A 135195-nucleotide genomic window follows, 5' to 3' on the forward strand; every position below is an offset into this window, starting at 1 on the left:
GGTATATTTTATATTCTGCAACTTTGCTAAAGTTGCTAATTGTTACAAATAGGTTTTATATGATTTTCTAGGGTTCTATAAGTTTACCATTATATCACCTGCAATGAGTAGGAGCTTGGTTTCTCCATTATCTATTCTAATTCTTTCAATTTATTTTTTCTTCTCTTTATTGCTTAGGCTAATGTTTCTGGCATAATATTTAATAATTGTGGTGAATAAAAGTGATGATAATGCTCATCCTTGTTTCACCCCGATCTTACTGGGAATGCTTCTAGTTTCTCCCCATTACATATAATTCTTATTGATGGTTTTAGGTAGAAATTGATTATGCTTTAAGAAACACTAGTTATTGTTATGTTCTCTAGTGATGTAAATAGGAATGGGTGTTGTATTTTGTAAAAAAAGTTTTTTCAGAATCTATTTAAAACCATATGATTTCTGTTAGGTTTGTTATTGATATGGTCAAATTATGCTGATAGTTTTCCTAATATTGAACAAAACCTTCATTCCTAGTATAAATCCCACTTGATAATAGTGTATTAACCTAGGGATAACTTGTAATTGTTTTGCTAAAGTTTTATTTAAAATTTTTGCATCGGAGGCAGAGCCAAGATGGCTGCTTGAAGGCAGGAATACCCAGAAAATCATTCTCCAAATAGCTCCAAATGCTAACATATTATGACTAGCCAAAATCTATAGGAGAAGAAGTATGGAAAGACTAAGTGATACAATTTCTCAGTCCAAGACAACTTAGAAGATTTCCAGGATAGGTCTGTTCCACCTGGATAGGAGGCTGGAAAAAGCCCAGTCAGCCAAAGCACAGCACAGCACAGCCAGGCTGGACACCTGGCTCTGTGACAGAGTGGGTGGTATAATCATCAGGAACAGTGGTAAGGGATGGTGAGAGAACTGCCACACCAAAGTGAGTGTAGAGTGGAGCACCAGCTTCAGAGCAGCCCTGCAATAAGAACCTGCAGCGGGAGTCCACAGACCAACCTAGCACTTCCAGAGCTCTCAGCCCATAGATAGTAAGGGGGTCAGGGGAGACTGCAGAAATCTCTCTGCTCTGCCTGGGGTAGGACTCAGTTGTTTGCCCACCCTCAGATCCAAGTTGCAGTTTGGGATCCTATACTACCATAGCCAAGCAGGAACCATCCTCACAGCTCCAGGGCAAAAGGAAGAGCCTGAAGCCTCTCTTAAGATCTTAGCAGAACTAAGATCCCTGTGTATTGTCCCCCAAAAAATCACAAAGCCTTGGAAGTACAGTAAATCAGCCATAGGCTGAGGAAATGAGCAAACAACAGAAAAAGACGAATTGGACCATAGAAAATTACTTTGGTCCTATAAAGGACCAAAATATGTACTCAGATGATGATAAAATAAAAGCTTCTGTACTCAAAAGCTCCAAGAGAAAAAGAAAATGGACTCAAGCTATGGATGAGCTCAAAAAAGACTTTGAAGAGCAATTAAGGGAGGTAGAGGAAAAATTAGGAGGAGAAATGAGAGTAAGGCAGATAAATCATGGAAATCAAGTCAGCAATTTGGCAAAAAAAATACAAAATATACTGAAGATAATAATATGTTAAAAACCAGTTTAGGTCAAATGGAAAAAGCAACACAAAAGGCAAATGAGGAGAAGAATGGCTTAAAAAGCAGAATTGGCCAGCAGGAAAAGTAAATAAAAAAGGTCTCTGAAGAAAATAACTCTTTCAAATGCAGAATAGAACTAAAGGAAGTGGATGACTTTGAGAGAACCCAGGAAGAAATAAAGCTGTAACAAAAATAAAACAAAAATCATTAGAAAATATGAAATATGGCATTGGAAAAACAACTGACCCTAAATACAGAGGCAGAAGAGATAATTTTAAAATTATTGGGCTACCTGAAAGTCATGACCAGGAAAAGAGCCTAGACTTCATTTAAGCAGAGGGTAAAAATAGAAATTATGGGAATTCACTGGTCAACCTCCTGAAAGAGATCCCAAAAGAAAAACTTCCAGGAATACTATAACCAAACTCCAGAATTACCAAGTCCAAGAGAAAATACTAAAAGCTGCCAGAAACAAACAATACAGTGGCTCTATAGTCAGGATTACACAGGATCTGGCAGCATCTACATTGAGGGCTCATAGTTTACAACCAAGAATCAACTACCCAGCAATACTCTTTCAGGGGAAAAGACAACTTTCAATGAAACAAGAGACTCAGACTTTTCTATTGAATCAACCAGAGTTGAACAGAAAATTTGATCTCCAAGTACAGGACTCAGGTGAACCATAGAGGGGGTGGATGAGAAGGACTAACTATGAGGAACTTAATGATGTTGGATTGTTTTAATTCCTGCATGGGAAGAAGATACTTATAATTCATATAAACTTTCTCATTTATAAGAGCTGTTAGAAGGAACATATATAAACAAGGCACAGGAAGGAGCTGAATATGATGGTATAATATAGTAAAAAGATGGAGTCAATTGGTGATAAAGGAAAGTACTGTAAGGAAGAGAAAGGAGAGGAAGAAGAGGCTAAGATATTTCACACAGCAGTCAAGAGGAAGCTTTTACAATGAGGTGGAACAGGGAAAGGTGAGGGGGGAATGAGTGAACCTTCATTCTCATCAGAAATGGCCTAGAGAGGAAATAACATACACACTTAAGAGGGGATAGAAATCTATCTTACTCTAGAGGAAAAATAAGACAAAATGGATGGGATAAGGGGAAACAGGAGGAGGGAAGGGGTAAATAGGTGAGAGAAGAGAGGAAAGATTGTGGGAGAGGGTACTCAGATACAATACATGAGCAAGGACAGGATAAAAGGAGAGAGAATAGAAAAAAATGAGAGTGGGAAGGAAAATAGGATGGAGGGAAATACAGCTGGTAGTAGCAACCGTGGGAAAAATATTGTAGGAACTTCTCTGTTGGCTATGATGGGGAAGGCAACCCATTCCAGAGACAGCTGTTGGAATCCGAACCTTTACTGAAGTACATTTTTTTCTCTCTCTCACTATTCTTGAGGTTTCTCATCCCTTTTTGGGGGGTAGGAGGGTTTATGGTTACCCTCACAACACAATTATTGTAATAATATAAAATAAAAAAATCAGATTAGCCAAAAAATGTAAAAGATATTTGCATCTATATTCATTAGATAAATTGGTCTATAATTTTATCTGTTTTGAATATTTCTGGTTTAGGTATAAGCATCATATTGGTGTCAGAGAAGGTATTTGGCAGAACTCCTCCATTTGTTTTTCAAATAGATTATATCATTAGAATGTATTGCTCTTTGAATATTTGGCAGAATGTACTTATGAAACAATACAACCTAGGAGATTTTTTACATAGTGAGTTCATTGATGACTATTCAATTTCTTTTTCTGAGATGAGGTTATATAAGTACTTAATTTCCTTTTCTTTTAACCTGGGCAGCTTATTTTTTCCCAAATATTTATCCATTTCACCTAGATTGTCAAATTTTTTGGCATAGAATTGGGCAAAAAATTCCAAATTATTACTTTAATTTCCTCCTCAGTGGTAATTCATCTATTTCATTTTTGATACTGGTAATTTGGTTTTCTTCTTTCTTGTTTTAATAAAATTAACCAAAGGTTTATCTCTTTTATTTTTTTCATAAAACCAATTATTAGCTTTATATATTAATTCAATTGTTTTATTACTTTCAATTTTATTTATTCATCTTTTGATTTGCAGAATTTCTAATTTGGTATTTGATTGGGGATTTTTAGTTTATTGTTTCTCTTACTTTTTTAGTTTCTTCTCCCAATTCATTGATCTCCTCTTTCTCTATTTTATTCATGTATATATTTAGAAATATAATAATTTCTCAAAAACTGCTTTAACTGTATCTGACAAGTTTTGGTATGTTGTCACCTTCTGTCATTGTCTTAGATGAAGTTATTAATTATTTCTGTAATTTTTTATTTGATCCACTCATTCTTTAAAATTAGTTATTTAGGTTCCAATTGATTTTAGGTCTCTTTCCATGACCCTTTATTGCAAATGATTTTTATTGCATCATGATCTAAAAAGAATGCATTTAATATTTTTTTGCTTTCTGCATTTAATTTAATTATGAGGTTTTTATGTCCTAATATATGGTCCATTTTCATGTAGGTGCCATGTCCCACAGAAAAAGTGTATCAAACCACACATTATCAGATCTAACTTTTCTAATATTCTGTTCACCTCCTTAATTTCCTACATGCTTATTTTATGAGTAGATTTATCAAATTCTGAGATCAAGATCCCCCTTCAGCATAGTTTTGCTATGTTTCCCTATAACACATATAGCTTCTCTAAGAATTTAGATGCTATACTACTTGGTGCATAAATATTTGGTATTGAACTTGTCTATGGTACCTTTTAGGAGGATGTAGTTTCTTTCCTTATCCCTTTTATTGAGATCTATTTTTGCAATTGCTTTGTCTGAGATAAAGATTGCTATTCCTGCTTTTTTCACCTTAGCTGAAGCATAAAATAATCTGCAGAGCAGCTAGGTTGCACAGTGGATAGAGCACTGGAATGAATCCAGCCTCAGACACTTGCCACTTATTAGCTGGATAATTGGGCAAGTCATTTAACCCTAATTGCTTCACATCCAGGGTCATCTTCAGTCATCCTCATTCATATCTGACCATTGGACCCAGGTGGCTCTAGAAGAAAAAGTGAGATTGGTGATTTAGCACAGTATCCCTCTCTCTCAAATCCAATTCATGTGCTTGTCATGGCCACACCTGCCTGATGTCATGGTCTTCTTTCTAAATGAAGGATAAACATTAATATAATCAGCTCTAGCATTTTACCTTATCTCTCCGCTTCAAACATGGTTCTTGTAAATAGTACATTGTAGGATTCTGGTTTTTAATCTACTCTGTTATCCATTTCCATTTTATGGGAGAATTCATCCCATTCACATTCACAATTATAATTACTAACTCTTTATTACTTCCATGTTATCTACCCTCTTTTACTATCCATGTTGTCTATTAAATTAAATTAAATTAAAACTATAGCTTTAATATCTTCTTTTGGAAATTGTCTTCATTCAATTTTCTCTGTATTTTAGAAATAACAACTGTTCAGAACTCCTAGCTGTGAAAATTGTTTCCCAACTTTCTGTTGTCCTTAGGATTTCTTTTAAGTGCTCCTGAGTTCACTCAGAATCAACATTAATTAAACCCCTTAACTGACTTCAGAACAGTAAAATACACAAAAGATCAGAATGAAACATCTTCCATCAAGGTCTGTAACAGAAGAGTTTGGGTGTTCCCAAGGAAAAGACAGAGATCCACATTTGAACATCAGGGTGAGATGGGGGACTAACTTGAGATCCCTGACTCTGGGAACAAAGGCTTTGAAGTTGGAACTTGGCTGCATGATAGGTGACTCAAGCATACTGGGAAAACTCCAGAACAGACATTCAGTTTGTAAAAATGTTGTGGATGACCTTTCCCTGACTGTGAGCCTCTGGCAATGCTAGGCAGGAAGAAGGTCTGGCATCTTGCTATAAACAGCTTAGATACAATCCCAGATTCTCCTACCTTTCCCCACAGCCTAGTGCAATTGAGTTCTCCAACTCTGATGGCTGCTTAGAGAGAGCCAGTGGTTCCTTGGAAACAGCTCAGACTTAGCCCTAGGTATTCCCACCTCCCCCGATGAGGAGGAACTGTCTTCCCCACTCTGAGAGAACTTTTGGCATTTCCAGTATGAGAGAGAGAGAGAGAGAGAGAGAGAGAGAGAGAGAGAGAGAGAGAGAGAGAGAGAGAGAGAGAGAGAGAGCCTACAGGGTGTGTATAAAGGTAAAAAAAGGAAACTGACTCTAGATGAACTAACCAATGAGAGAAGAAATATAAGGAATATTCTAGGTTGATAAAATCAAATAAATAAATGAAGATCTAGACTGAGAAGGCCCCTGGCACAGAAGGAAGTCAGGACTTATAAATTGTTTGTTTACCTGAACTAAATTAAATTGTCCAAAAATTCTCTTGACTTACTCTTTAATTCCAAAGATATTTCCTAACCCTTGGTTCTCTTTACTAATAATAATATCTAACATCTATTTAAGATTTGGAGAATTTGGGGAATATTTTTTATAAATTATCTCATTTGATCCATGCATTATCCTTTGGAGTAATTATTATTATTATTATTATTATTATTATTATTATTATACCCATTTTATAGATGAGGGAACAGAGTGAGAGATGCTTAGTGACTCACCCATAGTCACACATCTGGTCAGTGTTGGATACAGGATTTAAGCACAGATTTTTCTGACCCCAAGTCCCATAGTCTTTTCACTATGCACTGAGCTGCCTCAAGCTTCAGATAATGTGAATATGTTTCTGTAACCAAAATCAGTTTGGGAAAATGAGACCTTGCTTCAAAAGGAGTGTGATACTAGGAAATAGAAAGAAAATTCCTTTCATTATATCTTCTGTTATGTTGAAAACCATTTACTGTAAAGACGACCAATCCCTCATTTCCTCTAAACCGAATAATTGTTAATTATAGAAATTTGAATGAAATCCTAAGGGAGGGAAATACACAAATAGAAGGAAAAAATATGTCCAGCACCAAAATAAATATACAGCAGAGTCTCCTACTTCTAGTTTACAAATGATCAAATTTAATTCATCAGGAAATACCTCCTGCAGTTAACTCTCTCAGTGTGAGTTATTTCTAAATGTAAACTCTCCTGAACTAAAAAAAAATCTTGGAGTGTAGGGAAAGGGTCAAAGAAATTAGCATTCCTTCACCGTGATGGTGATTCCATCAGGAGTGTAAGTGAGGACACAAGTAGAAGCTGAAATTAGAGTTAAAAAGAAAAAAAAAAGAATACCTGGAAATTTCAGAAACAAATTCTTCCATGTATAAAACCAAGTGGTCCGAATCAGCAAACACATCAATTGCATGTGGAAAGATTAAGCATGAAAGACATCAATTCCAAGAATCCCATCATTATATCAAAAGCTCCTGATCAGACAGAAAGTTTAGGTGAGATGGTAAAAGGGATTGGAAGATGATGGATATACCTTCAACACCAGCACCACCATTAGGGAGTAATTAAATCTTTTCATGACTCCACCAGCGTTGGGCCATCAGAGGGCCATCAGAATCTGGCATTTTTTCTGACTCCAAATCCTTTATCAGAGGGGAAATCCTCTTACCAAGGATTCCAGGTTAGCTCTGATTTGAATTCTCATTTCTGCTGCTTCAAACTTTGTTTATGATATTCTTTGAGGCTCAGACACAAATCAACTTTACTTTCAAATTCTACTGGAATGACTGGAATGGGCAGTTTCTTCTTCCCCGTGTTGATCTATAGGGAGTTAGGCTGGATGTTAGGTGATACAGAGTGGGGAATAAATTCACTGTGAGACATGCAGGAGACTTGAGTCTGAAAAAGCTTTTTGAAATAAACATTGAAACTTTGGTGAAAGAGGAGACAAAACCAATGCCCACATTAAGAAGCCGACAACCACAACTGTTTGCCCAATTTGTTCCCTGACAGAACATTCATTGAATGTTTCAGAGCTCCATATCCAGCTCCTCAAAATCAAGAGGATAAAGTAGTTAAGTCTTTAAATTCATCTGAAAACAATATTTTTAAAGGACCTCCCTTCCCCTGGGTCCCAGAAATAGCCTCACATTTTGCTATAGAGACTATAAGACATATAATTAAAAGAGTACAACTGAAACTTTGTCCCAGGTGTTTGAAATTTAAAGGGAGCCCTCAACAGTATTCCAAAGCATGTATGCTTCCCTCCTCTGTCAGTGGCTAAACCATTGACCTCCCACCCTACTTCTCTACCAAATTCATCTAGAATCTTTCAGTGACCTGGAGTGTGTGTATCTGTCCTATGTAGTAATAAGGTTGATTCCCCAACTATTCTCCCACCCTAGACCACAAAAAATTCCTAGTTAGGTTTCTCCTAAAAGGACTTCTGGTTGGAGTCCAGGCAAATTGTGACAGGAGGTAGGGAGGAATACCAAGCAGCTGTGGCTAAGGGACTACAGAACAGTAGTTTGTATTAAAATCAGCAGTAGGAGGGGATTATTGAGAAAAAACTTATGAAATAGATTTTAATAGATCTTCTGAAAGGGTCAGTGAAGAAGAGGCTATGGGCAAAGATCCACACTCACAGAGTCCCTTGCAGGAATCCAGTGCTAGTCATCAATTTATTTATATACTTCTTTGACCACTAGATAATGATCCACAAATTAGTTTGTTTCTTTAGGTGGGTCATTAATTCTACGTTGGACAAAAACTACCCCCACTTATTTTATTGTTCTCTTTATCAAAATGATCTTACAATGTCCCCATTTTGTCCTTTTTATCCTCCTCACAACCCCCAACCCCAGTGAAGTCTCTCTTGTAACAGAAAAAAATATAGTTAAATATCACTGGATCACTAAGGAACTGGTTCTGACAATATATGTTACATTCCACATCCTTCATCTTCCACATTTAGGTTAATAGGCAAGAGGTGTCTTATATTCTTAGTTTTCTGGGGCCATGATTATTTATTGCAATTCACTTGTATTCAACTGCCCTTGAGAATTATTTTAATTTATATTATTATAGTCATTATGAATCTTTTTCTCTTAGTTCTGCTTATTCTACACAGGAAATACAAGTGTTTTTCTTTAAATTTTTCACATTCTGCTGATGTAATAATATGTCATTATATTCATATAACCCAATTTGTTCGATCATTTCCCAGTGATTGGACTCCATTTTGTTTCTACTTCTTGGTTGCCATGAAAAAGTGTTACTAGGGATTTTTGGTGGATCTATGGGACCTTTCTTTCTGCCACTGATGTCCTCAGTGGATATGGATCACTGGAATGGAACACTGAGTTGAAAGAGATGAGCAGTATAGTATTTTCTCCTGTAGTTGCAAATAGTGTTCAGAAAAAACAGTGGATGTTTTTTCCAAAAACACACCTGCTACTCTCTAATGCTCTCGTACATCATCTAGTCCCTTCCCTGTGTCTATGTACTGAAACACTCCAACCAATGAAGTGGCCTCTTATAGTGCATGAAGGAGAGAAGCATCTGTTTTTGTAAAAAATCACAAGGTCTGCAAATTGGCCAAAATCACTACTTGAAGTAGAGATGACATCTGAACTTCATCTGGAGAGGATTAGGAGATTCAAATCCGACTCCAAACTCAAAGTCCCAAATCATGGTAAAGGCTGTCTTAGCCACAAATGAGCTTCTTCCAAGAACCATTTCTCCCTCTATTTAGACTAACCACATTTTTCTCATTGGAAGATTTCAACAGGAGGGCTTTCAGCTTTGTCTAGGCACTTATAGAGAAAAAGAGAGACATAAAGAGACAGAGAGAAACAGAGGCAGAAAAGAGACTGAATTCAGTGCAAAACTTGACTAATGCAACATGGTCAATCTTTTAGAATTTGCTTCTTTTCAAATGATCAGAAAGTCGAAAAAAGCATCATGAATCTATTTGAGATTCAATACTATATTAACTCAAAGAAAGAAAGAATCCTGCCTCTGATAATTATTAGTTATGTGATCCTACCAAAGTCACAACCTCTATGTCCTTCAGTAAGCTCCCTAGGACAAACTTCTTAAGTCATATGGATGGCTTATCATTTGACTTGGTGGAGGGAGTTACAACAACAGGATTTCCCAATATTGACAAACTCTCCAAAGGAAAGAATCAGACAGCAACCAACCTTGGTAAGGGTATAGAGGCAATGATTGCTGATTGGGAGATCAAGACAAGGAGAGAAGAATCTCAATGCTAGGGACTCTGGACTTGGAACAGGATGGTAGACATGAAAGAGCTGGGTCCTGGGATGTGTCGATATAAACAACCAGCTGTGTGGGGAAAAGGTACAAAACATACTTTCAAGTTTAATCATGTTATTAATATTTTTCCATTAGTTTCCAGGGTAAAATATTAAAACCATAAACCAATTCCTGTTTGTAGCATTGTTCATTTCCAGGCTCCTCATACTCACACTGAACATTTATGTAGAGCAGACTCCAGGCCAAGCCTGAACTCTGTCTTCCTCCCTACCTAATGATTCATTGTTCTTCATACAAGATGCATCTGAATATTATCTTGGCAGTTAGAACATGGCTTCCTTCGTTTATTTTGACTAAAAAGAGTTACATACATTTACTAAATAAAAAAAAAATAATACGCACATGACTCTGGCGCTGCCAGGTGCTGACCCAGGGTCTTGGAGGAAATGATTCCTCTCCTGATAGTCAACTTTGAAAATCCCACATTGTCAAGTGAGGGCAAATATGTCAAGAAGTCCAGGGTCACCTTTGATCATTCTGGTAGCAATTAGGACACAGGGGTTAGGAAACAGGAGAGTCATTACTTACTCATTAGGAGGGCAACTTCCCCAAACATAGGTTAATTAAAAGACCTTGCTCCCTGGACTCCATTCACACACACATTGTGCTAAGTCCCATGAGCTGCTGCCAAATCTCCCTTCTGCTACTCTCTACTTGCACAGTCACTAATTCAAGCCCTTATCACCTATTGTCTTGATTAGAATAATGATCTCCTCAGTTATCCCTGCTTTCTTTCTATTTTTCCATTCTCCCATCCAACCTCCACTCAACCACCAAATTAATCACCTCAAAACAGGTCACTCCCTTGCACGAATGTCTTCAGTCATTCCTTATTGCCTCTAGGATAAAATGCAAGTTGTCGTGATGATATTTGTCCTTCATTTTCAAAGAAGACCACAACATCAGGAAGGTGCCACCAAGACAAATGTGTGAGTTGGATTTAAGTAAAATGTTGCTGTGCTAAGTCACCAGTCTCATTTTTTTCTTCCATAGCCATCTGGGTCCAGTGGTCAGGTAATAATAATAATGTTTGTCCTTCATTTTAGAAGAAGACCATGACATCAGGGAGGTGGTGCCATGACAAATACGTGAATTGGATTTGAAGTTAGGTGGGACTGTGCTAAATTACCAGTCTCACTTTCTCCTCCAGAACCATTTCAGTCCAGTGACCAGATATGAATCAGGACAACTGGAGATGACTCTGGATGATATGAATCTGGATGATTGGGGATACTTCTGGATGTGAGGCAAAGAAAATCCTTAACAATGTGGTGCTAGTGACCCTTCATGTACTCATCTAATATAATCTATATAATGTCCTCACTAGAATGCTTGCTGATTCAAGGTTATCACTTCATCTCCCTAAGTATCTGTCTTAACAAAGGCTGAATTCCAGGTAGGATAGAATCCTATCTCACCTCTGCTTCCGAGAATATGTCCCCTTACCGCTTAGTTCCCAGGCTAATTTCTATATGAAACTTTTGCTAACACTAGCTATTAGTGTTCTTTCCTCATTCAAAATAGTCCCATAATTACCATGTAATAGATAGATAGATCAATAGATTGATAGATTGTATAGATAAATAGATATACACATATCTATGTTATTTTTGTTGATTTACTTGTCTTCTCTCAAAAAAGTATAAGCTCCTTGAGGATAAAATATATTTCATTTATACCTTTATATCTCTAAAATCTAGCATAATGCAATAACGAATCTAGCACATAGTAGAAATAAGAAGTAAAGTTATGATTTCATTAGAATAAGGAACTTCCAGGGGAGGAAATTCCATCTACCAATGCAGACACTGAGAGATTAATTGACTTATCCAGGGTTACATGCATGTCTTCAAGGTCAGATCTTCAGCTACATATTGAATTGAATGATCTCTTTGTCCCTTCCCACCTCCAGATAGACAGATGATAGATAGATAGATAGACATATATACATGCATAAACACATATATAATACATATATACATGATCATGTCACTCCCATGCTCAAATGTCTTCGGTCATTCCCTACTGCCTTTAGGATAAAATGCAAGTTGTTATGATGAGGTTTGTCCTTCATTTTTGAAGAAGACCTTGACATCAGGGAATCAGGGAGGTGATGCCATGGCAAGTGCATGAATTAGATTTAAGTGAAGGGATACTATGTATATATATATATACACATATATATATATATATGTATATATATATATACATATGTATATGTACATATATATATATAAAATAAAATTTGAGGAAAGGCATTGATTTTCCCCTTTTTTCTGTGTGTCTTTCTAGTACTTACCATATAGTAGACTCTTAATAAATGCATCTTGGAATTATGGTATATTAGTTTCATAGGATATCCATTTATGCCATAAGAGATGACAAAAACAGTAGTTTCAGAGAAACCTGGGAAGACCCATGAACAGATGCAGAATGAAATTAGAAAAATTAGGAGAATGATTTGTTCAGTTAAAACATTATACAGATAAATAACTTTGAGAGACTTAATAATAATGATCACAGTATGCAATCAACCTAAGGAGAAAAAAGTGACAAACTATAGATGCAACTATACACGCATATTTGTTTTTAAATTTAGCCAGCATGGGAAATTGTTTTGCTTGACTATACATATTTATTCCAAGTGTTTTTTTTTCCTTTTTATGAGTTTGGAGGAATGGAGAGAAAACAAATGCTTATTTGGTGAAAAATTTTATTTACTTTATAAATATTTGTTGAATTGAACCATAATTGTTGACTCCCTCACTTGGCAGCAGCACATTTGAGGAGGGAAAAACTCACAGAATCCTAGCCAGGTTAGCTAATTCTGCTTAGAGTAACCTCTATAATATCCCCCAGAAACAATCATCTAGCCTCTGCCGCAACACCTCTAGAGAGGAGCAACTTACGACTTCCTAAGATAGCCCATTCATCCCTTTGGGGCTATTGTTTTTCTTAGTCAAGTTAAAATTGTTCTCTCAGCATCTTTTAACCATTATACTTGATTCTATCCTTCACGACCAAGTAAAATTATCTGAATCCCTCAATTTATATTGCTAAAGTCATACTAACTCTTTGAGAATGAAATGAAATCAGCCCTATTTTCCCCTTAACCACTAATCCTGGATACTGTATAGAGTAAATAAATGAAATCACAGAAAGGCTAGTTTGGAAGGAACCTATGATACCAACTAGTCCTATTTGTGACTAGGAAGGAATTCCTTCTTCAATGCAAGTAGTCATCTGCCCATTGACCAAATATCTCAAGTTAAATGAACTCATTCCTTTCTAGAACAACATACTACGATTCTGAACATCTATTGTTAAGAAATTTGGGCAGCTAGGTGGCACAGTGGATAGAGCACCGGCCTTGGAGTCAGAAGGACCTGGGTTCAAATCCAGCCTCAGACACTTAATAATTACCTAGCCATGTGGCCTTGGGCAAGCCACTTAACCCCATTGCCTTGCAAAAACTAAAAAAAAAAAAAAAAAGAAAAGAAGTTTTTATTCTTGTTTATATTGAAGTTGTGAAATTTCTGCCCATTAATCCTTCAGCCCATCAGGCCTAGCATCCCCCAAATCCATGATACCCTGATGTCAAGCTCCCCAAACTATTTCAATTCATGCATCAGAGCAGTGGTTCATAGACATCACCCAGGTGATGACTTAATGGATGGTAGGTAGAGTTCAGACTTTTAAGTGTCTGTTGTACATAAGACCATTGGATTATAGATTTTTCATTAAACAAGACCTTAGATACTAAATAATGCCACTCCCTCATGTTACAGATAAAGAAATGCAACTGAAAGACATTGTGACTTGCCTAAAGACATACAGCTAATGTGTCTTTGAGTGACATTTAAACTCAAGCCTTCCTGACTTCAAATCAAGTGATCTATATATTACACCATGCTATCTCCAGATAACCATCATCCAAGGGGAACTCACTTTGGTTAGACATAGACAATCTTTGAATTTTGGAAGTTTTGAGGAAGTCTCCATATGACAGTAGAGATTACTAGCAAGATAAAAATTGAAGGACACCCAGAAGTATGTGCCTGTAGTATTGTGATGAATTAGCTTGGATATATTGAAAATGTTCTGGTTGGACTTCTAATAGTTATTTCAAATTTTCGTTTTATCATCCTAACCCAGAATAAAGGGAAAATCTTCTTGGTTTGCCCAAACTATACAGTTTTCTAATATCTAGCCATGTGATATCCCTGTATTTATACCCTCACAATAGGCATTCTGTGGGCAAGGTCCAGAAATATGCTGAGCCTGGCCATTTGGCATCATCATCCTCCATGAAAAGGTCAGTGACCTCCCTGAGGATGGCATTTCTAGTAATCCCCTTTTCCTACCATTTTTATGTCTAGTCAACTGGATGCTGTCTTGCAATGATCTCTTCACTCTGATCTGTCCTAACTATTGTGATCATTTTCCCCATTGGGAAGTTGGTGTTTCTTCTTGGTTATCTATTGAGTTCAATCTCATCTCTGATAAGTACCTGAGAGATAAGGTACCAAAACAGATAAAAGGTGCCAAATCCATTACCACTTTAGCTATAGTAATGTGTCTCCATGGATAGTTGAGAAACAGGAGCTTCAAAACTGAACCATCAAAGGAGAACTTTTAAGGAGCCAGAAGAGGTATAACTTTGTTGATGTGTATTTTGATGGATCACATCAACACTAAGACTCAGTAACTCCACAGTTTGATCAAGTAATAATGTGAATTCTTTCCTTGAAACCAACTCTTTGCTATTTTCGCTGATCAGGGGATTTACTTTGCATACAGGCTTATCCTTTAATTTCATATTTATTCATGTTCATTTTCTCAGGATGTTTCAAGCACCATATCTCTTTGAAAGTCAAGGATGGCTCGGCATGGCCATAAAAGCAAAATAGGGGAAGGTAAATTTCCCAGTTGATCCTTCTTCTCAGTACAGGATAAAAGTGAACCAACCAGTAGATAATAAAAGGCCTCAGAAAAATTTGAGAACCACCATGCTCTGGTTCAAAGAGCATGATTTGAAATACCTGAAAGAAAAGGAGGAAGGTAGGATACCGTGGATGGCATGGGTAGCAGAGTGAGGAGAGGAGAGTTATCATCTTAGACAAAAGAAAATGTTGTAAACAAGGAGATTTTGAACCCTTGGGACATTCTTTCAGGTATTATATCTTGCAGATGAGTCAAAGCAGAAACAGAAATGCCTTTAGAGCCCTGGTGCTAGCGACTAGTTTTCTATTCTTGGTTACTCTCCTACTACTATCTTTACATCTATTATAATCAGCTGACCACTATGATTTGACAACACCATGCCCATTCTTACTTTCTGGAAGTGGTGCTTTTGTGGTGCAGTGTAGCTGTTACTTTTGCTATTGTTGCTATTTCCCTTTGTGGGAAGTGTGCTATATGTATTGTTACCATGTGTGGTTTCATTTGTTGATACTCTGAACCAAAGTTTTGATTACAATACAGTGTCAGATTTGATATATTCATAAGAAGACTAATACCAAATATTTTGTTCATTTGTTTTCCCTTGGACCCAAAGTTAGTCAGACTAAAGATTCTGAGGGAAGAAACAAGCAAATATATGTGGCTTTCAATGATAGCTGAAATCAAGAAGGGAGGGTAGTTCTTCAGAAATGGCAAACCTTATTTCCATGTGGACTCTTGTTGTGAATCATCTCAGTCCATTCCATAAAGCAGAAACCTAAGAGATTTGAAATTTTATCTTCACTATTTGTTTATATTCAATTAAAGTGTTTTTAAAAGTCTTCACTTCATTGTTTAATCTCTTCACAACATGCATTTGAGGCTAGTCTGCACCTGATCTAAGCCATTTACCTAATCTTCTAAATTTGTAAATATAATATTGAAAGGAGAAACCATCTTATGGGGGAAATGGGGGGAGGGTTAAAAGTGATTTCAGGGGGCAGATAGGAGGTACAGTAGATAGAGCATCAACCCTGGAGTCAGGAGGACCTGAGTTCAAATCCAGCTCAGTCACATAATAATTACCCAGTTATGGGACCTTGGACAAATCATTGAACTCCATTGTTTTGCCCCCCAAAAAATGATTTCAGAAATGGAGTTTTTCATTTTAGATAATTTGTTGAATATATTCTAAAACATATCTATTAGATCAGTTTAGATTCAGGGAAAAGAGTTTACATGAACACAATACTGTGAGCTCTTTTGGGGAGAGAAGAAAAAGGAGAAGGAAAAGTAAGGAGAGGGTACCCCTGAGTGGCATTATTTCTTGTCTGGCATTAGACATCCCCTAGCACATAACCACATATCTGCCTCTGTTATTTTTGGACAGTATTTGTGCTACTCGGTTTTTTTTTAACAAACATCATGGCTAAGTCACGTAATAAAAGTAACTTACAAGTGACAGTCCTTCTCCAAATCTCCCACAAACATTCCTGAAATCCCATGAGTGAGTTGAGTGAACTCATTCTCCACTTACAGAAAATTAACAAGTCACTACAAGGTTTCTCAAGATAATTCATATGGTGCTGCTAGGTTTCAGCCACAGTCCTATTCAATCAATAATGATTTTTCCAGCCAGCTCCCCTTATGTCAGAATGGATACAAATGGGTGAAAATATAACTCAATTGTATTTCTTATTTTTCCAAAGATTTCTTCCAAGATAGAAAATCACAAGCTGGAGAGTGTAATCATTTTTGGCAAACATACACATGTGCATGCACATTTGCATTTGTCTAAATCAAACATGGGGCGCACTGAACACATTTATTAAGTCTTTTTCATCACTAAACTAGAAATTTAGGGATTTGCAAACCTTTAGGGAACATAGAATTTTCTGGGCAGGAACAGTGAGAAATTTGCCAAAATGCCAGTATATTTCAAGAGATGAGGGTAAAATGTCCATTATTTTTGAGTTTGCAAAACCAACCTTTCTTTTTTTAATGTTAAAGCTGCTAGAGTATACAAGTCATTTGACTTTCCTCAGTATTGTGTCCCACCCTTCAGTTTTGTTGGATTGTCTTCAAATATCAAATAGACATTTATTTTAAGGGTTCCATTTGGAAGAGAACCCTGCTTCCTATCTGGAATAGTTTCTGCTTATACCTTACCTTTCTTATCACCTTCTCATCTCTTCTGAAGTCAGCTGGACAAGTCCCTGGGTCTGGAGACAGTAAGAGCTGAGTTCAAATCCAGTCCCATATATTTACCAGTAGGTCATTTAACTTCTGACTGCCTCATACACCTCAGTTAGGAAATGGGGATAATAATAGGACCTACCTCTAAGTTTTGTTGTAAGGAGAAAATTATATATTATTTATAAAAGTACTTAACACAGTACCCAAAAGGCACTTAAATGAATTCTTGTTTCCTTTCCCCCTTCAACATAAAACTTGTCTCCCTTACCACCCTCTCTTCTTCTGTTATTGTGTCACATTTAACCCCCAGCTACCCTATTCTCTTTGCAGACATATTGGAAAGAAATTTGTGTAAATGACTTTGTAAAAAAATAAAGTTATATGGTGCAATATTACCGAATCCCTTAGGATTTATTAAAATAACTTTAATCCTGGAGAACTCATCTGGTATTAATTTGGACATCATAAAGCCTTTGGTTGAATTTCTCCCTTAATGCAGTACAACCTCTGCTAGTCTCTTGCCTGGTTATGGGTTTTGCTGTGTTTATGATTTGCCCGGCAGGGACTTGATTAATAAGCCTGGAAGAGGGTGTATGGAATGTGTGGGTTTCTTCAGTGTTGTTTTTCTTGAGGAGGAAACAAACAAGCATCTCTTCCTTTCAGAACAACGGGACTTAGCCATGCTTGAAAGAATAATAAGGCAGTGTGTACTATCCCTTGCCCTCATCAGGGTTAAGAAGAATATCGAACACCTGCCTTGCTAGCCCACTGGTGTTTACAAGTCGAGGCATGACCTGAGACTTTCTGTCACCTTTCTAAATGAATGACTCTCTAGACCCTGTTCCAGGGGCAGAAGGTCATGCACCTGGCTCAAGTATTCAGGCTAAGAGGTTGAGTTTTCCTATGGTGGGTGGGGGAAGCTTTCATTTCCCAGCTTCCCTTGAGTGATGACTCCGCCAACTTCCATCTTGTTCTAATGGGGAAGTAACATGGTGAAAAGCCTGTATAAAGTGAATCTCAACAACAAAAGGATCAATTGTGGGGACCCAGAGGATTTCTCTGTGGTGATCTAATGACAAACTGTGACCATAGTAGGGCTACTTCATTCCTATAACCCTTCATTTTCCTTAGCTATGGTTGGGAACCAGATGCTATGATGCAGACCAAGAGTAATTTGAGTGACTTTTATCTAAAACCCACCTGCATAACTTCTAGGCAAATATATATACATATATATGTGGGAGGTGTATATGTTAATATATAAAATATGTATATACAATGTAAATATATAATTTTATATGTCTATGTAATGTGATATATTTTTATATATGTGTATTTGTGCATATATATAAATATATATATATATGTATATATATATATATATATATATATAAACTGCTTTATGAAGTGAACGCTTCAAATGCCACACTGACCTAAATTTCTTTTCAATCTCTGAGGACTACTCTCACTTGGAGAAGTTCTTTTGAGAAAAGTGATCCTTTATCTAACCCTCAGGCACTGAGTGGTACAAAACTCCTTCCAGAATAAGAGTAAAGTGGAAACAATGATGTCTGTTTCCTACCTATCTCATAGAAGATCGACTGAAGTAATATATGCAAGGTGATTTGTAACCATAAACAACTATTTTTTTAAATTTATTGCCAGTAGTTGGGTGGGGGGAAAAAGATAGAGCATACCTGTGATTTCATCAATTTGGAGAAGTACCAGATTGGAAACTCTCCCTTGGCAATTTAGAACCTTAGAGATTTCACTGTTGGGAAAAGAAGAAGAAAGACCCAGAGATTAAGCTACTGACCCTTCCAGTCACATTTGTCTTTCAATGAATGACATTTCATGGATTGTAATGTGCCAAAATCATACTAATTACTGGGCCTACAAATCCAAAACTTAGACAGCCCCTGCATCTAAAATTAAAGAATGTATATTCTAAGGCAAGAATCAATACTGATTGGAAATGGTGGCCAAGGAAGTTTGATTTGCCCTAAGAAGTCACAAGAGATATAAAGCAGCTAAATGACATGTCTCTCATGGATACAATGATACCATCAATGTATTGGTTTGATTATTTTTCTCAAAGTAAGTGCTGGAAAGCAAGGGAGAAGATGGTCAGGGTGTGGCATTGTTGGTTAGATCCAGGGCCAACTACATATAGTGGAATTTTGCCAATCAGACAACAAAGCCTCTGGGTAGGAATTTCAAAACTGAATGGCTTGGTTCATTCTGAGAATGAGGATTAGTTCATTCTGAGGATACAGCAGTGGCAAAAGGCAGCAGTGTCAGGAGGACATAATCTCAGGTCTTCCTTGTGCCCAGACAGAATTTCTTTGCACCTTGCATGCTGTCTCTCAAAACAATCCCATAAAGGTAAGCAAATGATAGCAATCCCTACCTCTTAATGGAGTCCATCCATGGCTGGACAACTCTGAATTCTAGTTACCTGCATTTCTGTAACTACTGTCCATTGTACCTAGCTTTTACTTTTTAAGACAATTCTTCCTCCAAAGGACTGATGGTGTTCCTGTCTTTCATTTTCAGTGAAACTATGACATCAGGGAGGTGATGTCATGACAAGCACATGAATTGGATTGAGTGAGTACTGTGCTAAGTCATCAGCCTCACTTTCTTTTCCAGAACCATCTGGGTCCAGTGGCCAAATATCACTCAGGATGACTGGAGATGGCCCTGAATACAAGACAATCAGGGTTAAGTCCTTGCTCAAGGTCATACAGTTGTGTCAATTGTCTGAGACAGATTCAAACTCCTGTCAAGACCACCTAGCTGCCCAAATGACTATACATTAAATATTTCCAGACTGCCATCCTGACCCTTTATCCCACCCAACCCTAGACCCAGTCTTTTGCAAGCTATTCACCCTCAAACCTTTCTACAAAACTTTGTGTGATATGATTTCAAGACTCTTTCAATATTCGGGTAACTTTCTCCTATGGTCATTTTTCTTTTTCAGTGCTCCTTTTTAAAATATTGGGTTCCTTTTGGACAGGCCTACTCCAAATACAGTAGGAGTAAAACAGGTAACCTCCCTTGATGATTATTCTTCTATGAGTACAACATAAAGTGTTTTATTTTTGATCATTCATGATACTAACACATTCTCAGCTTGCAGCATTCCCCTCAAAGTCTTTTTCAACTCAATATAAGTTTCATCCATCTTATATTTCTGTGATGAAAATGTTTCTTTCATCATCTTGTTAATACTATGCTTGACCAATTCCAATCAATTTAACAAACTTTCTTGAGAAGAAAAACCGAGCCGATCACTGAAGCCCATCGTGCTGGAGAGTAGTGACATCATCTCCATAAAGGTGGAAGGGAGAATATCTTTTCTCTAAACAGACTCCTAGAAAAGAAGTCATGTCAAGAAGAAGGCTTTCTTCAAGCCTAGATCCAGAAACATTTCTCTAGCTTGGTATTTTTTTGGTGGATAAAGCCATGGGAGATAGCATGATGTAGTTTTAGTAAATCAAGATAACATAGTAGATAGAGTGCTGAACGTGGATTAGGAAGACCTGAGTTCAAAGATGGCCTTAGATACTTACTAGCTGTGTACTCTAGGACAAGTCATTTAACCAAGTTTGCCTTAGTTTCCTCACTGCAGTAGGAAATGCTATATCAGTCCAATATCTTTGCCAAAAAAGTCCAAGTAGAATCATGACAAAGCAGACACAACTGATCAACTAATTAACAAGGCTGACAAAGATAGTATATACATATATAATAAAATAATAGTTATCACTAATATATTTTCTGCATTGATATATTGCCATTCAGATGACACAGTGGATGACCAGGCTGGAATCAAGAGGACTCAAGTTCACTAATCTGTCCTCAGAAAATTATTAACTGTGTAACCTGTCAGAAACAATTGAAAGAATAAATAACAGAAACAACTGTTTCAAGAAAGTATCAGAGTTCAGGATTCAGAAGTCATGACTTCTAACTAACCCTGTGCAGCTTAGGAGAAGCTGTCTATCTACCTATCTCTTCCAACTCTAGTTCTTGGGTCTTGTGACCTCTGCTTCTGGTGTGCTCTTACAGGAAGAAAAAGTGAGTTCGGCCTGGAAAACCGGATAAGCCTTTCCATAAAGCCAAAGCAGCATTGTTCAACTCCCCTATTTTGGGTGTATACCTAGCCTTCTTTCCTGATGGAATTGGATCATCTACATTCCTCATTCTTCGCACTTTTCTTTTACTAGTATGATACAGTGTAATTCTAGACCACAAAGGGAAAGTACAGATCACTTGCCCTCTTGAAGAGGATGCAAGCACAAACACAGAGACAAAGAGGAAATATTCGATGCTCCGAGATCACTACTACTACTATATGTCATATATTGGGGAAACTGGGTGGCACAGTGAATAGAGGATCAGGTCTGGAGTCAGGAAATCCTGTGTTTAAAGCTGTATTCAAGCAATTGCTAGTTCTGTTACCCTGAGCAAGTCATTTAACCTCCATTTGTTTCAGCTTCCTCATTTGTTAAACAGAAATAATAATAATAACTACTCCCCTGGACTGTTGTGAGGATCAAATGAGATAATGCTTACAAAATGTTTAGCAAAGAATCTGGCACATAGTTAGCACTTAATAAATGTGGTGATGATGATGATGATGATGATGATGATGATGATGATGATGTGGTGGTGGTGGTGGTGGTGGTGGTGGTAGTGATGGTGGTGGTGATGATGATCATGAAGATGATGGTGATGATGATGATAATGATGATCATGATGCTGATGATGATCACTATACCTCACTAAGTGGGGCAATATATTGAACATGACCATTGATTCAAAATGAAAAGAACCTGGGTTCAACTCCCACTGTGACAATAGAAGTTGTGGAACTTAAGGTAAGTAACAGAGGAAACTTGAAGTCTCATGTCAAGAAATGGTGAAGAATTGGAATAACCAATGAACTTCCTCTGGAACAAAGACAATCCTCTCGTGGTCAAGGGTCAAATTAGGCAGATAGCATTTTTGTCGCTATAACTGTTCCAAACAAGATTTTTTTTTCATTCTTATAATTTATATGTCATTAAATGTCTTTAAAAATTGGTTCAGAATTCATCCCATACTAGTCCAAACTCTCAACATAAAAATGTCCCTCACCAAAGAATCCATCTGTATTTACACTGGATGTTATCACATATTTGCTATCCCCATATTGTATTTATTTCCTTTTATTTGGATTCTAGTGCCATCTTCACATCTATCTACATATTTCCTTAAGTCATTCAAAGCATCTCTGATTAAACACAAAAGAGATAAGACCAATAGAGCATGTTGAAAGGAAAGTCAAGTAACTGCCCCCTCCCCAGTCCTAGTGAATTGACCGGTGAACTAATAGAGATGACTTATTGCGTAAGATTATCCAGCGGTTGCTGTTGTGGTGTTATTACTGTTGTTTTTCAGACAACCAAAAAGATCCCGGATTCTATCCCTTCTGCCACATAGCTGCTTTATAATGAGCCCTCTAAAATTCCACATGTAAACTTTTATTAATGGAACGCATCCCCCAAGGCCCTTGAATGTGGGTGGAAATGCCACATTTTCTTTTTCTCTAGGCCATTTCATAATCTTGTCTATTCTACTTGGTCACGCCCCTCTTTCAGGAGCTTTGATGTCTTCCTAGTTAACCCAAGGAAGGGAGGAGACCAAAAACCCAGCAAGAGGACTTGGAATATCAACAGCCATGTGTACAGGATTGCTGTGAATGATTTGTGGTGTTTCTGTCAAATTTATTTGTTTTTATTTATCACAAACCAAACATATCTTCCATCTGGCAAATTGAGGAGATAAATTTTAGAATTTTTAGAGATTCAACTTTGCTGTTTATATAAACAAGTTTTCTACTTCTCCCACACTTGTCCCCAGTATGTTTCCCAAGATGCTCCCAGCTGTTCACTGATTCTTAGTTCCAAATACCCTATCTGTAGCTTGAGGACAAGAGCACCACCTGGAGTATTTATGGAATTCAAAATGGGTCTAACCCACCCTGCCATCAAGAACTCACGTAGTGACCTCAAAGATATATTAGTGATATTTTTTAATAGATAAGGAGACAGCTACAAAGATTAGCTACCCTTTGCAGTTCTGTTAAATTATCTGATACCATGAAATTTGCCTAATCTGATCAGGGAAGTCTCATATGGACCCATCATTTCATGGAGTCTGTTGCACAAGTAAAAACCATTATCATACAAGGAAGAGTGGTACTATGGAAAAAGATATTGGCTGTAGAATCAGAAGATGTGGATTCAAATCTTACCTTTTATCATTATTATAAACTTGGGGAAATCATTTGTCCTCCTTGGGCCTCCTCAGTCCTCAATTGTAAAATAAGAGATTGAAACTAGAAGGTTCCTTAGGACTCCTCTCGTTCTAGAGCCCTGTCCCTACGATCCTGTGATCTCTGTTTCCCACCTCTATTTATTCACATGATTTATTCACAGTATTCCATAATTAATAGAAACTCAAGTAACCATCTAGTCATAGACCATGTCTTTGAAGTCCTTCAGAGAGAGGTTAACCACTTCCATTCAAGTCACTTTTTAATCCCAATTCCAGATAGCTTTAATTGCCATAAAGTTGGGGTTCCCACTCTTAAAGTCAAATCTAAACTCTTCTTTGCATTTCTTAATCCTGTTCTAACTCAATTGCATCAGAACCTGGATGTGTGATCTACCTCCTTAGAAATTATCCAGGCATCTAGGTGGCACAGTGAATAGAGCACCAGCCCTGCAGTCAGGAGTACCTGGGTTCAAATCCAGTCTCAGACACTTAATAAATTATCTAGCTGTGTGGCCTTGGGCAAGCCACTTAACCCTATTGCTTGCACAAAAAAAACCTAAACAGAAATTATCCCTTTTTATCAGTTGAAGTATTCTCTAAATAAAAGTCTCTTTCTCTTTGGTTACATCCTATCTACATATTTTGAGGAGCACCCATCATGAATGACTGAGGGTGAAATTTTATAGGAATAGTCTTCTTTTAGTGAGGTTGACAGATGGAAGTGGGATTTTCTTTATTTAAAATTCATATTAATGTAGTTTTTTCACCCTTAAGCTCAGGAAGGGACTTGGGTTATTAGGAGAAATCTGGATAAGGGGACCAAAAACTTATTTAACAATCTAGCTAATTCACCTTAAACCAAGTCCAAAACTTGGAGAACTGCAGCTGGGTTTTCAATGTTTGACATATATTAAATTAACCTGCATTGAGGCATTCTTAATAATATAATAACTATCATATGATATATAATGAAAAACAGCCTGGCAGAGTGTCTAGAGAGCTGGTCTCTAAGCCATAAAGACTAGATTCAGCCCTGACTGTGTGACCCTGAGAAAGGTGTTTGATCTCTCAGAGCCTCTAAGATGAAATGTTGCATAGCAAGTGTTAATCTACATTTTTAAATAAAGTTTCTTCAGAGGTCTAGTACTGGCATAACTGGGAGAGAGACAAAGAGAGACAAAGAGAGACAAGGAAACAGAGACACAGACAGAGACAGAGATGGAGTGATATTGCTCTCCACTGTCCACTTCCCTGCTCCCTACTAACATACCCCTGTGCTCAAAAATTCCTGATTTAATCCATCCATCCCCACTTGAGAAAGTCATCCATAATAGATTACTTCACCACTTCTCCCATTCTCTTCTTAACTCCATAGTTCAGCTTTTAATTTCATTTTACAACATATTCTCCCTCCCTAAACTATTCTCTCCTTAAAGTTACTAATAGTCCACTAATTGCCAAACCTAATGGCATTTCTTCAATTCTTATCCTTTTTTTTCCAAGTCAATGGTGTTAAGTGACTCGCCTGATACGATCAAGTGACTGAGGCTAGATTCGACTCAGGTCCTCCTGACTCCAGGGCTGGTGCTCTATCCACTGTGCCACTTAGTTGTCCCAGCTCTTATCCTTGATCTCTCTGGAATCTTTGATGGCTAGGCTGTGGGATTTGGGGCAAGTCACTTAGTCTCTGTCTCAGTTTTCTTAGCTATAAAATGGGTGTTTTAATAAAACTGTCTTCATAGGATGATTGTATCAAATAAAATAATACTCAAATGATGCTTAGCACAGTGTCTGTCATTTAGTAGATACTGTGAAAATTCTTATTCCCTTTGGCACTGCGAATCATCTTCTTCTCCTTAATGTCCCCTCTAAGTTTTCACAATAGCAATCTCTCCCAGTTCACTTCCTACTAATCTGACCCTTTCTTCTCAGTCTCATTTATGGTATCTTTATTCAGGCCATTCTTGGTAATCTTGGCTATCCAACATGGCTCTATCCCACGTCCACTTTTCTTTTACTTATATTTTGTTTCACTTAATGAAATCATCAGCTTCCATGAATCTAAACATCATCTATCTTCTGACCATTCTCAGATCTGTTTATTCAGTTTTAATCGCTCTTCTGAGCTCCAGTCTCCTATCTTGGACGTTTCAAACTAGTTGTCCTGCAGACAACATATCCAAAACTAAATTCATTGTCTTTACTCTCAAATCCTCTCCCTCTCCAAATTTCCCTATTACTATTGATGGCACTGTCACCCAAGCTTGTAACAAAACCATCATCTGCAGCTTCTTAATTTAATTCACCTCTCCCAACCATATTCAATCTGTTTTCCAAGATCTGTCAATATTACCTTCATAATATTTCACAAAAACACTTCCTTCTCTCCTCTGACACTGCCACCACTCTGATGTAGGTCCTCATCAACTCATAAATAGGCAATTGCAATAAACTTCTAGTGAGTCTGCCTGCCACAAGTCTGCCACTCAGTTCTCAAAGTGATTTTCCAAAAGCTCAGGTGTGCATGTCACTCCCCTCCTCAATAAACTCGAGTAACTCCCTATCACCTCCAGCATCAAATATAAAATCCTCTTGGTGTTCAAAGCCTTTCATAATTTGTCCCATTCTCCTCTCCCATAACTCTTTTCTGCCTTCTTATACCTTAAAAACCACTGCAATCCGGTGACATTGTCCTCCTTGCTGTAACTCAGATGGGGCAATCCACTTCCTGATTCTGGATATTTTCACTCTGCCTCCTTGCTTTCCTGGTTTCCTTAAAACCCTAGTTAAAATTCCACTGTCTATAGGAAGTTTTTCCCCTAATCTTTCTTAATTATTAATTTCTTAATTCCTACTATTTCTTTTTCTGATGTGTCCTGCTTATAATTTGTTTAAACATAGTTGTTGGTATCTTTTCTCTCCCTTAGACTATGAGTTCCTTGAGAACAGACTTTTTTTGCCTTTCTTTGTATCTTCAGTATTTAGTGCAATACTTCACACATAGGATGTATTAATAAATGTTTATTAACTGACAGATTTAAATCAGAGACAGATTTACATATATAACATACACAGATGTGTATATACACATAGACACATACATCGATGGTATAAATATTGTATAATGTACAATGACAAATAATACTTGTGTTATACATTGCATTCTATTTTTTCCAATGTATACTCCCTTACTTCTTGCTCTGAAATACTATCTTCCTTCCAGATGGACCACAGAGCACCTCCAGTCTTGCTTTACTTACCCTCAGACTATGCATCTGCCCCCAACTCCCAGCCCAATTCTTTAATACTATCTCACTTTGCTTGGCCTGTTATCTAGGCGCTCTAAATAGCCCATCCCTAGTATTCAAAGTTCAATTTAAAGCTTCCATCTGCTGTGAACGGATTCCAATTTGGGAACTTGCAAACATAGGAAAAATGATGCCCTGTATCCAGGTCACATAACAAGTCCATTGAAATTGCATCCTACAGCTTTGGCTCTTCCAAGTCACTTTACAGACCTCCCAGCTCAGTTCATTGTCCAGACATACAACTGGATTTTCGGAGACATTGGGAACTTTGGATTATCCATCACCGGAACTTGGAGTCTGTACAATAGTTCAGCTGTGACTCTTTCATGTTTATAAACTGCTTCTATCTTCCTGCAGAAACGGTTTTGAGCAGCACGATGTCTTTACTTCTATCTCTCTACTTTAGGAAGTCTTGGGATTAGACCGGATTGAATTGGTTCCAACATTCCCTGAACCTCTAAGACTATTATTGTTAGTGTTGGCTGCTAGGAGAGGCCTCTCTGGTTCTCAAGAAGGCAACTCCTGGCTAAATGGGTCAGGGCCCACCTGCCAAGAAAGGTAGGTGAAAAAATCAGAAGTCATTTCTACTACAGAGTCTTCACTGGTTACACATCATTTCCCCCAAAGATCCAAGTCATTGGCTTTTACTCTATGGATGTCCATTAAGTTGAGTCCTGAAATTATGAGGCAGGGGATAGGGTAGGAAGGGTTGTTCTTTGATATAGTTGCAATTATTGTGTTAACTTTCTAATTGTTCTCCCTGCTTCCCCTCTTTTACATCTTTCTTCCACAGGCTGTCAAAACGAATTGACCAAGTCACTCCTTCACTCAAGATTCTTCAGTGAATGATTTAGAATTAGTTAGTATTTAGAATGACTATATATGTGAGTGACTAACAATAGCTATCTCTGAGTGGGGCAGGGGAGGAGAAAGAAAGGGGACAAGGGGGGGAATTATATGATCACTTTATTATATATGTAAAAGGACTAGCAAGTTGCGCATAGTAGATTTGTAGTTTCATGTGCAATCATCTTTATTTATTTTACTATGTTTCAGAAATACTTTTTATATTCCATAAATTAAAAATAAAATAAATATTTTTTAAAATTTTTTCAGGGGGCAGTGGATGGAGCATTAGCCCTGGAGTCAAGAGGACCTGAGTTCAAATTTGACCTGTCACTTGATAATTACCAGCTGTGTGACATGGGCAAACCACTTAACCCCACTGCCTCACAAAAACAAACAAACAAAAAAAAAAGGAAAAAAAATAAAAAGAATTTTCAGTGTCTTTTTAATATCTTCAGTGATAAAATGCAAACTCCATTTATGGTTTTTCATAACCCCAATTCCAACCTAATTTTCCAGGTTAAAGGCACTTTGCTCCATCTATGTTTTGCATTTTGCTCCATCTCATGCATTCTACATTACAGACAAAATGAGCTGCTTAATATTCCTATTAAATGTATTGTGACATTTTATCTTCTATCTTCAAGCCTTTGGCATAAACATTACATGACTGTATTGTTCCTTCTCCTCAATTCTCCCTCCCGCTGGTATGATAGTAAATGTTTACCAGATAGTTCTCAAAAAAACATACAAAATACATTTTAACTTTAATTTGCATTATTAACAAATTAATGATAATTTGTATTATTATTGACAGTAGGGCAGCTAGGTGAGACAGTAGATAGAGTATTGGCCTTGGAGTCAGGAGAAAAGGAATTAGAATACAGTCTCACATACTTGACTTGTACTAGCTGTGACCTGGGTGACAGGGATATGTCACTTAACCCTGATTGCTCCTTATTCAGGTCCATCTCCAGTCATCCTGATTCCTATCTGGCCACTGGATCCAGGTGGCTCTGGAGGAGAAAGTGAGGCTGGTGATTTAGCACAACACCCCCTCACTCAAATCCAATTTAATGTGCTTGTCAAGGGATCACCTCCCTGAGGTTGTGTGCTTCTTTGAAAATGAAGGACAAACATTGAACTAGTAACATTTTCTCCAACACTTTAAGTCTAGATGATTGGCAAAAAAAGACCCTGATTTGTAGCATTTGCTGATTTCCTAGATGTAATTCCTCACCATGAAAATTTAACAATGGGTTCTCCCAAACTGACTTCAGCACAGTTTATAACTGTTTATAACTCTTCTTCTCAAGCACAAAAAAATAAAAATACCTTCTATTTATTTTATATATATTTTGTGTTTACTTAGCTATGTCCATGTCGCTTTTCCCTATAAAGAAAGGTAAGAACTATTTTGTTTATGGTATATATCTTGATTCCTTAGTGAAAAGTATGCACTTGGGGTAGCTAGGTGGCACAGGGGATAGAGCATCGGCCCTGGAGTCAGGAGTATCTGAGTTCAAATCCGGCCTCAGACACTTAAAAATTACCTAGCTGTGTGGCCTTGGGCAAGCCACTTAACCCCATTGCCTTGCAAAAACTAAAAAAAAAAGTAAACACTTAAGAGAAATGTTTACTGAATTGAATTACAGTATTGGTTTACAGGCTATTTTAACCTGAGCCACTATTTCTGGATTTTGCTACACAGGTTTTTCACTACTTGTACTGTGTGTGCTTAGTAAAATGGAACCCTACTTTACTTTTTTGCTAACTAAATGTCTCAAATATATTAGAAGACCCTTGATAATCACTACCATTCTCCCCACCCTCCATTGCCATTGCTACTATAAGCATTGTTTTATCCATATATTGAACCCTTTATTTAATTTGATCCTCGCAACCACCCATAGAGAAATAACTCATCCTATGTTTTAGATAAGAAAAGTGAGGATGCTAAGGAAACTTGAGTGTTTCTCCTTGTTCACTCATTCATTGGTTCATTGGTTGATTTTTAGATTTGAGAGCTTTGCCTCCAAAGTCAGGTTCTTCCCACAACATGAATTCTGCATTCCCTCTGAATACTAATAGAATGGAGACCCAGGGAGATGTATTACAGAAGGGTAATCCCCATATTTAGTTTAATGGAGATCAAAAAATAATTTTTATGTCCTTATTTTTGATGGAGAAAATCTGTGTTTGTAGGTCCCTGTACTTCATTCAAAAGATAGCATGACATAGTAGAGATGGTCACAAGAAGGGATTTCAAGGTCTAGCAGGCATGGCTCTGGGTCCTGACTCTGCCTGTTAAAATCAGAGTCATGTTTATCTCTCTGGACCTCAGTTTCCTCATTATTAATATTCAATGATCTATTTTGACTCTCTTCTAAGGACGGTGGCTGCTTGAGAGGACTGTATTTTTATTTCTATTTCCATTTCTTGATCAAGTGTTTATACCCCAATAAGTGGTACACTTACCAATCATATAACACTAGAGATTTCTTTTGCCTAAGCCATGAGACCTGAACCAAACCTCTCCCCCTTTCTGCCAGGATAAACAAGGTTTATATGTGTGCTATTCTTGGACCACTGAGAACTTTGCATGCCTTCTCTTAGCCTGTATCTTGTGAGTTATGAGATCTCAGGGGTTTAAGATTTCCTCTCAAGCCTCAATTCAAGTTAGCTGGTTGACATAATTGTACTAATATTGACTGGCTCAGGAGGCAGGAGAAGGAAATATCGCCTGAAGGGGGAAATAGCTTCTGAAATCATGAGACATTTTGGGGAGGTTAAAGAAAAGGAGCAATACATCAACAAAGAAGTCCCTTTGTTTACAGCAGAGCCCTTCCTTTTATTGCTGTGGCCCTAGAGAGTTAATATTTGTTTTATTATCCCCTCTAGGGTGGTTTTTTTTTTCACTTGATGAAAATCATCAAACGTATCCCATCACTTTAACTGCATCTTGTTAAGAGGGAAGACTGAAAAGAGCAAAGAATGCTGCTTGCCAGCTTCCCAATTTTTCTATCAGAAAAAAAACAAGGAATGGGGAATGGAGGATTGGGTCAAGACAGAGTTCAGCTGTCACTCTGTACCCCCAGTTGGACATTCACCATCATGAAGGATGGCTGAATATCTGGAGAGTCAGAGGAAGGTAGGATAGCACATTCCACCTGTTGGAGGGCTTCAAGTAGAGGTTGGATGACTCCTCATGTAGATGGGATTCCTGGCTGGATGTACTTTGAACACAATAGCCTCTCAGGTTCCTTAGCATGAGTGTCCTTACAAGACCCAAGTGAGCAGCTCTGTGCTCTGGCGAAAAGGGAAAGTTTCTCAGTCTGCCAACTGAAGGGATTCAGAGGGACATGGTTGAGCTCACTCCTCTGGTTTTTACAAAATGGTACATTGGAAATGATGTGGGTTCAAATCATACCTTTGAGGAAGGAAAAGGCAGGAGCCAATGGATTCTGAGTTCCTGTCAAGTTCTGCTCCTCTAACAGAACAACAGCAGCCTTCCAGGTCATGTGGTGTCATAGAAAGGGCACTAAATGTGCAGTCATAGCCCCTGGGTTGAAATTCCAGTCCTGTCATTTGCTACTTATCTGTCATTGGGCAAGTCCTTCATCTCTTTCCTAATCTGAAAAGTGAGAAGATTGCACTCAAGGCCTTATAAATGCCCTTCCAGTTAAAAATCTATGATGCCTCAATTCCCCAAACTGATTAGGTCAGGGAGAGTCTAAATAAACAATGTAGTCAAGTCCCAAGCTTCCAGAGATTCATGGAGCGGCTGATTGTCCTGTCTGGGATTCAAAGACAGACAAACTGTCTCCCACATAGAGTGACCCAAGGCAACTATGCTCCCCAAGGGCAAACACAAGACAGACAGGTCCTGAATACTAGGTCATTCTCAGGCTCCTGGAAGATATAAGAAAGGGCAACAGACATCTGCAAAGAGGAAACCAATCAGACTCACTAATATTAAAGAAAATATCACACTCCTCTAAAGACAGCCGGAGTGGAGCTATCCCAGGATAGGGCCATCATGGTAAACTGAAGTAGTGACAGGAAGAAGGATACTTTGGGAAATGTAGGTAATGACCAAAAAAATTATCATTATAAGCTTGCTTTTTCAAAAAAAGGAAAAAATAAGTATTGAACTGATTGGAAAAGATATAAGATAATAATAGTCAGCAATAATAGGCCAGGGGAAGACATCCACTGATAATAGAGTTATAAATTGCTTTAAATATTTGAGGAAAACTATTTGGGATTTTGGAATAAAAGTCATTAAACTGTCGCTATCCTTCAGTTTGAAGACCCAACTATTTGGCAAATCTTCGAAGTCAAGGACAGAACACAAGATGCCCTATATGCCAAAATATTCATAGATGTCTATTTGTCACCTGGGTGGGAGGAATTGCATAAGAACACAATGCAATATTATTCATCCTTAAGAAATGAAGACTATGTGGAATGGGGAGAAACTTGGAAAGACTTCTATGAATTAATACAGAAGAAAGTGGAACTAGGAGTCAATTTAGATGATAACTATAATAAGAAAAGAAAATTGGATTAAAAAGACTTGTATCAAGTTAAAAACAATGAACGATTTTGCTCTCCAAAAAAGCAATGAAATTTCCTTTCATTTTCTTGGTTAAAATGACAGAAACTATGAGTATATAATGCTGTGCTAGGTGGTAGAAGAATTCATCCCAATCCCTAGACATTAAGCCTCTTCTAATGGAGTCTAAGACTGTCTTAACTTTCTTGGCTCCTCACCAACATTGTTCCCAACATCCTTTTATTGTTGATTTATACTTAACTTGCTGTCCATTACAAACCTCTCATCTTTTTCAGATAAATCATTCACTAGTTATCTCTCCCCTCTATGGTTCTTATGAAGTTGATCTTTTGAATCCAAGTACAAAACATCACACTGATCCCTATAATTTTTGTTGTTCAGTCCATTTCAGTCCTATCTGACTTTTCAGGATCCTTTTGAGATTTTCTTGGCAAAGATATTGTAGTGGGGGGGCAGCTAGGTGGCGCAGTGGTTAGAGCACTGGCCTGGGAGTCAGGAGTATCTGAGTTCAAATCCGGTCTCAGACACTTAATAATTACCTAGCTGTGTGGTCTTGGGCAAGCAACTTAACCCCATTGCCTTGCAAAAAACCTAAAAAAAAAAAGATATTGTAGTGGTTTGCTTTTTCCTTCTCTAACCACCATTCCTTTACAGTTATACTTATTCTGCATGTCCAGGCCTGACCTCCAACCTGAGTTCCCAACTTCCCTGTATTTCTGTCTTTAAGTACATAGCTATCCATGGGTATTATAAGACTTCAAGTCTACGTGTTGAATAGTGAATTCATATTCATTTCCACCGAATCCACTCCTTCTGATCTTGCTATTTTTGCTTATGATACCACTGTTCATCCTGTCTCCAATACTCACAACCTTGGTATTTTCGTTGACTTTTTCCACTTCTCTCATAGTCAATGCAGATCTTATCCATTGCCCATCTATAGCATCTCTTACACTTCCCCTCTATTTAGTCTGACTCTGCCCTTTGTTATCACAGGAATGAATTATTGGAGTACTTGCTTAGCAAATCTGTTTAACTGCATTGCTTCTCCCCACCAAATTCATTCTTGAAATTGTTGCCAGAATGATCATTCTTATATTCATATCTACATTGCCATTTTTTTTAAAAAAATTATTTATTTGGGGCAGCTAAGTGGTGCAGTGGATAGAGCACCAACCCTGGAGACAGGAGTATCTGAGTTCAAATCCGGCTTCAGACACTTAATAATTAACTAGCTGTGTGGCCTTCAGCAAGCCACTTAACCCCATTGCCTTGTAAAACAAATTTTTTTAATTATTTATTTAAGGCAAAGGGGTTAATGACTTGCTCATGGTCACACAGCTAGGCAATTATTTGAATTTGAACTCAGATCCTCCTGATTTCAGGGCTGGTGCTCTAGCCACTTCATCACCTATCTGTCCCCTACAATGCCATTTTTCCATTCATGTCTTCATATTGATTCTCCAGTAAGGTTGAATCTCTTTTATGTTGTATCCAAATCCTTTCATAAATTCATAATTCCCTATCTTTCCAGTCACCCCTACTATTTACTACCCACTCTCCTCTAAGCTCCAGCCTAAATGACATTTCTGTTTTATCCCTCTACCAAGCATATAGGAGCTGCTTACAAAAGTTTGTTGACTTCATCTCACATGCTCCAAGCATCCCATCACTTTTCTGCTTTTTCTTATACTATACACAGAGAATCCTCCTCTTCCTTCTTTAGTCATTGAGTCCTTACACACCTTTATTAGTTCAACATAGATGCCTCCACTTCCATGAGATATTTCCTGGTTCCTCTGGCTAATAATGACTTTTTCCTTCATAAACAAGGGCTACATGGTAAAACAAAATACTGGATTCTAATCTCCCCTTAAATATCTTCAAACTAGGTGACCTTAATCAAGTCATCTACCCACACTAAACCTCAGTTTAATACCTTTAAAATGAGGCAGTTGGACTCACTAAAAATCCCCTCCAACTCTAAAACTATGATCCTATGACATCACACAATACATTGTCATTACTCTCAAATGCACTTATAATTTAAATCTGTCATAATTATTATTACTACTAAATTATAAGCTTCATGAGGGAAGTGGTCATATCTTACTTAACATCTTCATCTCCCTCAGTGATGTGGACTAGTGCTTTTGACACCATAAACTATAAATGTGTTTTGTATAAACAAATGATTAGATGAAATTTTTCCCAAAAAGTATGAAAATAGCTATAAATTTATGAAGACAAAAAGGCCTATTGCCCCAATTAGTAGTGTTTTCTCACTCCCATGCCCTTCAGAAATTACGTTCACTAATTTCATACATATTTTATATCTGTTTACAAATTCAACCCTGTTCTACCAAGGGGCTAGGGAAAGAGAAATATAAGCAAGGTTGTGGAATGAACATTCAGTAAGAAAGATTAACACCAAAAAAAAGAAAGAAAGATTAACACCTAAAATTTCATTATCAATAAGAATCAGACTGTTTGTGTATCATCTACAGAGATCAATTCTTGTACCATCTAAGTAATAGCTTTGTGTCTCCAAATCTGGTGAGATGGCCAAGGGAACATCCTGATGTGTGTTCAGGTGACAGATACTCTGGTAACAACCATGTGAGGACTCCCCCTACCCCCACACACACACACCTGGAAAATACCTTTTGAAGCAAAATTAGAGAAAAGACCCTAAATCTGGTGCCACAAAGAAGGCCTTGACATCATGTCACCATCTCATCCAATCCCTCTATTGACAAAGTATAAGTCAAGTTTTCTGCTCATATCACAATCAACCTTGATTAAATGGATATTATCCTAAGGTTTAAGTATAAAAAGAGGAGAACCCAGAACACATTGAACTCAGGAAATTGATGACCTTCCTAGACGTATATGAGGTCTTGGCTTCCCAATACTATTGGTACTGAGAACCAGATACCTTTTGGTCAATGGTGCCATGCTCCTAGTCCCATGTTAACAGTTAACAATTTCTTATCCTTTTTGCTCATCTGCTCATTCTTGTTCCCAAATATGCTATTGAGAAGTTCAGAAGACAATTACAATAATTATATAAGAATCACTCAAGAGATAACTAATAAAATATCTGTTTCCAAGAGGAATGTCTAGATATAGACTGGAAGTAAGAGCAATGATGTCATAAGGAAACAAAGTCAATATGAGTGGATTCCTTCTTTAGGAGAAAGGTGAGGGCTTCCATTACAATGAATTGTGGTCATTCTTATTGTTGATACTTCTAAGAAAAATGTTACATTCTCCCAAAATTGTCTAATTTTCACCTGATGACCATGGTATAAAATCATAATTATTGATTAAGAGCTAAAAGAGCTAAAACAGTCATATATTCCAAATAGTTTGTTTAGTCTATCATTGAAAATTGGACCTATTTCATTGATACCTAACTTCCAAAGTGGAAAGTCCCTCTGCCAGTGCAAATTATTTCTTATTCTGAAAATTATAGCTTTAGGTATTTACACTAAGAGATTAACTGACTTACCCAGGGTCATACAATCCAGAGGAGAGACACAGTCTTTGGTCTTCCTAATTCCAAAGCTATCCCTCAAACCATTACACCAGTTGTATTAAACTCAAATAGAAATAGATCTCTGCAGCTACAGATTTATTTAGAAAATTAGAAATTAACATTATGTTGCATTGAACTTTTTACATATTTCATTAAACATTTCCCAATTGCATTTTAATCTAAATTGGACTATATTTGGGAGCAAGTGTGATACCTCTTATAATACAGTAGGATATCTCTCCCAAGAACCTCATTTTTGAGATGAAGGAACCATGACCGAAACAAGTGAGATGCCTTGCCCAAGATCATAGAGACAAAGTGCAAAGACAGAGCCTTGAAATTAGTACCTCTGAAAGCAAATCCAGTGATTTTTGCATTGCCCTATTATTTCCTGCCATAGCTCAACTCCATTGATAACTCAGAATATTTAATTCTATTAGAAACTCATAATAACAGCATAAATATTAAGAACTTTATTTCCCTGTTTAAGGGAAGCTAGCTGTTGGAGCACCCAACCTGGAATCAAGAAAATTCATCTTCCTGAGTTCAAATTTCGCTTCAGACACATGCTAGCTATGTGATCCTAAACAAGTCATTTTAACCCTTTTAGTCTAAATTTTATCACTTGTAAAATTAGTTGGAGAAGGAAATGACAAACCTCTCAGTATCTTTATCAAAAAAACTTCAAATGATATCAAAAAGTGTTGAACATGACTGAAATGATTCAATAGCAATGACTGCTGCGGGCTCGGGAAATGGTCCATTTACTTGTGGGAAGGGAGCAGGTTGAGTTCACATAAGAACAGAAAGAAGAATGGGTAAGTCCTATGAATATAAGTCTTGATTCTGAAAATCTCCCATCCACTATACTGTTGAACTTTCTCAGATACATTTATTCTAGAAATAGTTGAGGGGTTGCTAATCCTAGTTTGGAACATCCAGTTTACATTTTTCTTCCTTGGTATAAAACCCTTAGAACCCTAATATCTTTTTATTTACTTAAGGCAATGGGGTTAAGTGACTTGTCCAAGTTCACACAGTTAAGCAATTATTAAGTGTCTGAGATCACATTTGAACTCAGGTCCTTCTGATTCCAGGACCAGTGCTGCCTAGCTCCTCCAAAAATCCTAATATCTAAGGATCATTCACAAAAGTTAGTTACATTCTAGGGGCAGCTAGGTGGTATGGTGGATAGAGCATCAGACCTAGAGTCAGGAGGACTTGAGTTCAGTTCCAGCCTTGGACACTTATTACTGTGTGACCTTGGCAAGTCATTTAACCCCATTGCCTTTTTTAAAAAAAAGTTAGTTACTTGAACCAAACCAGTTGTCAAACATTTTGTGACCCATATACACATCTTCCCTTTCCAGAATCAGGTGAAATGTGGTAGTAGAAATCACTGTGAAAAGAATTAAAAATGGCATATGTGTTTTGTATCCTTTTCATATGAGTAAGTATAATCACATGATTTGCTTAGCTTAAGAGAGATGGGCCTGGGTCTCTGTTTTTTTTAAATCCCCCAAACCCAGCCAATATAGTGTTACTTCTCCATGCTGTTATATTCTTGCTCTTATTTCAGTCCAGGCTAATCAGCTTCACCGTATAAAGTTCATTTTGAGGTGGGCCAAGTCTTAACAATTACAGCAGAATCCCAGTAATGTCAATCAACTACCGACTTCTGCTCAGTCTACCAGTTAAAGACCCCCCCTCATCTTTGAGGTATTCACCTCCACAGTTGTATTTACTCGTTAGTTTTCCAGTCTAAAAGACATAATACATAGGGATCCCCCAAAAACCACATAAGAGAAAGGGCATAGAACACCCATGTTCTATGGTTGCAAATCATAGTCTTGGGCCAGATTCTAAGTCACTACTGCTATTATACCTCCCTGAGATGATACAGTCTATAGTCAAATTCCTAAGACCTATATACAATCACCAAACAGCCTTAGACTGGCTGCTAAGCTATCTTTGGTTGTGCCAGCTGGCTTAATACTGATACCAAGTTGCCTTCTAACTGTTGGGAGTTGATGGGTGCATGCAATGTAATGTAATATCTCAGCCAAGGTGAGGAGTCTCCAATGGATCACCAGTTGGGTCACCAGTCTTCTCTCATCAGTAAGATAGAATCTTATTAGATAATAATAACCAGCTAGCATTTATGTTGTATTCTAAGGGTTATAAAAAGGCTTATATATGTTATTTCATTTGACCCCCTCAACAACCCTGTGAAAGAGTTGTTCCTAATAAGAAAACTGAGACTAAGAGAGGTTGAGCCACTCAGCCACAATCACACAATTAGGAAAAGATTGAGGCAGAATTTGAACTCAAGTCTTCCTGACTCTACTGTATTATCTAACCGCCTCAGTTTATTAAAATCTCTGGATCATAATGAATTATGAGACCTGAAAGCTTCTAAATATTAATGTAACAGCCCTCTTCCTTTCCCACTAATTTTGAAGTTCCCATCTTTTTTTTTTAAGGTTTTTGCAAGGCAAATGGGGTTAAGTGGCTTGCCCAAGGCCACACAGCTAGGTAATTATTAAGTGTCTGAGACCAGATTTGAACCCAGGTACTCCTGACTCCAAGGCCGGTGCTTTATCCACTACACCACCTAGCCACCCCTAGTTCCCATCTTTCTTAAAAAAGAAATGACCTCCTTCTATCTGCAGAGCTGATGGAGGTTTCCATCTGCATAAATAAGATGTTACTTCACCTTCTAGGGAGGAGCTGAGGAGCAAGGATGGGACCCTAGCAAGAAGAAATATGATGAAGAACATATGACCTGACTTGACTGGAAGTTATAGAGCTTTAAGACACAGTCTTCAGGGACTTGTCCTTGTGTCCGCTCTTATCCTAATCCAGTCGAAAAGGAGAGGCTTTACTCTTGGCTTTACTTTTATACTGCCTGCTTCTTCCCTACCCAGTAGCCAAGAGAACAGAAGCTTTTGGCTGGGTTCTGTGAGTTTTGATTCCTTTGCCGTTCTCTCTGTGTCCTGTCCTTCCTCTTTTCGTGGTGGACTGAAGAGCACATTATGGTTCTCTCCATCTTTCTGAGTGTTTCCAGGACAGGTCCTTTGGAATGGGAGAGGTATTGATCGCTATTCATCAGTTATCCTACTCAAGAAGAGTTGCATATTTTAAATGTTCCTGATTAAGAATTCTAAGAAAGATAGCTTGGCACAGATGATAGAAAGCTGGGTTTCAAGTGAGAAAGACAACTTTAGATTCTAACCCTAGAAACAGCTAAGCTGGGGCAGTTTGGTGGTGCAGTGGATAGAGCACTGGCCCTGGAGTCAAGAGGACCTGAGTTCAAATTTAACCTCAGACACTTAATAATTACCTGTGTGACCTTGGGCAAGTCACCTAACCCCATTGCCTTGCAAAAAAATAAAACAAAAATAATAAGCTTTGTGAGCCTCAACAAGTCACTCACTGTCAATACCTGCACTCCAGATAAGTCTCTAAGAATCTAAATTAAGGATAAGGTTTTGAGAAAAGAAAAATGCCTTCCCTTGAGCTTTCTACAAAAATGAAATCATTAGTCTTTTAAATGTAAATGCATATGTACTCATAAGTATACACGTATACCATGCAAACATATTGGCATATACTATATTCTTAAATATAAGATAGATATGGATGGATATATTGACTGATAGACTGATAGATCAATTATTCAAAAACTGAAGATTTATAGATAACATAGAGAAATTGATAGACAGGAAGGTTTAAGTTACATGGATAATAGAAAGATAGAATAGAACAGATAGAATAGAAAAAAAAAGAAAGAATGAAAGAAAGTAAAAAAGGAAGGAAGATGATAGATAGATGATAGATAGATAGATGAGTACAAAGGTAGGAATTTTGCCCACAAGCCCATATGTTGGGCTTAACGTATACTGGCAGCTCTTGATTGAGTCTGCATGTTTGCAATGGAGCTAAGAATTTCCCCCTTTTCTCTATGTGCCTGCTTTTCATTAAAGAGCTCTCTCTTCAGCAAAACAGTTCTTTGTAATGGGCTCTGCTCTCATGATTTCTATTGCCCAAAGCTTGGGAGGTTGCAAATCTGTCAATAGATCTGGGGTGCAACAGTAAGAGAAGGTAGCAGATTTGGATACAAAATTTATTAAATATCTTTCTACTTCCTCTCTTGGAGGAAGATGCAGTTAGTGTCTCACTGGGCTCTCATTTCTATAAAAGTCAATCATTTCCCCACCCAAAGCTATAATTCCCCCCAGGTGACTCTCCATAGTACAGACTCTCCCTAGGTCTATGGATCACATCTTTATTCTGACAGTCCCTCACCTGCTTAAGGAACTCATTTCACCTGACCCCATAGCCAATCTGTAATTCCTTGCACAAAAATATCCAACTCTATTAAGACAGCTGAGTCATAAGGGACACAACTGCCTTGGCGAGGGACCATGCCAACACATGAAGCCAGGGAAGGGTAGAATGCACAAGCTACCACCATAAAAGGCAGGAGCTTTGAGGAGGCTGAGTTGAGTTATACAAAGAGTTGTATTTGACTTCCCGATGTGGCACCGACCTTCATTGACTTGATTCTCCATTCCCTTGCTTGAAATCTTGCTTCTATTTTAGTCATTTGAATTTCAGTAGCACAAAGAAACATTGATTTTTGACTTGGTTTACCCTTTGGGTTAGGCCCACAAAGATGCATTTTGTAGCTCATTTCCCCAGGAGTCAAAAATTGTTTGAAGAGTTTTCCTTCTAATGAAATGACCTTAAAGGACACTAAATAATACCCTTTCATTTTACAGATGAGGAAGCTGAGGCTTCATAAGTATGACTTATCCGGGATCTCATTGCTGATGTCTAAGGCAGGATTTGAACCCAGATTTTTTTAATTAAAAATCTATTTTGGATCTAGATTGTATTTCCTTAGCTTGGGTAATAGTTCATATCACTGGCATGTATTGTCTGCTCTATGGAGGATATAGAAGTGTCTAACTCCAAAAGTAAACTGTTTTTGGTTAATAATTACAGTGCCACTAGCTGCCAAGATGTTTCCAGAGGTCACATAACTGTAACCACTATTGGAACCTGTAAAATTGGCCACTACATAATTTGAAAACTCAGAACCTGGGTATAATTGCAGAAAATTCCCTAACACAGGCCCAGCTCTTGGGGTCTCCCAAACTCTTGCTTTTTCACCAACCAGGCCAGTGTTCTGCCCCTTCCATCAATCTCTCTATGCCCCCATTTATCCACCCCCTTCCCATGAAAGGTGAGACTTTTATTATGGTTAGAGAGGCAGAGAGGGTATAATTATAATTTTTTGTCCTTCATCCTTGAAGAAGACTTTGACTTCAGGGAGCTGAAGCCATGACTAGCACATGAATTGGATTTGAGTGAGGAGGTGCTATGCTAAGTCACAAGGCTCACTTTCTCCTTCAGGATTATCTAAGATCCAGTGACCAGATAGGAATCAGGACAACTGGAGATGAGGCAATCAGGGTTAAGTGACTTGCTCAAGGTCACACAGCTAGTATCTGAGGCTGGATTCAAACCCCTATTCAATTGATTCCAAGGCTAGTGCTTTATCCCTTGCACCACTTCTACCAGCTAGGAAAAAAAATGAAAGATGGAAATCATTTCATCTTCTCCCTACAGGAGAAATATGGTCAGACATCACACCTTGCTGTCCTAACTCCACTCATTTCACTCACCTACTATCCTATTGATTAGCAGAGATCAGAAGTAAAGATTCCTGGTGGTGACTAGATTACAGAGAAAAGGGAAAGTTCTAATTCATGTAAGTCTCAGTTGATACCAGATCTTGAATTTCAAGCCCAAAGGCATAGGAGAAATCTAGTGTTCAGAGTTTTTGCTGACTTTATCCAAAGACAAGTTCGACTGGAAGTGTAAGAGGAGATCCCGTCACTCCCTTGATCAATTGCAGAGGACATGGAGCTCATAGGGAACCAAGGAGACTCAAAACATGTATTTTCCAGAATTTCTTGGTTCTGATGACTTCCTGTTCATCACATGGGGGCTTTAAGGGCATTCAGATGTTTTAGTAATATATAAATTTTACTATGCATGGTTTTGTCATTATTAAACTATTTTTCATTGCTTTTATTGCTCCCATGTTGAGTAAATCCTACACAAAATTGCTAAGCATGCTTGTCTGTTTCTGTGGAGAACTGACTTTCTTTTGCAAGAGCTATGAGATAGACTTCAATGAAACAAAGCAAATTATAGAAGGAATAAGCATTTGTCAATAGGATGAGGACCGAGAGTGGTTCTGATTGGGTAAGTCTATACATACAACCATGCCTTGATAATGATTCTAAAGGTTTGTCAATGATTCTCTGGAAACTATAAAGAAATGTCTTCTATCTCAGTAAAATACATTAATTAACCAATGAATTAATAGAAAAGAGTTTAGTAAGTACTTAATAGGTACTAAGGAGTGTCCTAACATTGAATATAAAAATAGAAAAGCATAATGGTCCCTGTTTTCAAAGAACTCACATTCTAATTGGAGGAGATGGCATATTTTAAAAAGTCCATCTATTGAGTGTGTGGAGAGGTTCACAATCTTGAGTAAAATCAGTAAAATGCTGCCTGGGTGTCTGGAGTCACTGTGATTCTCTAATCTGACCAACAGGATCACCATTGATGATTCCTACCTCATTCAATGTGAGTAGCCTTGTTGTTCTCAGCCAGCTCTAGATGACTGGAGTTGGGAAAGAGGTAAAGAGAAGGCCAGGGAGAGGAGTGACTGTTCTGGTGGTTCTTCCCACCAGTCATCCAGATGAGACTCGGGCACAGGGTAAAATCTACAAATTGAGCATGGAACTCAACAAGACCAGATCCTCTTTTCGGATTAGGACCATTCTCTCAGCCAATTAAAGAGAATAATGAGATAATTGAATGGTTGAATTTAGTTTTATTTAATGACATTTTATTACCCAATAAATAATAAAATGTAATATTTATTTAGTAATAAAACTCTTGTAAGTCATCACTAAGTTTCATCATCCAGCACCCCTCCCTTTAGGAGCATTCAATAACTAACAATGGTAGTTTCTTGTAAGCAGTAGTCAAGGGCTGGTTACCTCTTTATTAGGAATTCCCTTTCCCACCAAAGGATTGATAGAGATAATCTGGTATAAATTATATTCACCCTCTCTGGCCACGTACTATACCTGTTAGCTCTAGTCTTTTCAAAATGGGATGGTGTTTTCATAGTCAATCCAGCCATAACAAAACCTAGGACCAGGAATGATATCAATAATCACAAAAGAAAGTTTAAAAATTTTCCAACCTGACAACAGAGGCCCATCTTTTCATTACACAACCAGGATGATTCATTTAACAGTTTCCCCTCAATTGTGACTAAGTATTCAAAGAACTCTTTCTTCAATATTAGGTTGTGCAGAGGGTAAAGTACTAAACTTGGAGTCAGGAGAACCTGCATTCAACTGAATTCATAGTTAAGAACCATGTGACTTCAGACTTAAAAACTGGGTGACTCTAATCAAATTATTTAACTGCTCAGCCTCAGTTTCTTCAACTGCAAAATTTGAACTAAAAGTATAGTTGTGTGATCCTCAGTCAGTCACTTCACCATTCCCACCAATTAACATTCTTCAACTGTAAAATGGGAATAATAACAGCACTTCACAGGACTGTTGTGAAGATCAAATGACATAATAAACTTTGGAGACTGTAAAGCTATAGAGATGCTAGATATATTATAAAGAAGATACGTGTTAAGTACTTTACAAATAGTATCTTATTTGATCCTCACAACAACTCTGGAAGGTAGATATTGTCATTTTTCTCATTTTTGCAGTTGAAGAAACTGAGACAGAGAAGGCTAAAGTGACTTACCCAGGTTCACACAGTCGGTATCTGAGGCTGGATTTTACTGAGGTGTTGCTGATGCCAGGTCCACTGCTCTATCCACTCCACCTAATTGCCACCAAGGTGCCATTATTGATATTAAAATATCAAAAGCCATGTTGAGGGACAATAAGATTTAGTTTCCCAAATTAAATAGGGTCATTTGGTGCTTTTGATCCCCAACTCAGATCAGTATGGCTACATTAGCCACAATTATAGCATGGTTTAAAATACAGTAGACAAAGAAAATGAATAATAGAGAATAATCATTGAGATGAGAAGAAATAAGAAATTATTCCCATTCTTCCTAATTTCTCCTTTTTTTCTGTTCTCAGCCCTAGTCTTTCATAGGCACTCTATAGCTGAGAGCATCACTGTGAAAGCAGAGTCCACATCACCACCTTGTCTACCCTATCACAACACTACCCTCTGACTGCCTCATTGGAGGGTGAAGCAATGAACTCCAAAATCTCTTGAAGGAGAAAGTACCTGGCAACAATGCTGCTCTTCTCCATTCACCACTGAATCCCCACCTTTTTAGCTTCTTTTTCATTTTGACTTCTATTAGATTGTAAGTACCCTGAGGGCACTGACTGTTTCTTTTTTTCATATTTATAGCCTCAGCATTTAGCATAGTGCCTAACACATAGAAGATACTAATTATCTGTGTTTATTGACTATGACACTCAGGGTATTCCCTAACCCTGGGTGGTAGAAGTTTCTAGATGGTCCTTATGTACAAAAGCTTCTGTTTGGGTAGGATCAGGAACCTCGAAGATGAGGTGTTTCAATACCTAGGTGGCATTTCATTAACCTGCTCATAAATCCCTTGGAGCACCTAGTCTTTTTTTCCTGTTGTTCTATCTATGAGTTGTTCATCTGGTTGGAAGAGGTATGCTAACAAGTTCCTACACAATATCTGGCTAATCAAGCTTTACATTCCTCCTTCAGCCTCCTTCAAAAAGTATCATGCTGCTTCCTTTTTTCTCATCCCCAATTAGAACCCAAGCATCAAGCCTCCTGCCAACAAACCCTACTGTGTGTAAGTAGTTATCCTTAACTAGAAATGCATTCTTGAGATTTCTAAAACATTCCAGCAGGGGGCTCTGTTCCTCCATCAAGGAAGATGTCCAGTACAAAACTCTCTCCCCATCCTAACTGACCAGTTAGAAAGGGCATTCTTAGCCTATTTTGAGGTTGCTCTGACAAAAGCCAGCTTGTATCAAAGGGTGAGAACATCCACATTCACCTGACTCCACCTTCTCCAGCACTCCTCCCTCCTCATGCAAATAATAATCATAACCTTGGTTAACATTTATATAGCACCTACTATGTGCCAGACATAAACAAAGCACTGTGCTAAGTGCTTTGTAAATAGTATATCATTCAATCCTCAACTCTGGGAGGTAAGTGCTATTATTACTTCCATTTCATAGATGTGGAAACTGAGGCAAACCAGTGAAGTGACTTGTTGAGGTCACACCCCTAGTAAGTAAGTGAGTTTAGATTTGAACTCAGATCTTCCTGACTCCACTCCCAGCATTCTATGTAAGCACACCCTAGCTGCCCAGAATCATAAGACCTTTGAATCAGAAGGGAACTCAAGAGTGACCTAGTTGTTCCCATATCTTGATAGAAAGCATATTCCAAGGGTTCCAGTTGTCAAAGGTCAGACCTGAGTATAATATTCCAAATCTTTTCTGATCCAGAATTCTGGATTTCCATGTTCCTTGATCTAGACTCTAAACTGGACATTTCCTTCATCTCATCCTCAACTATCTGTCATGTTTACTGTTTATTAACATCAAATAATAATAATAATAACATCTGATCTTTCCATAGTGATTTAATGTTTGTATATTTTACATTCCTAAGCACCAGAAATGAACTTTGAACTTGGGTCTTAAATACAGCATGCAGTAACTCTCAGAACAGAAAGTGAAAGAATCCTCTTTATTGCAACATTGAGGATGCCTAATTGACTCATGGTCATGTCGTTGGTATAGATGAGAACATCCCCTTTGACTCTGCTCTTATGGGAATACAGGCCAGATGTGAAGTACAAGAGTTGGTCTGCACAGAGGGCATCTCTGAATTAGAGTATAGGAGGATCACTGCTTATCTGAGTAGCCCACTCTGGGGAACCTCACGTTCTCAGAGATGGCAGCTATGGAGCCACATTGGCAGAGTAAGGTAAAGAGTCCCAGAGAGGGGGCAGCAGCTACAAACAGAAGTGGAACAGCAATGTTTCCCATACTGGGCTTCTTAGAGAGAAATACCTAGATCCAGAGGTTCGAATGGAAGATTTTTGGAGCCAAACTGAAGCTAGAACTGAGGAGTAGTAAGGGACAGAACTATACTAAATAGGAATATGCATAGTCTTTGCCTCCTGTTATTACCATTGACTAATACGGCGTGTGTGGAGCCAATGCAAGAGACTGATTCCCTAGACACTTAGAAAAGGTCAGGAAAATTGTTTGGATTAAAGGAAGGAGGTATGACTCACTCAAGGGAATGGGGTTAACTTCCAACCCCACTGGGCTTCCACTGCTTTCTCTTTTTTCTATGAGAGCCTCAACCACAGGGTGCTAGGGATCTGGAGGACTAAGTAGCTCCCCGAAGAACAAAGAGAAGAGGCTTTGTCATTTATGAATTCCAATGTAGGTTCTTTAAATTTCGTTTTTCTGCAGAATGAAATAGACTACCCTTATTTAATAAATATCATTTACTTGACTGCTTACAAGGGAAACACAGGAAAACTTTTACTTCTTTTGAAGAAACCTAGTAATAAACAATACTTTGAAATTCCCAGGAGACATCCTGAATGGGAATGTGCACCAAAGAATGGGACTTTGAGTGATGCCCAGAGATTGAACTTAGAGTACATAAACTCAAAGCTACAATTCTATATCACAGGCTATATATGCAAGTGTTTTATAAATATATATATATATAAACTATATGTGCATTTATAGCACACATATAATATACATATGTGCATGTTTTTACATAGATATGTTCATAACAAATAATTTTATATGTATATTCATAATATAGCCCTTTCAAATGACATATTTGTATCAATATAAGACTCTGATTATCAGTTTCTTTTTACATATATTCATATAAGCAAAAAATATGCATGTACATATGATTTAGTTATATATAGGTTGCAAGTCAGTCAGTCAATCAATTAATATTCATTAAACTCCCACTATAAGCCAAGGTGCTAAGAAACTGAGATACAGAGAAAAGCAATAATAGTAATAATCATAATAATTTTTATTCTCAGGGAATTCACAGTCTAATGGGGAAACAATATGAAAATAAGATATGGACAGGATTAATTGGAGAGACGGACAGTTGGGTGGTACAGTACCCTGGAATGGCAATCAGGAAGACTCATTTTTTTTTAAGTTTAAATCCAGACTGAGACATTTACTACTTGGGATAGTCATTTAACCCTGTTTGCCTCAGTTTCTCATCTGTAAAATGAGCTGGGGAAGTCAATAGCAAACCACTCCAGGATCTTTGCTAAGAAAACCCCAACTGGACAAAAAGTCCAACAGAATTGAACAACAATAAAAAAATTTGGAGCTAATGTCAGAGGGAAGGTGTTAAGATTAAGGAAGACTAGGAAAGACATGCCAAAGGAGAATTTGACAGAATCTTGAAAGAAACTAGGGAAGCCAGGATGAAGAGATCATGAGGGAGAAAGCTCCAGCTATGAGGTCAGCCAGTGAAGATGTTCAGAATTGGGAGACTGAGTATCAAGGCCTTTTATCTGTAGCACTTTGAAAGATCTGCTACTGTTAGTCATATCAAATCTGGCAACTCTAGTTACCCCTTAAACCATACTAAAGGTAAATTCTTAGGTCACTTCCCAGAGTTTGCCAGGCAGTTTGTAATTAAAAAAAAAAAAGGTTTTCTGGTTTGGAAAGAATTGGCAAATCAAAAGTTGAGCCTTCACTCACCGTTTTTAATTAGCTGCCTCCTAGTGACTTTGCACCTAGAAAAGCAAAGAGCTACCCTTTGTTTAGATAAAATATCCTTAATTATTCTAAAATGATGTCATTCTGCTCAGTCTAAGTAGATTCTGCCCATAAGCCTTAGAGAAGTCAAGAAATAAGAATAAACTAAGTTACCCAGTATTTATTTCTCTCTATTTCTCAATTTGCTTTTCATCCAGTTCAACAAGTATTAAAATCCTACTATGTGCAAAACAGTAAGCTAGAATCTGGGAATAAAAAGATGGAAAAATTCCATCTCTGTCCTAAGACAAATTTTAACTGGAGGGGAGGGATACAAAAAGGTGCAGGGAGGGATATAAAGAACAAGGAAGGAAAATTGAACATATATCCACATATTACAATAAATATTTGGCATAGACATCTGAATGATAGGAACAAAGGAGACATCTAGACAACATCAAAGGTAGCACTCCAAGTATTCCTAGAAGACCACCTTAAAAGATGACCAGATGTAAACAACCTGCAATACCACTTACTTTTCTCAAAGGGTAGAGAAAGTGCTTCCTTGGGGTTTGGAGATACCCTTCTAAACATCCTAAAGGAGACAGAACATTTTCATTTGGAAGAGAAAGGAAGATATGATCCCTAAATTGTCATTCCAAAAAGGTTTCTGAAAGGCAGAGGCAAAGAAGGCAGGGCAGGTATGTGTATGGAGATGGGGATGACTTGGGTGCATTTCAGAGGTGTAGGATATCACCTTTCAGTAACAGTGAATAATCTGAGATTTTCATCATGAAGTCTGTTGAAATCTAATGTCTATAAAATATTTTGGTAGACTCCTGACCTCCCAAGATGGAGATATGAACTCTACAGAGAACCGTGAAATACAAATTACATGGTAAATGCATTAAAGAAGTTCAGACCAAACAAGGGAATAGGATATGCTATTTACAGACTGCTAATGAATCAGGAAAGCCTTCTTGAAAAAGGTGATCCATGTGGACTTTAAAGAATTCATCACATGAAGATAAGGAGGGAAGAGAGAACAGATTCAAGTTACTAACTTAGTAAAGAAACCCAAATGGAAAAAAAATGCAGTCATATTATTGCTTATTTAGGTCTCTTTGCACATAGATCAATATGACAGAGAATAATAGGAGATAAGTCTAGGGAGGTAGAGGGGCAACAGATTTTGGAAGGTCTTGAGTGCCAGGCTAAGGTGTATGAAATTTAATAATGTTTGTCCTTCACTTTTGTTTTTTTATTTTTTTATTTATTTTTTTAGGGGTTTTTTGGCAAGGAAAATGGGGTTAAGTGGCTTGCCCAAGGCCACACATAGGTAATTATTAAGTGTCTGAGACCAGATTTGAATCCAAGTACTCCTGACTCCAGGGCAGGTGCTGTATCCACTACGCCACCTAGCCGCCCCTGTCCTTCATTTTTGAAGAAGATCCCAACATCAGGGAGGTGACACCATGGCAAGCACATGAATTGGATTTGAGTCGGGGTGGGGGGAGGGGGGACTATGCTAAGTCACAGCCTCACATTCTCCTCCAGAGTCATCTGGGTCCAGTGGCCAGATAGGAATCAAGATGACTGGAGATGGTTCTGGATGCAAGATAATCATGGTTAAGTGACTTGCCCAAGGTCACACAGCTAGTAAAAGTCAAGTGTCTGAGATCAGATTCAAACTCTTGTCCTCCTGACTCCAAGGCCAGTGCTCTGTCTACTGTGCAACCTAACTGCTCTCCTCATATGAAATTTATATACTAAGCAAAAGAGAGTCATTGAAAAGTTTTGAGCAGTAGAATGAAAGATAACAATTCAGAAAGATGAACCTGACAATGTGGAGGAGAGGGGAGTGGAGATTGATAGTCAGAAAGATCTTCTAAGAGGTGATTGCATAAGTTTGGACAACAGGTTAGAATTTATCCAGTCTGCATTTCTGCATGTAAGATTTGGTTGAAATGGGAATCACCAACTCATTTCCTTCTGAGGAGATGGAAGACCAGCAGGACTCACCATCTGTCGTGTTTCTACATTTTTCAGAGCCCTAGTATGCTCATCTGGTACTTTGACATCACCTAAGGATACCTGGCCCTTGGTATGAACTCAGAATATTTGGGATTTTCCATCTTCCTTAAAGCTGAATTTTCCTTCACGTGATGGCTCCATCAATTAGAGTGTGAGCTCCACAAGAGTAAGGACTGTCTATATTCTATCTGTCTGTCTGTCTGTCTGTCTGTCTGTCTGTCTGTCTCTCTCTCTCTCTCTCTCTCTCTCTCTTTCTCTCTCAAATTTGGAGAAAAGGACAAGGTGAAAGCTATGTGGAAGACTGATTAGAGAAGAGAGAATGGAGACACTAAAATCAATGAGGAGTTTAGGTAAAAGTAGAGGAGCATCTAACCCAGAATGGTTGCCCATTTGAGTGGAGACATGGGGTTGAGGCGAACAGAATCAACCTGGTTTGGCAACTATTAGACATGAGTCTAAGGTTACGAATCTGTGTGAACAGAAGCATCAGCAGAAATAGGCAAGTGAGGAAGAGAGGAAGGAAGGTTTGAGGAGAGAGAGAAATCGGGAGAGTCCCAAACTACAACGACCTCCTGTATTTTAAGCAGCAAAACTAAAGACAAAACCTACTCTACACCTTCCAAGAAGAGAAAGCATCCAGCTTTCTGAAATCATTAGATTCATGATTTTCCTTTCAATGTGTGAGGCTTGATCATATGTCTTCATCATTTCTATGCCTAAAAACACAACTTGCCTTTTGTCTTCTTAATGATATGCCTATTTCATTCAATCAGTCAATTTGTCAGGAAAATATCCCTCAGATTTACAGGGGGAAATGTATTACTTTTTTATCTTACTAAACTTCTTTAGCAAATGACCTTATTTTGAATTTCTTTTATTCTCTAGATAACTAGTAATGCTAATCATATTAGTGAGGATTCATAATCTATGGTTTTTGACTGGATTCAGTCCCATAAGAAATCTTGAACTCCTGTTAGTTTTGTTTAGGGACACAGGTTCAACATGTAGAAAAGAGAGATTGACTTCAATACCCAAGATCCTTTTGTAGGTCCAGATCTGTAATCCTAACACTAGAAAAAGGGAAGGAGATAAACATTTATATTGCATCTCTATGTTTTTATCAATTGTGATTTCCTTATGATTTCATATGATCCTCACAGCAACCCTGAAAGATGAATGCTCTTATTATCTCCACTTAGGAGATTGACTGAAAAATGACAAAACAACGAATAGTGGAGAAAACTGAAGCAGAGACTAAGTGATTTGCCCAGTGTCATAAGTTAGTAAGAGACTGAAACTGATTTTGTACTTGGACCTTCTTGACTGAGTATTCTATATATAACACTAACACCATAGGTTTATTAGGAAGAAAGAACATTGGAAACCTTAATGCACTAAATAAATATGAGATATTATTCTAATTATGAATCTGGTGGAAATTCCATCCCTCTCCTGAAACAAATCCCAAGTTGAAACTGGGGAAGTGGGCTATTGATCAAGGGAGGGGGCATGTGGGTGGTAGGATGAGAGGGAAAGGCTTTGTCCTAAGCAAGGAGGTGCCTCTCAGTCTACGTCTGTGATGTTCAACATCCTTGTATTATGATTGTTATACAGCTTATTGTTCTGGTTGCAAAAGAGAAATCATTCTTTTGCCCCTCACCTAGACAACAAGGCAAGCTTGTTCCTCCTTCCATATGTTATAGCATTTGGGGTCTCGTTTATTTTTAAAATGTCCCAAGATGAGATCAGCAAGATTTAGTGAAGAAAGTTCTGGTCTGGTGCTAGACACAACCTTTTAAGGATCTCTTTCTGTCTCTTTATCTTCCTCAGGAAAATTAAATACACTGGACAGCCCCCCAAATGAATAATTCTCAATGGACACCTCCAGAGTCTACTTAAGAGGTATAAATCAAGAATTTGTGAGAACCTGTTTGACTCTTTCTTTTGGATCTCCTTATTTTCTAAGGCAGCAAACATCCCCCATGGTCATTTTCAATTTCTTCTTCTCTTCTAATTTCCCAACCCCCCTTCAGAAATTACCATGCATATCCATGCATATTCATTTAAGGTCTATGAATTTTTTATTTGTAATCTTTCTGGCCTTCCTCTCCAATCCCATAGTCATTCCTCAAGGTCAGGGCTTCCTTATCATCTATTACCATCACTCAGGTAAGTGTTCCCCCAATTCCTCCTTCTACAAAACTTCCCCTAAACCCCCACAGTCAAAAATGATCTCTTCTTCCTCTGCACTACTAAACTGAAAAACTCCTGGAGATCAGATACCTTTTAATATTTATAACCTATATCCTCCCTGGGCAAGTAATTTAGATTCCCTGGACTTCAGTGTCTTCAACAGTAAAATGAAGTCCTTTCCTCAGTCTCTGTTTTGCTTTGTTTCTGTTTCTCTCCATCTCTCTCTCTCTCTCTCTCTCTCTCTCTCTCTCTCTCTCTCTCTCTCTCTCTGACTGTATGTCTCTGTGTCTGTCTCTCTCTCTCTGTTGAAAGGACAGAACAGAGGTGAAAGCTATGTGGAAGACAGATTGAAGAAGGGAGAATGGAGATACTAAAATCAATGAATGAGGAGACTATTGCAATAGTTCAGGCAAAAATAGAGAAGGATACTTTCAGAAGATATATGTGGCATGGATATAGTACTTCAAAGGTGCCAAAGCATCTTACACACATTTTCATTTGAACCTGTGAGGTAAGAGCTATAGGTATTATTATGCCCACTTTATAGGGGTGGAAGTTGGGACCTTCTGAAAAAAAAAAAAAGATGGTACAGAGAGATATGGTTGGAGGGGGCAGAGTACACCTGAGGGGATCCTTTTCTTCTCTCTTTTTTTGGAAATGTCCTCTGAGTTTCCTCTCCTCCTCAGAATAGTATCCTTTGATGACTTTCTCTCTTTTGGTGGAGTCTGGCTTTATCTTCTTCTGCCCAACCTATTATATTGCAAAAGAAGGGGGAGGGGCAATGTCTTTCAGATTTTTGGCTGAAATAGTTTTGCTCCACTACAAATCTGCTGCCCACAGGAAATCTCTGCTGCTTCCCCCCACCCCAGTCCAGCAACAGTAGAGAGGTTGGATCCAGAAAAATTGGGGGAGGGGGGAGGGGAGAGGTGGGAGTTCAGTCCTCCCTGGTCCTGATTTATAACTCTGCTCACTACAGTTTTATGATGCTTCCTTGTTAATTGGGAAACTGGGTCGAATTACCCTTCTGCTATTGTAAATCATTATATAACACATGTGGGCACATGCTTCTTGACGAGAAAGAGAAGAAAAAATGGAAAATATGGGGATTGGGGGCAGGGGCTGGAAAAAAAAATGCAGGACGTTTTCAAAACTGCTTCTCTGCCTATGGATCGCTAGAGGGTGCCCCAGTGTCTGAATTGGCTCTGGGTTTCTGGCAGCTTAGAGGAAAGTTTCTATCTATAAATCTGACGGCTGGGGTGGGGGGCAAATTTTCCATAGAGCTCAGAATTTGGAGTCTGAGGATCTATGAATCAAACTGGTTCCTAATTAAGATCATAGACATAATCCCTAGGGAGGGATCACAGTAACCATATGGTCCCCCAACCTCCCCCCCCATTTTAACATTGAGAAACTGAGAGGCAGGAGATCAATTGTAGGAGGTAACAAGCACCAGAAGAAGCCAAATCCTCTAGGTCTAATATTCTTTCCATTGTATCTCTTTAAGTTGGGGAGGGGGCAGGGCTAGGAGATTAAGTTTCATAATCTTCCATCCTTGGGAAAAGTGAGGAGACTAAGTGATTTCAACTGCCTCCTTGGTTGTTTCTGATTGGAGGAGGCGGAGAGATTCCCCTCACAAGGCCTGGGTCCCTGGGCTGTTGATGGAGCTAGAGAGGCAGTACCCAGAGGGAGAGAGGAAAATTCACCCCTTGTACAGGTTCTCACCCATTCTAGCCAATAGGCTAGAAGCAATAGGCCAAAACAAAAACCAAGCAAAAGCAAAACAACAGAGCCTGGGCCCCACTCTGGGAGGGCAGGCACTGCTTCTGGGAACCCACAGATCTGAGAGCAAAGCAGTCCTTTCCCTGGGAGTGCCGCAACTAGCTTCTAAGAATCTGAAGAGGGAGGATGAGGAAGGTATATGGAGCAGTTGGTTAAGTTGGATTCTTTTTCCTAAAGCCCACAGACACCATTGAGTTAAAGAGGGCTCCCTAAGAGTAGTGAAGGGCCCTTAAAATGAAGAAAGCTGCTGTAGAGAAAGGAATTTAAAGCCCCAAGGTACTGACTTTTCCACTTTATTAGTCATATCATCTTAGGAAAATTATTTCCCTTGTTTAGGATTTAGGCTCCTCATCAATAAAATGAAGGGGTTGAACTAAAATGATAGGTGGGAGTCCTTTGTAGCTCTAACAGCCATGAAGCAGAAAAATCTTAGAGATCCCCAAGTGCCAATACTCTATTTTATAGCTAGGGAAACTGAGGCTCTGAAAAGGGAAGTGACAGAATCATAAAATGTTAGGACATGGAGAGACCTCAGAGATCACGGATTTCACCTATTCAATTCACCAATATGTAAATGCAGAAAGTGGACCTGGGAAGGCATCGTGATTTGTCTAAGACCACACAGAAATAAAGGCATTCCTCTGGCCCCAAACTCAGTACTTTACTCTTCCAAAATGCCTATAATTGGCAGAACCCCTATTAAGACACAGTTGTGGCTTGACTCTCATCCACAACCCTTCCTACTGCAACATGTTTTCTGTCCTTCTCTGGAGCTCCTCGAGCTTCCTGCCCTTCTCTCTCTCCTTTACTCCTCAGGCCCCAGTCCCAAGTCCACTTGCCAACTTTTGAATCCGCTCAGTGGTCTTTTTTCACCCAGGCCCTTGACCAGAATTGGAGAGGAACAGATTGATCACGATTAGAGTAAGGGGAGGTGAGGGTAAGTGGGGCCTGAGGCAGTTGAAGTCTACATCCAAAAAGAACTTTTCAGAAGAGCAGGCTCCGGCTCCTTGCTTCATTGCTCAAAATAAAGTTTTACTGTTTGCTGGCCTCCAGATTGGCCAGACCTAGGCCCACCCAAGTTTTAGAAATCTTTTCTCCTATTTCCACCCTTCTCCCAAGGTCCAACTGACTGAGGGGTGCTTTTTATCCTCTCCCCAATAACCTGTATTACTGAGCCATAGATTTTGCATTCCGTAAGGTTCTACCCCATAGATGCCAAGAGGAGCCCTGACTGTCAGAAGTGAGGGCTTCTTGGAAATTGTCTAATTAGAGCAACCCCTCTCCATTCTGCATGTGTTAAGATATAGATGGCAGAAATAAAATAATCAAAGACAGCTCTGAAAGAAGTGTGATAGAAAATAGCATCCATATCAAAAGAAGGGACTGTGGAGTTTAATTGTAGACCAAAGTTGATTATCTTCAGTTTTTAAAAATCTTATGTAGTGTGTCTTTTTTCTTCCTAATTTTTTTTGTCCACTTTGAATTTGATTCTTCTTTCCCAACATGATTAATCTGGATTTATATCTAGCATGGTCATATATGTATCGATTTTATTAGATTGCTTTCTGTCCAGGGGAAGAGGAGGGAAGGGAGGGAGAAAAATGTAAAACTCAAAACCTTGCAAAAACAATGATTGTTGAAAACTACCATTGCACGGACTTAAAATAAATAAATAAAGTATTTAATTGGGGGGGGGGGGAGCTATGGATGACTGAGGCCAAACAAAGGGAGCCGGCCTTTCAGGTGGTTAGTACGTGGAAGAATCCGCTTTTGATAGTCTTTATACCTCCATCATCCAACACCTGGCCCTGTGAAAGGACAGGGTCCCTTGGGTCTCAGATTACCATAGAATTCTGTAGCAGCAATGCTGCAGCCTGAGGATCTGGGTGCATCCCTGGCTGTGTTAGATCTGGATTCATAGGGCTTATATAGATGAGAAGCATAAGCGGCATTTCCATGTGATTGGATTCCTTTGTAAGTTTGTAGGTTATTCCGTGGAAGGATCCTTGGGCCTCCCCACCTTGTCAAAGGGATCCACGGTACAGGAAAATGATGGAGAAGCCCTTATCTGAGGGTCAGGACAGAGTCAGCACCCCAGAAACTGCTCTCCCCCACCGCCTCCTCAATGCAGCCGTTCAGGGAGAGTCTCTGGAGCGGTGGGAGTAGGGTGGCCATCCTGATCCTCCCTCCTGCCCACCCCTAGGTGTTGCGCCCCTCGCGGGTCCTCTCTGCCCCCCCTCCTTCCTGCTCCCCACCCCCACCCTGGCCCCCCCTCGGGGCCTGCTTGCTCCCCGGGGAGCAGCTCGGGCCACTCGGCGTCCTTTGCCGCTTGCTTTCGAGTCTTTCTCGACTCTTCTGGCCAGTGTCTGGGGCGGCTGCGGCGGAGAGTGTCAGTCTTCTCTGGGCACGGTCCAAGAACGTTCATAGAGGAAGGATGTAATAACAGGCCCCGGGCAATAAATCATGCTTCGCTACTCCCCTCCCCCTGCTCCGGGCCCTGCCCACCCCTGCCCCCCGCCCTTCTCCCTTCCCCTCCCCTCTCCCAGCCCCCCGCTCGCCCCCTCTATAGAGGAGAGGAGAGGAGGGGAGAGGAGGGAGCGTGCAGCTAGCCGGCTCGCACTGCGGCAGGACTTTCACTCTTCTCTGGCCTGGGAGCCCTCCAACAGCTCGCGGCTTCGCCCTCGCCTGCCCAAGCCGGGACCATGGACGTGAAAGCGGTCGCCCTGGTGGCCCTGCTGGTGGTCACCCTCGCGCTCTCCGAGGGTAAGTGGGAGCCCCGCGCCCCCGCCTCCGCGGGCCGGCCGGGGGCATCGCCCCCTCCTCGGGGGACCAGCCACCCCGCCACTAGGTGGGTACGCTCTGCCCCTCCGGTGGCTGCCCCGGAGGGCAGGTGAGCCCCCAGCGCTTCACTCCACCCCTGGGGAGAGCGGGCCCCCAGAACACTGCTGTTTCTGCGAGTCGCGCTCTTGGGGGAGCTGCAAGATCTTAGCCCAAGTTGGGGGGCGGGGGGGGACTTTCGCAGGCGAGCTAGGGAGCTGCCCTCCTCCACTTCCCTCCGGGCGCGGGGGCTCTGCCACTCTGGTTTCGCTTGCACTTGGGCAAGGCTGCTCCAGACTGGGGACAAGACAAGCACTTGCCTTGCCCTGTTCTCCCCTCCGCGATTGTCCCGAGGATGCCTTAAATGAGGCTCGCGAGGGGAAGAGACTTTCACCTTGAAGCGAGAGAAGCTCTCTTTTGCTGATGAGACGGACACGGAGATGAAGGAACATTTCTCTCCGCTCTGGCTGGAGCCTACCCTGCTCCCCCAGAGGTCTAGCTCCTTCCAGGTCGTTTCTTGTTGATCGGACTAGGGAATTCACTTGGCTCTATAAATATATCTGTAACCCAAGAAAGGGGGGGAAACGTTGAATTGAGAAAAGAAAAAGAAAAACTTTGGATCCCATCTCCTAGTTTTATTTTCTCCAAAGGAAAAAGAGAACAAAACTAAGCATCTTGTAATTAAAAACAGTGACCTTCCTTCCTCTCCCCCCCCCCCCCCCTCCAACCGCAGGGATTTTTTTTCACTTTCTGCTTTAGAATAACATCAGACTGCACATGTGCTGGCTTTGCCCAGCTGCTGCCTGCGGTTCCAGCTGTGGGCTCTTCTCTAGCCCCGGCGTCCTTACGCTGTAGAGCTGTGCCCACGAGTTTTCTCCATTAGGTTTTGCTTCGCTCAGGAGTTCCCCCTACTCGGGACGCGACTGAGAGCAGAGGTTCTATCTAAGAAAGGTTCTGGCTGGATCCCTCTGTCTAGGATGCGGCTTCACCTCTATTTCTTGTCCCACTCTTCCCGTTTCCCCGTGGGGGTCCCGGGCCAACCGGCAGGGGCAAGTGATTGGCCGCGATTTGGGGCCGAAAGGGGAACTGAGTTAAAAATAACTCAGACGAGGATTGGGGCTCCTGGCGAGATCCCAAAGCACCTGGGAGAGACTGGCCGGAAGGTGCGTCTTGCCTTGGGCTCTGGAGCACACTTCCCCGGCCAGGCAAACCTGCCGGCCACGAGCACTACCTGTCTGGCTAGAAGGAGCTGCCTGGTGCTGGGGGGATTTCACCCACGCGAAGCTCCTCTGCCTCCCTGCCCCCTCCCCTCCCCTGACCTTAGGGAAACAATGGAGGCGAGAGCCCGGGTTGCACAGCTGTTGGGATTGCACAACCTTTGAGCGGCGCAGCAGAAACATGCCCACCAGCCTTCCCTCACTAAATCCGCATCCCCCGCATGTTCCGCTGTGGAAGGGTCTTTGGGCTTCCCCGTCTTGTCAAAGGGATCCGGGACCCATTTAAAAAAAAAAAGAGGAAGAACCCTTTCTCTAAGGGGGGGCTATCAGGGCAAAGTCAGGGCCCCAGAAGGTGGGATAATGCTGTTTCAAAAGGCAGGCACGTAGGTTTGGGAGATACAAGGGGGCTGATCCCTGAATTCTACAAATAGGGAAACGGAGGCCCCGACGTCTACGGACCTATCTTAAGTGGCAGAGTCAGACTTTGAACCCACCCAAGCTCTTTGACTTAGAGGTGCAGTGGGGGAGGAAGCTTAGATTTGGATTCCGAGACTGCTCCTTAGCGCCTTCCTCTCTCTAGGCCTCAGTTTCCCCATCTGTAAAAGGAGGTTGAACTAGATGTCCCTGGATGGCCCTTCCAGCTCTCACTGGAGCAGAGCACTCCCTCGGTTGCGACACGACACGGAGTGGAAGAGCCAGCTTTCACTGAGGGCTGATTTCCTTCCTTTGGCGTGGGGGCTCCGCGTCCGTAAGCTCGGAGGCACGCTGTGCTGAGCTGCCCAGGAGGCGGCCGCAGTGGGGGCCGCCCTCGCTCACAGCCAGATCCCCGAGGGTGACCCAAGGCGTCCCAGGCAGAGCCCGGGCTCAGAACGCCCGGGAGCACCCCGCCGTGCCCTCCCCCAGTCCCCACCTGCTGGCACAACCTCCTCGGGGGGGGGGGGGGGCAAGGTTCCCCGGCTATTCTGAAGGGCCGCAATTGGGAGGTTTCATCTCCCAGACGTTCGGCCCTTGAAAACCTCGGGGTCCGATTTCAGCGTGTAAAGGGAGAAAGCGAGAGCAGAGAAAAGCGAGGGCAGAGGAGGGACAGACGGGGAGGCCGGAGGGACAGACTGGATCGTTTGTCCCAAGACTGAGTTCGGGGAAAACGCAATTAGAGGAAGCCAAGCGCCCCTCGAGCTCCCCGGGGCAGCTTGTCATTTCTTTGGGGGGGGGGGTCTAAAAAAGTCAGAATTTGGGGAAATGGCGAATTTTGTTTAGTCTCGCTAGTTCAGGGCAATGTCTTCGGCTACGAAAGCACGAAAATGGGGGGGGGGGCTCTGAGGATTTGAATGTGGTTTGTTTTCCCCAGACTCGGGGTGGGGGGGGACACTTGATGACCCTGAAAGAAACCAGGGTGGGTGCGGCTGACTGTCAAGGTCCGAGTCTCCCGCTGCCCCCGGCTAGAGAAGGACCTTCATTCCGTTATCCTTCCCCAGCATCTTCCCAGAGAAACGGGGCAAATGTGTAGCTCTCTGCGCGTAGTTCGAGGTTCCGCAATACTTGTTGGTCCAGAAACGTGGGGCCGCTAGCAGATGGGCATTTGTCTTCGTTGTAGATGAAAAGCATCGTTGGCAAAGTCACAAATGCAGTCCAGAATGACCCCGCTCCCCAGCCTAACTCCTCCAAAATTTGCCCAACCAATCAGCGGGAATTTATTCAACGATTTCTGTGTTCCAAACACTGATGCGAATGAGATGAAAACGACAATGAGATCTCAGTGATTGAATATCGTTTATGGTTATTGAGAACTGGGGGCAAGGGTGGAGCGAGAGGCAGCCGCTGACCCTCCAAAAGATTGCACACTTCGAGAAGTTTCTTTCCTGGGGTCACCTATCCTTTCTCCTCTGCACGCAAGTCACTCAGAAGTTGAACCAAGTCCCATAGAAGAAAGACGTAGGGCCTGGAAACTTCATGTCGTTTGCGCTAGCTTGGCTCAGATTTTCTGCCCCTTAATAGAGGCACTAGCATTTGGGCATTTGACGGAAGTTCTGTCTTCCTGATGCACCAGGTCTCTCCTGTTGGGGGGGGGGGGGATTAGGGCGTTGTCCATATGAAATTGAGAAATTTGACTATTTCCTATACGCTTAGCAGTAGCCTCGTGATCCTCAACTGTGAACGTTGGCTTCCAGTCGGGAGACCTGTCTTCACAAGGTCTATCAGGGACAGGTTTGCAAGTCTCAGAATAAAATGCCCTATATTAATATGTTGGCGTTGTTCACCTCTTCTTTGTGTCTTCCCCTTGCCCATGCACATTCTGGAATATTTTTGGTGTAAGAGGGATGTTTGGTTTAGATTAAGATTCGGTATGAGGCTGATGAAGACCTAGGAGAGATGGACATCTCCACCCTAACCCCTGAATCCGCTCCTAAGTATTGTAGCAGAGCAGACATGCACCAGAGTTCTGAGACTTGCATTTGAACCCCCCCCCAGTGACTTAAGTGACTTAACTTCCCTGAACCTCACATTCCCTTCCTATAAAATAAGGATAATAATACCTGAGATACTAACAGAGCTGTTTTGCTAAGATACCTCTAAAGCATTATCTAAGTTGGTGAAGAGTTGGGAATAGAGGAAGAAAATTAGCACTTTAGTGACTGCTCTTCTAAAGCCAGGACCTTTATAAAACAGTGCTGAAATTGGACCTGGGGGCTCCTGATTGATTTAATTGATTTTGTTTTTTTTACATAAGAGAAACAAATTGAGATTATGCGTTTCTGGTCTTGGTTCTTTGATGACTTTTTGTTTTAAGAATTTAAATGAAAATAATTTCAACACAGGTATCAACACTACCATGGCAAAATGTAATGTGTGTGTGTGTGTGTGTGTGTGTGTGTGTGCATGTGGTTGATTTACTTGTTTAAAAATTAAAATAATGATTTTTTTTGTTTCACTCTCCTCTTATTATTTTGACTCATGACAGAGGGCATTCTGATAATGAGTTGGCATGATCTCCATACTAGGGGGACTCAACGTTTCTCTACACTTAATGAGTTGCATATATTTAACGAAGCAACTTAATTTCCCCGGACCTCTGTTCCTTGTCTGTAAAACGGGGTTTAGGGAGGACAAGATGGTCTCTAAGGTGCCTTTGAATTTTAATAGTCTATGACCCTATTTATGAGGATGAGAATGGGGGAGGAGAAAGAAAATCCAGGCTCACCCTGTAATGCTGGGTGAAACCCACACAGGTATTTCTGTCATGGAACAAAAATGATCCCAGACAGCTGCAGGGCAGAGATCACCTGGGTTTCCTGAGTTGATTTGAAGTATTCATAGTGTAGTACATACATCTGTGGCCTCAAACACCTTTGACTTACAGAGGTTAAACTTCGTGGTTACCCAGGCCTCAGGGTTACCCAGAATATGCAGCTGTGGCTGGGGCCAGGGTGTTTGACCCATTACCTCCTGCTTGTGAGGTGGGGACTTCTTTGCACTGGAGCTGAAACCTGATGACCTGCATTTCCCTTTGGAAAACTGATCGACGCCTTCTCTTTCCTTCTTTCTGTGGAAGACTAATATTCCAAATGTCCTGGACACTGGACAACATCTATTTAGAGATGAGACAATTGAGATGGGACCTTTCTAAAAGTATATATTGACAGTTAAGCTAGATGAAATGCACCATCTGCCCCCAGTATCAAACTGGATAAAATTCAGTTTCATAAATATCTAAGTAGTAAGTTGTTTTTTATTTTTTAAAATAAAATAGCACGTTATATAGAACACTAAAGCACCTTTTTAACATTATCTCATCTGAACCTCAGTAATCTTGTAAAGTAGGTGCTATTATTAGTTGCACTATACAGATAAGGATCCTGAGACAGAGGGAGGTTAAATGATTTGCCCAGCGGCATGCAGCCAATAAACATGTGAGTTGAGATTTGAACCCAGGTCTTCCAGATTCTAAGTGGTAGTGCAGTGGATAGTGCCCTAGCCTTGTAATCAGGAGGATGAGATTTCGAATCCAGTCTCAGACACTTGTCACTCACTAGCTACCTCGAATCCAGGGTCATTTCCAATTGTCCTGATTCAATTCACATGCTTGTCATGACATCATCACCTTGATGTCATGGTCTTCTTCGAAAATGAAGGACACACATTAAGTGTGGGATTAATATACTAAACAACACTGCCACCAACTGGATTCAAAAGTTTCAATCTCTACAAAATCTCCCTCTTGGGAAGAGGTTCAAGATTTTCTGGGATAGAATGAAGCAAAACAACAGCTTGATAGTCTTCTTAGACTTAGTCACGAAATGGCCACTTTCCCTGTGTTGAAAACAAAATGTATCACAGCTTTAGAGTTAGAAGAACCTTTTGAGGCTAACTTGTCCTGGTCTTTCATTTTTAGAGATGAGGAAAATGATGATCAGAGGGCTGAATGAAAACATAACTCTTAAGTACTTGCTTGGCAGAATTGAAATCCAGAACCTCAAAACTCCAAATACAGTGCTATTTCTAGAATGGGGAAAAAACCTAGCCATTTGCACTTCTGGTGGGGTAGCTTCCCTTCGAGAAAAGAAAAGGATTCTTATTTGAGATTTTGTTACTGGATGGGACCAACTCAATCTTTCCCCTCTCTGCTTGATGCAAGGATTATTAGGCCAAGTTGATAAATAGCTATTATGCTTTCCTTGAGATAAAGATCTCATCTTCTTACTGGTAGCAACTATTGCCAGTTGAAGCTAAACTTTGATTTGTTGATCTCTCTCCTGTCTATCCATCTAGCTATCCATCCCCTACCTATTTTTCTATTTCTAGCTTATCTATCAAGCTATCTATAAAATTATTTCAATGATGAGACTTTATAGCCTTCCCTACTGAGTAACAAAGGTGAACTTCAGGAAGTAGTTCAGAAGGCAAGCCAACAATGCAACCTTGATGACTGGGCATCCTTAGCAGAAGAATAACTGTTCTTTGAGAAGCAAGATGGTAAAGAGAATAAAGCATAGAATCAGGAACTGACTAGGAAACCTGCCTCAAGTTCTTACTTACCATTGTGAACCTTAGAAAGTCACTTTGCCCAATTTCTTCATTTATTAAAAATTCAATGATCTGGAATATCCTTTCCATCCCTTCTATCATCATGCGATTTTATGAAAAGTTACCCTCTTCTCTGGACTTCCCCTTTTGCATCTGACTTAGGCAGGGGCCCTAGAAACTGAGAGTGGCAATAAACTTTCAGGTCAGATGCAGAGGCACCATCCCTCTCATCTCAACAGAAAACAGAAATGGCTCAGACCTACAAACAAGCTTTTCTCTTCGTGGTTATCAGTCAGAGTTTGTGTGACCTTGGAGAATAGCATGTTCTGTTTATTCCAAAGCTTGGAATTGAAATAAACTATTCTCCCCAATTCAGACAATCAATCAAAATGAACAACACTAGGCTTTGGAAAGAAAGGAATAAATATTCTGCACCCCACCCCCAAGGCTGCAGATGCTAACTGTAGCTTTGACCCAACTCACTCATTCTGAAGATACTGGATATGAAGTAGTCTCCCCAAGCCTCTTGCAGTTCTTTAACCATGCACACTTTTTTTTTTGGACTTGAGAAGTAAATAACTTCAGATGCTGGTCTAATCCCTGATGAAAGAATCCAAGAATACAAATAGCCTGGAGTATTAAGGAGCATTTGAATGAAAAATGAAGGGAGGAGGGGGAACCCACAAATTTCTAGCCCCTCCAGGGCCTTCCAAGTTATAGACACTGGGGATGAGTGGTGGATGTCACAGAAGCCCCTTGCTAATTTGCACTAATGAATGTCAATTATAGTATTTTGCAGATTGGTAAATTGGCAAATGAACATAATAAGAGAACCCAGGAGGCTGCTGAATTCCTTGGGCTTTGGCTGAAGAAAGAGTACCACATCTGGCTTTAAGCCAGAGGTCCTAGGTTTCTCAGCCTACAGTCTAGGGCATGGTACTCAAAGTCTCTCCCTTTGGATAGAAAACACCAAAGTATTTGTCTTTTTACTATGGTTTCAAAGGATTTGAAGATGGCTCTTAGGTAACCTCTTTCCTCTTTGGAATTAAAATGATCAAGAACCTGAGTTCAAACCCCCGTTTGAGGTTTATTATTTCTGTGGCCTTAGGGAAGTTACTTACTCCCCCTGTGTCTTAGGTTCCTAAAAATGAAGTAGTGGGTCCCTTTCAGCTCTATGTCTAGGAGCTTAAAACTTGGAGATGCACCAGGGCGCTCTGACATTGGAAAGTGCCAGCCTGGAACCTGATAAAGAGACTTATTTTCCTTTGGAATTGTGGAAATAATCCCTTTTGCTTCCTCCCTATATCTCCTTTCTCATTTGCCCCAAAGGCAAAATATTTTTACAAAGGAAAACATAGGAGAAAAGTACCCCAGGAAAGTACCCCTGATGTTAGTCTTTATCTTCTCTAATTGCTAATAGCACTAGGGGGCAGACAATTGGGTGCCTCCTTATTTTAAATCTCTTCTCCCTTCTTAGGTTCCAAATTCCCACCTGTTCTTTTGTCTCCTTAAATTGCAAAAGCTGAACTTAAGACCCTCAGATGCTCACCTGGGAACGAGAAGTTTGTGCCTTCTCCCTTTGTGCTGGTTATAAACTGCACCTTTTTTTTTGTCTCTGGTCCTTAACCTCTCCTATCAGCTTTAGATCCTGTTTGCTTCTAATGGGACTGAGAGCATAATGTGAAACCTCTTTCTCATTGCCCTTTCTAGGAAAACCGGTCAGTCTGAGCTACAGATGTCCCTGCAGATTCACAGAGAGCAACGTAGCCAAAGCCAACATCAAGCATCTCAAAATCCTCAACACACCCAACTGTGCTCTCCAGATTGTGTAAGTTCCCTGGGGAATGGTTTCATTGAGCAGCCTGGGAAAGAGTGCCAGGCAATGGTTGATGGCCTTTTGATACTTGCAAGATAAGGAAGACCCTGCTATTATCTCCCAGGCTCTATCCCTTTGAGAGGATCCCCTAAAATGCAGTGAGCTATCCTCATTGTGATCATTTTGGGCTCTACCCCCAACACATCAAAGACCAAAAGAGCAGTTAGCAGAGTGCTTGGCTCATAGTAGGTGCTCAATAGATGCTTTCATTCTTCTTGCCATTTCCTTCTGAACTCAAACTCCAATTCACTATGAATCCATGGACTTTTCTTATATTTATTTTCCTTGGTTTTAGTTTCAAATGACCTCTGACCTAAGAGCCAAGCAAAACGTATGCTCTTTGCAACCATAAAACACAATTGGGAGATGTGGAAGGAACATTACCTAAATCTAAATAGATCATTACCAGAAACCTTGGTCAATGAGAACCAACTAACAAAATCAACCAATAAAATATTTATTGATCGGTTATATTTCCCTAAAACATCATGCAAATAATGAGCATCTTAATTAATTTCAAGCTGATCATTTTGTTAAATCAAGATAGCATAAGTTAGGAACAAAGGTAGCATAAGTTAGCTAAAACTTGGTATTCACCATTTCAGAAAAGTCTTCTTTTTTTTCCTCTTCCCCTCTCTTAACTCACTTTTAAAATTAAGATATTTCAAAAAAAAAAAATAAGATATTACAGGAAGGAAAGGAATCTGGAGTGGTAGTAAATGAGGCAACAGACTATTAAAGAAAATATTTGTAGCCAGAAAGACATCCTTCATCCTCAACATTTGGGTTCCTTGTATTTGTGAAAGAAAACCCAGAAGTCATTTGTCCACTATTTCCAATCCATTTTCTTTTCCTTCATTCTTCTTTTGCTAGTATTAATGGCTTAGTAAGCCCTTATCAATCTTTGTTTCATCTTAATCAAAGTCTTCTCTTGAAAAGATATGAAAAGTTCTTCTAAAAACCTGAAAAGGAATGCTTTTCAGAACTTAACTTTTCCTCCCAAATCCTAAAGCATGTCATTTAAAACAATTTCCCCTGAACCCAGTACAGTCAGTCTGTCTTCTTGTGGTTTTTTTGGCTTGTTGTTCATGACTGTTAAAAGCTAAATTTCTTCTTTGTTGAGTTTAGTTTTCAGTAAGCATCCCAAAGGAACTCTTGAGTTGTGTTTTGGGGGAAAATATATTGCCCCAAAAGATAATTCCTGAAACCATCATTGTGTTCATTTCCCTCTGATGTGGAATCATATAAATATATTTTTTTTGTTTTTAAATACAATGTGTCTTTTCCCAAAGTCTCAGTTTTGAAAAATACTCTAACTGATGTAACTTTCCATTCTCCAGTTTACTTAATTTCTGTTTATAGTAGAGTGAAGATTTTTATAGAAAAAAAACATAATCTGTTTTATTTTATAAGACTTTCAGGCAAACGTTACTTTTATTTTCCCTGCCACACTCCATTCATTCAGTTGTCCTTTTGTATTTGAACATCAGGTTTGAAATTTTCCATAGTTAAGGGTATCTGCAATGGAGAATACCATCCAGATCCAGAGAAAGAATTGAGGAGTTTGTTCAAAGACCAAAGACTATTACCTCTAATTAAAAAAAAAACTATCTTACGTAATTTTTCTATCTCTTTTACTTTATTTTTTCCTTAAGGATATGATTTCTCTCTCAATACATTCAATTTGTATCAACGGATAGCATGGAAACAATGTAAAGACTATCAGACTGCCTTCTGCAGAGGGTGGAGGGGAGGGAAGCAAGATTAAGGGGAAATTCTAAAATTCAAAAATAAATAAATTTTTTGAAAAAACTATCCATAGTTCAGTTTGTAGGGGAAAAAATCTACCAAATAGTTACAGTGAGATATCAAAGTTTTGGGAAAAACTCATTTCAATTCTTCAAATTCTCTGGAGGCTTTTCTCCTGGGATGTATTGACTTATGCAGGCTACATTGAACTGGCCTGGTGATAGTTAAAAAAAAAAAAAAAAAACAGATGTTTTGATGAGCCATTTGCCATATAAAATCCTTGCAGAGTCCTCTTCGTTAAGTCAACCAAATAACCTGTTTTCAATGGCACAGGTCTAGTGTAGAACTAACTGGCCTGCACTTTAAGGTTTATCTTATATTTGGACATCAGGGCCTCTCACTCTTTCCCAAGATTGACAGCCGGGGTTTCTGGCCCGGCAATGCTTAATTTGGAATGTTCACATAAAATTCTAGAACTTATAACTTGATGATTGCTGAAAAAATAAGATCAAGTATTTGGAGTTAGAAGAAAGATAAAAGTTGCTTATTCCAACTCCCTCATTTTACAGATAACAGAAACTAAGATCCATAAACATCAGATGATTTGGGTTTTTTAAATATTTTTTAATTTATGAAATAAAACAAACATTTGCCTAAAACAGACAAAAAATGTTTCTACAAGAAATTGCCAATTTACCTTGCACAATTTGCTATTCCTTTTAAATATACAACAAAATTATCACAGAGAGGTCTATTTTTCCTTTATCCGGTCCCATCCTAGAGATGACTACTATTTGACACATTTTACATATCTATCTACACACACACACACACACACACACACACACACACACACACATAGATATATAATTGTTCTATATAAATTTTTACCTCTCAGTTCATTCTCTGCATATAAAGTCTTTCTTCATATGTCTCTTTTAGTTAAATTGGGTATTCGTAAAAGTCACACCTAGTAAAAGGCCAGACTGAAATTCCAATCCAAATCCTTTTTCTGTTGTATGATGCTGGCTGCTCCTGTGCCCCAGGGATGTCACTTTATCTTTCAAAGGGAATGCTATCACTGAGCAGAGATGAGAATAGGTAAATAGGTTTTACAGAAAAACAATGACTTCTAAAATTAATACCTGTATTTTAAAAATGATTCTGAAATGCTCACTTTGAAGACATAGTGTCTCTTCGATTTCATTGTTGATCATTTTTATCTTTCTCCTTTTTTTAACTGATTTTTTCCACTAACAAAAATCCATTTTTTTCTCTGGTGGCTTTTATCCTTCGGCAGTGCAAGACTGAAGAACAGTAGCAGACAAGTTTGCATTGATCCTAAATTAAAATGGATTCAAGAATACCTGGAGAAAGCTTTAAACAAGTAAGCAAGACAATCACAAAAGGACTTGCAGCTAATCCAAGTTGGAAAGTGCAAACACAGCTTACCAATGTAAAGGTTAATGGTTTGGGTGGGGGAGGGCTCCTTATTCAGAAGAACTGAAGTGTCCATATGGGATAAGGCATGAATCTATGGCAAGCTTGGGAGTTTATCAAATATGTACACAATTAAGCAGTCCATAGCATACCGGTACATTATGGTAACAGAGAATAATAGACAGAACTGGCTTTGTTCTTGCAAGTCAGATCTCTATAACTGGGGTTTTTCTACATTCATCATCATTACAAAATAGCATTTCTTCCCAGTCAAATGCTTTCTTTATTTTTTACTTTTTTTAATCCGTGATTACTTCAAAATCTATTATCCAACTCACGCTGAAGCTTTCTTTTCTTCTGTTGTGAGCCTGGGTGCATAGTCAGTTTAATGATGGTCAAATGGAATCAATTAAAAAAAAATGATGGTCAAATGGAGGCTGATAATTGAACCAAACTCCATTCCCCGCTGGAGAAAAAGGACATTTTCTAATTTGTTGGCCATCAGTATTTGGGAGGGGAGTGGTGTTGTATTGTTGTGATTGGATCATTGGAACACCCTGCTGAATATTATACAAGGAGATGAGTAGTGTCTCAATGATTTAAGAGATTCATATTTTCACTGCCTGGATTTCCATATGACATTCAGGCTAATACGATATACTGGAAATGAGGCTATTATTAATGAAAGTGAAATTAAGGGATTGGATTCCTTCAAAACCAAGACTAATCTTGAGCTTCCAAAGCTGAAGGGTAGAAAGCAACAAAGGAAAATGCTCAAATTATTCCTAGCCATCATTCCACTAGCAGCTATGCACCCAGCATCTTCTTCTGTTCCCTCCCCCCCATCCAAAAACCATGCTTTAATTTTGCTTCTACTTGTCTTTTCTTTACTGAAGATCCTACCCAAAGAGCTGTGGTAGTGGTGAGGTAAGAGCTCACTTCCATTGAATTACTGCCAGCTCTCTCCAGGATCCCTCCCTTTCCTGGTTCTTAGCTTGCCCTAGGCTCATAGTGCTTTAAAATGTTTAAAAACATCCCATGTGCTCCATTTCAGGACCATGGAGTTGGCCCATGCCTCGAGGCAACCAGATTCATATCCCAATTTTCTTGGAAATAGAAAAGAATGTTGGCCAAATGTATTATAGTTTTAAGTTCAACAGTTTTGGGGTATTTGGTCCTTAAACTGGCTCCAAATAAAAGCCAGCTCACCCAGGCAGGGCCATACAATTTCTGAGATTTTTGAAACCAGAGCATTTACCCACTAATACCCTAGATCATTAAGCAACCGCAGCGTGGGGTCTATATTCCAATCAGAAATGTTGGCAGGAATGAAATTGCTGTGGATAAATGCTTTTTTTGCAGATGACTCAGAAGGTGGCTATAGCTTTTGGCAAGGCATGCTTTTGATATATTTTTGTGCACATGTTTTGGGTTTTTTTTCAACTTTTCTTCAGAAAACAAATGTATTTTGGAATATATTTATAGTTCATCAAACAATTCATATATTTGAATTGGAGCCATATGAATGTCAGTAGCTTAAATTTCTATATTACATCCAGCTACCGACAAAATTTGTAAAAAAAAAAAATATTATATATATGTTGTTAATGTAGCTTATCAATCTCAATCAGCCATACTATATTTTTTCACTTGTATTGAAATTGTATCAAATGTGACATTATATGCACTAGCAATAAAATGGCTAATTGTTTCATGGTACCAAAAAACCTCCTGTATGTGGGAATTTGTTTATATGGAATAAAAATCATAAATTTTTTGTTTTTTTTTTTCTTTTTATAGATGGGGCTTTTGTAAATTGCTTAAATTTGCAAAGGAAACTGAACTGATGCTTAAGTGCCTTAAAAAGCTTTCCCTTAAATAGTATTAAGCTGCCCAGACAAGTTCAATTTTTAATTTGATCACAGGGAAAAGGGTAGAATTTTTTTGGGAATTTTTACCCCTTTCTTTCCTATAATGAAACCAAAAAGGTGATACCTAGCTCACTAATTTTGCTTATCTTACTTTCTCTTCCTTAGTATCCATAACATCCCCCATGTAATATCCAGTGACCTGATGTTGACATCATATTGATCTGTCCAGGGAAGCCATTCACTACATAAATCATTAAATGCCATTAAGCTCATATCATTTTAATTTTATAGTCACTTGGCCAGTCACTCTTCTAAATACTCTTAACCACCTAACATTCTCCAGAACAGTCCCAGTCATAACCAAAAAGAATTCAGGCAGTAAGTTAGGAAGATAGGAAAAAAGATGGAATCCTTTTTGTCCTCTTCCTGACATTGGTCCAAATTTTGGTTCATGAGTTATAAACAAAACTTAAATCAGCAACAAGTAAAGGACAATGTATGATTAAAAAAAAAGGTGGGCAGTCAAAGCTCTAGAAGGAGGGATGAGCAGCCTATGTGCTTCTGTGGGATGAGCATAGGCTCTCACAGAATGGACAGACCTAAGTGGATCTCAATCTATAAATATTGAATGTAATATCCATTTAGGGTTAAAGATTATTGGAGATGTTAGTTTTATATTGTAGATCATATATCACCATCTCCAATGTTTAGACTTGCTTATTCTAAGCAAACTTTTGAATAAGATAATTAGAGATTTGGGGAAGCAGTCAAAAGGGTGGAAATCTTTGCCCTCTTCCTCTTTTGGAGGGCAATCATTTTGGCATGGACTTTTAATAATGGGCAATTTATTTGAGGATTTGTTTTATTATATGAATTTTTATTGATATAAATGCTTTAGTGCATTTTCAAATGGGGGAAAAAACCCTTTTCTGGGGGCCTCCAAGCCTGAGAATACAAAAAAGATGGTGGATTGATTTGTAAGGCAATGGTAAATTTGCACAGATTAAGACAAATAACCGTTTGTTTCCACTTTGTTAATGGTTCTACTGGTTTTATCTAAGGGGGCGCAGACAAGCAAGAGTGGGGAAAAAAGAAAAGATAGGAAAAAAGAAGAGAGAGAAGAAAAGAAAGGCTGCTCAAAAAAAGAAAAACTAGTTTCCCATTCCAGCCCTGGAGAGATGGACCCCCTTCCCCCTACAATATGCTCTGCTATTTGTCCTCGGCGATTTGTAAGCTTGCTCTAACCTCCCACACAAGGCTGCTCTGGTAAAGAAAGAAACAGCCGGACTGGCACTGTCGGTTGACCTTGTATCTGTCTTCCAGTGACTGAGCAACTCTGAGAGCCCTGATGGTATGTGTGCTCTGTTTGAGGCCTTTCTTGGCCCAGTTAACTTATGAAGAAGTTAGTTGTCTTTCAGAAATGGGGGTCGTGATCTGTAAGACCCAGCCGGCTTTCCCCAGACTCTTTTTTGCCCCTAAAATTGACTGAAAGTTGACTCCATGTCAAACTTGAATCTCTGAAGTTCATTATCCATAGCCCTCTAACAGACTCTGCAATCTTCCACTCCCAAATTGGTGCAGTTAAGGAGGCCAACCAAGCACCCATTCAAGTTTGCTTTGCATGCCTGCTGACTTGGGGGAGGGGGGAGCTATGGAGCCCCAGCTCTCACACACACAAAAGATGACATGTTTGGAGCATCAGAGCAACAGCCATGAGGACAAACTAAAACAAACAACCAAAAAAAACAAAACAAAACAAAAGCAAAATGAGAATAGGTATTAGAAAAGGTGCTCTCTTGTTTTCTTCAGCTAAGATTTTAAGGGAAGATGCCAAGCACTGGGCAAAAGCAACTTGACCCCAGTGCTTGGGGCAGGACTCACTCCATCTTGGTTGCAGTTAATAATGGTGCTTTTTCCTCCTGCTCCTGGGTTCCAGTTGCACTGATGACACACTATTGATTGATAGCTGTCTTTTCAACCATTGTGCCTAATGATCATCCATGCCCAAGCCTCCCAGCATGAAGCTCAGCCTTTTCTGTGTTACCTCAGGGATTGGGTTGATGATGTTGAAGGTTTATGTTAGATGTGCTTGCCACTTGTTGAGAAGCAGGTGCTTCTCAGAGGAATACCTCTTTCAAAGTGTCCTGGGGATAATCTACCTATTAATCTGCTGACTACTGAGACTGTGTTCTCTGTGTAATCTGTTGTGTATATTACCTTTCAAATATCATCTTTGTCATTGAAAGAGGGGGCAATGGGAACCTCTTCCCTGTGGCAGAAAAGAGCCACACTTTGGGTCAAGAAACTCCATTGTCATATGCACATATGCCCTTTGTAAGATTTCCTTGGGATGATAGGTCTACTCTTTGCCCTGGTCTCCATTCTTTTCAAGAACTGAATGAAGATGCTTCTGTCAATGAAATAGAAATCAATGGATTCATGGTTCAAGTAGTCCAGCCTTCTATTCAGGTGAAGTAAATGCACAGGCGCAAAGGGTATCTGTTGCCTTATAACAGACCTTCTTGAACCTTGGAGATTTTAGAATGAAGGAATGCCTCCTTGATTCTTTTCTTCCATTCTTTTCTTTTGTCTTCTCCCCTCCCCATTCAGTTTATTATTTTAATAAATTCCAGAAAAAAGAGATGGATAGAGTTTGGGGATATGGGATAGAAAGAGGAAGGAAAGATGAGACAAATCATACCCTGATGTAAAGGAATGCCAAATTCATGATGATCAAAGTGCTGTTAAGCTGCTCTCAGCACTTTGAATGCCTCTGTTGTATTTTTCAACAAATTTAAATTGTTCATTTTTCTCATTAGAAAAAAAAAGCGTCTGGAGATCCCAGCTAAAATGCCACAAAAGAACATTTGTTTCTCAGTTACCCACCATTTGATCTGAGCAGACTGCTGTTGCACAATTGATGGGAGCAAAGGTCTGATGATAGCAGTTTAATAAACTTTTGGGTGTAGAGGAAGAAAATCTTCCTTGGGAAGAGCTGTATTGATTGAGAGTGGATGGCAAAGAGCTGGGTCTATGCTCCTCATTCTCCTCCCAAACACTAAAGACATCTGACTGTTTGCTGATCCAACTAGTGGTGAAATATCAGGCAAAATGGTCACATTCCTTGGAGAACCTTTGGGAACTCTGCTCAGGAAAAGAGGTGGCTAAGTTGACCATGTGATATACTGGAAGCTGTTGCTTCATAATCAAACCTTTGCTCATGACAAAATGGTTTTCATTAATCCATCAAAGTGAAGAAACAATGCTTAGCTGCTTGAGTATAAAGGATGAAGTTGGCTCAGGCCCCAGAGCATGACGGAAAACAATTTAGCTTCTTGGAACCAACAGGTCGGGGGTGAAACATGTTAACCAAGCTTACTGTGTGATGATGGAAAATTATGTTTTCCACATTGCAACTGGGAAAAGAACTCCTTGGTTCTGCCACCATGGAGTTTTCTTTGGATTTCTGACCTTAGCATTCTTTTCCCTTTGCTTTTCTAAGAAAGTGCCAGTTGGGTTCCATTGATATGCTTGGGAAACATGCCAAGGTCAAAGAGGGAAGTAAAATAGTTTGAATTTAATTAGTGTGGCCATTTGCCTTTCCTAATTGCTACCCATCTCTACAGCACTTTATCTTGTTAAGTGGCTTTTGTAAAAATATTCATCAGCAGTATTGATCCTAATTTACTTGAGACAGTGGAGAAGTAACTGGTGCAAACCCAAATATTTTCACTGCCTTTTTGAATTTTAACTCTTTAGCATAATCTACTGAACTCTTTCTCAAGAGCTATGTTCCCTTTAAATCTAACTTAAGGCAACAAGATACAGAATAATGGCATTACATGTGTTAAGGATCATATTTAAATTAAAGGAGGTTTTCTGGGACTCCTTTCCTGAAGCTATTTTATTCATGCCTTGCCTCATCAGTATCTTCACTGCCGTGTTAAATGAAAATGACATAGATGTGATAGCTAAAGGGAACTAGATGTTTAGCAGGATAGAGTTACATTTCAATACAGGATTGCTAGCTTCTAGATAGCCTGGTTGGGTAGCAATTAAAGGTCATGGTCTTTGCATAGCAAAAAGCCTGTTCATGTGGTATGTTATGGTCATCTTGGATGCAAGGGAGCTAAACAAACCCATGTCCTTGGGAAACCCAAAGAGTGAGTCATGTGTCAATCAGCACATGTGCTCTGAAGTCTGTGAACAGCTTTCTCATCATCTGGCCAATTCTGCCCCTTCTGAGAACTTGTTTGTGTAAGTATGATTTCCCATATATCCTGCTCATAATCTCAGGTTAATGAATGCTTTTGTCCTTCATTCATACTGCACTGATTCTTTAAAATGAGGTTATTGCCAAAGACCAATTTCTGTTTTATTCTGTTTGATCAAAATTTGTCCTGTTTTCTTGTCAATTTGTCCATGTTTTTAGTCTTTTCTGTTTATTCCACCTTCCTCTTCATCTTTCATACTGACCACTGTACTAACTCTGAACTGCCTTCACTATTCAGTCATAGTGATGTGGGACCCTTTGTTTCCAGGGTCTTTTCCGAAAGGAAGAACATCACATGAGATTTTGAAGTAATTCTTGAAACATCAACATCAAGGGCATTCCAAGCAGACATTGATGTTTGAACCTTTATTGATCTTTGAGAATTGACCACCTGTCTTTGAATAGGGTCCAATGATGACTAAGCCTTTAGTCGGACTTTGCCTTAATGGTATTTCACTCTGTTCTTCATTAACAGGAGGTTCAAGATGTAAAAGGCACGCTTTGTAAGACTGAAGCCTGAAGGATTTCTAACTATAGGACCAGGAAGCAGATAACAAGTTTTAGGGAAGGAATGCTCATGGCTGTCACCAGGCAGCTCTAGGGAAGGCTAATGCATTTCAAAGGCTCTGTTTTGCACAAATCCCGGCTTGCTTTCACTGTATTATCATGTAGCAAGATATATGGTGTTTATTTTTTATTAAGTTTGTTCTATTGAATGTCACTGGTGACAGATATGAACTCATTAGATTAAGTTCTTTATTTTTACTTATGTTATCATTTTTCCTTTGTGAGCCCTAGTTTATCTTGCACTCAGTATTTGGGGCGCACCAAAGAGTTACTGGGTTTTATGTATAAATAAATGGCAGGACATGAGCTTCAATATGTGCCAAGATTTTTAACTAAAGAGTATGACATGGACATGAAGGATATGGTCATATTTAGGAATATGGACTCAGAAAAACAGCTTCCATTGTAGGCCCAATATTGGGTGGATGACCTGATTTTTTTTTTTAATCAATATGTTGCCTCTCTTCATGTGAGAACAGAAAAACATCTTTTTAGAACAAGAGGAAATCATCTAGGAGGATCTTAAATGCTTAAAATATTGGCCCATTATTGGCCATTGTCAAAAATGTGAGGGCAGAGCAGGGCTACACCATCCATGTTGTCACCTGCATCCCATCATTTTCTCCTCATTTTCATTTTTTTTTCTCCATCCATCACCATGTATATCTGAGACTGTCTCTGTCCATGGCACAGGAAAAGAAATCTCTCAAGACTAAACTTTTGATTTAAAGCAAGCATTGGAAAATAAGTGTAAATATGTTATCTCCCGAAAGTATACTGCCAATGGTGTTTGTTTCCTATGTGTCTTGTGTGGAATATTGTCAAAATGTCAAATACTGTGTTTTGTGTAGCATTGATGTCCAACTATGTCCAGTGTAAAATTTTGTATGCTCTGTTAGAATGCAAAAGCTGTGTTGAATATATGTATGGTGATGTCTCTTGATCCCACTGCCAATTTGTTAATGTGTATGGGTGTGTGTGGGTGATGGTGTGTGTGTGTGTGTGGGGGGGTGTAGCCTTTTGCTTTGGGGTTGTTTCATCTCCTCAAGGATCAAAGGATCAACAATGTTCCCTTGCTCCATTGAGCTGTCTTTCTGGACACTCATTCTGTTGCAGGCTGGGCAAACATTTTGGAAATTGTGGGGAGAGCTTCACTCTGTTGAAGCTAAGATTAGAAAAGTTAGAAATCAAAATGTCCTGGAAAGACTTCTCCTGTGTTGTGAATAGCAGAATTTAAAAATAAAATAAGTCTGTAGAACATGAAAATATCTCCTAAAAAAGAACATGACTTGGTTCCACACTTGCACTAATCTAGAAATCAAAGCTCCTCTCTGTGCTTCAAAGGAGACTTGACTGACTTATTTTGCAGTATTACCCCCTGTCTAATTCTTTTTGGAAAGGAGTTATTTGGTCTAGTCTTGAAATAGGTCAGGCAGGAGGCATCTACCATTCATACTTTCAGACTGATCCCCTGTTGCCTCAGCCTTATCCAACCCTGTCTTTTAGGGGTCTTTTTAGTTCCAGAAAATTATGGGTCTTTTTTTTCCCCCCTTGAGCTAAGGGATTAAAATGTCTCATTCATTGATTCAGCAAAGTGCCTACTCTATGGTAGACCCATAGTTATTTCCCTTGCCTCAGTTTGAATCCTTTAATAATCTATGAAATTATCAAGAAAAACTGAAGAACAATTGATAGATCAAGCAATAAATTATGTGCCTACATTGTGAAAGGAAAATTGGATTTTAATTTTTTTTGGATTTAATAATCTAAGGGATTATCAATAGCATCTGTTAAACATTAAACATTATATTGTAGAACTAAGACATAATTTTTTTTTAAATTGGATCTGAACAGTGGAAGAAGTTGAATCAGTCAGCTGAAATAATTTCTTTATTCTAATTTAGACAACCAGAATCATTCCCCAATCTTTTTTGTTTTAAAAAGATGGAGACTACAATTAATTTCAAGACTTGCCTTATCGGGTCCCTACTTAAAATTAATTTGTCATTTCCCTAACTTAGCTGCTCAGTTATATATAAAGCAAAATTTTGTTGGAAATATATTTTTTTTTTGTTTTTTTTAAATATGAATCTGGGGTTCTAAAAGTTTTAGGTCTTCCATCCTGGTTTCTTAGATATTTGGAATCTTGGATCAATGGCTCTGCATGCAGGCTCCAAAGTCCCTAGATCATATAAAAGAGAAGAAAGCTACATTTTTGTTTTTGCTTTTTGGAATTTCAGTTAACTACAGTTTTCTAGGAAATGTTTCACATCTTTGTCACCTAGAGGGTGGAAATAGAGACAGGAAGAAAAATGCTATTGTGTAAGAACCAAATTTCCCCACCCCCAAGTTGACCCAGATAGGCATTCATTGAAGCAGTCCATTTGCAAATGAATATTCACTAAGTGCTCCTTGATTTTAGAGATATGTGTTTTGTAGACCATGAGGCCATTCAACCCCATGGAATAATAAAAGAGCATTTGTCTTGATACAGAATCTTTTCTATTGAAGTCCCAGCTCCCCCTCACATCCTTTGCATCAGAAATGTTGAATGAGGAAAGTAATGTTGTAACCCACTTTATTTCTGTTAAGAAAAAATGACTGGGCTCCAGTATCTTGTACTTTAATTTGAATTACATTTCATTGTGGTTTGAGTATCCCAGCTTTAGGTGGACCAATTGAGAGGTATACCTATTGGGATGCTGAGATGGAGTAGAAGGGAGTTCAGCTCTAAAACCTGACCAAAGATGAATTTAGAGAAAGGAATCATTTTGGGGTAGGGACCTACAAAGCCACTGACAGCATCTGAAAACAGAGGAGGATCAAAAGCATGTAGACAAAAGAAGAAGCATATTTTCAGTAAATGTCACCCTTATCTATTGTGGAAAAAACCACACACACTCTCCAGCAGGGAGGGAATGTGAACCAGGAGAGTGAGTCACATCTGGAGCTGTGACTTTGGCCAACAATATGCTTTCACAGCTTCAATTCCAAATTCTTCTTGATTTTTTGTCTTTTTTTTTTTTAAATAATTGTGATGTTCCTGTTATAGGAGATGGTGACATTTGAATCTGAGGGCATACCTTGGAAGTGAAACTAACTGGTTTCTTGCATGTTTTCTGCATGCTATTACTCCTACAAGGCCTCTATTCAAGTCCTTTTTGTATAAATTGATTTCTCTAATCGATCAGGAGTCAGTATCATCACTACTTTGGGGGCTTTGGACCTTGCTCCCTTTGAAATTCTTCATATACAAATGTTGGACAGGAAAAACACCCCCTGAGAAATGCTTCTTCCCAAAATCTGGCTTTATTTATTTTTCTTATCAGAAACTTTTAGGTTCTAGACAAGACCGACCCACTTTTGCCTTCAAGGGCCCAGAAGGAACTTTTGGCCCTGGAAATCATTTTTGTAAAAGTTCAGTCCCTGATCAATGATAACAGTATTGTTGTGTTGTTATTGTAGTGTTGTTGAAATGTGATAAATACTGTATTTTGTATTTTTTAAAAAAGCAAATCTCCCATATAATGTGAAAGAATTTCCTCGAGAAGGCAGCTGTATAGTATATACATCATGCTTCTTTTTTAAAAATGTAACTCCTTTTGAAAAAGAAAAAACATGTTTTTCAACAAATTCATGTCTTTGATGGATATATATGCACTTATCATTTTCTTAATAAAGATCTGTATTCAAATACGATGTTCAGTGGACTAAGAACTGATATTTTTCAATCATATTTTGTTTTGCTACAAATCTCCTTTTCAAATAAGCCCAACCTATCACATGATGAGAGAAGTTATGTACAACTAGATTTGGTATTGGGGGGAGGAAACAATCTGATTAATTAATTATAAACATAGATATAAATATATACATATATGTATAAACAGATACACACATGACACATACATTTGACCTCATCAAAATAATCTCAACAGATATAATAGCTCTTACTTTGGTTTCAGTGAAATTCATCTTAAAAGATTATATTAGTCTTCTGTAATCAGATTATTAATTGTCTATTATGTTCCAGACATTGCACTATGGGGTTGTTTTTTCTCATTTAGAGCAACATGACTTAGAAGGAACAGGGACTTCTCACTGAAGGTTAAGTAAAGACAACAGAAAGACTCATGAAGTCATGATGGTATTACTTTTTACTTGGGGCACAGACCATATGACTTCCCTATCATTCTTGAACTTCTTCAAGTGAAAGCTAGATGGCCAATTGAGGGGACGCACTGGGAACCATGATCATTACATGTTAATAAGTAGAAGCTGGATACTTAAAATGGGGTATTGTCCAAAGGATTTCTTATTTGGATATGTTGTTTAATCACTTTTTAGTCATATCTGACTCTTCATGACCCCATTTGAGGTTTTTTGGCAAGGATATTGGAATGGTTTACTACTTCCTTCTCAAGCTCCTTTTACAGATGAAGGACTAAGGCAAATGGGGTTAAGTGAGCTGCCCAGGATCATACAGCTACTAAATAGCTAAATATTTTTGAGATTCCTTCCAATGCAGAAATTCCAAAATACCTTAGTTTCTCAAACTTTTCCCCTTGAAATCCCTTTTCTATATCAGTAGCATGGAATTTAAACAGAAATGGGGGGAAACCATATATAATTAATTAATTTTTAATATTTAATTAATTAGATATAATATGAGGAATGTAGGGTGTTGGTCTTCACAGGGTGCAGAGGGGGAGCCCTTAGGGAATCCATTACAAAGGGGGAATGGCCCAGCCAATCAAAAAACTGGGAGAGTTCTTTTAATCCCATTTCAGAGATGGCAAACCCAAGACCAGTTCTCAGCCCATCAAGAGTGACCTAGAGATATTAACCTACTGTAATTGAGTTTGCATAATTAGGTAATTGAATATTAACCCACACCCCCCCCCCCCGTGACCATTGGGGTTCATCAGCATACCATGATGTGGGGGGGGGATCACATTAGGGTCATGTCATGGGATGGGTAGACCTCTTAGATTGTAACTCAAATTCTGAGAGTCTATGAAAATCCAAGAGAGAGAGGAAAGAGTTTCTGAAGACCATAAATTACCTGACGTTCGAATGCTACCTTGTGCCTCACGCCAGGTGAGGTACCCGTATTCTGTAGGATTTGTGAATAAAAATATACAATTTTCTCTCCCTCTAGCAGGTTTTTCTTTCATTCTTTTGTAATAATTATAAGAATCCAGGTAAACCACAAAACTCTTTTCACTATTTACAATATAATATTATATGTGTTTTATTATTTTTTATTTATTTTGTTAAGTATTTTCTAATTACAATTTAATCTGATTTGGGCCCAACTTTGTAGTGATGCGAGACATATGTGGTCCTTAGGCTGTTTGACCCATCTCTTCTATATTATACAAAAAGTGGTTTCATGAAAAATATATGATATTGATGATATTATTCCCCTTTAAATTTGCAATCAATTGCTAACCATTCTGTCAAAAGAATTATTCATTTATTTATTTACCTTCATTCTTTGATCACTTGTATTTTGTAAAATATAAAACATCATCCTAAAATATTTAAAGGTTAATCTAAAAAGACTACTTTTGAACATATCTGGCAAAATTATTTTAATTTCCTCTATTCTGATCCAAAATTTCCCAGTTGACTTTACCCACATCACCATCTCAAATCTGGGAAATCCTCAAAATTAGGCTAAGGAATTTGTGTATTCATTATCCTATATGCTATAGCTATTCTTTCTGGTTTCTTCTCCAGTGGACCACGACACCCCTTCTAAGTTAAACTCATCACTCTCTCACCCCTCAGTTTCCTCTCCCCTCTGATTGGAAGGTTAGAGAGTAGAGTACCAAACTCCACCCAATTCTTACCTTTATAAAAGACAGGAATTGGCACATCTGCACCCTTGTCTAATTTTATATCCATGGAACAAGAAGTCCCTTGGTCTCCCTCCTGCCTCTGGCCTCCTTGTATCTCTTTTCTCTCCTCATTAGATTGGAGGCTTCTTGAGAAAAAGAACAGTCTATCTCTTTGTTAATTGTATCCTCAGTACTTATCACAATGACAGGCATAAGATAGGGGTTTAATAAATATTTATTGGAGTGGATTGTCTATTCAATTAAAATCTAGATCCATATGTCAGAGACATCTATATAGAAAGGAAAAGTAATTATTGAAACCCTGGCAGTAGGAGAAAGTATCCAGAAAGAGATTGAGGCTACAAGAGATGAGTTTTGGAGTATACACACATTTAAGCTGTGGAAAGATTAATAATAAAAGTCAACATGAGACAGAAGAGGAGGGATGAGAGAAAGGCAAGAGAACCTGAGAGGACAAGGCCTCAGAAGTCAAGGTAGAAGAGGGTAACAAAAATGGAGGGGTGATCAGAGGTCAAATGCTCCAGAGAAGCCCCAGAAGATGAAGATGCAATAGTACTCAATTCTAAATAGTGATGAATGGCTCATTTATGACTTTGAAGAGATTCATTTGAAGATATGAGAGCAGAAAATAGTTTTCACAAAGATATGAGTGGGTGATGATTAAATGTAGAAGTGGCAAGTGTAGACAGTTGTTTGATTTGAAAGTCTAACAGGAAAGACACAATTTTCATAGAATAAAGAAGTTCTGAAATGTTTGAAGTCTAAGGAGAAGATTGGAGAGATTGAGAGATTGTAGATGCCTGCCCCTGGGCAATGGAGAACCCTGGGAGAATTTTGAAAATTGTATTTTCATGAAAGGAATATTGGTTGTGCAAAGGAGAAATTGTAGGAGACAGATACCAGTAAGAGAAAGAAATGAAATAGTTTAGGTGAGTATTTAAAAAGTAAGGTGGTTGAATATTGTGGGGTTTTTGTTTGTCTTTTTTTTAATACAGATTTAAGATATCTTAATACAGGTTGAGTGAGGTTCATGACTCTAAAGTGGGAAGCACAAGACAGCACTAATGAGGAATCAGCAAAGTGAAAATAAAGCAAACCTGTATTATTGTAGAGAAATATTTATAATAAAAACAGTTGGATCCAGACTCAGATACTGAATAATTACCTAGCTGTGTGGCCTTGGGCAAGCCACTTAACCCCATTTGCCTTGCAAAAACCTAAAAAAAAAGAAAAAAAGAACAGTTGGGCAGAATGGAAATAAGTTAAGTCTATTAATGTGTATGAAGTGGGGTTTTTAAACTAGTAAATTCTAATGGTTGCATGTATGCACATATATGCAGCTGTACATAGGTGTGTGCACATATGTTTTGTGTTTGTATTGTATATTTATACATGTCATATAGGCACTGGGACTTCCTGGAATATACACATTTATATGGAAATGCATATGTATCTATACACACTATATATATATGTATGACTTGTGCCCATATGTGTACAGATGCACAAAAAATTAAATCTATTTATATGTGTAGGTCAGTTAGGTGGTACAGTGGATAAAGTACTCATCTTCCTGAGTTCAGATAGGGCCTCAGGGCCAAGACACAGAAATTCTTTCAAGTAATAGCCAAGAGACCAATGTCAATAGATCAACAAATGCTTTGAGTAAGATTGGAAAGGAAAACATACCAAGTAAAACAAATCTATAAAATGCTATTATGCTGAACTTACAAGTCAACAAGTCTGAGTTTGAAACACCTCTGGTACTAATGATATATTTAACTTAGTCATTGATCTCCCCTAAGTTTCAGCTTCTTCATCGATATAATGATTGAATTAGATGAAAGTCCCTTACAGTTCTAAAAGTTTAATGTTCTAGATTTCCTCTCAGCTCTGATCTTCTATGATAATAGGTCCCAATGATTCAGCACTTCCTTTCCAAGTATAGATTTTGTTTTCAAATAAATTCCCATGTATCTAATTATCTCATGGGACTCTCGGGCCACTCTCTGCTCACTACAGTCTCAAAGTTGAATGCCAGAAATCAACTGAAGTTCTTTCCTTTTAACCCAAATCCAGCAAGATTTAAGGGCCATTGGAAGGGCACCCCAATAATCTGGCAAATAAATCAATACTTCTCCCTTTTCTGAGCTGGCAATATGTGTGTATGATGACTTGGTTTGATCTCTACTGAATTCAGCATCTGGCCACTTAAAAGACCTTCCTTTTTAGCACTGTTGTTTTCCATCTTCCCTGTCAGGATATCACTGTCCTGTCTACTGACCAGTTCTAGGTCCAATCCAATGATTTGGTGTCCCTACCAGCCCTGAAGTTTCTTTACTAAACATATTTAGAACTCCTCTGCCCATCAAAGAAAGACAGTTTTTAAAAATCCTTCCAAATAATCCTATTCTTATCTGAATTTGTCACAGAGACATAAGGGAGCCAGATAATGAAAATGAGAGGAATGGAGCATTTTAGAATGTGAAAGCTTCAAGAGACTTCAAGGACAGGGTGCTGGGGAAGTCAACCTCTCATTCCATTTCCATAGGGCTTGGATCTCCTCTGTTAGATCTCTCTACATTTGGAAAGTTCTCAATGGGAGCCAGGCTAAAGGTTTATGGTGTCATTTTAGTCAGTTATTTCTTTGTATTTGAATATGATATTATTAGTAGTATGATTGTTATAATATATTATATATATATATATCATATTATTATAATTGCTATTAAATGAGAGACAATGTGTAGTAGATGGAGAGCCAGGATCAAAGCAAGGAAGAGCTGAGCTTGGGTCCTGCTTTTGGAGTATACCTAGGCAAGTCATGTAACTCTCTAAGAAAATGGCTTGCTGCATCCTTGTAGAGCTGATGCCCAACTGCACTGTAGAGAGTTTCTTCATCTGGAAGTTTCCTAGACAGAAATCCTGGACTTAATTCAATCCCCACCCCAACAACACCACCAACAACAGGAATACCATCGACAGCAATAGCTCCACAATCAACAACACCGACAGTAATGACATCAGAAGTATCCTCAACAAGAACAATGACAATACCATCATCAACTTCAACAACATCCCTAGCAACAGTAATAGCAACATCATCAGCAACATTAAGAACCGTCATCAGCAACATTGAGAACCGTCATCAGCAACATTAAGAACCATCATCAGCAACATTGAGAACCGTCATCAGCAACATTGAGAACCGTCATCAGCAACATTGAGAACCGTCATCAGCAACATTGAGAACCGTCATCAGCAAAAGGTACACCAACTCTACATCCTCATCAACATCAACTTCTACAACACCATCACCATCAATAGCAACAGCAGCGGCAGCATTAACAGCAATAATATCAAAGACACCAACAACAGAAGAACCACATCGTCAAGAACAACACCAGCGTCAACAACCTCATTTCTATAACCCTTTGGAGTTGCAGTGTTTATTTGCATTTTCTCACTTGATCTTCAAACAACATATAGTATGGGTCCTTTTGCCAATAATAATCATAATATTAATAATAGCATTTATAGAGTACTTTAAGGTACGAAAAAGCTTTACAAATATTCTTTGATCCTTGATGAGGAGATGTTATTAGAATTACCATTTTATAGATAATGAAACATCATTGATAAAACTACAAAAGTGGTAAATATATGCAGCAGGTTTTGAACTTGGGTTTTTTATAACTCTAGGTCCAATGATGTATCCACTGAGCCACCCAACTACCTCCATGCAAAAGACAGGAAATAGAAAAATTACCTCTATTTCTTATATAAGGGAATGGAGACTCAAAGAGGAAAGTGATTTACTAAAGACCCAGATCATAAATGGTGGCATTAGGAATTAGGTTAATAGATTCAGAGATATTTATTGGTGGAAATTTAGGGCTTAGACAAACATCCAGGTCTTTTTACTCCAAAAATGGGTATCTTACATTATAGGATGCTGCCTTTTAGGGTCGGCAAATACTGTGTAGACTGACTGTGGAAGCACCAGGTAAGTTCCTTCCTATCCCATCAAAGACCATCCTTGATGCTTCAGTAGGAAAACTTAGAAAGATCTGACAAGGGGCTAGAGGTTAGGTTGGAGGGAGATGGGATGGAACCTGATTAAGCATTTAAGAAGCAATTGAGGTGAAAGGCAATAAAGGTCTGAATTAGAGTGGTGTGCAGCTTTGGGCAAGGAGACAACCCAATTTTATGAGTTAAATCAGGGACATAATAGAGTTTTGTAGAAATGACACAGGGTTTGAAGTTAGGGGATAGTGTTTATGAATCGGAATTACTACTCATGCAATTTTAGAAAATCACTTTGCTTCTCTGAGCCTCAGTTTCCTGCTCTGTAAAAGAAGGAAAATATACTAGCCATGTGGAAAAATCCTGTTCAGCTCTGGACCTAAGACACCATGAACTTTAGGAGTTCTTTCTACCTGGGTTTCAAAGAACATTTTAGATCCTCTTTTGAATTCCAGGGTTAAAGGCAGGGTCTAGGTGAAGGAGGACACCAGAGGAAGGCATGTGGCCATGCAGAGAAGACTTTGAAGAAGTGGACAAGAAAAATATAGGAACATCTAAGCAAAATCAGAGTAAGTTTGGCATTCTGTACAAAAGCTTCCCTGGATTGCAGGGGATTCGTCTCGGCTACAAGGAAAAAAATAAATGGAGAAACTGAGAAGCCAGATATCTTTGGAAGGTCTGATTTACTTATCCTCTTGATCCATTCTCTCAGATCAACCCTAGGAACACAGGCACAGGCAGGTGGTGCCAATGAAGATGGGCTCACCATCATTGTTACTGGCCCAGAAGAACAAGAGTCATGCCATATAATCATCCAGTACCTACCTCATATTCATGGTGGCCCAGTTTGCTTTGGCATATCTTGGTAAAGATAGCTAAGAGCTGTTGGGAATAATAGAGGTATTTGGGAGAGTAAAAAAATTCACTGAATTTGGAGTCAGAAGAGTAGAATTCAAAATCCTTAAGGAACCTTGAGCAATTCAACTCAACACATTGATTCCCATGTTCAAGGCAACGTGCTATTAGTGATACAAAGACAAAAGGAAATCCATCCCTTCCCAAGAAACTTATATTTATTGAAAATAAAGGACATCTGTAACAGTGAATCAAGAAGCATATATTAAGCACCAAGCATATACTAGGTACAGGGGCCATAAAAATATAAATGTTATAAAGGATCTTTTGCTTTTAATCTGTTATGTTTTAAAGTCACTTCTAATTGTCATAAGATTCTATCTCTATTGTTTAAAAATGACCTCAGAAACTTACCAACTAGATAATAGACCTTTTACAAATCCCTTAACCTGTTTGTCCTCCTTTCCTCAATTGTAAAATGGACTAGAGAAGGAAATGGTAAACCAGTGTCTTTTTTTTTTTAGGTTTTTGCAAGGCAAATGGGGTTAAGTGGCTTGCCCAAGGCCACACAGCTAGATAATTATTAAGTGTCTGAGGCTGGATTTGAACTCAGGTACTCCTGACTCCAGGACTGGTGCTCTATTCACTGTGCAAACCAGTGTCTTTATCAAGAAAATCCCAAATGGGATCACTAAGAACAGCAACAGATACAGATATATGTATATACATATATATGCATATATATATATATATATATATATATATGTATATACATATATATGCATATATATACATGCATATGTGAATACATGCATTCACATACATATATATGTATATCTATCTCTATCTATATAGCTGTATATATTTATACATACATATATCTATATATATATATATATATATATATGTAATACATATATATGTACCTGGATATATACATACACACACACTCTGTGTGTGTGTGTGTGTGTGTGTGTGTGTGTATTAGATAATTCTAATATGAGCCAAGCAGGAAGAGGCATGGAGAATAGAGGGAAGCAGGAGCCTAAACCTGGTGTGCAGCTCAAGTTTGGAGAATTAGTGTTGATTGATACTGGAAGGGAAAGAGTGGTTTTAGAAGATTTGGAGAATTTATGACTGATATTCCAACTCCTGAAACTGTGAAGAGGTGCTTTTGGTCTTTGTTGTAGATCTGATTTGGCAGGATAACTCAGACAATTCAAAATCTCCCAAGCCTTCACCATTTAGCAGGGAACTGAAGCTACTGAGGTCTTCACAGGGACAACTGAAGAACCAGGATAAGAAAGATGGAAGTTGAGCCTTCAAAGGAACTAGGGGTACCAGGGTGGGGATGCGGAACCTCATAAGCATCAGGACTGCTTGTTCCAAGGTGCTGGAGCAGAAGATGGGATATCCTGACCAAAGAATAGTAGAGAGGTCAACTTGACTGGAGAACTAAGTACAATGAGAGGGTGGTAAAATATAATCAGCCTGACTGTGAACAACCAGAGAAGTAGGAAGTTCTGCCATGAAAAATTATATCCGATTCATAAACTGATATCCATATCTTCATCCAATTCATTGTTAACAAATCTTGAATAGAACTCAAAAAGATCAGAAAATTCTGTGATATCCCTCATTTTACTAGAAACTAAGACCCTAAGATGTGAAATGAATTGCCCAAGGTGACCAAGGAAGTATTTGGTAGAGCTGGGATGTGACCTTGGTTCCCAGGTCTCAAAGTTCATCACTCATCCCATTGTATCATACTGCGCCAATTATCTCACATGGTCTGAATGAGGTTGAAACTCAGTCAAAAAAACATTTATTGAATGCCTACTATATGCCAAGCATTGGAGATGTGATGAAAGACAAAGTACTATCATTACCTTTGAGAAGTTCATAATCTTATCAACAAAAATATATATATCTGCCTTATTATATCCAGGAGTTGTTACTCTAGAAAGATGTCAAAAATCTGCTTGAACCTACAAAAGAGGCCAGCATGTTGGAGGGAATAAATAAATCTCCAACGTTACCATGAATTCCCTTATTTTAAAACACTTGCTCATCACTTATGTTTGAAAAGTATGTTAAAATCATTTACATTGAATCTTGTTCTTCCTGCCTACCAAAGAGTAATGGATAACCATTAAGACCCATTAGGGATGGAAGGTATATGCTCCAAATATGTGTATATCTATGAATGTATACAATCATATGCTTGCCTGGATATTTAGATAAATGAACACCAAAAACAATTTTTCAGCTTCATTCATCTATTTTATTTTCATTTCAGTGGCTAACAAATATACATGATTTTTAAGTCACTTTTTCCCCCTTAGATAAAGATTAATCCACCACCACTGACTTGCCTAGCATTCTGTATGAGGTATTCAAATTGTTCTCTGTTGAACTCACTTCCATCACCACCATTAAATATCTCCCAGTTAAAGCAAGAACAAGGAAAGAAGTAGAATGGTCTCATACTCAGATGAGCTGTATGTAAAAGGGAATTCCATTCTTCAGGTAACTATATGTTCATGGGCTCCTTGAGGCACAATTCAATATGGGTTTATGCCTGTGCTCTGAATCCTTAGCAGATTTTGGAGCTTCTCAGAACTCTATTCATATGTGACAATCAATTTTGCTTTTCTACTGGAAAGAAGATATCAAATCTAAACAGAAGAAAAGGAATTCAATAAATGAGAAATTTCCCATTTTAGGTGTATTTGGCTTTTCACCACAGCCCTCCCCCTACCTTCTCTCCTAGCCCAGGTGAACGGCTTAATGACATAGGCTCACTTCCATTTGGAAGGAATCTTAAAAGTAGGAGTGAGCTGGTAAATGTTTAGCAAAGAACTCTCCTGGCACCCCCCCCAAATATGCTAGAAACATTTTTAAGTTTAATCACCTAAAATTTCTCTTCCATTTTTAAGACTAGAAAATCAACAAAATAACCACTCAATCTCTGATCTTTAGCTATTTCTAATTTCTAAAGTATAAAAGCTCACACTGAAAATTTAACATTGGATTCTCATAAGTTGACTTCAGAATATAAGTGTTTGGAAGACAACTTTTCACTTAAAATAGGAATAGCTTCAAGATATTGGTGATCTGGGAGTTCAGAATGAGATGGGGGAGACAAGCAAGCCAAAATCAAGGTAGATTTTTAAGCAATTCAAAAGGCAATTATAGCCTGGTATGATTAGAGCAGTTGTTATATAAGGAACACAAAGAAAATTGTATACTTAACTGGTATCTTTCATGGTCAACTGAATAATTGGATATATTGTGTTTTGGGGCTTTTGCTTTAATATTAAAGAGAATGTGGAAAACAAGAAAATTATATAACCAATGATTAATTATATGGTTTATAAGAACTTATGAGAATAATGTTCATTAGGTACCATCATGGGTTCCCTAAGAACAAATTATACTAAATTAAATTAATTTTCCTTTTTCAATAAATTAATTGATCAACCAAAAAGTATTTAGTAAGTATTGATTATATGCTAGTGTCTCCGCTGAGGCTACAGTGATTAAAAATAAAATAGTACTTCCTCATGGAACACACCTTTTATTGGCACGAAAATATGTACATTTGATAAATATATATATATATATATATGAAATACAGCATAACTTTGCGAGGGAAAGTATCATCATTGGAATGAACATGAATATAAATATAAGAACTCTGGTTTATGTATTTGAATAAATGAAGTACATTCAGAATAAATGTAACTTTGTACTAGCATATGAAAGATCAGTGAATTGATAGATAATGAAACGTCTTTTGCATTATAATTTTACATTTAAGCAATACATTTAACAGAATATTGAGAGAAGATGAGGAGATAAAGACTGAATGCAAATCCAGTAGTGGAGTCATAACTGTTTGAATGACATATAAAGATTCATGCTAACTTGAAGGAAAGTCTAAGACATGGATGGTATGCTGATCATATTGATGGATGACAATGGTTTAATAAAGACAAGGAATATATTAGGTGACAGAATCAGAATTTCAGAAAGTTGGAATAATGGTTCAAATCTAATAAGATAAGGTCATCAATATTTAATTGAGATAAATGATAAATTGAAAAATCAAATAAATAAATAAATGAATGAATGAATGAATGAATGAATGAATAAATAAATAAATGAATGAATGAATGAATAAAATCTTGCAGTTAGGCCCAAAAGTCAATGAAACATATACAGGATCTGGGAAATTTGTCCAGACAGCTAATCTCATATAAACAATTTTTGTCTTTAATCAGTAATTAACATTTATTAAGCACATTACATGGTGCAGGGGATAGAGCACTGACCTTGCAGTCAAATGGACAAGAGTTTGAATTCAGCTTCAGACACTGGAAGCTTAAATACTATATGACTTTGGGCAAGTCATGTAACCCTGATTGCCACACATCCAGGGTCATCTCCACATGTCCTGATTCATATCTGGCCACTGGACCCAGACAGCTCTGGAGGAGAAAGTGAGGCTGGTGACCGAGCTCAGCATCCCCTACACAAATTCAATTCATGTGCTTGTTATGGTATCACTTCCTTGATGCCATGGTCTTCTTTGATCAACCTTGATGGAAGCAGCTGACCTCAGCAGTTCAGAGAGCTAGGACAACCATATTAGACTGGCTATCCCCATCCAGAGGAAGAAAAACAAAACAAAAACAAAAGCAAAACATCCCTTCAGAATAGTCTTATGTATCTCTTAATCCTAATTCATCATCCTGAAAATGACTAATCTGTAAATGTGTTTATCAAAAATATTTATATACCATGCCAACTTGACTGTTTCACACTGAGGAAAGGGGAATGGGAAGGGAGAGTGGAAGTAAATTTTGTAACTTAAAAATTAAAAGTGTATTAAGATGGAAAAAATACGATAAAAAAAATTCTAGGGATAGAAAAAGAAAAAAGACAACTCCCTCCTTTAAGTAACTCATAAAATAATTTTGCTGTTGTTTGTTGTGTTGAGTTATCTTGAGGGGATAATTGACTGAAAGTTCAAGGTTAATGAGTACAAAAAAACATGATATGATATTATTTTAATAGTTTTAGTTAATAAATTATATAATAAAGATTTTAATAGTTTAAGAACCTGTGAGTTGATAGGTTTTCCACCACTGCTTAGTACAGTACTCTGAATATATAAGAAATCTTAATTGACAAAGTAATTGATTATTTTAACATACAATTTTAATTATCTATTCAAAAATAAATGAATAGATGAATCATTATTAAGGGATAAACCTCTCTGAATTTATGTAAAACTGATACCCAAACATATAATTCATTGCCAGATCTGTTCTAGAGATTTCCAACTTCATGAGACTTAGTAATTAAATTCAATTCAGCAAACATTTATTAACTGCTTACTGTTTACAAGGTACTATACTAAATAGCAGATACAAAAATAAAACAATCAAGTTTTCAAACTCCTGGGAGAAGGAAAGTTGTACATAGATAAGGAAGTACAAAGTAATTTAGGAGAGGGAGAATCATAGAGGGTATGTTGAAAGTAGTACCTGAAAGAAGCTAGGTCTTCTAAGGGATGGTGATGAATGAGAAGAGCATTCCAGGATTGAGACATTCCCTTTACAAAGCCATAGAGGAGAAAAAATGGATGTCAAATAGAGTGAATAACTAAGAGTTTGATTTGACTGCAACAGAGAATAGGAAAGGGATTAATACATCACTAAAAAGGTCATTCAGAGGCAAAGTGTGGGGTCTTTAAATATCAGGGCATGAGGATTCTATCTTTTATTTTAGGGATACTTTTTAATATGGGGGACATGATCAAAGCTATGTTTTAAAAATATCTCTTTGGAAGTTGTGTGGAAGATGGATTGAAGTAAGGGAGACTTTTGAGGGAGAAAAATATTAGATCACTATTGCAATGGTTCAGGGGAGATAATGGCTTGAGTTCAAGTTGGAACTATGTGAGTAGAGAGTAGGAATACATAATAAGTTTGGTAATATGTTCAATGTAGAAGAAGAGAGTAAAAGAAAGAATGAGTTAAGAATGAATTCAAGTCATGCCTTATATATAAGATATGTGATCCTGAGCAAGTCACTTAACCTTCCTGTGCCTCAGTTCCTTCACTGGTAAAATGTGGATAGTTGAATTTGATGGTTTCCAGGGCTTCTTTTCATTCTAAATTGATAATGTTTTCATTGTGGTATTGTGGACTTCAATAACTGGATGGATGGTTGTTACTTCATTTGGAATTAGAATGTTTATGGGGAGGGGGGAAAGGAATGTATGTTCCATTTGATGAATTTTGATTTTTGAGATACCTATCTGATATCCAGGTGAAGATGTCCATAAGGAAATTGATATTGTGGTATTAGAATTCAAGAGGACAGAACTATAAAGGTGATAATTGAACCCAGAGCCTGTGCAAAACTAGTATAGGCTTCAAGGATGCAGGTCATTTTTATAACATCATGAGTTAATAGAGTAAAGTATTAATGGTAGACCGTGACCTTAGAATGAAGTCACAGAAGAAGGAAAGTGATAGTCCCATTGTGTTCTATCCTGATTAGACCACATCTGGAATATTGTCTTGTGTTCAGTTCTAAGGTCCACATGGAAGCACATTGACAAGTTGGAATATGTCCAGAGGAAGGAAATGCCTCCATTCTTTAATTCATTTAGGTTTCTTATATCAAAAGTAATGGGCTGTCTAGATTTTAATCACAAAAGCATTAGCTAAGAATTCAAAAATGGAAATGAAACAAGGATACTCCCAATGTGGTTTTGAAAAGCCGTAAGCCCATCACCTTGAGGGAAAAATTCACAAGGTGTCTTGCTTAGTGTTGAAAAGTCACAGATCTCTTATGTAGGGTTGAAAAGCCATAGACTTCCAGCATGGCAGTGGGAAGTCACTGATCTCTTCAATGTCACTGAACAGGTAGATCAGTAAAACATGTATACTACTCATGTGGATTTGTAAGATGAGTGTCTTAATATCAGAACTGATGATTTTGTGAATGGTACTTCAGTTAAGATTCCTCAATAATGCCATTAGACTACAGTGTGCCTGCCTCTAGAGGGGCATGCAAGTTCAAATGAGTCAGGTTTCAAGACCGGTCTGTAACTCAGTCCTATGGCCTCTGACTTCTCTAAGCAGGTGTTTAGCCAAGCTGCCAAAGTCCTCCTGAAGGTTGAAGAAGCACTCCTTTGATCCTGTCAAATATAGTATTTTGCCCATTTGTTGGCATAATTCATATTGTGCTTGCAGGAAAAGTCTTAATGGAGCAACTTCTGCTAATCAGCTAAAATTTTAATACTCGGTCCCAATTATTTTTTCTTTAATTTTTTTTTCTTAACAAAAATTTATTTCTTTCACCCCGTTCTCATTTGGAAAATATAGAGACAATTTTTTTTGTAACAGAGATTCAAAGTAAAAGCCAAACAAGTGTCCCTCATTGTGTCCCTCTTCTAATTTAGAGAAGGGGTGAAAATACTAGAAGGATTCTTCCCTGAACTAAATTCAACATGTGGGTGTTATGACCAAAGCAGAATGTGTATGATAAGTTTTAAGTGCAATAAATAAGTTTACCTATCCAACACAAGAGATCAGAATGGTAGGATCATCAAAATTCTCTAATATGAAGACGGACTGAAAGAACTGGGAATCATTACTCCAAAAAAGAGAAGTCTTAGAAAGAAAGGGAGCTCATCACTTTCTTCAAGTATTTGAAAGATTGGCATGTAGCAAATGAGAAAGATACAGTACATGGTCAGTTCATATCACGCAACAAATTATGACAAGATTTGTTTCATTTTTTTCAAGTTCAAAATAAAATAAAAATATATGCTTAAAAAAAGAAGTAGTATTTGAATCCAGGTCTTCCTGATTCCATGTCTCGAGCTCTATAAACCAACCTAAATTAGAATGCAGCTAAAACTTGATTCTTTACTTTATCGGTATGATTTAAGCAGGATCTCCCACTCTGGAGACAAATTCTTCCTTCATACCCATTATGATCTGTTCCCCACCTATATGTGCACAAATGCACACATATACACACTCCTCCTGTCAAATAATGGGACCCTGAGTACTTATTCAAGAAGGTACACTTACCATGGTAAAGTTGAATGGAGAAGATAATTGGGCTCCTCTGAACACACAATAAACTATCTGTTCCTCTCCCTCCCCTTTCCTCAACTTTAAAAGTCTCATGTCCAAGGATTTCTGAAAAGGGTCTGATGGAGTAGAAAGAAGTCAGAATCTCTAATCCAAGATTTGATTTCAAGTACTATGCCCTTGTATTATAAAAAACATTATATAAATATAAGTTATCATTTTCCATTATCCTGAAATTATTCATCCAATATTTATATTGTTGAAAAGAAATAATGCATCATGATTGAATTAGATCAATATCTAAAACAAATCCCTGAAGATATCTCCTAAGATTCCTATCTTGTTCTAAAAGTTAAAATGCAGAAAAGACTTTTGAACCAGTGCTAGTTTCAAGAAAGGTGAATTTTTCATAAATCCCCATGTTTGAATCAGACTTGAACCAGAAACTCAAGGGTGGTTGCACATGTAGGTGATTAGGTCTTAGGGCAAGGGACCAGTACCTCAATTAGTAGCCCTGGGAACAATTTGGCCCTACTACACCAGAATGAAGAGCTGTTTTTTGGTTGTTTCTGCCAAATTAAAATAATCAGAGGGAAGAAATATCTGGGGAAAGTCAGAATTGTCCTACAGTGACACAAGCTAACCTGAAATCTTGTGTTTGTCTGTCATTTCCCCTCAAAGTCCTCCTTGAGACTATGATTTCAAGTCTACAGAGTCCACAAACTCCATTAGAAAATCACAATTCAAATCACTTCCAAGCCAAATTTCACATGCAAAAATGGCTGCAGTCCTTCTTGTGATACCCTTCTATGATTAACCAGAAGCAATGGGGAATTTTTGTCAGTTCAGTGAGGAAAGGGAGTCTATCCTTTTTTGCATCCTCTTTTGGGAAGCCAAAGACGCTCTGCCTAAACCTCTGAAATTTGGGTTATTTGCTAAAGGAGCTGCCAATGAAACAGGGGTTGATGTTTTGTTTTGATTTTCAGCTGAATGCCCCTCAGTGAACTCATAGGAAGTTAAGGCCATAATCAAGTACTGTATTTCAGTAAGTAATGAGTTACTCATTGTTCACCTCTTTTGAACTTGTGAAACATCTGAAGAAGTGTTAGAAAAGACCAGAAATATGCAAGGACACAGGCTGTACTGTCCTTTTGGTGGTACTCTTTCCAGAAGAAGATAACAGTTTATAGATTTACCAACACAGAATCTCTTGAATCCATTCCCTTCTATCTTTGAATTTGACATTGAAATAAAACCTAAACATTAACACTGTAGAAACTTGTACTGAACCCTCTTCATTCTAATGCCTTCCTTCTATTGATTATCTCCCATTTATCTTCTATAGAATTTGAGGAATATACTTGATTCTCATAGAGCAGTCTGTCTGCCTTTCTTTATGTGTGACACATAGTAGGCACTTATACTGACAGAAGCAACAAGTTGGAGGCTGCCTGGACAGAGGTACCTTGACTGTAAGACAATTTGCCAAGAACATTATCCAGACTTGGCTTTGAACTATACCCCCCTCTGAGGTTTCCTCTTGGGTCCTCATCAGACTCAGGCCATCAAGGAAATAAGACAGGAAAGGGAATCTTAGGGAAAGAAATGAATGAACTCAACCACATGGTTTTGATATAGTCCAGTGATGGGTGTGGGTATAGCTAGGGGAAGAGCTGATAATTTACTCTTGTTCAAACTCTTATTCAAAAGAGTGTTAAATCTTGATATTTCCATGTTCTCTGGCTGGACTACTAAAGGGATTATCTATTTTAGGATTATAGATCTGAAGTCAAAAGAATCCCAGAGGTCTAGTTCAATGTCATCATTTTACAGATGAAGAAACTGAGGTTTAAATAAATTAACTGGTAAGTAATAAATAGCAGAATCAGTCTAGGCTATTGAACCTAGATCCTCTGACTCCAAATTCAACCCTCTTTACATTGGATTGCAATGCAATCCAATGAATGAATAAATGCCATTATTTTCCTCAATAGATCCTATTAGACGGAAGGGTCTTAATGATGAACAAGGGTTTCGGGCTGGCCATGTGGGTACCAAGTTAAACTTCAACAAAACTAGCAAGGCCAAACATGGAAGAAAATGTCAGTATTAATGTCGGTAAGAGTACCTTGCTTTATATACATTCCTAAATGTACATAAAATGTATATAAAATGTTTTAAGTACATTCCTAAACAGTTGGGTGGAAAATAAATTTTTGTTAATTGGACCAGATTTCAAATATTCTGAAAGAAGTATTGTCGTATGGTGGAAAGAACAAAGTCAAACAATTTGGGGTGTAATCCCAAATTCTAGCACTTGAAGCTAAATGATGCAGGCAACTCAATTAACCTCTTTGAGTCTCAGTTTCCTTATCTGTTAAATGGAGATAACCACTACTAATGAGAATGGAAGGAGGAAAATAATTTGCAAAGATTATAATGCTACATGAATTGCTATGACTGATTATTATTGAAAGAAATGCAGCAAATTGTTTTTAAGTGAAGGAATTCTCTTCATTTTTATTGTGTAAGTTTAGATTTCAAGGGTAAAAATGAAGTGAAAATTAAAGTGAAATTAAATATTTATAGGAAGAAGCGTCAAACCCACAGTTCTTGGCAATTTGTGACACACAAAATTCCAGATGAAAATGTAATTAGGCAATGTTTAATAAAATAAAAACACAATACCACATAGATAACATTAATTTGTAGTTTTCTGAGTCAATATGCAGCTAGCAGGAATCTGTTTCTATTTCGGTTTGACACGAACATTTATAGGCATAGTTGTGGAGGGTCACATAGCACAGCTTTAGAAATTCTTTGGAATACTGTGTTGTTTTAAGAGCTAAAATACCCTACTCCATTATGCCTTCATTCCCTCAGTTTCTGTTCTGTTAACAGAAAGAATATAGTATCTTACAACAAAGTGGAGGCTGTAACTGCCCACTCTGCATATTATGAAAGCTTCTATGCAAGATCATAGCGGTTAGAGAGAAGGGATCTTTAGAGATCATAGAATCTCAGACTCAGAAGAGGCCAATAGAGTCCATATTGTTTTAATTATACTAGAAATAAAGACTTTCTACATTCAACCTTTACAAAAAGATCCCTAATAAAAGAAAACTCAGTGTCTCATTTCTAATTTTGGATACCTCTACTTGTTAGGAGATCATTTTCCCCCCTTGCATCAAGTCTAAATTGACATCTTTCCAATACCCTGGCATAAGTGAAAGGGAGCTTGCCTCTATCTGGCTTCAAGTTCTATCATATATATATAATCTATGTGACCATCTCTTAGAACATTGCCTGAGACATAATTGGCATTTAATTAATGTTTATGATTGATTGACCCTGGGCAAGTCATTTAATTTCTCAGTGCTCTATGACACTTTCTCAAAATATAAGTGACAGAGAACATGTTGCCTTGCTTTTGTAAAAGATTTATCTTTTGTCAAAGATATATGCTTTTAGGGGCCGCTAAGTGGCGCAGTGGATAGAGCACTGGTCCTGGCGTCAGGAGTCCCTGAGTTCAAATCTGACCTCAGACACTTAATAATGACCTAGCCGTGTGGCCTTGGGCAAGCCACTTAACCACATTGCCTTGCAAAAACCTTATTAAAAAAGAGAAATGCTTTTGTAAAAGCTATATCTTCACCTGATATATTCTCACCTGCGAAGTCCTTATACAATTGGAATCACAGTTCTCGTCTAGTTCTAGGCCCCTACTGCTATTCCTAATATTGACCCCATCCCTTTCCAAATTCTCCTATTTCCCCTAGTTCTACCCTATAATCCAAGTAGAACAAGTCAAATCTCCTCCAGGTTAAACAAAGCTCCTTTGCTTCAACTAATCTCCACACAGTCTGATCTCAAAGTTCTGTTTCCTCCTTAGCATATCCTTTCAGATTCATTCCAACTTGTCACTATCCGTCCTAAAATGTGACATCTAACACTAAGTACAATATTCTAGGTATGATCTGACCAAGGAAGAGTATAAAGGTCATACTGATGATGAGTACATCAAGGAAGGTTGCTATGTATTGGGTGGCAGCATTATGTTGCCAGATAGCATGTTCTGGTGCTTGCCAGCACTGATGATATACTGGCACTGATATAGGAGGAAACAAAATCAATTTAAAGCCAAGAGACTCCCACAGCAGCCAGACCATCTCCAATCATCTTGTTTCCTATAAGTTGGACCCAGGGGTGGGCATAATCTGGTAAAGGCAAGTGAAAAGAATGTCTAGTCCTCATTTTAATAAATGTAAATATGCAATTCTTGCATATTGGTGTGGTTCTCTTCAATATCAAAGAATTACTGGTACTAATAGAAGGTCTATTATTTTCCTAGTCGCATGACATGATGTAGCTTTGGAGTAATCAAGCGTGATTTTTTTTTGGTCGTATCACTCTACTGACTTATCTTGAACCCATAAGTTTGCCATAATCCCAGACATTTTTCAGAGGAAATACTGTCAAGTTGTGAATCCCTCACCCCGCGTCTATCTTAAGTTAGGAAGCTGATCTTTTTAGACCCAAGTCAATACTTGATGCATTTTTCCCTTTCACAATTCATCTTGTTAGATTCAGTCGCAAACTCTAGTCTGTTAGGTCTGCTTCAATGACTAGCGTGACTATTATGTCTTTGAGTACACCAGTTGTTCTTTCCAAATTATCTAATGGTTTTCTGAACAGAGTCCAAACATCTCCAAATTGGAGGAGACCAGGTAAGACAAGATGACATCTTGGGTTATTTCTGTCAGAAGTTAGGAAACTGTGGATCTGAGATCTGAAGAAGCAATTGACTGGATGATGTTGTAGAATGATAACGTTTCCAATGATTCGTGGAAATATATAGAGGTTCAAGTTAGAGACTAGTAGCCTGGAGGTAGCAAAAGAAGAACAATAGTCTAAGAACTAGTACTTTTGATTAGAGAGGCTGGAATAATACATGGAGAGAGATCGAGAGAGAGAGAGAGAGAGAGAGAGAGAGAGAGAGAGAGAGAGAGAGAGAGAATAGTAGCTTAAATAGAAAGTCAATTTGTCCCCAAATAGATTCATTTTGTATAAAGGATTGAATTATGGAATGATAATTTAAGGAAAACATAAATAAGGAGATAAAGGGAGAATCTAGTGCTAGGGCTAATTTCTACAAATCTGTATGCATTATAGAAGGGGAAGAGTGAGTCAGTGTTTGTGGAGCCCTGAAGCAGACAGTATAGAAGTGAGGTGACGCTTAGATGTTAATCCCCAAATTACTCAACTATTATACTTATTAGGGTGGAACTGTGATCGGGTTGAGGTTCCAAGGTCAGCTTGTCTGTGCCAGCCCCTTGTAACCTTTATAATGTTATTAAGCAGTACTTTCTATCTTTTCTGCACTGATTGATCCAACATAATTAGTCTTCTTGATATTCTTCACATGACACCCCCTTCTCCTAGGGGCTTCGACTGTCACTCATGACTATAATATTCTCCTTTCCACCTTTTGGAATTTCTCAAAATTCCTTCAAATTCTTTATTATAACCTGCTATATGAAGTCTTTCCTCATTTCCCTCACTTACTATTAATACCTTTCCCTTCCAAAAAGAGTGTTTACTTTGTATTGATCCTGTATATACTGATTAATATACATGTTCTCTCCTTTGATCAAATTTAAATTTGTTGAGGGCAGAGTAGCTTTGATTTGTGCCCTTGCCTGTTAGAGCCTAGCACAGCATCTGGTAAATAGTAAGAGATTAATAATTGATTATTGTTAATTTTTTTTAAAAAATCTTACAAGGGAAAGAGCTTTTCTCTTAACTTCAATTGATGGAGTCAAGGAGGTTAAATATGTAATGACAAAGAGTAAATCATGCATTCCAACACTTATCTTAAAGTCAAAACCATGTGTACAAATCCTTGATCAGTTTGAGAGGATTTGGGGGACTTGGTCATTTGGACTAATCAGATTGGCAATATATAGAAAGTGCTTCATAATTGGCTTAAAAAATTCAGTTATACCCCCTGGTCAACATATAAAAGAAACAAAATTTTGGTGGAGTCATGAGAACCAGTGACTGGTAAAACCAGTGATTGAAAGGTCTAACCTTGAGGGCAGCAAAGGAATAGGAAGCTTGTTGTTCTTTCAATCCCCACTCTGCCTGCATTGATGGCATGCATGGTACCATATCACAGTGACTACTTGAATAATATATGATAACACACCCATTCAGGAGCAGAGACACCCCCACCTCCAGGACAGACATGGGTACAGAGACCTAAAGATGAAGCAAATTCAGGGATCATGACTACCCATGGAAGAAAAGAGTACCAGTTATAGGTTTAAGAGAGGATTAACCTTTAAAAAAAAGCTGAGTGATAAGACTAGGAAAGATAATGAATTTAAAATTAGCTGTGTGATCAATCTGCAGAGAGAGAGAGAGAGAAATAGAGAGAGAGAGAGAGAGAGAGAGAGAGAGAGAGAGAGAGAGAGAGAGAGAATTCTAATACTAACACTTGTGCTTCCTTCCATATTTTTCCATACTTCTATTGGATATCTGTGTTTTGTTGTCAGGGTATTTTGTTAGATCCTAGTTTCCCCATAAGTATTTAATATTTATGGAAGACTACAACCCAGGCTTTGAGGGAAATGCAAATTTGTATCAATAGTTCTTACTATATAATTTTAGTAAATGTTTTTGTTTAAAACTAACTGAGTCCACTGTCAGGATTGTTAATGGCAAATATGCTGATGGGGACTTCTTAGTAGGAATAGTCTCAAGTAAATATTGTTTTATCATGAGAAGGTTTTTAAGACAGTTATATATTTATATAACACAATTAAGTGGCAAAATTACAAGAGCAGTGAAATTTTAAGTTCAATATCTAAAAGAACTATTTGTTGGGAATGGCTAGGTAGTGCAGTGGATAGAGCACCAGCCCTAGAGTCAGGAGTACCTGAGTTCAAATCTGGCCTCAGACACTTAATAATTACCTCGCTGTGTGGCCTTGGGCAAGTCACTTAACCCCATTGCCTTGCAAAAAAAAATCTAAAAAAATTTTTAAAAAACTACTTTTTGAAAAGAATAATTGAATAATGGAATAGTTTAAGCAAAAGTTATTGTGTAATCTACATCTATAGAAATCTTTAAAATAGTTTAATTACCTGTTTTGAATATATGCAAAAATGAACTGGAACAAATGGCCCCATGAAATATCTTCTATGGTTCCATGGTTCATCTAGTAAATCTGATTAAAATTGTTTTCTTAACTGCTTGATTGGAGAATATTTGTGTTTCTTTGTGAATTTAAGCATTCCTTCCCTTGGAGTTTGTTAAGTTTTGTTGATTGCCTAGGAACTACAAATCTCCAGTTTTTAACATATGTCTTCATGAGAATTCAATTGTCCAATTTTTAGCTTTCCCAATTGTTCAAGGTTTGGCAAATCTGTTCTGACAGTTTTCTAGCCAGGGGGTCCTAGCACCTCCAATAGCACTGGGAAAGGATCTCTTTCTTCCAGCCATATGTTCTCTCATCTTCTGGCTGCCCAACACCAACCTATGTCTTCACCGAGAAAAAAAAAAAAGTGCAAATTTAAAAAAAGATGGATAGAACCCTCCACCAGTAAATACCCAAGAGGGAAGTCACTAAACATTTATGCATACACACACATGTATGTATATGACCATATTTATTTCAGAACTGTATAAAATAGCTTAGAAACAGAATACCTCCCACTCACACCATCAGTCATTTCTTGAGTCAAACTGGAACTGAGCCTTTTTGGGGAGGTTCTACGGCATAGAGAAACTATTTCTTCATTATTTTTACTGACATGTTTGCACCTTTGGATTTCAGTCAGCTCGAAAGTGAGAAAGAATATTCTTTCCATGTTTGAGCTTGGAACAGATGCAGAAACTGAAAACCCATGGAAGAAATCCTTCCTTGAGGACTAAGTAAAAGTAAAATAGTGAGATGAGCCACAAAACAGTTCCTGGGCCTTTGGGAAAATTCTGGACCTGGATAATGAATCTTTGGAAGTTTCTCCATTATATGTTAGCATGGAAAGCAATCTCCCCATGCTGGCAAATCCCCCAAACTCTGGAAATGTAAATGTGAAAGTACATTGAACCCCAATGAAATCAATGTCCCTCTAGGGTCTGTGCAATTTGAGAGGGACCTGGAATGATTTGGGAGGCAATGTTATAAACATGTCTTAGGGGATGAAAAATTGCCCATGTGATAGAAAGTTATGGATAGTGGAGGTCTTTTGATCCAAGAGGTGTCTTTCAAAAACATTAAAGAGGGGATGTATGGATCAGGCCACCATCCTCTATCTTCCCAGAACTTTCAGACAGGAAGAACTAGAGCCTTTTCTAGCCTTCAGGACAGTGATTATATTGCATGCTTGTAATATTTAAAAAAAATAATGCTCACATTTCAGTAACTTTGTTAAGGTTTCCAAAGTGTTTTACAAATCTTATCTCATTTTATCTTCACAATAACCCAATGAGTTATTGTTATTCTCATTTTGCAGATGAGCAAATCTCAGAGAGGTTATGACAAAGCTAGGTAATATTTTGAACCCAGGTCTACCTAATTCCTAGCTCTCTCTGTTATTGATAGTGCAATGAATATAGGTTCTGCTCTAGAGTCAGAAGACCTAAGTCCAAATTTGGAGATGTAACTAGGAGTGTGACCCTGGGCAAATCAACAAAGCTCTGGTTGACTCAGAGACAGACAGAGACACAGAGAGAGAGATAGTAGGAGACAGAGGGAGACAGCAGAAAGACAGACAGAAAAAAACCAGAGACAGTGAGAGATGGAAAGAAACAGAGAGACAGAGATAAACAGAGACAAAGAGAAAGTGAGAGAGACAGGGACAGAGAGAAACAGAGAAACAAAGAGGCAGGAGACAGAGAGAGAGAGAAAATGAGAAAACATTTTAATCATCGATGTATTAATGTTTCACTGGCCTGGACCAACAGTTTTAAAATAGGTTATATACTAACCTATATCCTTATATGGTATTTCTGGAGATAGAAGACTTGACTAAAATGACCTAGTCAGATGTCTTCTTACAGTTTATTGTATTTACTAAAAAATCACGGCTGTTCATGGACTCAGTCCGGCTTCCTGTCAAACTCATTTCTTTCCTATTAGGAGATTCTTTGGTGACTGGGTACTCTAGAATCTGTGTCTCTGGAATTTTTTCCCCATGATGCTACATGAAGTCCAAGTGTGTTTATCCTTTCTTTGATTAAGTTTCCTTTTATCCTGAAATAAATTGCAGCACATTATTTATTTTAAATAATGCTATGTTCTTGTACATATGCCCAGAAGTTTCGGGCATAGGGCATATTTTTATGATTTGAATAAATAACAACATATATACATGTGTAATAGTGCCAAGCTAATGTTATTCTGAGAAGTTTCATTTAGTTACATATGAAGTTGTAACATTTCACTAAATTACTGCAGTCATATAATCAGAGATTTAGAGTTTGAAAGGATTTCTGAAGTCATCTACTTAAATCTTGTCATTTTACAGATGAGGAAACTGAGACTCAAAGAGGTTTATTTTCATAAATTCTACAAGTGATCAGATGATGAGTTTCATGTCAAGTATTGTCACAACTAGGGAAAATTTTCCAAAGTAGGAGATGGAAAGAGGAACAATCTCTGTGGAGGAGGTGAGAAAAGGACACAAATCAATTACTATAATTTATTGATAATATTAGGTACAAAACTTGCAAGAAATACCTACTTTTTTTCCAAAGAAAACAAAATTCAAATCAAAGTCAATAAAAGTGAAATGAAGAAGGTTGCTTTATTCCAACTGATAGTGAATACAGTTGAATTGATATTAATAAAATTTCAATAAAACCATATTCTGCCACTATCTTTATCAGTCAGTATAGGTTCATGATACAGATAAGTTCAGTCATTGCAGTGATCATGGGTATAAGAACATGAAATTTATATACCATCATGTACTATATTCTTCAACATTGTAGTTATGAATATTATTATTTAATTATCTCATTTAACAAACATTGCAACTTTTAAAAATCAAAATAAGAATAATTAATAGCTATATGCACTTGTTTTATGAGAAAACTGCTTGTTCATATTCTTTGACCATTTATCAGTTGGAAAGTATTGTGTATGCTTATAAATTTGACCAAATTCTTTATATATTCAAAATATGAAACCTTTATCTAAAAAGCTATAAAGTTTCCCTCAATTTTCTACTTTCTTCTTCTGATCTTGGCTAAATTTCTTTTTTTTGTACAAACTTCAATTTGATGTAATCAAAATTATCCATTTTAAACCTTACACTGCTCTCTTTTGTCCATCCATCCATAGTCTAATAGATAATATGTTCCATGTTCATCAAAATTATTTGTAATATCCTCTCTTTATTTTGGTAAAAGTGTAAAATGTTGTTCTATGCCTAATCTCTGCCAGAGTACTTTTCAGTTTTCCCAAGTTTTATTAAGTAATGAATACTTATTCCCAAAGCTTAAGTTTTTACATTTATTAAATATGTTCTAAATCATTAGTGGTTTGAGAAATACAAATTCAAAAAACCCTGAGATATCATTTTACAAGTATAATATTGGCTAAAATGACTGAAAAGGAAAATGACAAATGTTAGAGGGAAAGTATACACTAATTCACTATTGGTGGATCCAACCATGTTGGAGAGCAATTTGTATTTAGGCTTAAAGAGTTATTAAGTTGCCTAAATACCATTTGACCCAGCATTATCACTATTTAGATCTATTTCCAAAGATGATTAGGGGAAAGAAGCATATATGGACAAGGCACAGGTGGGAGTTGAATTTGAAGGTACAATATATTTAAAAGATGGAATTAATAGGTGAGAGAGGCAGGTACTGGGAGGGAGGAAAAGGAGAGGTAGAATGGGATAAGTTATTACACATAAAAGAAACCAAAAAAAAGTCTTTGAAGTAGAATGGAAGAAGGGAAGGTGAGGGGGAGTGAGTGCACCTTAGTCTCATCGGAATTGACTCAGAGAGGGAATAACATGCACTCAACTGGGTATAGAAATTTATCTTTCCCAAGAGAAAAGTAAGACAGGAAAAGGATGAAAGAAAGGGGATAGGGGATGGGGGGAGGCAGGAGGTGATAGAAGGGAGGAAAGATTGTACGAGGAGTCAATTAGAAGCAAAACACTTTTGAAGAAGGAGAGGGTAAAAAGTCAAGAAAGAACAGAATAAATATGGGTGGGGAATAAGATGAAGGAAAATATGGTTAGCAATAACTGGGGGAAAATATTGAAACAAGTTTCTCTGATAAAGATCTCATTTCTCCAACATAGAGAATTGAATCAAATTTATAAAACAGATTTATAAAATTTCTCAATTGATAAATGATCAAGAGATAAGAACAATTTTCAGATGTGGTTATCAATGTAATTTATTCAAATCATTTTTTTTTAAAATGTCCTAACAGTATTGAAAGGAGAAATATGGGCTGAAGCAATTCTGAAGTACTACCTTATACCTATTGGACTGGCTAATAGAACAGAAAAAGAAAATGACAAATGTTGGAAGGGATGTAGAAAATCTAAGACACTGACACATTGTTGGAGGAGTTATAAAATGATTCAACATTTCTGTAAAGCAATGTGGAACTATGCCTAAAGGGTTTATAAAACCATGCCTACTTTCCCCTACCTGTGCCACTGTTAGGTCCCCATATATGTAAATAGGGATATTTAATAGAAGTTCTTTTCTGGTGGCAGAGAGCCAGAGACTGTGGGGGATACCCCCCAATTGAGGAATGGCAGAAGAAATTGTGGTATGTGATTGAGATGAAATGCTATTCTGTTATAAGAAATATTACATGAATTACATTACAGTAAATATTACATGAGCAGATGCAATGGGAAATATACAATAATCAAAGAAAGAACAATGTTGTAAGGATGATCAGACTTAACCTTTTCTCAGTAATATTGTGACCCAAGAGAAGTCTGAAGGACTTAAGATAAAGAATATTATCTATCTCTAAAGACAGAGTTGATGGTATATGAATACTGAAGCAAGTTTTTTATTTCACTTTTTATTTTTATTTTACTTTATTTTTCTTTTGGGGGGGAGGAGGTATGTTTATTTTTACAATATGATTATTGTAGCAATGCTTTTCATGACTTCACTCTTTTTTTTTTTTTAGATTTTTCAAGGCAATGGGGTTAAGTAGCTTGTCCAAGGCCACACGGCTAGGTAATTATTAAGTGTCTGAGGTCAAGTTTGAATCCAGGTACTCCTGACTCCAAGGCCGGTGCTCTATTCACTGCACCACCTAGCCTCCCATTGTGCCACCTAGCCGCCCATGACTTCACATTTTTAACATAAAACAAATAACTTGACTTTTCAGTGGAGGGAGTGGGGTGGGAGGAAGGGAGAAAATTCAGGACTCAAGGTTTTGGAAGTGAATGTTGAAATTTGCTTTTCCATGTAGCTGGGGAGAAAAATAAAATTTAAATTTAAAAAAATAGAGACAGTATATGTGGAGGAAATATAGAAACACAAGTTGACAAACAGTTATTAAACTTCTATGCCATGGCAAGTTTTTTGCTAAGGACTGAAGATACACACAAGAAAGTCAAAAATTAGTCCCTGCTCTCACAGAGCATTCAAATATGGGAGGCAGCAATCAGTAGGTATTAAGTGCTTATTATATACCACATGCTTTGCTAATTGCTGGGATATAAAAAGGGTCAAAAGACAGTCTCTGCCTTCAAAAAGCTTCCAATCTACATACAATCAGATATACATATATGTATGTATATAGATAGATAGATATACATATATATATATATATGGATGGATAATTGTGTGAATATTGGATTATATATGTATATGTGTATATATGTATATAATTATGTATATATTATGGTTTATATATATATATTTATTATTGTGTGTATACTGGTTTATGTAATATATAATTATATATTATATAAATTGTTTGCACATATAATTATTCATATATACACAAAATGTATGTATACATACACACATATGTATTTTACATATATATATATATATATATATTTATATATAATCAATAGAGAAAACACACAAAGATGAGAGAAAACCAGTAATATATCAATTGTGTGATACAGAGGGCAGAGAACAAGATGCTTCTATATTATTTCAAAAGTCCCGACATTCTCATAACAATGTATTTCAAGGAATGCTCAAGTTAAAAGAAAAGCTATCATTTTCTTTGAGATAATAATAAATCACTTGATAAGCATTTATTAAGGAGGTACAGTAGATAAAACACAGGACTTGGAATCAGGAAAATTGCTCTCCCTGTGTTCAAATCTGACATTTAACTAGCTGTGAAATCCTTAGCAAGACACTCAATCCTATTTGCCTCCATTCTTCATCTGTAAAATGAACTGAAGAAGCAAAAGGCACATCACTCCATTATTTTTGCCAAGGAGACCCCAAAATGGGATCATGGAGAGTTCGACATTACTGAACAGCAATATTAAGCAACTAGTGTATGACAATCACTCTATCAAAGTTCATCGAATTCATTGTATGTACTAAAAAAAGTATTCTCATGTAATTTGCATATTTGCATATATTTTAATAACACTAATCATTCACAAGAAAATCAGTATAAGAGTTTGAAGTTCACATTTCATTCAGAAAGACTAAATAACTGCATTTGTGTCAAAGTTAGAGCAATTGATAAAAAATGCACAAAATTCACATTTGTTTCACAGTTTTAGAAAAAAAATCTTTCCCTTACAGCAGAAAAAGTAAACGTTTATTTATTAATCATTTGACGTGTTTATCATAGTAATTTCCTTTTTCTTTTTGAAGTCAAACTCTTTCTAAATCAAAATGGATAAACTTTTGATCATACTCTAGGTAAATAAGAATAATTAATAAACTTGTGTTGTGATAGATTGGAAAAAACTTTTGAACTTGAAAATGTGTTTTGACTGTGAGTATATGCAGTTCTATGATTTATCTTTAAAAAGACATAAATTTTGCTACTACATACATAATATCTTCTTTGTGGGGTTTTTTCTGTTGTAGTTCTTGAAAAGACAAAATAACAGTTATGATGTGGTTAAAAGGAATTCTGAATAGCTACATTTTGAGAAACTGTACATAAAAAACACATGAAGATAGTAACAATATTAGGACCGCAGTTATTACTTTTGTAAGTTATAAAAGTAAAATTATGAAGATTCTCTTTGTATTTAATTAAAAAAGCTATATTTAATGATAATATTAATAATAATCTAACTACCATTTCTATAATACTTTGTCCCAATAACTATTTACAAATATTAACTCTATAAGGCAGGTGCTTTTATAATCTCCATTTTACAGTGGAAGAAACTGAGGCAAACAGATAAAAAAGACTTCTCTAGGGTCACACAGTTAGTATCTAAATCTGGATTTGAATTTAGATCTTCTTGACTCCAGGTTCAGAATTCTATCTACTGCAACAATCAGATTTACTTGTTAAATAAATTGCAATAAATTAATTTTATTTGATAAATTGAGCTAAAAACATTGTAGATTATTTCATTAAAAGTTTGACAGATTAGCACCGGCCCCGGAGTCAGGAGTACCTGAGTTCAAATCCAGCCTCAGACACTTAAGAATTACCTAGCTGTGTGACCTTGGGCAAGCCACTTAACCCCATTGCCTTGCAAAAAAAAAAAAACTAAAAAAAAAGTTTGACAGAGTTACATTAATATTTTTAAGAGGGGGGGTGGCATTGCTCTGAAAATGCATGCCATAGGATTATAAATAGGCCTGAGTTGCACCCTACCCACCCATTTTAGTGTTGCTAATTAATTCCATGAAAAGCCAAGCAACATTACAAGGGATCACTGCTCAAGTATAATGGTAGTGTAAGTACAGAACTCCTGGATGAAATAAAAATCAGCACAAAAATATAAGAGTTACAGAATAAATCAAAGATGCCAATACCAGGGAAGAAGTTCAGCAGATCCGGTTTTGCATTCTATTTATCACATCACACTTGTCTGTTGACTCTCATCCGGACTCTGAAAGACTCACATTTTCTTTTGGCTTTCCCTTGTGGGCTTTGGTGTGGATTTGGTTTATTTGGAGATGGTCACTGTCTCACATAATCTTAATTTTGATTTATTCAGGCTAAATTTGTGAATTAAGAAAGCCCTAGGAGCAGTTAATTTTCTAGAACTAGAGATGGGAAGAGCCAGAGTAAAAAATCAAGGAAGACTAAAGGGACGGTATTTTGGATTCTTGAATGGCTTAGAGTATATAATTGTTTGTATTATCTCTTCTCCACTAGACTGATATTTTTGTTTTTCTTTGAATTCTTATCATTAACCACCAAGAAGCATTTGCTGTTGTTCAGTCATTTTAGTTGTATCCAAATATTTGTCATCCCATTCCCTTGGTCTTTGTCACCCCCTATTCGGGGTTTCCTTAGCAAAGATCAGAGTCATTTGCCAGCTCATTTTATAGAGGAGAAACTGAGGCAGACGGGGTTAAGGGATTTGTCTAGGGTCACTCAGTTAATAAGTGTCTGGATTTGAATTCATGAAGGTGAATTTTTCTGATTCTCTATCTGCTGTACCACCTAGTTAGCCTTTATACCTGACATCTTGTAAATGCCTAATAATTGCTTGTTAGAAATGAGGAGGAGGAGGCAGATGGTCATAATGGCAACAATATCACAAAGTATTAGTCGGGACAATGTTATATGGGATGTTCCACAAAAGGCAAAAGTCTTACTGAAAAAATCTAATCTTATGTCTTAGTATTTCTTTAAGTCCTCAGTGTGATGGAGATTTCATCATCTCTCCCCAAATGGGACAGATTACAACCCCTTCCACTTTAGTAGGTGGTCTTTCTGGGCTGGGGTGACTAGCTGAATCATTATTTGGTGGCCAGTTTTCTAGTGATGAGCCTTTCCATATGTAACCAGTCACGCTTTTGGATGCCAGAGCCACAGACCTGGGCTCATCATCAAAGTTTTTTTAACTTGGTAGGAACAAGTCATGATAAAACATTGAAATGACATTTTAGGACACATGATTAGGAAGTAAATCCCTGGGTAATTTGCTTCCAAAGTAGTGGTTTGGCATTTGTTCCAATAGCTTTGGAAGTTGTTTGGAGCAGATGGGGTCAAGATTTTGTTTTTGCACATATACAAATAAGAGCAAGCACAGGAGGATGTTTCACTCAGTATGAAGGGAGGTTTTGAATAGAAAAGGGGTAGGAGACAGGAATGAAATACTTCATGAAAAAGTTTCAGGGAAATCAAATCCACAGAAAGCCTATCCCAGACATAGGTTGATGTAAAGTAACTATAACATGCTTTTCATTCATTTCCTCAAAAAAAGATGTGTTGAGAAACTACTACATTCAAGCTCCTGTGTTTGGTCCTAAAGGAAGAACTAAAGATGAAGACTCAGTCTTTCATAAAAAAAAATATAATTATATTAATTGATTAAAGACCTAAACTATCATTATTTAGATAGAGTTCATCTGGGAATGGTGACTTGCAATCATTTTGAGACATACCCTATTGCTCCAAGGAGACCTCCCTGGAAAACTTTGGAACTCCTCTTGTGACTGATGAGACCTTACTTGGAAGGATTGACTCTAGACACTGATCACAACTAAGCGTTATTAACTCAGTAATTTTCTCACCTAACGCTGCTTGAATATATTATTCCACTATGCCCCACTCTCTATCTCTTTTCTTTTTCTAATCTTAGGAACCAAAAACAAATCAATATTTCTGTTACTTCTGAAAAGGGGTATGTCACATGATTATCCTATGGGTCCATTGACCATACCTGGATTCCCGAAGCTAAAACACATTTCCTTGGCCACCATGTACCTATTTGTCTTCATGCTATTAAAAGAAAAACTCCTTAAGAACATGGATTCACTTTGGTCATTGTATTTGTATAGGTCTGGCACCAAGTGAATTCTTAATATAAGCCTAGTCATTCTTTCACTGAGGGTAAGTAGCCAGATACTCTCAATTTCTCTTAAAAATGGCTAATTGAAGGGGTGGCTAGGTGGTGCAGTGGATAGAGCACCGGTCCTGGAGTCAGGAGTTCCTGAGTTCAAATCTGGTCTCAGACACTTAATAATTACCTAGCTGTGTGGTCTTGGGCAAGCCACTTAACCCCATTGCACTGCAAAAAGAAAAAAAAAAGATCTAATTGCTCTGTAACAATTTTCTTGGTTAAATGACCAAATCCAAAGGATGATTAGTGGACAGATATGAACCTGCACAATATTTTTATAGAGTTGTTCAGGTATATATCCTTGGTCCTGTTCATTAATTATATTTTTCAGTGGCTCAGACGGTGGCAGATGGTTCTTATCAGATTTACAGATGATCCAAAGTTGGAAGGAATAACTAACGTGGATGACAAAAAGATCTCAACAGGCTAGAAAGATGAATGAGGGAATCTGAAATTATTGAAATTATAGCAAAGTAGAATCATGAGCTTTTAAAAGTGGAGGGGAATTTGGAGATAATTTATTTTAGCTCTCTTGTCTGAATTTCAAGGGAGATAATTTTATGCTTTTTTAAATTCTTCTTGAGTATTAGTAGAAACTGCTAAAATATATACACACTGAGTCAGATCTAATCACTGAACACTAATCTCTAGGGGATGTCATTATTAGTGCCAGTCAGTCTTTGGGTATAAATAGACAGAACTTGAAAATATGATAAAGGATGGAAAAATTCAATGTCAATGGAAATGTGGGGAAAAGGAATTAATTCACTACTGGTGGAGCTGTAAATAATCCCAACTATTTTGGAAAATAATTTGGAATCTTGCAAAAAAAAGATAAAAACTTATATACACCCTTTGCCTCATTACACTATTGAGTTTAAATCCTTTGAAGGAAACTGACAATGAGCAACCTATCTATGCATGTATATCCATAAAGGCAGCATTTGATTTAGCAAATAAAAATAGAAAGAAATCACATGCTCAACAAATGGATAATGTTTGAACAAAGTTTAGTTTAATACTACAATTGGACTAAGAAGGCATAATGAATTTGAAGAATTCAAAGAAATATCAAATGTGCATGATTTAATGCAAAGATAACAAATAAGGAACAAAAGAATAAATGAATTTCTATAGCCATATAAATGAATGCTACCTTATATAGCAATTAAATTCAAATGAAAAATACTGGGCAGCATTGGCATTCATGCATAAAACATCAATTCTTCCTTTCTTTTAACAAACACTAAAATTATAAGGTTATGAAGACAATGCCTCCATATCCCAAATAACAAAAATACCAACAGTAATCAAGCACATAGGTCACAACAAAAGCTGTCCAGATTTGCATATATTTGGGTTATATTAATGCACACAGTGACCAGGATAAGGGAGGCAATTGTCCAACTAATCTGATCAGTTCACATCTGGCATATTTCATTCATTGCTGGGTGCCATATTTTATGCATGTTTTGGACAACCTGGAAGACACATAGAGGAGCCTAGTCATGTCTCCTAAAGACCAAGCAAAGAAACTTTGGATGTTAGGAAGTCTACAGAAGAGGATTATTAGAGAATGAACATGAAACCTTCCTTTGAGCACCTGAGGGACTATGTTGAAGGGAGTATTCATCTTGTTTTGTTAATTACAGAAGACCAAACTGAAAAAAAATGAGTAGAAATTACCGAGAAGGCACATTTCAGCTCAATATAAGAAAGGACTTTCTATTAGAGTTGACCAAAAATGAGGGGCAGCTAGGTGGTGCAGTGGATAGAGCACCGGCCCTGGAGTCAGGAGTAGCTGAGTTCAAATCTGGCCTCAGACACTTAATAATGACCTAGCTGTGTGGCCTTGGGCAAGCCACTTAACTCCATTTGCCTTACCAAAAAAAACCTAAAAAAAAAAAGAGTTGACCAAAAATGGAATAGGCTCTCTCAGGAGGTAAAACATGTTCCATCATAAGAAGTCATTGAATTTAAGCTAGAGAATCTTTACTCACCATCACTCTCTCTGTCAATGTACTCATTTTCCACATTTAGAAAAACATTTAGCCTAGAAATTTTATGGGAATCTCATGTTTTGTGGATTATTTGAAGAATAAACAGTTCTATACAAATCCTTGTTGGAAATAACAGGCTAGACTATATTCCCAACTGTCCTAAAACTCTGTAGTATCGATTCTTGTATGTGGTAGAGTGCCACACTCTGATGTAGACCAGAGAAAAATTTCAGAGGACGTATCATCCAATTCCTAATAGGGCAAGTCTACTCTTTTTATAAGTACCTGAAAACCACCATGAAACTTTATGTGAAATTAGTGTCAATGGCATGAGATTCCCATTGATAGTCATCTAGGATTTATTAAGCTCTTACCTTGTGCCAAATTCTGGGGATACAAAGAAAGGTAAAAAATGTGAATATGTAAATAACTGCATACATTCAAAATATACTTTATGTAAAAGGAAGGTAATGCTAAGACTACAATTCTGCGTGGTAAATCCACAATGCCATAGAAACCAGTCCTCAAAAGGGAAAAGTAGATAGAGACCGTTTAACAGGCAAAGACTGAATAGACCTATTCCAGCTGACCTACAATTCTGTGGACATGAATTTTGAGTTTTCAAAAGGGAGATCAATTTGTAAGCTCAATAGATAAGTCAATGGATAGAGTTTTGGAACTCCTGAGTTCTAAGCCTACCTCAGATACCTACTGGTCAAATCATTTAACCACTGCTTTAATTCACAAAAGAAGAAAATGACAACTCACTCCAGCATCTTTGCCAAGAAAACTCCATGGACCTTATTGGCATACTATGATCCATGAAGTCACAACTATGGTGTTGCCAATGAACAGCAACCATGTTGTTATCATTTCCATAGCACTTTTAAGGGATACAAAGCACTTTTGTCATAACAGTCTTGGATTTGAACTGAGGTTTCTATTGACTCCAAGTTCCCTTTCTCCATTGGCACAGTGTCTTTCTAAGATAACACAGTTGGGATTTGAACCTCGGGATCTTTGATGCCTAATATAATAATCCTTTCACTGTAAGTGCTAAATAAATATTTGTTGAATAAGTGCATAATTTTATAGTTTATTATTCACATGGGGGCAGCTAGATGGGGCAGTGGATAGAGCACTGACTTTGGATTCAGGAGGATATGAATTTGAATCCAACCTCAGACACCACTTACTAGTTGTGTGACATTGGGCAAGTCACTTAACCCTGATTGCCTCACATCCAGGACCATCTCCAGTATTCCTGATTCCTATTTGGTCACTGGACCCAAATAGCTCTGGAGGAGAAATGGAGGCTGGAGACTTAGCACAGCCCCCCTCACTCAAATCCAATTCGTGTGCTGTCATGGCATCACCTCCCTGATGTCATGATCCTCTTTGAAAATGAAGGATAGAACATTATTATTCACATACCATTAATCAATCAACAAGTGTATATTAAGCCCTTAATAAATACTAAACCTGTTGATCTTCTCGTGATATTTATTTTTTAAATATTTTCTTTAAAAACTTTAAAAAATCATCTATTTTTAGCATTCTTTTCTTTTTAAATTTCAAGATCCAAATTCTCTGTCTCCTTCCACCATTTTCACATGCTGAGAAAGCAAAGAAAATTATATTGATTGTTACACAACGGAAATCATGCAAAACATTTCCACATTTTCCCATGTTAACCTCTAAAAACAAAAAAAAAAATGGAAAGAAAAACAAGAAATATATATATTCCATTTTTAACTCAGAGTTCAATAGTTCTTTCTCTCTTTGATAATGTACAGCATTATTTATCTTGGGCCAACTGGAATTGTCTCAGATCATTATACTGATTAGAGTAGCCACAGTTGATCATCATTACAACATTGCTATTATTGGGCACAATGGTATCCAATTCTCACCTCACTTTGCATCAGTTCATATATAGTTTGCTATTTTCTGGAACCACAATTCTGATCTTTTCTTTCCATCACAATCTTACACCACAACATATTCAGTCATTTCCTAAATAAGAAGCTTCTTCTCAATTTCCAAGCCTTTGCTACCTGGAAAAAAAAAAGTTAGTGTAAATATTTTGCCAAATATTAATCTTTTTTTTCCTTTTTATTTGATCTCTTTAGAGGCTAGAACTAGCAGTGTTATTTCTGAGTCAAAGGGTTATGCAAAGTTTTATAGTTCTTTAGGCATAGCTCCAAAATGTTTTTCTTTACCAATTCAACCATCTTCTTCATCAACTCTACCAATAGCTTATTGGTGTACCAATTTTTCCTCATTGCCTCCAACATTCCTCATTACTGATAGGTTTAACATGGTACATAAGATTTTCTTTAATTTATATTAATCAACAGTTTTAAAGCATTTTTTCATATGATAGTTTTGATTTTTACTTCTGAAACCTGCCATTCATACCTTTAACATTTTATCAATAGGAGAATGACTCATTTTTCTAAATTTGATTCCATTCTCTCTATATATATTAGAAAAATTAAGTTTTTAATCAGAAAAACTTATAATTTTTGACTTCATTGTTTATGTTAGTCATTCAAGTTGTTTCTGACTCTTTGTGTGAAGTTTTCTTGATAAAGATATTAGAATGATTTGTCATTTTCTTTTACAGGGGATTAAGGCAACAGAGGTTAAGTGACTTGCTGAAATCATAGCAAATAAGTATCTGAGTTTAGATTTGAATTCAGGTAGTCCTGACTCCAGATCCAGCAGTCTGAGGTGACCAACTATTTTGTACTATTTTAGGGAAATATATTTACTTAGATTACCACTAGGTCTGTTTTCAATTTTCTTTGTGTGAAGATCATAATTGCTATCCCTCTTTTTTTTAAATTCAATGAAAGCATAAGGGATTCTAGCCCTTTGTTTTTGGTATCTGCTTGGGTGAATTCATTCCTTCACATTCACAAGTTATGAGTTACTGTGTATTTCTCATTGCCTATTTTTTTCTGTTTATTCTCCTCTCTTGCTCTTTTTTAATCCTCTCTGTCCTCAAAAGTTTCATTTGCTTCTATCCACTGCTTCACTTATTTTGTCCTCCCTTTTATTACTTCCTTTCTTTCCATATTTTTTATCCCCCCCTCTTATTTCACTACTGGGTAAAATGATTTTCATATCCTTCTCTCTGTGTATATGTATTGTGTGTGTGTGTGTGTGTGTGTGTGTGTGTGTGTGTGTGTGTGTGTGTGTGTATGAAATGAGAGTGAGCTTCAAGGATTGCCCAATGTCCCCCATTTTCCCTCCTTTCTAAAAGCTCTTTCAAAATTTTGTACCTCTAATTTAGGTGAGAAAATTTTCCTCATTCTAACTCTTCCTTCCTACTTCTCCCATTGCATTACTCTTTCTCATTTAACTTTCTGAGGTCATTCCAATCAAAAGGCTCACATTTATACCTAACTACCCTAAATATTTCTATGTAAACTCCTTCTAACTGTCCTAATAATATAAAGTTCTTAGGAGTTATATGTATTATCTTCCCATATGGGAATATACTCTTTCATATTTGCCTTTTTTGTGTTTCTCTTGTGTCTTATATCTGAATGTTCAGTTTTCTATTTAGTCCTTTTTTCCATCAGAAATGCTTGAATGTTTGCTATTTCATTAAATATCCATTTTTTCTCCTTAAGGATTTTATTCAGTTTTTCTGGGGGTTATTCTCAGTTGTAATCCTAGCTGTTGTTTTCTGTTCCTTTAACAGAAAATCTGCTAAATCTTGTGTGATCCTGACTATGGCTTCTTGAGATTTGAATTGTTTCTTTCTGGTTTTTATAATGTCTCCTCTTAACCCTGGGAGCTCCAGATATAATTTTGCTGGGGATTTTCATTTTGGGAATCTAATCTTTTGGGACAATTTTCTTGGTATTTCTTGAACTTTAATGTATAATTCTATTATTATAATTATAATAATAATAATAATTATTATTTATTACTTTCTTTTTTTGGTTTTTTCAATGCAGTGGGGTTAAGTGACTTGCCCAAGGTCACACACCTAGGCAATTATTAAGTGTCTGAGACTGGATTTGAACTTAGGTCCTCCTGACTCCAGGGCCAGTGCTCTATCCACTGCACCACCTAGCTGCCCCTATTATAACTTTCTTAGAGTATAATTAAATTATTTCTCTTCATTATTTTCTAGGTCAGTTGTTTTATCTGATGAGATATTTCATATTTTCTACTTTTTTATCCTTTTGACTGTTTTATTGTTTCTTGATGTCTCATGAAAACATTATTTTCATTTGCATATTCTAATTTTTAAGGAATTATTTTCTTGAGTGAACTTTTGTACCTTTTTTCCCATTTGTCCTATTTTGTTTTTTAAAGAATTATTTTCTTCAGTGAATGTTTTGCTACTTTTTACTGTTTTAGACATAATTTTGTTCAATATTTTTGTTTCTATTTTATTAAGCTGTTAATTATCTTTATATAATTTTATTGCATCACCCATTTACCCTGTTTTCCCCCCCTATCACTCTTATTTCTCTTTCTCTCTTTAAAAACTCTTCCAGGAATTCTTGTTGGGCTTGGATCCAATCAACATTTTTCTTCGACGTTTGGCATGTATCTATTTTTGCATTGTTGCTTTTTCTAAATTTATGTTTTGTTCTTTACCACCTCCATAGCATAACCTTATGATCAAATTATTTTTGTTGTTGTTTGCTCAGTCTATTTCTTGATTTTAAACTTTGTGCTTAAATAAAATACTCAGCTCACCTAGTCATGGGGAGGTACTGTCTCAGATTTCAGTCTTCTCTGTGCTTCTGTTTTCAGTTAGTTCTTTGGGTCTGCAAGTTTTCAATGTTTCCAAGGGGGTGTGGACCTGAGAGAGGTGTAGCCACTGCTCTTTTAGTCTGTGTTCCTTATCTTTACCAAGGAATGACCCTTGCTCACCAGCATCTCCAAATGCTAGCATTCCACTTGGCTCTGGAAATGTGATCAAGTCTCTTGCTCTCTTGTGCCAAATACTAGCATTCCTTTCTACCTTGGAACAAGGACCACAGTTCCTGCTCCCTTGGAACTGATTGAAAGCATTCTTCTCCACCCAGGAACTGTGAGCCAGAACTGTGTGTGGGCAAAAGAGTTGCTAATCAGCACCGGCTGCATCTAGTACCAGCAAAGGGTCCCTTGTAGTCTCTTTCTGACAAGTTATCTGACCCCCTTACTATCTCTGGGCTGAGATTTCCTGAAACTACCGCTGGTACTATAACAACCCCAAAGACGCACTGATGGTGCTGCTTCCACAAGTGCTCTGAGATGTCCTTGATTTCTCCTGCCAACTTTTTATGTTATCTTAGACTGGGAAAAAATCTCTCTCTCTGACTTTTGTTGCCTTTGCCACAGCAAAATTTCATTTGAGCTATTATTTTAAATTGGGAGAATTCAGTTGCGTTATTGTCCTCTGCCTGTGACATTCACACACACACACACACACATACACACACATACACAAAAGATTTCTGAATTTTCTCCTATCCATTGAGGAGGCAAGCAAAATGACATAATACATGCGAAGTCATGTAAAACATGTTTCCATATTACAAGTTCAAACTCTTCAACCTGAAACCTCACACCATCTGGGGAATGTCTACATTGGAAGTGTCATAACCATCACTCCTACAGCCTTTCTGATTGGCTGACTCCTCCCTGAATTTTAAGGATGGGGGCAGCTAGGTGGCGCAGTGGATAAAGCACCGGCCCTGGAGTGAGGAGTACCTGGGTTCAAATCCGGTCTCAGACACTTAATAATTACCTAGCTGTGTGGTCTTGGGTAAGCCACTTAACCCCATTGCCTAGCAAAAACCTAAAAAAAAAATTTAAGGATGGGGCCTAGGTCAATTTAGTCTCATCTTTCTGTAGACAACACCTGGACTTTCTCAGCATTGCTCTTTCAGGTTAAAATTCCTTCCCCAATCACTCAGCTTCCTTTTTTGTATCATTTTTCTCCATTATAATGTATACTCCTTAAGGACAGGAGCTTTCTTTCTACTTATATTTGTATTTCTTTCACAAATCAATCAATCAACCTGATACAAACTAAGTACTTAACAAATGTTTGTTCTTGACTGACTAGCATTTCAGGATGATTTGGTTCCAAACTAGCTTTTCTATCTTACTTAACACTACCCCACTATATTCCAGTCAAAATGGAAGACTAGCTATTACAGAAAATTGGCACCTTCAGACATTTGCACAAGGTAGTCCATGCCCTGTGACTGAAATATATTTCTTTCTCATGTGGAACTCCCAAGCTCCTTCTCCTCTTTCAAATTTCAGCTCAGGAACAACCTTTTCCATGAAGCCTTCCCCCTTTTCCCCAGATGAAAGCATTTTCTCACTTCTCCAATTTTCCTAGAGTCCTCTAACTCATACTACTTACTTCTTATCACACCCTATCATACTCTTAACATTATCCCTAGGTCTTTATTTACAACTAGCAGTTCATAACACTTTGTTTGTAGTAGGCTCTAACAATCAAATGAACAAATAGAAGGGTGAATTGTAGTCACTATCATGGACCCAATCTAATAATAGAAAGCTGAAGTGAGAATGAAAGTTTTTAGAATATAATCCATTACATATTGGATCCACTGCATGTGGGCCTTTCATCCTCCCTTATACTGTATCAGAGCAGTCTGATAGAATACATGAAAGAAATTCTGTAATAAATCTATATTTCAACAAAATTGTTTCACATTCCCTAAATTTTTAAAGACATTTTCCCATTTACTGTCTTTGTCTCTCCTCTCAGGTCTTACCACTTGGACTAGAATCTGGTGTGTCCAACCTGCAGTGCAGAGGTCCTTTGGGTCTCATTCAAGAGACCTTTGAGGGTTTTTTGTTTGGTGATGGAGCCCAGAAGAGCTCAAAGATTGGACTACAGGCTGAAAGGAAATGGGGAGCAGCTACATGGCGCAGTGGATAGAGCACCAGCCCTGGAGTCATGAGTACCTGAGTTCAAATCCGACCTCAGACACTTAATAATTGCCTAGCTGTGTGACCTTGGACAAATCACTTAACCCCATTGCCTTCGATAAATTTTTAAAAATTTAAAAAAGAAAGCAAATAAAGGAGATATCTTCCAATTCTAAATCTGTAATTCTGTGCTTTCAAGTTTCTGGGAAAAGTCATAGATATTTGAGACCCTATTGTGAGAAATAGAGACTAGTTCAACTAATGGATAGAAGACTTGACAGTGAATCAATAGAACCAAATGGGTAACCCATAAGCAAAGCTCCTTATCTCTATCTTCCTCTTTGTTTTATTCACTGGTTGGAGCTTATCTATCTTCAGGAAACTGACAGATGTTCTAAAGACTGTGAAAATGGATAGAATGGTTAGAAAATACAGTAGGGAGAGGGAAAAAAATGAGACTACAGCAAGGTGATATTGTCAAAAAAATAAACCACAAAACAGAGTTTTAATCTAGGAGCTAAGTAATCTGTATTCTAATCCTGTGTTCTTCTTTCAGTTTTATGGCAATGATAGAGGGGAGGGTGGGATGGGGGTAGCCTTTAATGCTTTTTGGTCTATATACTTCATCTATAAAATTAACTATAAGTCAGAGGTGTCAAAATGGCCACAAAATTCCATGTATGACCTGAGCCAGATTTAAATATAATCAGAAATATTTAACAAAATAAATAAAAATACAATATAGCATAAGTAATGCAAATTTGTGGTTTTCAAAGTCAATATGTACCTTCAAATATTCTTTTCTATATGAGTAGATAGTGAACTAGACTGGTTTTTAGGGTCTTGCCTACTATGAACTTCCATGATGGTTTTTTTTTAGGTTTTGCAAAGCAATGGGGTTAAGTATCTTGCCCAAGGCCACACAGCTAGGTAATTATTAAGTGTCTGAGGCCGGATTTCAACTCAGGTACTCCTGACTCCAGGGCCAGTGCTCTATCCATTGTGCCACCTAACTGCCCCTCCATGATAGTTTTTAATGCACACCCTCTCTTCCCCAATTATTGTTAAACTTAAAAAGAAAAGGGGAAAAATGTTAAGTAACATTGTCTAACATAGGTGTGACTCTCATAGTTCCAGCCTCTCTCCTTGTTCCATAGCTATGTAACATTAATTCATCAATGTCTTTGATAAGAGTACAGATAGTATACATATCATATCTACATATGATTCAAAGAGTGGGATATTCAATAAGTAAAATGACAGAATTAGTATTCAAAAAGATGTCCTCCATCTCAAATGATGGACTGACTCAGATTAAATTTAGGCTAGGGACAGAGAATATGATTTCATTGGTAGAGGGAACTCCTACTTAAGAAAACACTTTCTACCAATGCACATGAATTAGTACTTTCTGTCTAATTGTTAATCCTATGGCTGTCAAGAACTTTGCCAAGGGTCATACAGCCATTATGGGACAGAAGCACAATTTGAAACTGTCTTCTTGGCATCAAGGCTATCACTTTGTTCAACTTTGTGAAGTAGCCTCTCAGATTTAATTTAGTAATTTAATTTCAGTTTTATTCATATACAGTTGTTCTCTTGAATTTAAAAATTAAATTAAACTTATTTAGGATGGAATAAGTATTTAAAGAAGTTTCTATAAGAAGTACCTGAGCAGCAAATATATTGAGTTGATAGTGTATTAGAGCTGCCACCAATAAGCTATTAGGGTCTCCATTAAAAAAAGTGCAGTGTAGAAAATGACAGTGGTCATCATCCTGCCATATTCTACCTTCATCAGACTATAACTGGAGTCTAAATTCAGTTATGTGTTCCATATTTTAGGGAAGAAATCCAGAAATTGAATTGTATCTAGAGAGTGAGTGATCAGAATAGTCAGAGATATATAGAAATTGTACAACAATTTAAGGAGGGAAAGTTTAATGGGACAGATTAAAAAATGATGATATGGAAACCAAGTCTGGGTCAGTGTTGTTAGAGATTTCTGACCCAGAATTAAATGAAAGAGACTCACTTCTGAGGCACCTTCAAATTATTAGTTTTTTATTCAAATGAGTCCATATCATACCTATAATGGAAGAATCAGAGATCTAGGGGTGGAAGGCATTTCTAAGACTCATCAGGTTCAGTCAGTCCCTTTATTTTGCTGTTTTTGTTGAAGGCTCATTTACAGTTTTATCCAACTCCTCTTAACACCATTTGGGGAATACTTGGCAAATATGGTAAAATGATAGATATATTATTTTCTTCTCTAGTTATTTTTCAAATGAAGAAACTAAGGCAAACAGATGAAGTGACTTGTCCAGGGTCACACAGGAAGGGACTGAGATCAGATTTGAACTCATAAAGATGTGTGTTCCTGACTCCAGGTCTGACACACTATCCAATGCTGCCTCTTCATTTTTTTTTAGTTTTTGCAAGGCAATGGGGTTAAGTGACTTGTCCATGGCCACACAGCTAGGTAATTATTAAGTGTCTGAGGCCAGATTTGAACTCAGGTACTCCTGACTCCAGGGCCGGCGCTCTATCCACTGTGCCACTTAGCCACCCCCACTGCTACTGCCTCTTCATTTTACAGATGATGAAACTGAAGCCAATTGGAGCTTAAGTTACTAGTTCAAGGTCACCCAGATCATGGAGGGACTGAGGTTGAACTCAGTTTCTCTAACTGTAACTAGCCTGTTTTGATTGTGCCATTTCTAAACAGTGTGTGAACCCCAAAACACTTCTTGGGAGTAAGCTCTTCATTAATAAAACCAATAGATTGATCCAAGGCCCAGGAAAATGCTAATGGGTCAAACTTGAGGTGAAAATGATAAGGCCATAGGTCCAGGCAGCAGCTGGTGAGACTCAATGAAACCTGGAAAGGAGAAGAATTTTATAAACAGGAAACCCACCCCCCAGGGAGGCATTTGCATTTGTTAAATAGTAAACTGCTTTTCTTCCAAACATTTTTCCTCTCTTAATTTAAAACTCTCAATCTATTCCTGGGGAAATGAATTTCATAAATGTCTGATGGTAGGGTCTGAACTGTTCTCTAAAAGAGGTTAAATGACTCCTAGCTAAGAACTCTTTTTACCTGAAAAAAAGGCGAGCCACATTTCATCAAAAGTAAACAAATTGGGACCTCAAAAGATTTGAGATGCCATCAAAGAGAAAATCTATGTTTTTATCCAGGAGGTTTTAAACTTAGTATCAAATCCCCCCCACCCCACTGCCACTCTACCCCTAAAACCACTGGAAATATTGATGGGTGAATATCGGACATTTCAGCTTCAGTCTGACCCCAAATATTTCAAAATTGTGTACTTGTTCTCTCTTGGGAGACTGCCAGTCTTTAAATAAAGATGAAGATAAGTAGAGCCCCTTCTGAACACCCCTGTGAATTTTAACCTCAGCCTCTGACCCAATCACTTAATTACCATGGTGACTATATTCTAACCAATCCATTTCCATGTGACAAGGAGCAGAAAAATGATGGGAAGCAGTGCTCAGAGATGCTATCAGAACCACTGGGGGAGTGAGCTACCAAGTAGAATAATTTTCTTAGCAAATGTCTATCCTTTTCAACCCACAGTTCAGGCCTAAAAATAGTCATCTAGATGTTTTCTGGGTTCTTATTAATTATAATTTTCTGAATATCAATCAGCCAATTAAGTTCTCTCCTTCTTTATCATATATATATATATATATACATATATATATATACATATATATGTATATATATATGTATGTTAGGGGCAGCTAGGTGGCACAGTAGATAGAGCACCAGCCCTGGAGTCAGGAGTACCTGGTTCAAATCCGATCTCAGACACTTAATAATTACCTAGCTGTGTGGCCTTGGGCAAGCCACTTAACCCCATTTACCTTGCAAAAACCTCAAAAAAATTATAAAAAATTTATAAATTATAAAATTACCATATATATATATATATGCTTTTACATTTAAGTAATGGATCCCTGTCCATACCATACCATTGTTTACTCAGAAAGTCTGTAACTCTCTTGAACGTAGGCACCATATCTTACACCCCTTTGGTATACATAACTCAAAGCAAATAAGCTAATGATAGGGTCTCAGGAATACCAGATTCAAATAGTCAGTCAGGGGCAGCTAGGTGGTGCAGTGTGGATAGAGCACCAGCCCTGGAGTCGGGAATCCCTGAGTTCAAATCCGGCCTCAGACACTTAATAACTACCTAGCTGTGTGGCCTTGGGCAAGCCACTTAACCCCATTGCCTTGCAAAAACTAAAAAACAAACAAAAAAACCCAAAAAACAAATATTCAGTCAGTAAGTATTTATTGACCAGTGCTTAGCAATGTTGTGAATGATGGCTGAGGTACAGAGAATGGACCAACTCTCTAAAACAAATATTAGGTCAATTGAAGAAATTTTAAAAAAAAACCTTTTAAGAAGAACTTTTATATATTTTATTGATGATTTTAAATTTCCTAGCACAGTAATTTCTGGATATTTGTGGTCCTTTCTCCCCTGTTCATTCTTGAGATAACCCTGAAGTTTTCTCTGCAACAAAGAAAAACAGTTAAGCAAAAACTGTTGATACTGTGACATTGTGAGATCATTCACTGAAAATTCTATCATTGTTGGCTGAATGAAATGAGCAGATCCACAAGAACACTGTACACCCTAACAGCAACATGGGGGTAATGATCAACCTTGATGGACTCGCTCATTCCATCAGTGCAACAATCAGGGACAGTTTGGGGATATCTGTGATGGAGAATACCATCTGTATCCAGAGAAAGAAATGTGGCATTTGGACCAAAGACTACTACCTTCAATTTAAAAAAAACCACTGTGTTATTATGTAATTTTTCTGTCTCTTATACTTTATTTTTTTCCTTAAGGATATGATTTCCTCTCTCATTACATTTGACTTAGATCAGTGTGTACCATGGAAACAATGTAAAGTCTAACAGACTGCCTTCTGTGGGGAGGTGGGGGAGGGAAGCAAGATTAGGGAGAAAATTGTAAAATTCAAAATAAATTAATTAAATAAATTAATAAAATAAAATTCTATCATTGTACTTGATATGCCAAGACAAGGGAAGTTTGTTTCACTCTATTCTCTAGATGGAGATTATTCATGAAGATTCCTTAGAGCCTAGTTTCCTCTCAATATTCTGTTCACTTATATTGTCAGAGTCATTGTGTATAGCATTTTCCTGGTTCACCCTGTACTAGTTCACACAAGTTTTTGCATGCTTTCCTAAATTCCTCATAATTATCATTTCTTATTGCACAACATGGTATCTCCACAAGTAGTCCAATTTATCTATTCCAGTTCCTTAATACCATGAAAGTGTTGTTATGACTTTTTCAATGTAGGCAACCTTTTTTATTTTTTATTTTACAAGGCAATGGGGTTAAGTGACTTGTCCAAGGTCAAACAGCTAAGTAAGTATTAACTGGCTGAAACTGGATTTGAATTCAGTTCCTCCTGACTCCTGAGCCAGCTAGCTGACCCATAGGTAGACTTTTGTTTCCATGTTTGTCTTACTTCAAATATACATCCTTAATAGTAGTTAATCTTGGTCAAAGATTAGGGAAAGGAAGACTTCCTATATGTATGATTTCATCAATATAGGGAAGTCCTTCTTCCAATTCAGGTTTGTTCCTTCATTATGACATAATTTTAGACAGTTTCGCAGAACTGACAAGTTAAGTGACTCGTTGGGGATCATATAGGAACATGTCAGAGCTGGGACTTCCACCCGGATGTTCTTAACTTTGAGAATGATTCTTTAGATCCTATGATAAAGAATAGATGGAGGTAATCACTTTCCCACATAACAAACTGTTTTCCAGAATGGTTGGTTTATCTTTAAATTAAAACAAATAAACATTTCTAAGGGCCTCCTCTGTACTGAGGATAGGACTAGGTCCTTAGGGAAGCATGAAGTCTGAATTGAGGCACAGCTATTGCCCTCATCACCTCACACCTGGACTATTGTAATGTTGATTTCCTTGCTACAAGTCTCTCCCCACTTCAGTTCAACCTCCACTGAACTGTTAAACTGATCTCTCTAGAATATTGGTCTGATCCTGTCCACCCTCAACTCAGTAAACTCCATTGGCTCCCTTTCACATTTAAAATGAAATATAAAATGTCTTCTTTTGGCATTCAAAGCCCTTCATAAAGTTCATCTTCTCCTCACCTTTCCAGTCTTCTCAAACTTTAACTCATACCTGCTACTATACGCTACAACCCAAATGACATTGATTTCTTTTTTGTTCCTTGCACAAGCACTTCATCATTCAACTCCAGACAGTTTTACTGACTGTTCCTCATGTCTGGAAAATTCTCCCCTCTCATCTTTCCAATGCCAAATAAATCCCACCTTTTAAGAGAAGTATCTTGCAAACCCTCTTAATTCTAATGCTTTCCTTCTATCCATGTTTTTGTTTTTGTTTTTTAGTTTTTTGCAAGGCAAATGGGGTTAAGTGGCTTGCCCAAGGCCACACCGCTAGGTAATTATTAAATGTCTGAGGCCGGATTTGAACCCAGGTACTCCTGACTCCAGGGCCAGTGCTTTATCCACTATGCCACCTAGCCGCCCCTTATCGATGTTTTTCCTATTTGTCCTGTCTCTAGATTGTCTGTACACAATTATTTGCATGCCTTCTCCCATTAGACTGTAAGCTAGAATTAATGACCAACCAACCCTGGTTGATTCGTTGTTTTAGGAATAGAAACTGGATCTGTGATTTATTGATATAGCGAATTCTTCAGTAAAAGAAAAAAAAATTCCCCCCACCTATGCAGACTGGCATCTTATCTGCAGTTTAAAATATTAAGGACCTGCCAGGATACCTAGGACATAAGTGCTCTGAATAAGGTGAAAGAGCCAATGTATCATTCATTATCACACTGCCCTCCAAATCTTGCTTGATGTTTACAGCAAAGTAAGGATTCAATATATTGACTAAATTATATGTTATTAGGTTATGGATTTTGTGATTTAGGCTATGAATTCTAAATTTTGTCCGGTCTTCCCCTGATGCCTCATTGTGACATTGGGTTCTTGAAAATTGTTTCAAAGGGTTTTAAGTACCTCTACTTAAGTGCTAAAGAAAGCATTTTTGTCAAGCTGGAAAGGGAGGTTTGAAAAATAGTCCTTGTGACATACTGAATGCCTATTATATAAGAACCAGTTGGGTCAAGTCCAAAGAGGCTCATCTCTAGGAGTATGTTCACTAGGAGATTGCATTTTGAATCACAAAACCTTCTGAAATGATCTACAAAGGAATGAAGGCTCATCAATCTTGGTCAATGGAGGGAACACCCACATGGATCAAATCATGGATCTTTTGCATTGTTCTAAGTTTCCTGTCATCCCCCCACTTAATAAATTCCAGTAGCTCCCTATCACCTCCAGAAACAGATATAAAATCCTAAAGTCGGTGTTCAAAATCCTTCACAACCCAGACCCCTCTTAGTTTTTTCAATCTTCTTGTACCTTACTCCCCCACAAGGACTTTTCAATCCAGTGACATGGTCCTTCTTTATTGTTCCTTGTACAAATTATTAAATTGTTATTGGCTCCCCCCCCACCACATCCTCAGTGCATGAAATCTCCTCTCTCCTTATTCTACCTTCTGGTTTCCCTGGTGATAGTTAAATTCCAACTAAAAATCCATTCTACAGGAAGTATTTTCCTTATTTCCCCTTAGTTCTAATGCCTTTCCTGTTTTGCTTATCTCCCATTCGACCTCTCTATAGTTTTTTGTACATGTTTATTTGCGGGTAGCTTTCTTTCTCCATTCGACTGTAAGCTCCTTGAGAGGAGGGACTAATTTTTGTTTTTGTTTTTTACTCTATTTTGTATTCTCAATGGTTAGCACAACACTGTGTTTCATAAATAGATATAGTCTGTCCAAGGCTGGACCTGAAACTTTCCAGTTTGGTGAGACCTGCCATAGATATTTGAAAAGTACATAAAATGCTCATAAACCCAAATCAACACATTTAATAGAGCTGAGAGATTACAAAATGCCAGTAATTGACTTCAGGGTTATTTTCTGACCTAAATTAATAGTTCCCCTCAAACTACAGGCTTACTTTTGGATTGGCTATTGAAGATTTAAAAGAAAATAAGAATTTCGTAAAAGGTGAACTTTAATTTTAAAACTAACAATTAGAGGTCCAAAAGGAGTGACCCCAAATTTCCTCTCATTCACTGAAATACAAGTTCTCCCCATGTATTGTTTATTACTCTTTAGAAAGTGGGCTCTGTGTTCCATTAGCTATTGGGTGACATGGTGTCAATAAGTCCCATTTTGAAAGGAGTGAGTGATTTGTACATACCTAACCATTAAGACAGATTGATTCATTTAAACATCAGAGTGGTATCAGGAATATTTTTCAAAGTGAAGTTTTCTGCTTCAAAGTCAGAAAAGACTTTTGATATTTTCCCAAATTGAAGTCCAGGTCAAGTCCCACAGAGACCTAAAAATACCTGGGAAATGTATAGGTGTCTTTTCTTAGCTAATTTCATTCATGCTCTGATCCTTCCATGGGTCTAAGCAGAGTCACGAAAAAGATGGGAAAAGAATACTTTAGAGCTAAAGTTAGAATGGACCTCAAAGGGCAACTAATTCAATATTCTGCTCTTTTTTTTTTTTGGAGTTAACAATAGCTCTCACTGGTCCAAACTGGGTTAAAGGGGAGGGACTGACACCCCTTTCATAGGGAATATCTCAGTTTTTTGCTCAAGCCATGTACAAATATTATGCATGGTAGGAGACAGACTTTTAAAAAGAAGGGTCAGAATCTTATTTTATTTTCTAACTCTTTGTACAACTCTCTCCTTGGATCCCTTGGAGGAAAAAGCAAAGTTTAGATTTGGCTCCTTTCTGGGATATATTCAGATGGGAAGAAAATGTATAATGTATAATGTAGTGTATAAATGGAACCGATATTTATTTCCTCCACACAAAAGAAATGCTTAACACTCAAAACTGAGAATTATGTATTGAAAAAGAGTTGAAACACAGTCAAGAAACCTATAACTTCTTTTACACTAACCCAGGAGGTTAATACTTAAAGAGTAAATGATTTGTGCACAGAACACTTGCTAGATCTGTTGAATAAGATTTCATCTTCACTTTGGCTCTATGTTGTCTAAAAACTCCCTTAAGGTTCATCATGTCTTCTGGTAAGTCAGGCCAGAGCTTGGGCTCATTCTTCTGTTGGTGGTCATATTCTTATCCAAAACACATTGTAGTAGTTACAAAGGGCCCCTTTCAAAGTGCAGTCAGTGGAAAGAAGAATCCATAACTCCCAAAATATTCCCCCAAATAATTTCCCAAAGTCTATTCCACCTGAATGAATGAAAAATTATAGCACTGAGGATACAGAAACAAAACCAATGGAAATCCTTAAGATTATATTTTAATAGTTGGAGACAATACTTATAGGGGAGTGGTGACCAAGGAAGGGTATATAAATTTGGAAAGTTATCAAGTTGGTGAATAGAAACCATAAGGGAGATAGACTGACATCCCCTTTTCAAGAATAATGGCAGTATTATTCAGATGTCACAAATTTCAAAGGGAATGAGGAGTAGGTTCCCATTCCAAAACTGGTAAGAATATAACTAGAAGACTAAATAAGGAATGGCCAAGGTCACCCCTAAATTAGTGGCTCACGGAAGCTTTTAGTAAATCAAATGAATGGGGGTTTCATTTCAGAGGTAAAAAGGGTTAAATCTAGGGAGCATGACTCAGCCCTCATGATCATAGTCCAGTCAATTATACTCAGGGATAAAAACAGAAAATAGAAGTATCCAAGGAGTATGGATCCAAGCTTAGGCTCTCCTAAATAGTACATGCTCTAATTTTCTCCCTTTGCTTTCCTTCAACACTTTCCTCATTCCATGGAAGTCTCAAAGAGAATTCCAAAACACATTATGGAGAGAGGGTGATTCTTCAGAGTTCTATGGCATTACTCTTTTGATGCCTGCCCATTCCTTCTTGTCATCAAAGAGAACAAGAAATTATTGAGTCATCCCCAAAAGTCTAGTTCTATAATGAGCCAGAGCTCAAGTATTCACAGATTGGGGTTGGGGGGGGGATCCACACATTTGTAGAGATAAACAGAATTTTGGAGAGAAGCGTTAAATTACTCAAATTTGAACTCAGCTCCTATGAGTTCAGAGTCAGTGCTTTGTTGATGGAGACCACCTCCAGCCTGGAGATAGATTGGGAGAGTAGAAGGCCTAGATCCTTGGGAAGATGTTTCCTGGTATTTGCTTCTGGCAGCTGGAGAGGAAACTGAAGAAGAGCTATTTTTATACATCCATCAATCATTACCAGCATGATACAATGAGTCGGGACAAGACTTAGATTCAAATTCTACCTCTGATACTGATTGTGTGATCTTTAGCAAGTCATTTATATCTCTGAAATTGTTTGCTCATTTGAATTAGATGATCTCTTCAAATCTATGCTACTTTGGAGTCCTAGTGCCATATCTCATTTGCAATCCTGCTTTGTGAACAATCCAAAATGGGAATGAATCCACTCCTAACATCCCAGAACTATAGCTGTAAAAGCACATAAACAAACAAGCTTATGTCCTAAGTCCTCAAGCATCTAGTGATGACTTATAAAACTTCAGTGGCTTCGTATTATCACTTGAATATAAAACCCTTCATATCTTGGCATCAGTTTTCTATTTCACAGTTTATTTTCCAATATTCTCTTCTTGTACTCTTCAGTCTATTAAATTAATCTTTCTTGTTGATCATCATATATGACACTCAATCTCTTTGCCTTTATCCAGGTTATATGTGGTTCACATCTAGAATCATATCCTTTTTTTACCTTTACCTCCTGAAACCTCAACTTTCCTGCAAAACTATGCTCAACTATCACCTCTTATATGAGGCTTTCTCTGATCTCCCCCCCCCCCTACAAAATTGTATTGGATTTATTTGATATACAAATGTGAATTCTCTAGGTAGAATGTAGACCCCTTGAGGATAGGGACTATTAATCTGAGTCCTAGTATGGATAGTAGTTCCTTAAAAAATGTTCATTGGTTGATTGATTAGTTCAGTAGACACAAACTCTCAGTTCTCCAGTCCCTGTCACCTTACTTTTGGACTAAATCAAAGTATGTTCACTCCAGCACTGTCAGTTTTGATAGATAAATCTTTGGTTCTTAAATGAATAGCTTGTTCTTTACTCATAAAGAAGTAGGTTTCCCTCTAAAAAAACAATTCTTTTACTTGCAAATCTTTCCCAATGTCCTCTATTTCATGTGGCTCTTTGCCAACTCTGGGCTTAACCATGAAATTCACAAGAGAGTGATCAGAGGCTGAAAGAATCCATCATGAACTCTGGTAATTATGATTTTTTTTAGTGACCCCCCAATGAATGCTCAACTTAGTTATTAATCAAATAAAAATTCCTCTGCCAATACATAATTGGATTTCTTTTTAAGCTTTAAACTTATCTATCCCAGAGACTCGATTTTGTCAAAGCTTCAGTGAAAAGCAAGATGAAAATAAGATGAATCTAGGAATTAACAGTTTAAAATTGAGACTTACATGGAGTACAGTAGGAATAGATTTATTAGTAGGGAAGAAAAAGATGGGGCAAAACCAGGCCAGAAGCCACAGGATTTGGGTGAATAAAACGTTTTTTGTGTGTGGGCTGGTACTTTCAACAAGGTCAGCAAAAAGCCTCTCTCAGTCTAAAGGATGTTTTAGCAAGGAGATCTCAAATAAGAAACACAGATCTTTGGTGGGAAGGGATGGGATCATTAGCTTTTTGTTGTTGCTCATTTCAGTCCTGTCTGACTCTTGGTGACCCCATTTGGAGTTTTCTTGGCATGGTGTCATTAAGGCAGTTCACAAAAGGTCTAAGTTAGTTTTGATTAGAGGAGGTGGATGAAGCCAGCTAAGCTGATATGTGGAGGAAAAGCTAGCCACTCATACGTGCTTTATAACTTAGCTAGTTGGCCTCCTGTCATAGGTAATTGCTTTTAAAAGAGCTAATTCTAGCGTGATGAAGTTGGCATTGAGGAACTTTGATAGCCTTCAAAAAGAAAATCGTAAGATCTTGTTTTCTGCAAGAAAGTCAACTCTTTTCCTAGAGACAAGCTCAGTCTGAAAACATTTCTCCTTGTTTTAATATCAATTGACTACATCTGTTCCTTTTCTAATGGATTCAACTGGGTTAGAGGCTCTTATCTAGTTTCTCCTTTCCCTAATTCATCTTACATGTTTATATAAGACTTATTTTCAAATACACAAGTTTGATCTAATGATTCATCGCTAAAAATATGGCATCATATTTCCCTATTGACCAGATTAAAGATCAGACTCCTTAGCCTGACATTCAAAGCTCTACAGTCTGTTTCAACCTTCCTTTCCAATCTCTCTCATACTTCCCTCCCTTAAAGACTATAAGCTCCCATCAAATTCAACTGCTAATTGATTTCCCAGTTCCTCTCTAGTGTTTAGACCATTTCTAACCCTTGAATATTTTCCTTCCCTACTACAGCATCTCCTTTCTCCCCCTTGAAATGCAAAGCATCCTTCCTGCCTCAAGTCAAATGATAGGTACTCCACAAGTCTTCTTACATCCCCTCCCCACCCTGCCCCTGGATCTTTTCCTCATTTGATCTTGATGTCCAAAGTCTCATCTTCTCCTGGGCACTCATATTTGAATTTGCCTTGCAGCTTTATGTTTCCTAGGATTTGTCTAGCTTTTCCTAAGTCAACTCTGTTCCAAGCACAGTCTCACTATATCTATATCTATATCTAATCTATATCTATATCCATATCTATATCTATGTCTATGTCTATGATGTCTATGATGTCTATGTCTATATCCATATCTAATCTATACCTATACCTATATCTATATCTATATCTAAATCTCTGTCTATATCTATATCTAAGTAATCTATATCCATATCTATATAAATCTAGATATCTATCTACATCTACATTTCTAACTCTATCATATCTATATCTATCTAGATATAGATACATTTATATATGAACATATATACATATGAACAAGCAGATATATATATATATATATGCTTATTTATGTATGTATGAATGCATTATTATTATCCCAAGTGTAAAGTCCTAGAGACAGGCATTTCTTTCTAAATCCTTCAACAAGAAGCATAGGCTGGTCTTAGTTTAATGAATGAATGAATATTGGGAAAAACTAAGACCACTGCTTCAATATCCATGGGACTAATTAGGGGAGGTGTTGAATTTAAAAAGCTGCTGAGGATGCTTTCAAGTTCCATCATGGACTCCTATGGATCTTAATACATCTCAGACTTGAGGGGTGGATGGAATCCTGGGAGATGAGATCTGGTTCATGTATCTACTTTGAAGTCTAAGTTAACTATTCTATATTGCTCTTACCAAACTGGAAGGACCAGATTCAATGATGAGAGAGAGGAAGTGAAAGGTAGCCCTTATTTAAAGTTCTTCAGAGAAGGAGCTCTAACATTATTCACTGCTGTTCAGTTTTTCCATATAGTTCACATATATCATACATACATATATTATGAGTGTGTATGTATTTTGTGTGTGTGTGTGAGAGAGAGAGAGACAGACAGACAGAGAGAGAGAGAGAGAGAGAGAGAGAGAGAGAGAGAGAGAGAATCAGAAGAATCAGTGGGAGCCTTTTTCCCCTTGAAAATCAACTAGCCTACAAATTAAGATTTGATTTATTGTACTGTTGATTGTCTTGGCTAAAGGATAAAGGACGTGTTAATAATGAAGATTAACCTTATAAATGTGATGACATAAGTAATGCAAGGATTGCAGGGCACAGCAGATAGAATGCTCAGTCTGGCTGCAGGGAGATCTGAGTTCAAATCCTTTCTCTGATATTATGTAAACCAGAACTTTCATGAACCTCAGAGGCAAGTATACCTGGAATCTCTGACAGAAGTGTTGGATAAAAAATAAACGGAGCTCCTGCTGAAAAATTTAAATCTTTGGCTATATGCATTACAAGAAACTTTGATATAATGAATATCCAAAAGTTTAGATATAAAACTTTACTGCACTAAAACTTCTAGATATGTTCTGGTACTTTAAAAGTTAACAATATACTGCTTACAATAGCCCCATGAGGAGACAAGAAAAGCATTATCATTATTATTATACCAATGTTACTGGTGAAGAAACTGAGCCTGGGAGATGTCAAATCACTTCTCACTCAGCTAGGAAGTTTGGAACTATGATTTGAACCCCTTCGAGGTGTAATTTGGAAGCTCTTGTTCTGAGCTGCCTGTCCCACTTCAGCCAGAATAACAAGAAATTTAGTAATTACCTGCTTCCTCTTGAACCAGGTAGACATAGCATGGGTCTTTCAAATTTTCCCAAGAAGAAACTGCTAACAAGAGGCTAGTCAACTTTCACAAAATTTCCTTTCCTTAATATTAAGACTTGAGCCTTCAACTATATCTCCAATATTTTTTTCTCCTGAGACTTTTCTCAAAGGAGATTTAAATATATTTGAATATGCATTGAAAATGTGTCCTGTCTTAAACTGGAAGATTTAAAACAGTTTAGACATGGATGACTCACTCTTGAGAGTCTCTGGGGCAGGGGTGGGGAACCTTTTATTTTGTTGAGGCTGGCTTAAAGACAAACCAACTGAAGGCCACATAAGGCACACACAAAAATTTATGGATTTTTTTTTTGAGAGAGATAAAATATCTTATTCATCTGCTTTTAAAATTAGGAACATACATTTTGAAGAAAGACAACAGAGTTCTGACCATTAGTGTAAACCATCATTTCCTTAGTAGTTTTATATTGAGACATTTTAATAATTCTAGTTAGAAAAATATGGACAAATCACATTACATGTAATAAATCAAGAAATATACAATCTGCGCTTTAATTCTATACTTTGACAAAAGGAATAGAATGGGACAGAGACCCAGAGAATGCACAAATGCACACATCGGCAAAGATGAGATAAATCCAAGAGATAAACATTGGAGCCAGTAAAGTTCCAACTTCCACTCCTTCTACTTTTACTTCTAAATGTAAACACTTCATAGGATCATAGATCTAGACTTAGAAGGGTTCTCAGAGATCATTTAATTACAGCCCCCTCATTTTACAGATGAGGAAACTGAAACTCAAGAAGTTAGGTAGCCTACTTGAGGTCTTCCAGGTCATAAATAGCAAAGCATAGATTTGAACCTAGATCCTCTGAACTCATGGACCTCCTTTCTACTCCACTTCCCTTTCTAGGGTTCATTTCCTTATCTGTGAGATGAGGCACTTGCAGTAGATTACCCCAATATCTCCTTATGATTTCACATCCTCAATCTATCTAAGCTTTCAGTTTCTTACAAAAATTGTCAATTTTTTCCTCTCTCTCCTCCCCCCCCTTCTTGCTCTCCTGAATCAGTTTCTCTTCTTTTCTCACTTTCTCTATCTTTTTTTTTCTGTCTTTCTCTCTCTGTACCTCTGAGGCTTCCAGCCTCCCCAGTAGCCTGAGGGAAAATGTGGAGAGTCTCCCATTCAAGCACTAGTCTCCTATTCTATTGTCTCCTCTAAAATATTAACATAAGTCATTAGCATATCTACAACTCAATTACACTTCAATGACTCCAATTCTACCCAAGGCTAGGGGAGAAGGGAGTTCTCAATCCACACATCAATGAATCAACAAATATTTACTGTGTCCCCAACAAGACCCTAGGCACTGTATTAACTCTGTAAACATATGTAAAACATCAATGGGGGGGGGGGGGGATTTACTGTTGTCTTCTATAGCTAGTAAATCTGGTTTAAGTTTGTTTTTGTTTTAAATTTACCTAGAGAAGCAATAATAGGCTTGATACTAATATAGCCTGTAAAGCCCTGTAAAACACCCTCTGTTGTTGTGTAGTCATTTCATTTCAATTGTGGCTGACTTTTCAGGATCTCATTTGGAATTTGTTGGGCAAAGATACTGAGTACTTTACCATTTCCTTCTCCAGTTCATTTTACAGATGAAGGAACTGAGGCCAACAGGATTAAGTGAATTATCCACG

General features: G+C 37.7%; 1 protein-coding gene across 4 annotated transcripts; it reads left to right on the top strand.

Annotated features, from left to right (window-relative positions):
- The first annotated feature begins 56027 nt into the window (after window positions 1–56027).
- CXCL12 (C-X-C motif chemokine ligand 12) lies at window positions 56028–118979 on the top strand. 4 transcript variants are annotated; one of them, XM_074232657.1, is made up of 4 exons: window positions 56028–56215; window positions 64219–64336; window positions 67434–67520; window positions 72264–74186. In XM_074232657.1, the coding sequence occupies exons 1-4, from the start codon at window positions 56155–56157 to the stop codon at window positions 72340–72342; spliced, it is 345 nt and encodes a 114-aa protein (XP_074088758.1). In that variant the 5' UTR covers window positions 56028–56154; the 3' UTR covers window positions 72343–74186. The 4 variants fall into 4 exon arrangements, with proteins under 4 accessions (XP_074088758.1, XP_074088757.1, XP_074088759.1 ...); XM_074232656.1 differs by lacking the exon at window positions 72264–74186 and adding an exon at window positions 70506–71913; XM_074232658.1 differs by lacking the exon at window positions 72264–74186 and adding an exon at window positions 118946–118979 and having other exon boundaries at window positions 56031–56215.
- The last annotated feature ends 16216 nt before the right edge of the window (window positions 118980–135195 follow it).

The sequence above is a fragment of the Macrotis lagotis genome, chromosome 4, assembly GCF_037893015.1.
Source record: "Macrotis lagotis isolate mMagLag1 chromosome 4, bilby.v1.9.chrom.fasta, whole genome shotgun sequence".
In the NCBI taxonomy this organism is placed as follows: Eukaryota; Metazoa; Chordata; class Mammalia; order Peramelemorphia; family Peramelidae; genus Macrotis; species Macrotis lagotis.

What these genes read in the sequence shown, in the direction of transcription:
- CXCL12 (XM_074232656.1), top strand. Translation starts at nt 56,155, where the DNA reads ATGGACGTGAAAGCGGTCGCCCTGGTGGCCCTGCTGGTGGTCACCCTC. An exon ending in CACCCTCGCGCTCTCCGAGG is followed by an intron (nt 56,216 to 64,218) that starts GTAAGTGGGAGC and finishes TGCCCTTTCTAG; the next exon opens with GAAAACCGGTCAGTCTGAGC. An exon ending in AACTGTGCTCTCCAGATTGT is followed by an intron (nt 64,337 to 67,433) that starts GTAAGTTCCCTG and finishes ATCCTTCGGCAG; the next exon opens with TGCAAGACTGAAGAACAGTA.